Genomic DNA, 119,437 nt, shown 5'->3' on the forward strand with positions numbered 1-119,437 from the left:
CACCAGCCACCAGAACTGAAGGACCGAATTTTTAATTTGATTCTATGTTAATTGCACGTGGCCACGTGTTCCATACTATAGACAGCACTGGTCTAGATGGTTCTGCTGATGCATTTGTTGCGCTCTGGGGGTGCTTTGGCGAGGAAAATGAACCTCTGATGCACACTGAAGGTCCAGGCTGGCTCAGCTAGTGCGGGGTGGGAGCGGGGGCCCTGCAGCCGTGGCCAGCTCCGCGCCTGCTGGCTCAGGGATCACACGTAAGCCCCAGGACCTCTTGGAGCCCTGCTGTCCTCATCACTAAAATAGTTATAATAATTGCAAACTCACAAAGTTACCATGAGGATAAAATGCGATTGACACAAGTGAAAGCACTACTGAACAGAAATAAAATATATTGAACATTTAGTATTTGCTGGATAATCTACGCGGTTGCTGCTGTGTGATCTTTATGATGACCCTGTGACAAAATAATTACTATAATTATAATTATCACTGGTCCCATTTTAGAGATCAGGACACTGAGGCTCTCAGAGGCTAGTGATGGCCCCAGTCTCCGTCGGTTAGGAAGTGGGGGTGCTGCTCCTTGGGCCCGGGGGCTTTGCCACTGTGCCAGATAACCTTAGCAGCAAACCCTTTAGATGTCAGGTGTGATTAATCATTTCCAGTTGCCACAGCACCTTTTGTCTTGAGGGAGACGGGAACCAAATGCACCATTGGGGAATGGGGCAGCTTCTGGGGTGAAGGGGGCTGACGGGGGCACCCATCCGCCAAGTGAAGCAACCAGAGCAGCCAAGCCCCTCAGCCGAAACCCCCACCCCAGAGTCCTTCCCGTCAGCACCAGCTCTCCTTCTGTGGGGAAAAGTAACTTCCTGCTCTCAGCTTCTAGGTTTCTTCTGCTGGGTTTCGGCGCTATGTCTATCACAGCATTTCTGTAAACTGGCTGGCTCCCCAGAGTGTCCAATAGGACCGGGGTCTGTGTTCCCTCTTTGTCTCTAGTGGCCCCCCGTCCCACTGAGCAGCATCTGAAGGGATCTCTGCTAAGTCGTGTCGTTCCCCGAACAAGACTTGTCACTATTCATGCCAAAGAACAGACCAGCCACCTGCACGGCAGGAGAAGGTACTGGACCTGATGTAGAATCTGCACATGTGCAAATGACGGCAGGTGACCACAGCTCCAGAGTGACTCTCGGCAGGTGGGTGGGCACCCACGGATGGCAAAGAGGGCCATAGCCTGTCTGTAGTGCCCCCTCTCTTTAAGGACAATGGCTCTGTCCACAGGCGTATGTCTATTTAACCCCAACAGAGTCTGTGATTTTTGAGGCCACAGGGTTGATTCCAGGGAATCACCCATCATGAGACGGAATTTTGCCTTTAAGTAAAGACAAAGAGGCTGGATCGTGCAGCCGGTGGCTCTATGCCCCATGCATTAGGCTTTCTGAAATTCCCATTTCACAGGGCTGCAGTCACTAGCAAGGAGAATGAAAAGAGGGCGTGAAGATAGAGATGTCGGGCTGTCTGACCTTGGGGCCCTCAAGTGCGGTGGGGCTCCTGGGGTGGTAGAAGGAGTGTTGGGGTATTCGGGCAGAGGGCAGGATGGAAGGTCTGCCGTGGAGGATTCTGGCTTGGCCAGTGGGCAGCAGTCCTAGGCAACCAGGCTTTCAGTTCCTCCTCTTCATTCCCCGGGGCAGAGGGGGAGGTAGGGGATCTGAGGAGCGTGTCTGCCCCTTCCAGTTTCCTTCCATCATCCAGGGTGATTCTCACAGCTCCCGGGGAGGCTGGAATTAGTGTCATTCCAATCTTACAGATGAGGAAACCAAAGCTCAGGACAAAAATGACTCACCTGGGACCACACTGCTGGTTAAGAAGCAGAGCCAGGACTCAAATGCAGGTTTCCTGACCCAACCCACTCATGCGGAGTCAAATAGGTGAATTACTCTGCTGTCTCTTGGGGGGACAGCAATCTCATGGGTGCTGACTGGGCCATAAAGGGAGCTCTAAACGTGGAAAAGTTCGTAAAGATGTGCCGATTTCGTTGCTCTAATGTAAGGTTTGTGTCTCCTCTGAGCAGTTCTGGTTGTGTTTAATTTAATTATTTGTAACAAAGCATTTTCACAGCCCCCTAGTAAGAATATGTGTAATTACGGAGTGTAATGATGTAGGACTCCCTGAAAATCCTCCCAGCAACCCCTTCCTTGGGAAGGCAAAATTTCCTGAATGGAGTAGCCCACTGCTTCTTTATCAAAACATCCCCCATAATTAGGTCACATTAAGGATGCAAGGCCCGTAAAATTGGATTGTTTAAAAATAATGAAACTTTAAGCAGCAAAAAAAGAATTTTAACAATTAAAGATTTTCAGAGGGTGATTAAGAGAAGATTTCCTTCCAGTCTGAGCTGATTAAAATGTCACTGAGGGAGTCAGATGCTGGGAAGGAATGGAAGGGGCACGTTCATCCCTAGAACGTGGGTGAGACCGCTGTGAGCTCCAGACACGGTCAGTTGTGAAGACCGGGTCTCAGAAGCCTAGAGCGTGCCGGGCATCGTCAGTTATGGTGAGATTATGGGTTGAAATATGGATGCCATTTTTTGAAAAAAGCCCGGCTACATGCCTTTGGGGCTCTGCTTTAAACACTGGGAAAAATCAATGAAGTGCACCCATCGTGCCCGGGCTGGATCCATCACGCCAGCCGCCGTCCCTCTTGGTCCTGTCTGACCCCCAGGCATAACCATCATTGTAACCCACCCTGCACTGCAGCGGCATCTCCTTGGTCTCTCTGCCCCCGGACTTCAAGCGCAGGATCAGAGAGAGGAAACCCTCCTCACACCTCTGCTCTGGGAAGTTTCTAGAAAGCTGTCTAGAGAGTCCTAGAAATCAGCCCAACGAATCCTGAATCAGGGAGAATGTAGGCATGTCTGCTTGCTCAGGGAGGGACTTCACTTTCTAGCTGAGGTTCATCCTGATTCAGAGGTCCCCTCCTGGCCATCTGTGGAGGACTGTTCTGGGTCTGAGCACCCTTCTCATTCATTCACACATCCATTCACTCATTCATTATTTATGGAGTGGGTTCCCTGTGCGGAGACCACGCACTGTGGGTACACCTTTGCGTCCTCCATGCCCCTACCTTCTTAGAGGGAAAGGCGGACAATAAACAAGGAAAAAAATGTGTAGTTTCAGGCTGTGGTAAGTGCCGTGAAGCAAGGGAGCAGGGATGATGTGGGCAAGGCTGGGATCCAGGTTAGAGAGGCCTGGGAGGAAGGAGTGACTGGGGACCAAGAAAGGACCCCGAGAGGGTTTGCTGCCAGGGAGCACAGATGTGTCCACAGTGAGAGTTTCCTTCACCAATTGTAGAACCTGCACGTTTCCTGGTCTGGAATCACCCCCAGGGCTGGCGGTGAGCGGTGATGAGCAGCCAGCCCGAGTAGGGGCTGCTTGGAGGTCCCTCTCAAGGATGAGGCCCCCTCACCTCTGACCAGCCCACCGAAATGCACACCTCCCCTCACTCCCCCACTTTCCCTTCCCTGCTCTGTGCCTCGGTCCCCTGTGCACATGCCTAGGCTGGGGCGTGCAATCCTCCCCTGAATCAAGCTCTCGGCTGGAGGCCAGTGCCACTCATCACTGGGGGTGGGACCCGGGGGACAGGCCTGGGCCTTTGGGAAGCACAACAGTTTTCCTTCTTTCCTCCAGCCTTAGTGACATTTCGTAGGTGGCAGGGCCTCTCCAGGCCAGGGTCCCCTGGGCCTCCGTGCTTGCTACGGCACTGGGTACAGCCAGTGGGACAGTCCAGGAAGAAACTCGTGCTCCGATGCTGCTCCCAGGCCTGGCCAGGCCGCTGCGGGTGCCCCTAACGAGATGTGGACCTGTGCGGCCCTTTCCAGGCTGTCTGAGCCTCAGAGAACTAGACTGACTAGCATTCCCATTGCACAGGGGAGAAAACTGAGGCTCACCGCGAGAGCAGAGAGGTCCTGGCTTGATGGTGTTAGGGCTGGTTGCAGAGTTTATTCTCTTACAGTTCTGGAGGACAGAAGTTTGGTATCACTATCAAGATGTTGTCAAGACTATTTTCCGGGCTCTGGGGGAGAATTCTATTCCTTGCCTTGTCCGGCGTCCGGTGGCTGCCACCATTCCCTGGCCTGTGGTCACAGCACTCCCATCTCCAAGGCCAGTGTCTCTGCCCCATCTTCCTATTGCCATTTCTTCGGTGTATAAAATCCCTCTCTGTCTCCCTCTTCTAAGAATACATGCAATTGTACTCAGGGCCCACTGGAATAATCCAGAATCATCTCCCTATCTCAAGATCACATCTGCAAAGCCCTTTTTTCCTGACAAGGAAACTTTACAGTTTCCAGGACCTGGGACCTGATGTATTTGGGGGCTATTATCTAGCTCACCATACTTTCCCATACCACGGAGGCTGCAACATCAGTGAAGAGCGTCCAAAACATCTTCCAACTCTACCTTGGCTTTGAGCTTGGACTGATTTCCCTAGCAGCCATCCAGTCCTATTGGATGGGGCCCACCTCGATGACCTCATTCAAAGTCCAATTTAGACCTATCTTCAAATACCGTCACATTCCTAGGTCCTGACTTCAACACATGAATTTGAGGAGACACAATTCAGCCCAGAACATGACCTTGCATGCCCTTCCCTTTCCAGTGTGCATTTGCCTACTTGTCCTTCAAGGCTCAATTCCACTGGGGTGCCTCCTCTGGGAAGCTTTCCTAGAATTCCTCTCCCCCAGTCGAGGTCTGCACAGCAGGATGGTGTTCACAGTGCTGCCACAGGTCCCACCATGCATCTCACAGCTGGTCACATGCCCACCTGCTCTCCCCCTAAAGCTCAGGGACTGGGGCCACTTCACCTTGGCCTTACCTCAGTGCTCCTGGCTCAGGGTCTGGGATGGAAGACATGCTCCCTAGACATTTGCCAAACAAAATTAAATGCCAGAATCCTCCCCTCTAGACTCCAGGCTCTAGAGTCTTTCTCCTTCTTGCCTACGGTTCCGGGTGGGAGTTCTGTACATCTCCCAGTCTCTGGTGTACCCCTGAGAACCTCCAGCTTAAGCAGAGGTCATGGGGTATCTGAGAGTGAATGGACAGAACATTTAGGGGAACATACCATCTTGTCTATTGCCTGCTTCCCTTTTGGGGGCATTCTGATTTATTGATGATTCTGCTTAACGCAGAATTAATTACCACAGCGCTTCCGTCTAATTGTTCTGAAAGAGGGGACGAAGTGACATTCCCTTATGTGGAATGAAGCACCAACCAAACCAAATCCTAATAATGTGATGATTCAGAAGGTTCTCGAGGGCATGACAGTCCTACAGCATCACCACGATGCGTGCTGGTTATCACTGAAGCCAAGAGGTGTGGCCTTTGGGACTCATGGTCATGCCTGGCAGGTACGGTGTCAGCTAAGTCCCTTTTCCCTGAAGCACTTACACTTCTTACCCACAACATTTGTCCACCTCTTCTCCCCACATTTAGTGGACCTGGCTCTGCTTGTATGTCCTGAATGCCCTCAGGCCAGCCTAACCTCTCTGGGCCTGGAACATCTTCCAAACAGATCATTGAACTTGTCCTGAGACTCTCCTGGGCTTCTTGCGAGGGCCCAATGAGCTAACACATGCAAAAGAGCTTTGAAAAGAGTTGTTTGAGTATGTGATTAAAAATCATCGTGATTGGGGGCGCGTGGGTGGTGCAGTCCGTTAAGCATCTGACTCCTGGTTTCAGCGCAGGTCATGATCTCAGGATGGTGAGCTCGAGCCCCACGTGGGGCTCTGTGCTCAGCATGGAGTCTCCTTAGGGTTTTCTCTCTCCCTCTGTCTCTGCCCCATGTGCACGCGCACGCTCTCTCTCTCTAAATAAATAAAATCTTAAAAAAAAAATCGTAACTGTTGGAAAGCCCTGCATCGTCAGTCCATGCCCACACCCCAAAGACATGTAGGCTGCAGGAGAGAATCCTGCCCTCTGAGCCAGCAGACCAGGCGGCAGAAAGACACTCCTCGGGCTCACAGGCTCCGTGGCCACTTGCTCAGTCCATCACGAGACCAGGGCTGGACCGGGCACGCGGGGCCCCACTGCCGCTGGGGCTGAGCTCTGGGGTGAGGCCGTCTGCAGGCAAGGCGAGCCCAGAGGAGACATTTACACTTTACCAGCGCTCAGTTGTGGGCTTGACGCAGAGAAAGAGCTGCCATTCTTTTTATCAGCTGAGAGAACATGCATTAAATGACAAAATATTAGCCAGGGCCTGGATTCACAGAGCCTACAAGTCCGACAGCGGCCTCATGGAACGCAGACTGCAGGGGAGGCCGGGGAGGGGGCGGGCTGGGCCTCGCCCACCCGCAGTGCCCTTCCCGCTCCTGGTCCTGGGTATTCACGGTTTCCCCCAATCGCTTTCTTCCTCTGTTTATTGGTGTCCACCCATTCTTTAAAAATTTTAATTCTTATTTATAGACTGACCTTAATAAACTCTCTTCAAGTACCACGGGTTTGTCACTGTCACGGATGAAAACATTATTCATGGCGGGCTTGGTGACCGAGGGCGACAGCTGCCCTTTAAGCTCCCTGCCGCTGACTGGACTGCAGGAGCTCGGCTCGGGAGAGGCCCGCGGCGGGTCGATGAGGTCGGGGTCAGCCAAGGTGGCCCGTCGTTCACCGGCGCCCTGCCCATCAGCACACCGACCACGCCCACAGGTGGAGCCTTCTGCTCCCCCCGTGAGCTGTCCCCTGCGCTCGGATGCACCGGAAAACCCACAGCACTGGTCCTGGCCTATTTGCTTAAAATAAAGACAAATAAACAGGGTGCGGAGGCAGCCAGTGAAGAAGGATGTATCTGATGTCAACCCCAGCTGAAGAGCCATCAGGGAGCATGGGGAACCATCTGGGCCAGGCTCAGGGAAGTGGGACGCCGGTCACCTACACCCTCTCCCACGACCTGCCACCGCCAGGCTGTCTGGCCTGAAAAGAAAGGAACCTGGCTGGCTCAGTCGGAAAAGTATGCAACTTTGGATCTCCGGGTCGTGAGTTTGAGCCCCACGTTGGGTGTGGAGATTACTAAAAAAAAATAAATAAAACTTAAAAAAAAAAAAAAGAAACTCCTAGAGAAATATATGAAGCTTGGATCCTGCAGCCCAGGTCAGGGCGGACCTATATACCCATCAGGCACAGCGCCTACGGCCCGTGGAATGTTTTCATTTCATTTCAAATCAGAAGCAGAAGCAAAAACATTATTTTAACAGTAAAGACTATATAATAATGGATCCAGCCTAGATTTTATTTGCCTTGATACCAATGTAGTCATAAAATATAATTAAAATAGATATAATATATTCTTTTTTTTTTTTTTAAAGATTTTATTTATTTATTTGAGAGAGAGAGAGAGCACATGAGGGGGGGAGGGTCAGAGGGAGAAGCAGACTCCCCACTGAGGAGGGAGCCCGATGCGGGACTCGATCCTGGGACTCCAGGATCATGACCTGAGCCGAAGGCAGTCGCTTAACCAACTGAGCCACCCAGGCGTCCAGATATAATATATTCTTATATATTTATATATTTTTATATATTTTAAATTATATATAATTTTGTAATATATATATATTTTGTTATATATATACACACACACACACACATATATATATATAATATATGTGTAATGGAGGAAAGGACCACAAAGACAAAGGCACCTATGCTTTTGCATGACCCATGAAAGTCCAAATGCAGCCACTGGTCCAAGCCCCAGGTTTCTTTTTTATTTATTTATTTTTATTTTATTTTATTTTATTAAAGATTTTATTTATTTCTTTGACAGAGAGAGAGAGACAGTGAGAGAGGGAACACAAGCAGGGGGAGTGGGAGAGGGAGAAGCAGGCCTCCCGCCGAGCAGGGAGCCTGATGCGGGACTCGATCCCAGGACCCTGGGATCATGACCCAAGCTGAAGGCAGATGCTTAATGACTGAGCCACGCAGGCGCCCCCAAGCCCCAGGTTCACCACATCTGGTACTCTTCCCGTATGGGCAATCCATAATCTCATTAAAAGTTTAGCTCACCCCAGCTTGGTGGCCTTCTCTTGTTATCTGACATAAACATCCCAAAGATGCTGGCTTGGCAGGGTAGAAAAACGTCACATCAAATTGTAAATCAAGGCTGCTCCCATTAGCCTAAATATCAGACATTTCCATGGGAAGTCTCGGGCACGTTCTTAATGTGCCTTTCACCAGCGGACTGCGTGCAGAGCTGGCTGAGTCCTCTCTGCTGCCAACCTGCTTGAAATATACATTTTTTCCCCTAGCAACTTAAAATAAGCTTAAGCATGCTAGGGCAGAGTTATCTCACACAGCACTCATTTCCATCTCAGGAGGGGCCTGCCCCATCTGGTGACACGATTTGGGCGTTAAGGACAGAGGCAAAGGGCTGAGGTGGCCACGGCTGCCCCCAGCGCACGGCTGCTTGGACGGGGGGAGTCCTCCCTGGCCACTGGGCCCAGAGCTGGCGAGGTAAATCACGCCACGTCCCCATTAACGTCTCCTGTTGTTGCAGGGTGGTAATTTTGACAGCAAAATAAGCCACGAAACTGCATATGCTATTGGGTGACATGTAATTTTAACTTCATTCAGGAGCAAGACTTTTGAGACATTGTTACCTGCAGGAGCAAGCAATAAAACAAGGATGTACAGGAATGTGTCAAATAGAGGACCTTCCTAAATTACGCCGGGAGGCACAGATTAATACATTTAATATATTCTGGTCATGAGTGAAGTGCTCCTAGCAGAACAGCTGCTCCTTCAGCGATATCATTCATGGGAATGAACTACAGTCGCACTGGCAACCTGGAAAAATGCCCCCACTTTTCAAACTGTACAAATGGTGCTTGGACACAGTAACTCAAAACTGGACACTTCATTTCAAGTTTAAAGCTAGTGGCCCAGCCACAAACTATTACTCCATCTTCTTTATTTGTGGTCCATGGTTTTGTACTCTTTAAGAATCAAATAAATACTGGTGTAATGGTTAGCAACTGCCAGTTCAACGAAAAATACTGCTAAATTCACCAATAAGTCTTTTTTCCACACACACAAATTTATGCCCCAAGAACAGAGCCCGTTCCTGCCACAGGGTCTGGATAGTTTTTTAATGAAGAGGGAGACTCACTTTAGTGATAAGAGTTTAAACCTGAACTCCTTTTTCCTTCCCTCTCACTCATAGATCTGGCGCTGGGAACAGAGGGAGGTAAACGATCAATATATGTAAGTGGAGGCACATTAACTCGAGCCACTCACCGCTGGGCAGGAGCGGCCAGGACCCCTCCCCACTCCACTTCCAGCCCCACTTGGCTTCTGGAATTCCAGTCGATGCCAGGAATCTTCCAGGTGGATGGTAGCGGAGGGCATCCTGGGCTTCCATGATGCACTGAGTCCTGGCCAGCATCAACATTGGATATTATTGCTGTTGAGAAAAATACCTCTTGTTTTTCAGAAGGCATTTTTTTTAACTTTTAAAAACAGCATTATTGAGATATAATTCACATATCATACAATTCACCCATTTAAAGTGTACAATTCAATGGGTTGGGATATATCTACAGATACGTGTAGCCATCACCACAGTCCATTTTAGAACATGCTATCACCCCCCAAAACACATTGACTGTGACTCCCCATTTCCCCTCAACCCTCAGCCCTAGGGAACCACAAATCAACTTTTTGTCTCTGAAGATTTGTACATTCCGGATATTTCACGTAAATGGAATCAAATAATATGCGGTCCTTTGTGACTGGCTTCTTTCATGAGCTTGTTTCCAAGGTTCATCCATGCTGGAGCCTGTGTCAGTATTTTATTCCTTTTTTATGGCTGAATAATATTCCATTGCATGGCTAGAACACACTGTATTTACTCATTCCTTAGTTGATGGACCAGAGTGCCTCCCAAGCTTCCCTCCCTCAAACCCTCATAGCAGTCCTACTATGTGCCAAATATGCAGAGTGCAGCAAAGCCTGTATTTATCCATGGCTTTGAGTTCTTACGACACGCACCAGGGACCATTAGCTCCTGGTCCTTTGACCGAACCATCTCAAGCCAAGCAAACTGCCTAATCATCTTACCTGGGGCAACAGCTCCGAAGGGGCTTTCTGTTCAAGGATCTTTCTTCCACATGGGATTGATGCACCCTGGGTGGGGGCAGCCCAGGGACCTGGGAGATGTCAGCCTCAGGGAGGTAGGCAAGGATCACAAAAAACAAACTTTTGTTATGAAAATTTTCTAGCATAAAGAAAGGTAGAAGGGGGCGCCTGCCTGGCTCAGTTGGTGGAGCATGCGACTCTTGGTCTCAGGGTTGTGAGTTCGAGCCCCATGTTGGGCATAGAGTTTACTTTAAAAAAATAAATATTAAAAAAAAAAAAGAAAGGTGGAGGGACTAGGGTAATGGACATCCATATATACCTCTCACCCAGATTCAATAGTTGTTAACAGTTTGCTATATTTGCCTCTTTTTTTCTCAAAGTAATTAAAAATGATTATAGAGGTGGGGCACGTGGCTGGCTCAGTTGGTGGAGCATGCGGTTGATCTTGATCTTGGTGTTGTGAGTTCAAGCTCCAAATTGGGCATAGAGCCTACTTAAAAAAAATTATAGATCACAATGACATCACAATATGTAAATATTTTAGGATGCAATTCCAAGAAGAAGGATATTTTCTTATATAACCACAATACCTACCACACCTAGTAAAATAAACAATGATTCTTGTTATCATCAAAGAATCAGCCCATATTTAAGTTAGGGTATCTATTTAAAAGAGGCTGACTCTGATGGGAGACAGGTGTCCTTTTGATCCTTCTCCCTTTATCTTTCTACTTTTCTAAATCACAAACATGAAGGTTGGTGCTCCAGCAGCCATCTTGTGACTCTGAAGTCAACTGGAGGACAGAAGCCAGGGATAAGTACCACAGAGTGGAAAGAGGAAAGGGTGGGTTGCCAGATGAGCAAAACCAACAAAAAACAAAAGCAAAGAAACAAGCAAAAAAACTCACAAAATACCAGTTTAATTTGAATTTCAGATAAACAATGAATAATTGGTTTAGCATAAGTATGTCTCATGCAATATTGGAGACATACTTATATTTAAAAATTATTCATTGTTTATCTGAAATTCAAATTAAACTGGGCACCCTGCATTTTGTATGGCTACTGTGTAATGGACCTGCATTCTTGGTTACTATAGACCTGTCATAACAGCACTGGACTGTCCACCTTCTTGTCCTCCCATCTTATCTGATTAATTCATTTAATGAACATCTATTTAAGCACCTAAGATGTGCTAGGTCTCAGGCAAAACCCTGTGGATACAGGCAAATGAGCATGCAGGACTCACAGTCTAGTGTATAATACAGATCTTAAGGCAAATATCCAGGTGCCATGAGATGAGCAATACAAAGGGGGCATGGGATTCTCTCCTCCCCATACTCATCCATACTGATGACTCCCAGGTCCCTGAACACTGGTGTCTTTCCCACCTCTGGCTTCTGCCCTTCATCCTGGGATGCTCTCATCCCATACATCTGCTCCTTTCACTTCTTCCATTCATTCATTCATTCATTCCGCAAACTTTGATTAAGCTGCGCCGCGTCCTGGGGAACAGAGGGCCCCGCCCTCCGGGGGCTTACAGCCCGACTGCCCATTGACAGGCCCGCACAGGTACGATCTGTGATTCCGGTGATACAGGCTCAGGGAGGGGAGGGGAAGGCAAGCCAACAGCAGATTGGGGTTTTGAGGGACAAAGAAAAGCTCACTAAGCAAGTAAGGTGCGATTGCAGCTGTGAATGGAAGTCGACCACGCGGATGAGGCCGCCCCACCCTGCGACTGGTTCCAGCCACAGCCCCTCCTCTCCTCTCCATGGGGAGCAGGCCAGATCCAGGGAGCTTCCCAGGTACCCCCAGGGTGGACAGAGCACTGCCAGGGAGCCAGACGGCATTTTCCTGCTTGGGTTACATCACAGTCACTTCCTAAACCTGCTTGGGCAGAAGCCCACATCTGGGAGTGTGAGTCACAGGGTTCAGTGTCCTCGGCCCATTATATAATTCTCTGCAAAATGAGGCTGGAAGGCCCTGAGTTGGCACATTCTCCAGTCCCTTCTGCCATTTTGGAGTCTTCCAGGTCAATGCTGGAAGGTATCTTCGCCATGATCTGGTTCAACCACCTACTTAACTGATGAATAAACTGAGCCACAAAGAGGGGAAGGAATTTGCCCACGGTCACATCCTGCAGCCTGGTCCAGCTCAGCTCGGCCGAAGCCCAACTGCCCTGTCTTGTGTCCACACACACAGGTCTTTCCTGTGCAATCGATGACAAAAATTACACCCAGTGAGCGTTATATATATATATTTTAAAGATTCCATCCATTTATGAGAGAGAGAGTGCGCGCGCACCTGAGTGGAGGTGGGGGAGGGGAAGAGGGAAAGGGAAAGCAGACTCCCTGCTGAGCAGGGAGCCCAAGGACTGGGAGGGGGGGAGTCGATCCCAGGACCCCGGGATCATGACCTGAGCTGTAGGCAGATGCCTAACCGACTGAGCCACCCAGGCACCCTCCCTCCCTCCCCCCAACGCAGCGAGCATTATAAATAATACCTTGCAACCAGCTGTTTGGGGCACCCCCTCAGTGGTCGAGTCCCCGTATGCACAGCCCGCCTCCCAGGCAGCTCGGCGTGGCGGCCGTCCCGAAGCACCAGCACCTTCCAGGAGGCAGACTGTGGCTCCAGGAGCTGGCTGACTTTAGGAGGAGCCCCCTGGCAGACAGCCGCGGCATCTCGGGGCATGGGGAAGATCCCTCTCCCAGCCTTATCCTCCTTTCCTCCCCCTGGGGACTCTGTCCTCCAACCCAGCTTGTGGCTATGGCCAGAGGCAAACACAGGGAGGAAGTCAGGGCCAGTTCTCCCGCTGAATGAAGGGGGGAGGCTGCCTAGAGAGGGCAGATTTGGGATTGCAACCCCCTCAGGGCAGAGTCTTCAATGGCAGGCTGTGGGAGCCCTGGGGGTGGGTTTGGGGCTGGCTCCCTGGGTTGGAGGGGAACGGTGAGGACAAGGTTGGAAAAGATTTCCTGGGAGGGCAGCCCTGGATCGGGGTTTAAAGGCCCTCTAAAGACCTGCTCCGACAATCCCTGATTGACTGATGAGGCCAGGAAGGACAAGCAACATGCAGATAGCACACAGCAGAGAAGCGAGGCCTCCCAACTCCAAACCCAGAGCTCCTCCCTCACCCCTTTCTCCTTTTGGGGCCCACCTTCAGCCCGAGCCCCGGATGCAGATGAGGCCCACATGGCAGGCTGAGGATGTTCTGGAGTCCCATGATGTGGCCGTCCGGGGCGAGCACGTCTTCTCAGGAGCGTGGGGCATTACCCTTCATGGACTCAGAGGTTAGGTGCCGATTCCACCTTGCCGTGGTGATGAAGAACACAGAAGACGGATGGAGGCTGCTCCCACTCACAGTATGAGAATTCTGCTAACCAGTGGACCAGGAAATGGCCGGCCATTCGCGCCGCCATCCAGACTCAGAGAGGCCGCCTCAAAGCTCACTTGTCTTTAACGCTGTCCCCCTGTTGAGGGTCCCCTGGGTGGTTGCACCAGCCAGGCAGCAGGAGGGATGGGACGAGTGACCGATGTGTGGACCTTCGAGGGAACCCTTCGCCTGCTCTCAGGCTGCCCTGGGCCCCCGCACCTCCACCCCTGCTTCTGTGCTCACGGGGCCCTCCTCCCAGGGCTGTGGCCGGGACCACATGAGGCTCCTGGAAAAGACCAGAATTGCCATTGTGGCTAACGGCCATCTCTGAACTCTCTGCCTGCTCTCGGCCCGGTGGGGGCCCCGCTCCACGGCTCCCTCCCAGGGTGGCGGGGGTGGTGGGGCAAGAAGGCTGCCTGTTAGTTGCAGAGCTGTTTTCAGATCGTGTGAGGTGTCTGAGGCCAAGTGGCTGCCATTCAATGCCTCTGAAGTCCAAGCCTGGCAGCCCTGGTCCGTGGACTCGAGTCCAATCCTTCTGGGCCCCTTGCCTTCTGACCACAGTCACAGAGATTTGCACTGAGCACTGCCATGGGAGGCCACCCAAACTGGGAAAGCTCTCCCTGCCAAGGTAGCACAGACCTGGGGAGCCTGCCCCACCTGGACCCTGGAGGTGAAAGCTCAGGGTACTGATTCCTCTGTGTGTGTGTGTTTCCCCGATCACTCCGGGCAAAAGCATGTAGGGGAAGGAGCTCTGCAGCTCCTAATGTAAGAATGTATGCCTTCTGTCCTAGGGATCCCGAGATAGCCCCTGGGGTACACAAGGTCCATGGCATTTTAGGAAAACTGGTGCTCGAAAAAGGCAATTTTGAATGGATCTGCTTAAAACTAGGAAATCCTTTCCTAGTGATCACGGTTAACAAAAGAGGCTTGATGTGGAATTTGTCTTAAAACTTGAATGTGTTTTAATAGTTAAAATTTGTATTATGATTTGTTAAAATAAATGTATCTTGTGTTTCAAATTAAGGATATAATTGCATCTATAATCTTAGATGGAGTGAAGAATGAAACCAAATGTTGATTTGGGGATGCAAGTTTTTCAGCACAAAATTGTGTGATGGCTTACCCTGTAAGCCATTCTTTGTGGGTGATTTTTCACAGCATGGTCTTACAAAGGGTCGTTTTTGCGAAATTATCCAAAGGCTTCATGCATCTTCATGAGCACGTGTCTTAATCCTCGGCACTCAGATAGTTCTTTTTGGGGTGTCTGCTGTGCCCTTGCTTATTTTTCTCTTCAAATTAAGAATGGCTAGATCCTCCTCCGCCAAGGGCATTCAAATGCGTCCCCAGCACCATTCTCACGACTCCATGAAATGGTGCCACGTTGGCACGGTTTGTAGTTTTCCTTTGCAATCAGTTTATACCTTGCAATCGATAGATGTGGGTTTGACAGGTGAGCGAAGATGGACACTCGAGCTCAGCGGGAGGGCAGGTGCAGCGTGGGTGGGCACGACTTTTACAGACGGTCGGTTCCTTGGTGAATAGCACGATGATCACTTTCGCTGCCCTAAGGAAGCTACGTGACCCAGGGACTCAGGTGCGGCATCCCAGGATAATGAGGACCTATGTGGGGTGGTTCTTCTTTTATGTATCCAGATCCTTTTCCAGACAAGAAGCAGGGGGGCAACACGCTTCATCCTGTGCTGTCTCTGACGGTCCTTTGTGGACCACGTCTGAATCTCATCCTGATAGGGGATACGATCACACCTCTGAAAAGGATCAGGCCAGGTCTAAACAGCTGAGCTCTATCAAAGGGAGCTCCACACCTAACTGTGACCTCCTCAAATGGGGTTCTTGCAGGCTTCTCATCCCTGGACAGGGCGTAGGATTCTGTGATGTTGAGAGAGTACTATGTGCAGTAACCACTTCGCAAGTATTATCTTAGTTAATGCTAACTACACTTTGAGTCTCACCCCATTTTACAGTTGAGGAAATAAAGATAGAGAGAGATGATTTTTCTCCAGGTCACACAAGTGGTAAATTGCAAATTGAGGTTTGAACCCAGGCAGTCTGACTCTAGAACTCACACTCTTAGGTAACATTGTACGCGAAACTATCTCGGCTTTTTTCTTCTGGGCTTGAATACTGCCGGGGGGCAGAACTGAGATGTTAGGGGATTGTCCAGCCCCTCGCCCACATTTGATAAATGCAGCTTCCAACATCCAGAGCAAAGTACAAATAGAAACCCGGGGTCTCCTAAACTGGTAGGTGTGCTTTATGTTTAATCATGAATTCATTTTGAAAAGTCTATGTGTAAGTCAAGAAACAGTCTGTCTTTTAGGAAAGGTGACCCCAGAAAAGCTGTTGTCACCCAGTCTCAATAGGCATGGGATATATTTTCTCCAAGATGCCTCATTTCTTGAAACTATTAAAATAATTGGGTTGAACATGCTCCATGCAGACTTTCCCCTACCAGGGAGCTCTTTCATAGCCACTGAAAAGTCACTTTTTGGGGGGCTCATTATCCCTCAAGATCTCGTGCTTCTCATTTGCATATGAAAGAGGAAGTTCATAAAAGCCCTTTCTTATTTTCTAACACGAGTTCAAATCAGGGGCCATTATCACCCTATAGAAAGACCCAAATGGCATATGGATCATTCTGGAGAAGGGTGAGCTCCTTTTAAGAGAATTGTTTTAGTTTTTGCAGGAAATTAATCAGAGGGATGGGCTTTGTGGAGCGGGAGCAAATCTAATCTGTCCTTTGTTCGAATTTGCCTTGCTCCAATTCCTAGCAATTGTAGACAACATGCTCTTTTGTTCGGGAGACACTTGTTACATGCATAATTAGAGACTGCAGTAGCTGTGTTTAAAGAAAAACTGTTTTCCAATGTAATGTGTGATCTTGATAATAGTATTTTCATCAAAGGTAGCAATTACATTCATTAAGCTGGGACTGGCGTGGCGGCAAGGAAATTAAGTGGAAAGCGAATAGAAAGCTCCCCTCCCCCCTTTGTTATCTCCTTCTCTTTATAAGTTGAAATGCACCATGGTGAGCTGGGACTGAGAAATACATAGTGAATATAAAAAAATAAAGTCCTCCTTAACCTTTCTGAATAATGACCCTGCAGATATCCTAGGGATGGCAACTGTAGATGCACTTTTCAAATTAAAAGGCTTTATTCTACCTTAATTTCCTATGCAAGTTTTAAACGAGCTCAACATATGATTCAGGTCTTCAAAGGCTGCAGGGCTCTTTAGGATTAATTCACTGTTCTTTGCACCCATAAATTAATAGTTTTGTGTTCTCGAAAAACCCACAACAGGACATACATCAACCAGTTTAGGAAAGAAATAAGGCCATTTGCCTATTTTTAATTAACTATTCGTTTAGGCTTCCTTATACTTTACTTTTAAGGATTGCTGTAAATGAAGTCCACACATTGAGCTGGGAAACCCAGCACAGGAAGGGAGCCCCCCCAGCCAGGTTCCAGAATCTCACTGTGTTGCTGTGAGAAATTTCCTCCGGAAAAGACAAAAAAAAAAAAAAAATGTGTGTGTGAGTGTGTGTATGTGTGTGTGTCTCCACAGATGCTCTGTGTCCTTCCCCACCCCACCCCCCATCCCCGATTAAAAGTCCTGCTTGAAAAATGTCCTTGCAATGCCTCAAAGGGCTTTGATGATTTCAATTTTATTCAACAGAGCACAATGATAGCCAGACATTTCTGGGCAAAAGTAGATGGAAACATGCCACCTCCTATCAGCACCCTAGCTCTGGCCAATGTTTGACCTGAAAAGCTTTCTGAGAAAATGAAACCAGTCCACAAAAATCAATTGGGGACCCCTATTTCTTGTGATTGGACACGCACAGCGCTGCGGCAAGAATCATTATCTCTAAATTGATTGACCCAAATGTCATGCAGATCATCTTGGAGCGGAAGCCAAAGTGCTTGAACAGACTCCGCGTTTTCGGCTGGCTGCACAACCAGATGCGGCAGGCCTTTGACGCCCCACCTCTAGCCACGCGGGTCCGGTACTTCACCTTGGGCTAAGGGACTTGCTGTAATTTGAGAAAAAGTGGGACTTCAGAGGTTTTCGACTTTACTTTTGGACCTGCTCGTTAGCAATTGGTTTGACTTTATGAGACGGGAGGAGCCCGGGAAACAGGGAGAGCTGACGTTGTGTAGAAGGGCTTACTACATACCAGGTACTCTGCTAGGCGCTTACAGACATCGTGCGCCTTCTTCCTTATGGTAAGCTTTCGAGCATAATTTCCATCTTACAGTTCGGAAAATAAACCATTAGAGAAGTCAACTCAGCAGCCTAAGTTGTACAATTCAGTTGGGGAGCAGACATCCATACCCCGCCAGTCTGAGATTAAGGTTCAAGCTCTTGGTCATCCACTGAGTGACCATGGGAGCAAGGGCCTTCCCCTCTCTGGGCTCAGGTCCCCTCAATGTGAATAAGAAGGTAGCTGACAAGCCCCTAGTGTCCCAAGCAGCAGCTTACGACTACACGGTTGTTCAGAAGATTTTTCAGATTATCTTGTCCAAGCAGCTAGTTTGCTTTGGGGGTCTCCCCATACGTAGTCTCTATGGCAGAGAGAGGATGGAGTCCGGGCCCCAGGGATCGCAGGCAGCTGAAGATGCCAGGAGGTGGTCCAACGACAGGGTGCTGGGTGTGGATCTCTGGGCAGCTATGCGGATGAGCAAGAAGGAAATAGCGCATCCCTTTTGTTTTGATTGTGACAAGCTCATTGGGTTGCAGTGTTTGGGGATCTTTCCTAATAATCATCCCCAGTTACCCTGGACCCAAGCCCTCACTCCTGCTAGGGTGGTGACTGTCTTGACAACAGCAGGTCTCAGCTCATATGAGAGCTTCTTAGTCACTTGCGGTTCATTGAACAGCTTCGGTTCAGTTCTTAAGGCTTAGTCCTGCTCATTTAGAAACCACAGTCTCGTGTCTATTTTGTGCCCTGAACTTCAGCGCTGGCCAAGCGTGTGTGTGTGTGTGTGTGTGTGTGTGTGTGTGTGTGTGTGTGTGTGTAGCAGAGAGCGTGCAGGGTCTCTTTTGACGTTTTCCTTTCCTCATCTGGGGCTGGGGTTGGTTGTGGCATCGGGGAGCGAGGAGGGAGACAAAGACAACTCTGCCTCCTTGCGTGGCCGGGCGGGGTGCGGTCCCACAGCCCTTGCTGTGCTAGCTTTTTCTCTGTGCACAGGCTACGAATGAGTGTTGGCTACGATGAGTCCTGCTGTCAATGGGACTTGCTTTCTGGGCCCTGGGGGAGGAGGGGTCTCTCGCAGGAATGGCTACATTTTACTGCTGGCTGTATGCTTTCCTCTTCTGTGCATACCTCTTTGTCCCCAAGATAAAAAATTCTAGGAAGAAGGTAGAACACAGTCTCATCTACCTCTGGAACCAGCTCTCAGGCCAGCAGACACACGCAGAACCCATCTGCCTTCACTCTTTGGAACCAGGAACTCAAGATAGGGCGGCCTGGCTCTCCCAGGTTGGGGGGGGTGTCCTTTATGGCACCATTGTTTCTTGGTTTTCTTCTCTTCTGCCCTTAGGTGAAAAATCGACACTCCACGGGCTAAGTAAGGCATCTAACTGTGAACAAAATGCCAGACTGCCTTCCTTGTATGGACCCTCAGCCTTGGCTTTGGGGAGGTAAAGCACCCTCTCCACCCCCCTCAGCCTGTGTCTCTCCTACATTGATGATGGCTTATGGAACTGGCACCTCCCCGAGCACTGTGAGGAGGCAGCCGGTCCTTCTGGTGCTTTTCTGAACTTAGAATATGAGGTACTTAAGTATGTGACCTTATTGCCCAAACTGGGAGGCCCTTTTGAAAGTGAAAGATGGTCCCGTCGATAATTATTCTGAGACAACAGACATAAACTGGGACTGTCCGGGGAAACCAAGACACACGGTCCCCCAATTCTGAGCACGTCTGGACTCCAGCTCCAGGTCTGCAAAAGGGAAACTCAGGCCCCACACCCCGTGCACCAGCAGTCGGGGTGACATCAGCTCTGAGCCCGAGCCCAGCAACTTCACGGGGGGGTGTCTCCGGAGTCCCGTCTGGGTTCTGGGGTTTCCCACAGCTCCAAAGTGCTTCCATCCTCTACCATCCTCTAGGTCTGCTCTCCTGGCCCCGGGCAAGTTCTTGGTTGGCTTCTCTGCTTTGTCTGGGACATGCATGAGATCAAGGCCAGAGGGCTGTGCCTGGGATCCAGTCTCCCCGTGTCCCCCACACCTTCTCCTCTGCACACGTTTCCAGGGGGCTAGTTTAGGCTGCCATACTGCTTTAAAGCCAGAAGCTCTTGGAGAACAATAATGTTTGCTTAGTCAGGTACTCTGGGCATCACTTGTTCTTTTTTTTTTAAGATTTATTTATTTGAGAGAGCGAGAACACGTGCATGAGCCGGGGGAGGGGCAGACGGAGCAGGAGAGAGAGAGAATGTCGACTCCCCACTGAGCGCAGAGTCTGACGCGGGTCAAGAGGCTCACAACCCCCCGATCAAGATCTGATCTGAAACCAAGATTTGGACATTCAACCGACTGGGCCACCCAGGCGCCCCTCACTTGTTCTTTTGAGGGAGCAGCTACTGCATCTTCTAGAGCAGCCCAGACCAAATCGACTGGAATCTGCTCTGTATCTGCTCCGCCCAATGTGGGAGCCACTAGCCAAACATGGCCAATGAGCCCTGGGAACACGGCTGGTGCTCCTGAGGAATCGAATTTAAATTTTATTCATTTTTAACTAATTTGAATTTAAATAGCCATATATGGCTAGTAGCTATCATATTGGACAGCCCAGTTCTAGAAAAATCATTAGAGGAGAGGTGTAATCCAACTTAAATTTGAAAGACTGTCTCAGGCTGAGAGGTGGAAAACGGGTTGGATACTGGGAAGAGAGGAAGCAGAGGGCTAGTTAGGAGGCACCGTTTCCAGATTGAGGTCACCTTGGATCGGACTAAAGCGCTAGGAGAGAGGGGAAGATGTGCAGATGAAGAATTATTTTGGAGGTCGAACCAGTGAAGGAGGCCTGCTGGTGACTGGGCTTCCATAGGCCCCTCTGAGGACCACACTTGCAGCTAAACAGATCCACTCTAGAGGAGTCGTTTCTGAAGCATGCATTATGGGTCACAGAGCCCCTTGACACAGGATAGGTCTTTCGGTGGTGGACACGGCTGGCTACCACACGTACCGGTTTGAATAGTGTCTCCCCAAATCCATGTCCTCCGAGAACCTATGAATGTGAGTGACCTTACTAAGAAATAAGATCTTTGCAGATGTCATCAAGATGACGTCATACTGGATTAGGGTGGGCCCCAAATCCAACAGGACTGGCGTCCTTAGAAGAGGAAGGAAATTTGGACGCAGACATTCCCTTGGAAGGAAGATGGCCATGTGACGATGAGGCTGAGGTTGGAGCTGCGCTGCCATGAGCCAAGGAATCTAAGAGTGGCTGGCAGTCACCAGAAGCTAGAAGAGGCAAGGAAGGATCCTCTCCTAGAGCCTGTAGAGGGAGTATGGACCTGCTAACACCTTCATTTCGGACTTGTGGCATCCAGAACCATGAGAGAATGCATTTCTGTTATTTCTAGCCACCTAGTTTATGGTATTTTGTTACAGCAGCCCTGGGACATAGATGCCCTGAGCCAGCATCCACTCCCTGTTTTCTTCCTAGTAGACCTGGGTTTCCTTCCAGCAACTACCCCTAGCCATGGACCTAAGGAAGTAGACCTTTCCTGGGTGGGTGCTGTTGACCTAGAGGTAATCCTTCCTTGTTGCCAAGGATGATTTTGGAGTGGGCATGTGACCCAACGTTGGCCAGGAGGATATGAAGAGTAGTCTGTGGAGGCCATCTGCTTCCATTGGTTCTAGGACATTCTTCTTCCCTTGGACATGATTGCGTTGATGGGTAACACCTCTAGCTGCTGCAGCAAGCCGGGTACCAGCCTGAGGATGATGTCCATGGAAGGATGGCAGAGCATAGAGATGGGAAGAGCCTGGGCCTGTTGACCTTGCTAAGCTGCTGAATCAACTCACCCTGAGTTCTGGGCTTTCAAGCTATGTGACATAACGAGACCAGGCTCATACCTCCTCCATTCAAGTGGCTCATCAAAGTACAAACCCCAAGAGAGGAGTGTTGGCCAATACCATTGCCCCACCTGGCTGCTTTTCCAAATGATGTTTTAGCACCTCCAGCAATTACCAGCGGGACCCCCCCCCCTTGAATGGAAACAATGAGTAAAAGAAAGGAGAAACATTCACTAAGCTGGTACTGTTTTAAGAAAAAGAGTTAACGGGGGCACCAGGGTTGGCCCAATTGGTTAAGCGTCTGACTCTGGATTTCGGCTCAGGTCATGATCTCGGAGTCATGAGCACAGGGTCGTGAGATCAAGCCCCACATCTGGTCCTGTGCTTTGTGTGAAGCCTGCTTAAGATTCTCTCTCTTCCCCCTACTCTGCTTCCCTTCCCCGACCCAGTCTGTCTCGCTTTCTAAAAAAAAAGAAAAAGCAAAAGCACTGACCAGTTAGTGCTTCCTATCTGACCCTCATCCCACAGATATGTTGTCAGCACCTGGTCTCAGCTTCTTTGGAGGCTGGTGTAGGGGAGATGTCTTATAAGCAACATTTATTTCTTGAAGTTCTGGAGGCTGGGAAGTCCCAGATCATGGCACCGTCAGATTTTTAAAAAAAATTTTATTTAAATTCAATTTAGTTAACATGAACTGTATTATTAGTTTGAGGGGTAGAATTTAGTGATTCATCAGTTGCATGTAACACCCAGTGCTCATGACGTCGAGTGCTTCCTTAATGCCCATCACCCAGTTACCCCATCCCTCCACCCCCTTCCCGTCCAGCAACCCTCAGTTTGTTTCCTGGAGTTCAGCGTCTCTTATGGTTTGCTTCCCTCTGTTTTCATCTTATTTTTCTTTCCCTTCCCTTATGTTCATGTTTTGTTTCTTAAATTCCACATATGAGTAAAATCATATGGTATTTTTCTCTGACTGGCTTATTTCACTTAGCGTAATACTCTCTAGTTCCATCCACGTCATTGCAAATGGCAAGATTTCATGCTTTCTGATGGCTGAGTACAGATGAGGACCGCCTTACTGCTGTGCCCTCACATGGCCTGAGTGGGCAGGGCTCCCTCTGGGGGTCCCACTTATAAGGGCCTTAATCCCATTTATCCCCCCTCCCCTCAAAGGCCATACCTCCAACACTACCACCTTGTGGGTTAGGATTTCAACATATGAATTTAGGAGGACACATATCAGATGGGAAGGGTCCTCTTACTCTTCTCCCAAATTAGGCGATTCCACCAAAGCTTTTCAGCGTTCTAGCTTCTCCCTTCTGTCCCTGGCTATCCCCAAAGTTTCTCTCATCCAGGAAAAAAAAAATGCATCTCCTAATTTCAGAAGACCTCACAAACCACTTGACTTTTAATTCTGCCAACTTATTTTGATGCTCTCCCCTTTTTTTCCTCACTGATAATAGGCACTCAGTCATCCTTTGGTCTACCTGTGCCCAACACCCTCATGAACTCAACTCAGCTGCAAACATGCAGATCATTGCGTGCAGTCTCCCTTGGGCCCTGCCCGGGGCCATGGTGCTTCCCCAGGGCCTGGACTGCAGGAGGCCTTCCCCCTGCATGTGGTGCTGCTCAGCTGTGCCCACACTCAGCATCCCTGGGCATTGCCTCAGGCTGCCTCCGTGCTTGCTCTTAAGAGTTGGGTTACCTGTGACCCCACAACTGAAAGCCACTTCTCAGACACTGCTTTGGAGGTAAGGAGGATTCGCTTGGGAAAAAGACAAATTCACTAGCTTGTCAAATCCTTCCTCCCAGATAACAAGAATGCAATACATTCTTGGCAAAGCCAATGGTCATCTCCCAAAACACTGAGCTTCCCCTTTCTGGCCCTTCTGTGTTCCAATGGGCAGTTTCAGAACTTTCCATGAATTGCCATGGTTTTCCAACAGTTCTACATGGTGGCTGATGTTATGCAATATCAATAATTTGCATGACTATTAACTTTGATTATTTATGTAGGTCTAGATGGAACATGCATGGCACATGACACTGATTCATTACATCAGCTGATGGCAACTGGATGCTAAAATTGTGAATGGTCTTTTTTATAAAAAGTAATAAATAATTAAAATTTCAAAAATTAAAATTAAAGTCTTATAGTTAGAATTTTATTTTGCCTCTTTATATTAATGACTTTAAATACTTATTTAAAAATAACTTTTGAAGACAAAGATAATTTAAAAAATTTGCATTAACTTTAATTTGCATTTCTTATGAAAATACATTCCACTTTTGCACACCGTAAATAAAACTATTTTTAAAAAAGTCCTGTGGCTCATGAGTACCTATAAGATCATAGTAGGAACAGAATATAAAAACATAAAAGAAAACACAAAAGCTAGGAAGAAACAAGAAATAGAAGATCTCCATAGAGGTGGTCCACATAATAGTCAAGGGAGCACAAACAGGACATTACACATTCGTTTCTGTTTTCTTAAAGATTTTATTTTTAAGTAATGTCTCCACCCAACATGGGGCTCAACTCAAAACCCTGAGATCAAGAGTCACGTGCTCTACCAACTGAGCCAGCCAGGCGCCCCTTACACATTCTTTTTTTTTTTTTAAAAGATTTTATTTATTTTTTTGACAGGGAGAGACACAGCGAGAGAGGGAACACAAGCTGGGGGCATGGGAGAGGGAGAAGCAGACTCCCCGCTGAGCAGGCAGCCCGATGCGGGGCTCGATCCCAGGACCCTGGAATCATGACCTGAGCCGAAGGCAGATGCTTAAGGACTGAGCCACCCCGGCGCCCCTACACATCATTTATTCATTTTTTTAAAAGAATTTCAAAGAGATTTTTTTTTAAAGATCTTATTATTTATTTGACAGAGAGAGAGAGAGCACAAGTAGGCAGAGTGGCAGGCAGATGGAAAGGGAGAAGCAGGCTCTCCGCTGAGCAGGGAGCCAGACGTGGGGCTCGAACCCAAGACCCCAGGATCATGACCTGAGTCGAAGGCAGCTGCTTAACCAACTGAGCCACCCAGGCGCCCCTACACATTCTTTATTTAATGACGATTTATTTACTGATCAGAACAATGAAAATGTGTATGCAAAACATTTTCAGTGGATCCACATGAGAAGAAGGAAATCCCTGCAATTTTACCCTCTTCATTAGTTAAAAATGTAATTACTGATCAAAAACAGTAAGACCACAGGTGGGCTTCCAGTTCCAGGCCCACGAACACTCAGGATTGGCCTGCTCAACTGGCATTTGCAGAGATGCTGAGGGGGTCCTGAAATTTTACCTTTATTAGCAAGAGAGTTAATTAAGAAACTGCTGATAGATTCAGTGTTTTAAATCTAATAATTTTTCTTAAAGAGAAATGGATTTTTTTCCTCTTGGAGATGTAAACTAACCAAGTAGGGCTTGCTGAAATTGCTATGGGGTCTTAGAGGGGAAACCCACAGACTGTGGTAGTTGCAAAAATGGTAGAGGAATAGGGGCCAAAAACTGTTAGAAGTTAAGGGCCTTGGACAATTCCAGAAGAATATAAATGAGTCTTGAGAGAAATAACATGAAAGCCTCCAAACGAACTACCCAACCAACAAGCTCACCCTGAGAGCACATTCTTCTGTTGGACGTTAACAAGAAAGTATGAGGATTTTCTTTCAAGAGATCCTCCTTTTAAAAGATGCCCGTGGAATATTCTGGCTTTTGCATAATAATGTGCAATTCTTTTGCCTAGGAGGCCGGTGGTGAATGCTGCAGTCTTTGATTTAGATTCAGGTTTTTCATCTATACTATTAGTCAGAGGTGGTGAAGCAAACTTTTTTGAATTTTTTTTTTTTTAAAGATTTTATTTATTTATTTTGACAGAGAGAGAGAGAGACAGCGAGAGAGGGAACACAAGCAGGGGGGAATGGAAGAGGGAGAAGCAGGCTTCCCGCCGAGCAGAGAGCCCGATGCGGGGCTCGATCCCAGGACCCTGGGATCATGACCTGAGCCGAAGGCAGACGCTTAACGACTGAGCCACGCAGGCGCCCCTGAAATTTTTATTCTTCTGGAAAATTGCCCTGAATTGCTGAGGCCCAGTACAAATTTCAGACCAAAAAATCAGCTGGAATGAGGCAAACATCTCTATAAACTTGGGGTCACCTGAGGCGAGAAGTGTGTGAACCCAAAGACAGCATGAATGTCCACGCCCAGTGATGACCTGTCTTGCAAGAACATGACCAGATGAACAGAGCCTGAATTTCTTTTTACATAATGTTAAAACAAAACAAAACACACCTTTCTGTATCTGGCAACTGTTTTAACACTGGTACATTTCAATCTGAGTAATTCCCAAGATTTGCCCACTGGGTAAGTGCAGGGTTGTCTTAGTCTCAAAATGCTCTTTAGTATAAAATACACTTAAAATGAGCTTAGCGGCAATCAATAAGAATATCCTTAGCCTTTGCCTACTTGGAAAAATCAATTGGGTTGATCACATGGAGGATTAATGAGCAAAGGAACTGTACATACCTAATACAGTGATAGGGTTCTGTTACATGAACGTGTGCAAAATAAAGCAAGACTCAAAGGGGCTGTCCACTCAACCAGATGCACTCCCTCCAGGTTCCCCGACCCTCCAAAGGGGTTAAAACCTTACAACTCTGGAATTTCTTTATTGTTAGTTTATATCTCTAAAAGGAAAAAAAAAGATCCATTTCTAAGAAAAATTATTAGATTTAATGCCCTGAATCTAAGGTAATTTATCGGTAGTTTCATTAACTCTCTTGCTAATAAAGGTAAAATTTCATTAAAGCAAGCCCCACTGAGCCTCCTACTTTGGGGTGGGAGAATTGTGATGAACACATTGACCTAAATTGCTTTTGGTTCCACAGAACTAGGAAAACAGCTGGTGCATAGCTTCTCAATAGCACATTAGGAGAGAGAATGGGCAATCTGTAATGAGCTAGTCACCTCTGAACTCAGTAGGATGAAGGGGAAGGTGCCCTGCCTGCTCCATCTTCTGCTTCTCTGCCCTTCTAAGCAGGTGGGTGTCCAGGGAGTTCTGGAGTTTTGTTAGCTGGTCCTGCTACACTGGGGTGCTGGGAAGTTGAAAAGGAACATGGACTCCGGGGCTGGAGTCATTGGAACACTCAACTTTTAGTGTGCAATGAAAAATCCCCTGAGGGATTCTGAAACAGGCAGATTCCAGGCCCGATGATCTGACTGGTAGATCAGGATCTCAATTGACTTGGTGGTGGGGGGTGGGAGGCAAAAGGCCCATGAAAGGTCTATTCCACTCTCCCCAAGGACTTTGTCAGTCTTTACACCATTAGGAACTATGGAAGACCCCCACATCTCCACCTCCCACCCAAATCCTTAGGCCTTTTTGACATAAATTTCCAAGAGCCTGCTGGACATTATGCCGGGACAGATCTGAAAATAAACATCAGACCTAAGGACCAGCAAATTCTGGGGAGGGCATTCCACAGTCTGCATCATGTTTAGGACTCTCAAAGCTATTCTAAAGTTCAATGAAGACATTGGAACAGAGAATGGTAAGAGGCACAATGGTAGAATCTTGATAAATGGTAGAATTTCCATTTATGAGAAAAGAAACCAGTAGAATCAGCCAAAAGTTGGTGTTCTGTCAAAAAAGCAAAGGAAGCAGAGAGCCTGAGAAAGAGGGGTGTCCAAAACTATAGTTTGGAATGGATATAATAGGTCACCAAATAAGGCTAAAAAGATAGCTTTTTAAAAAAGATTTTATTTATTTTGAGACAGAGAAAGTGCACGCAATGGGAGGGGCAGAGGGAGGGGGAGAGAGAATCTCAAGCGGACTCCATGTTGAGCACGGAGCCCGATCTCATGACCCTGAGATCATGACCTTAGCTGAAAGCAAGAGTTGGACACTTAACCGAATGAGCCACCCAGGTGCCCCAAAAAGCTAACTTTTGAGAGCATTGTGTAAGCCCACTGACAAAAGTGAACGGCAGGTAAGAAGAGATGAAAGGAGCAAGCCCTGAGAGGCGGGGTGGCCACGGGCAGTGACCTGGCAGCACTGTGGGGCAGTGGCCCACAGGGACTTCGAGTTTTTAAGGATAGGAGACATAAACACTGTTGTAGATTGAAGGAGGGAGCCCATCGGGCCAGACAGGCTACAAATGAAATTGAGTGAATAATGACCCAAGTTCCTATGGGACTGTTGTGTCTTCCTTTATTTTTTTTTAATTTTTAAAATATTTTATTTATATATTTTATTTTATTTTTTGGTAGACAATTTTTATTCCTTTATTATTTTTTTTGGTGTCTTCCAAACAGACTAATTGACCGACCTTCTCAGAATCTGTTTTAAGAGGCAATAATTTAGGGGCGCCTGTGTGGCTCAGTAGGTTAAGCATCTGCCTTTGGCTCAGGTCATGATCCCAGGGTCCTGGGATCCAGCCCCACATCGGGCTCCCTGCTCAGCGGGGAGCCTGCTTCTCCCTCTGCCTGCCGCTTCCCCTGCTTGTGCTCTCTCTGACAAATAATAAATAAAATCTTAAAAAAAAAAAAAGGCAATAATTTAATCAGAGGCTGGCAAATGTTTTCCCAAGGGCCAGAGAGTAAATACTGGATATTTAAATTAATATTAATTTAGTATTAATAAACTGAGGGTATTATGTACATATTGATATGCCATTTCACATTTAAAAATTTTTTTTTGTTTGCAGGTCATAACTGTTCTGTTTGGAGATCTCAGGTCGAATCCCATAAAATCAAATGGGGACAAAAAAACAAGATGCTAGTCCCCAGGCTGGTGTAGATGGCCCAGTTTGCACCCGAATGCGAGAAGCCCTCCTGGTAAAGTCCTGCCAGCAGAGCGAGACATACAAGGCTCATGCGGGACGGCGGCTCACACTGGACGCGTGCGAACTACCCACAGAGGAACCCTCCAAGGGACTAGGTTTCGGATCCCTTTGGGTCCTCTGTCAGTCCAGTGTACTGCGTGGCTGGATGGTGCAGCCTACTTGGCTGTGGCTAGTTGAGAAAAGCAGAAAAATCAGTAAAAGGTCAAACGATGCACAAAAGAGAAAATTTTCAGCAACCCCACAGGTAGCGTTCATTTTATTTTCAGTGACACAAGTACGCTTATATTTATTTAATGACAATTATACGAGCCCTGTTATACCCCCATTATAAAAATTCCAACAGTAGAGATGACCCCAATGACCTCCAGGGCCACACTGCTTGACCCCCAGCGCTGGCCCCACAGGCCCTCAATGCAGGGATCAATGTGGCCACTGCACTTCCTGAGTTTATGACAAAAATTTCTATACGTGCTTGGCCTTACAGAAATAGATTTGTACCGCTGTGCACAAATATTCGATGTTATTTTTTTTAACAATAAATTTGGTGAGGATTTCAACTCAGTACACGGATCTTATTCTTTTAAACTGCCACACGGGATGTATAGTATGTATACTATCATTGTATAAATGTATAAATATCATGTATTTATTCTCTTAACTTAAGCATCTCTAATTTTCACTACTACCAATCCTGCTGCCCTAAAGTCCGTGACTTTCCTTCTTATCTGTCCTCCCATAAGTGCTGGACCAAGACAGCTGGGCTTCCCATACCTTTGTCCACAATCCGTAATCTCTATTTTTATGTTTGAATTAACCAAAGTTATTTAAAGTTACGGTTAGCTTTTTTTGTATCCTGCCTTTTTGCCATGTAATTCACTTCTCACTGTGTACGGTGGATGTTGCTTACACAATTTTTGTTGTTTTTTTTTTTGGAATTTGTAGGAATTTCCTTTGTGGCAAATTCCACCGGGTCATTCATTTGCATTTGAAAAGAACAATCTCCCCATAGACCTCAAACTTGTTAATTACGCTATCCCAACCCTCTGGGTCCCTGCTTACCTTCTGCTAGGTTTGTTGATTTCTGAGTCAGCGCCTGTGATGATGGCTTTGTCAATGTTTTTCATCGTATTTCTATTTGTTTTCCTCCAATTACGTTGTTAGAGACAAAGTTCATGACTACTGGGCCTTCTTGGTGAGATCTTCCTGTTTGCTTATGGTCTGTGCCTTTAATTCAGTGCTGGCCCTTCTTGAGGAAGTCCTACCGTCCTCCCTGGTCCTTTTGACTCTCCCACGCTGCTGTTTTTTGGTGTTTCTAACTGTTTGCAGCCAGGATTTACATTTTCCTTTTGTCCCATCTTGACATCTTTTATTTTTCATGGATGAGTTTAGCCCATTTATACCATAAGCACTGCTATGCTGGGCTGCGGCCCTACCTGATTTTGTTTCCTACTTACCACTAACTTTTGTAAAGTTAGCTTTTTTCCTTTATATGGTAGCTCTCCCTATAGATCACTGCAGACGGAACATCCTGTACCACCCACTCAGCTTTTTATCCTGCTCTGTCATTCTTCCTGCCTCAGGGAAACTTCCAGATCGCTCTGGAGGGGAGGACATTTTCTGGAATTGCTTTAGTGTCCTTTTCAGTACTTTGCTCTCCTTCCAGCCGCATCTTTCCATCGCCCTGCACACCCCACTCCCCAGTTTTTCTCCCAGAACACGCGGGCTCCCACCTCCCCTACTGATTTATCTCACAGGCCCTCTTCCCAGCTAGCTTCTCTGTTTGAAAAGATCCTAGTGGCATCTTACTGGAAGCCTCCTGAAGATTAATGAACCTGTCAGACCAGAGGAACAAATCTGGGATGGCCCTCATCGGCCAGACTGCCCAAGTTTGCATCATCTCTGTTATGTGCCAGTAAGCGTCTTATTTAAGCTCTCCATACCTCAGTCTCCTGACCTGTAAATTGGGTTAACAGGAGCACCTACTGCATAGGGTTGTTATGAGTTAATACGTGCCAAGAGTGTAGAGTAACGGCTGATGAGAGCTCAAGAGATGCTAGAGCTCACTGTCATCATTCTAAAGGATCTAAAGAAATACTTTTGCGTAGGGTTGGCCTTGGTACTTTCCTATTCAATCTCCGTGTGAGGACACACTAATGAGAACAGAAAAGCGACACCTGAGATGAACACACATTTCGATAAGTATCTAGTCTTTCTCAGCTCTGTGCGGCGCTTTAGACCCTTGGATGCTGTGAATGCTCGGCACATGCCACTGAATGACAAAAGAAGAAAGGGACTGATATCTGGATTTCTAAACTAATGTAGGAAATACCAGGGAACAGATAGGCTGAAGCCTCCGATGGCATTAGGTTATAGCATATCACTGAGTAAAAGGCACAACAATATAAAATTTCCCAAAGTAGGACTATAAAGCACAGGCATAAATATCAGCTAGATAAAATCTATACTGTGAAGATGTGCTCAAAAGAGGTGACCTCTCTACTGAAGAGTTGCTTCAGCAAAAAAAAAAAAAAGGGGTCCTCTGGTAAAATTTTCTTTAGCTTCAGAAATTAAACTTGGTCTACATCGTGAGACCTCTTCTCTGAAAACGAACGAAATTGGCTTACATGAGAGGCAAGCTATCAGCTTGGAAAACAAAAGTGTTCTGCATTTTGCAGGAAGATTACATTATTTTGTTACTTTATCTGTATGTGTAACAAACAGTTTTGCTTTGTCCGAGTAGCAAAAATCTCCAGTTAACCAAGTGCTGTATTTTTTTATTCTCCACAGAATACTGATTTTGTAATATTGAATAGCCTGATTGATATATACCATTAAAACAAAACTTTCACTTTATGAAAGATCAGCAAAAGTACATCAGCAAGGATATAACTAGTGCACTTACTAACATACGTCATAATCATAAAACCAAATCAGACAATAATCGTCACATCGAACATGCCAACTTTAACCTACGGGAGCTGGTGTCTTTGGGAGGTGATTAATATATGTAAGTAATGACAATGATCAATGGCAATACTTTTGAAATATTAACTCTTTGTCAGTTACACCTAAAATAAATCAACAAGAATACTGAAGTATAATGAGACTGAAATCCAAAATTTGTTGAACAGAGATGACGTCAAATAGGAGGCAGAGCACTGAACTGGGAGCCAGTGCATCTGGATCCTCATCTTGTTTTGTCCCTGGTGGATGACCGTGGGCAAATACTCTGGGCTTCGAATCCTTCCCTTTTAAAACCAGAGAGTTGGCTGGATGGTTCTCTGAGGTCTTTCTGGGTTTAACTTTCCATGACTCTAAAATCTTTGACACTGATTCATTTTCATGTTGTAAAATAAGTAAATCTCTAACAATACGGACTTGGCCAGCTTGGAGTCCACTCTGCCCGCACAAGTACAGCCAGCGCGGTTCCTTGGTGTTTGGGTTCACCAAGAACCACGAAGGCCCAACCCTCAAGTTAACAAAGAAAAATGACAGCCTTCAGGAGGTGAACAAGCTCATCCTCCACTAGACACTCAGGATAGATAGTTTTACATGCCCCAAAGTCATGGTTATTAAGAAAAGATAGAAGGGTTGGGGTGCCTGGGTGGCTCAGCTGGTTAAGCGTCCAACTCTTTTTTTTTTTTTTTTTAAGATTTATTTATTTGAGAGAGAGTGAGTGAGCATAGGGAGAGGCAGAGGGAGAGAATCTCAAGCAGACTCCCCGCTGAGAGCTGAGGCTGACAAGGGCCTGATCTCGTGACCCTGAGACCACGACCCAAGCCAAAATCAAAAGTCAGACGCCCAACCGACTGAGACACCCAGGTGCCCCAAGGGTCCAGCTCTTGATCTCAGCTCAGTTCTTGATCTGAGTTCAAGCACCGCGTTGGGTACTTAAAAAAAAAAAAAAAAAAGGTATAAGGGAAGAACTACAGGGAAACCCCACAACATCCTCTTTGGTAAAAAGTAAAATAACACGATGATTCATTAATAGAAGAAGGTAGATACGTTAACTATAATACATAATTAATTTTCAACTGGCTTTTGTGAACATGCACAATATATATACACACCATTAGAATTTTATCAATATGAAATATAAATTCAAGGTCTGGATATACCCAGGAGTTTCTCCAAGGCTGCTAATTTGAACATGACATTTATTGTAGTTTCACGTGTTTATAATTCTACAGGAACCAGCTGGGATTTTATCTTACTAATGTTAGCTTCTATAGCATTATCCATAAAGCCCACCTCTTTTTTATATAATCATAGAAATTAAAGATGTCCAGCCCCGTTTTAGGGTATTTCATCTATTCCCCTACTCTCCTTATCAGACCATAGTCTTCTTGTTCGGAAAGATTGAATGAATGAGTTTCTATTATTTCCCTATTTGAAAGTCAAGTAGACCTTATCTCTTTTGATCCAAGGTCTAAATTTGTCTTTATTTCTTCCTGATATTTTAAAGTAACCCTATCTCTATTGTATTTACCAATTCTGAATATTTAACTGTGATCTGCATTATAGAAATTAAGCCAATTCAAGAAACATGAATGTGCAAAGCAAATTACTTTAAAAGTGCCCAGTTTTCTTAACAAACATGATCCTTTCATTTATGTACTAAAGTGCTTCCCATTCAACAGTAGTGATTATGAGCCTTGAAACATTTTTCAACATCTCTAACCTATGCCACCTTTTCAGAAAATATAAAACTCTAACCACTCTATTGTCCACCTCCCTGAGGGGACTCAGGATATGTACCCTGGGTGGGAGGGGGACGGGGTCCTCTTCTCCGGACTGAGAATCCCCAATATTGAAGAAATGGCGGGGCGCCTGGGTGGCTCAGTTGTTAGGCAGCTGCCTTTGGCTCAGGTCGTGATCCCAGGGTCCTGGGATGGAGCCCCACATTGGGCTCCCTGCTCAGCGGGAAGCCTGCTTCTCCCTCTCCCACTTCCACAGCTGTGTTCCCTCTCTCGCTGTGTCTCTCTGTCAAATAAATAAATAAAATCTTAAAAAAAAAAAATGGCATCACCACCTATACGTTTTGTTGAACTTTGCCTTTCCATAATCTACTGTACTGTGAAACAATAGATTTATTTTTTCTTCCCAGATATAAAATTATTTTTATATTATTTTTTACATCACTGAATGTTTTTTCAAACTCTATAGGCCCCTTCTCTCATTCCTTGTAAGATTTTGATATACTTTTTTTTTTTTAAAGATTTTATTTATTTATTTGACAGAGAGAGAGAGACAGCGAGAGAGGGAACACAAGCAGAGGGAGTGGCAGAGGGAGAAGCAGGCCTCCCACCGAGCAGGGAGCCTGATGCGGGGCTCGATCCCAGGACCCTGGGATCATGACCCGAGCCGAAGGCAGATGCTTAACGACTAAGCCACCCAGGCGCCCCAGATAGACTCCTTTACAGGAGCAAGATTTCTCTCTCTTGAACATCACTGAACCAAAACATAATTTCTGCATTACTATTCAAGATCAGGCCCAATAACTAAGTTTGAGGAAACACTATTCAATTCAAATATAGAAAGAAATGACATTGTTGAGAAATAGTGTACAATACAATGAATATTATAATATTGAATATGTTCTGATTATGAAACCAAATTACTTAAAGTTTATGCTTGGAAAACTAAGAGAGACTTGTTTTAGATTTTTTTTGTAAGTGGGCTCCATGCCCAACATGGGGCTCGAACTCACAACCCTGAGATCAAGAGTCATGCACTGCTTTACTAAGCCAGCCAGGTGCCCCAAGAGACTTGTTTTTAAAATGATCTGCTGAAATCATCATGAAATGCATCTTTTATGCAGGTCAATTATAGCAACAATTATATTGCTTTACTTTGTTAAAATAATGTCTTCAATCATATGATCTATAGAACTATACACTATTTTCCACCCACTTCCAGATATTTAGAACTAGAACTTTCAGATTTTTCTTTAACTTAAACTTTTTTTAGATTTTTCTAAATACATTTTCAGTTTCTACCTAGTTTAGAAACTCAGAATTGATCTACAGAACTGCCAACTGTGACAAAACCTTCTCCAAATGATTTTAAAAAATAAAAATTTAACAGGAATATAAAATAGCCATGTCTGTTAAGTAATACTTCACATGTATTTTTCCAAATGCTGACAGAGTGGAAACTTCTGTCTGCCCCAAAGTTGGAATGATTAATACGTACACAACTCTAAAAATAGTTCTGGAGAAAATATGGATGCATTTCTTCCCAAATTCGAAAAATGATTTCCCGTGCGTCTTTGATGCACACCGGAACAGCAGATAAAACAGGAAAGGTCTACCCCAAGAACCACGACTAAGGGCTTAAACAGAATGCTTCGATGTTGTGGAGGTTTACTTCCCCAACAAGGCATGATAGTTCAGAATTTTCTACCAGCAACCAGGGCGAGAGGCCCCATTCCCTCGGATGTCAGTATTCTGCACCAATGTGCTTTGCAATGGTGTTCAGCTGGATATTTGAAGCTCCTTCATATATTGTACCTTAAACAAAAGGGAGCAAAAGGAACAATTAGGGCGCACCCACAGCTACGTGTCTACACAAGAATTGTCTTACATGTCACCTCTGTGGTTGCTATAAGACTGTCCCCAGTGACATCACTCCATGTCCCTGAATATGGTACAATATGACAAAGTCATTCTATCTATGAGATGATAATATTCCATTTTGGAAACTGGATTCTGATTCCAGAATCAGTATGAAACAGCTGAAGTTTGTCATTCCTCAACTATCAATGCATAAGTCTGGACTGTCCCTCAGGAACAGGCAGCTTTGACAACCCCTCGTTTTCGTCTTCCCACCTGGTAGTGGAGCATCAGAACACTCAGGCTTGATTAGGCATGAGGCTTCTGGAATTAGAACTTCGCTTCAAAGAACAGCATTCAACGTATCAAATGTATTAACGTGTTTAGTAAAAGAAAAATTACAACAGCTGATTTTGTTGCACTTTTACTAAAAGGCCTGTTGAGGGATTTAAAAAGGCAATTTGAGGTTTTAAAAGATATACATCCATCTTTTTCTTGAAGAAAGAGGTGGGGGGAAAAACCCAGCCACAGAGGAGAGCCAATAAACCCAAGACTGAAGAGATTAAACCTGCCTTTGCCTGAGTATCGTAGGATAAAATCAAACACAGCAGCCCCAACAGCCACAGAGGCAAAGAAAAGAAAACAAAACGTAAAAAATCTGTTTACCAATTTTTGCATCTCGGAAGTATTTTTCCACAGGGTAATCTTTGGTGTAGCCGACTCCTCCCATCCACTCAATACACTTACTAGTTGTGAGGCCTGCAATCTGCCAAAACCAAGCAGCAAATGACGTGTTGAGACCACGTAACTGGTGCACCATAAACACTCCTGCAGAATAGTCTAGCAACATGGATTCACTGCTATTGGCAAGTGGAAGGACTGAAGTTACCTAGCATTGTCTCTTCAGTCTCCTTCCCTAAACCATTAATGTAAACTGTCCTATTAATTCACAAAATTCCCATTTTCTTAAGAAAATTAGGGTACTGATCAGACACAGTCACATGCTGCCAACAGGCATCATTTATTTAGCAAATATTTATCAAGGGCCTTCTTTATATCACGCACTCTGCCAGCCACTGGGTAAACCACGGTGGGGGGTGGCCGGTCACTGCCCTTTTTGGTTCACACATCAAACTAACAATTACAGAAACAGGTAAACTCTACAGGGCAATAGAAGAGCTGGCTAGGAAAACTGATGTGATTTAGGGGTTGGCGGGGGGAACGTGCGAGGAAATGACAGCTTTGCTGAGCCCCAAAGGACGAGGTAGGGGACATTTCAAGTTGAGGAACATGTGGGAGGGCTTCAAGGGGAAAATGGGTTTATCACCCTCAGGGACCTGAGGGGGCAGTGGGCCGGGGTCAGGGCAAACTGTGAAGAGAATGGAGAGGCAGGTGGGCCTCCTGATGGCAGGCAGGCTGAAGACTGTAATGGCCCCCAAAGATGTCCACATGCTACTCCCCGGGAACTGTAATGTTTGTTACCTTACATGACCATGGGGACCCACAGATGTGGTAAGTTGAGGGCTTTGAGATGGGAGATGGTCCTGGCTAGCCTGGGTGTGCCCAATGGCATCATGAGGGTCCCCTTAAGGGAAAGAGGGAGGCAAGAGAGCCAAAACCAGATTTGAACACGCTCCCCCGAGAGCCTCGGAGGTGGAGGACGGGGCTGTGAATGGGGGAACGTGAGAAGCCTCGAGAAGCGGGAAGAGTGAGGAAATGGATTCTCTCCAGAGCCTCTGAAAGGCAGCTCTGCTGACACTTTGATTTTATCCCAGTGATAACTCAGACTTCTGACCTCCAGAGCCATGAATAATAAAATTGTATTGTTTTAGGCCACTAAATTTTTGTTAAAAGCAGCAGGAAATGAATACAAATATTGTCCCATTTGCTGTGAGAAGCCATGAAGGTTAAGCTGGAATGACATGGTCTCCTGGACGTTCTGAAAAGGGAAGATCGGACTGGAGGAAGAAGCAACAGGGTCCAACGAACAGTCAGAAGGTGAGTGGGGTCGTCTGGTCAAGAAATGGCACGGCTTGGACAACAGGGGGCAGTGGAAAGGGAGAGAAATATGTTAAGTGCAAGAAATACTCAGGGGGCAGAACCCTCAGCAACTGATGATGGGGTTCAAGGTGGGGATGAGGGGGAAGAGGGTGGCAAGATGGCTCAGGCCCCTGACTGGTACAATGGGGTGGGCAGGTCCAGTGGAAATTGGATCTATTAGTCTGGAACCCAGAAGGGAGGTTGAGGCAGGTGATGAAATTTGGGGGCTGAGAGGTTAAGGGATTATTCCAAGCTATGGAACGACTAAGACAAACTACAGAGGTTGGGAAGGAGCAGCCAGTGATTTGGCAAAGTCCTCCAGCCAAAGTCTACCGGGTGAAACAGAGAATGCTTTGGGTATCAACAGAAAACATTCAATCAAAACATGAACAATCTCTTCTTGCTGTTTTTACTTCACATGATTTGCCCCACTCAGAAACCAGGGATGGGATGCCATCATTCAGATGAGGCTCACCCAGGGATTCGCTGATGGGTGTTCTACCTGAATTGGGTGACTCAGTTTCCACTGAAGAGCCTGTGAAAACACTGAGACCTCATAGAATTAAAGCGCTTTTCTATGGAAGGTTTGCAATTTTGCTTTTCTGTTATAGGAACTGGAAAGTCTATGCTATTTTAGTTGAAAAACAAATGCCCCACCAATACCCCCAAGTGAAAAGGTTAATACATACATAATGGGGGTGCAGAGGGGAAGAAGGCTGAATTACGTATTTCGGTTGTTTGTTGTTTTACCTCTGAGGCATAGTATTTGGCCATAGATGCTTCTTTTATGAATGGCTTTCCAGCTTCTAAAAGCCTAGCAGCGTTGTAGGTTAGCAATCTTGCAGCTTCCAGCTGGGTGGCAACGTGGGCCACTTGGTGTTGGAGCCCCTGGAACATTCAGATCCAAGTTAGAGAATTATGATTTCTGAAAACACAGCTTATCCTCAAAGTCTTGCCTGGATATGGAACACTGACAGGCTGAAAACATACCCCCCCACACCCCCGGGAACAGAATTTGCATTCATTTTGTAGAAATACTTAAAAATCTGCAATCTACAATGAAATTGTTTTTAGAAAACTTGCAAAGTTCATGTAATTCTGTGTAATTGTCAAGATTTAAAAAATAGTCACAAAATTAGGTTTAACAATTTGCTCTAATCATTAGTTTAAACCCATTCTATGACTAAATTAAGCTTAACAGTTTTCTTTTAATTACCCATACGAGGTATCTTTAGAGAAGTGTCATGATTATATCTATTAGTTCACCTGACCCCGTATCCTTCCCTCGCCAGCTCCAGACACAGAAACAAAGGAGACCTAAAGCCTCCCACAAACTGTCTTCATATTCTGTCCCTTTCCTTGCAATCTCTGTGGTAGCTGGCTCTGAGAAAGCACTCTAGTATAATGAAATGAAAATAGGATCAGAAGCCAAGATGAAACACCTACGGTCTGACACCTCACTGTATGGCCTTGGGAACTCAGTCTCTAGGTGCTTCCGTTTCCCATGGCTAAGATGCCCAGAGAGCACGGGCTGTGGAAGGCCCTGGCCAGGCCCGAAATGCTCAGTCCTTCCAGGCCTTGAACTGACTGCACATGCCCACTGTGCACCCAGGTCAGAACGCACTGTGCCTGGAATCTCTATGCACATGCGATCTGTGTGTGCTTGCCTAAGGCCAAGTCCTTATTACGGCACCTGAAGACAATGCAGCCCAACAGAGCCGGAAAGGTAATAAGAAATTGGACTTAGAGCCTCGAGCTGCTTACAGGGAGGTTTTACAAACATGTAAAGTAATTACTCTGGATTTTTAGGTAAAGTGCTTGCGCGAGCTCGGTAGGCTGCCACTCCGGGCCTTCCCTAACCTGGCGAGGCCGCCACATGGCCTGGAAGATGCCACTTGCCCCCAACGGTCCCCTTATCTGGGGAGCTCCAAGAAGCCACATCATTAGACCAGGCCAGTATCTTTCAATGCACTTGGCTGAGAACATCTCATTTGCACTCATTGCAGCAAACTGTACTTCTACAAGAAAGGAGTGTCCAAGTGTAGTCGTTGGAGGATTACTGCGTGGCTCCCTTGCACAGAGGATTCCTAACATGTGTTACCATTTACTGAGCACTTGTCACACTCAGGCAACATGCTAAATACTCTCCACACCTATCTGATGCGGTCACCCTAGTATTCTCTTTAGTTTAGAGATGCAGCAGTGGGGCTTAGAGGGTGAGGTAACTTGTCCACGGCCTACAGCTGGTAAGACAGAGAGCCGGGATTTGAGCCCTGGATGCTTGACTGCAGACCCCATGCCCTAGAACTTGGAAAGCAGTGCAGAGACAACTCTAAAGTGCTCATCAAGATATCTGGAGTCATGCCACAGGTGGGCCTCAAGGACTGCTGTTCTGCCCTTGGAGAAGGTCCAGGCATTCACAGGTATGCGCCCTGAGACCTATTCCTTCCTCTTCTCCACCTTTCCCATTAAAATCCCCCCCCCCCCCAGGGGACTCCCTCACGGCTTTATGACACAGCTCTTCATTAGCACGAAATCTTGAGAGGACGGTTCAGTACAAAGAGGCTAATAATTATGTACCTGAAAATCAAATATTCTTTTGCCAAACTGCATCCTTTCTTTCATATAGGGAATAGTGTAGTCAAAGCACCCTTGAGCGAGTCCCAGCATCTGTTCAAAAAAAAAAAAAGAGAGAATTTCTTATTTTGTTGTTAAGTTTACGTTTTTAATTATTCAGGGTATAAATTCCTTTTACAGGCAAATTGAATCGTTGGGGGATAGGGGAAGACTGGAGGCACAAAGGTGGTACCTTCACCCACTGCATTTGTAGAACTTAACTTCCAGTGACTGGGAGAAGATTCGAGTGATTTCATATAAATAGGAGTCTGTTTAATTCTAGCAGAGGTAAATCCTCGGCTCAGCTGTTTTCATACAACCAGGTTACTTCTAAGGAAGCTTCTCGTTCAAGCTCTGATTCTCCAGGCATAAAGTGAGCCATGGAAATTTTGCTCTCAACTGGCCTCGAAGACTATAGAGCAGCTCTCTCTAGTCCTTCAACGTGGAAGGTCACTCCCTAACCTTCTATCTTCCTGTCTGTGTTGCATATTATCAGGATTAATAAGAGCTTCAGGGGAAAGGGCACTAGAACATAAAAGAACAGTGCTTCCCAACCCTGGCTGCACATTAGGTTCATTTGTGGGAACTTGATAAAAAAAAAAAGTGATGTGAGGTCTAAGGACTGAATCCAAATGTTGGGAGTGGAGGGCGTGAGTGGCCAAGGGAGCAGCGTTTTCAAACCTGACTGGTTTCCTGCAGGGCTACACTGAGAGCACCTGTTAAAGACACAGATTTATGTGCTGGGACCAGTCAGGCCATGGTGGCAATCTCAGCTGAACTGTCTCGTTACTAACCAACCTACTGACCGATTCAAGCTCAGAAACGGTTTCTCCATTCCAACACTAGGTGGCCATGAAGTCACTATCCCTCATTATGTCAAAGTATGTGGGTTTTAGAAAAAGAAAAAAAAAATCAATAGGGAAAGCTTTGGGGGAAATGCCCACAAACATCAATATTTCATTAGTGTTCATTCACATTTTCCTTTAGCCTTTTATTTTAAATTTTCTGGAGTACAGACTATCGAGCTAAAAATTATTAAAGGACACCCCCCCTCTCCGCCCCCCCACAGCCCAAACTTCAGTGGGGCAGCAACCCATTGCACTTTTGGCTGAGATAAGATGATGTCACCAAACTCTTACAGCATGCTGATAATATCCTACGTTGACGTGAAAATTAAAATGACCAGTCGTCAATCACAATAGGCTTTTCCATCTCTGTAAGATGTTTTCACTATCAATCCTGAAAAACTAAATAGTCTTCGGCTGCAGTTTTGAGGATAGATGCCTTCAGTTCGCTGTTATATGTAACTCTTTCTCTAAAAGGCATCCACAGTGTTAACCAAGAAATAATAACTACCTGACCTTAACTTTTAATTAGGTTATAAGATAACTTGGAGTAATTAGATGAAAGCCCAGGCTGTGTATTTTACCGGCAGAGTATCTGTATTATTTATACATCTGAGAACAAGGAGATCCAGTCCTACAGTTTTTAATGCCATATCTGATGAAATCAATCACAGAAAAACAGTAAAAAGAACAGATAAGTCATTTCTCTCATGATCTAGCTTTGTGAGAAACACGGGTTAAGTTTTGATCTAAGAATGTTTTGTTAGCAAATTAACAGCAGCCAAAAAAAAAAAAAATCTAGAGGAATACTACAACAGTTAACTATTCCAATAGCTAATATGTGTAACATCTTCAAAATCGAAACGCTTCAAGTTTTTGAATTTGGGATGTTCAGTAATTAAAAATAAACAAATATAGTCTACAAAATGACATTTTTTACAAAAGAGTTTATTTTTAAGTAATCTCTACACCCAGCGTGGGGCTTGAACTCATAACTCCAAGAACAAGAGTCACATGCTCTGCCGATTGAGCCAGCCAGGCGCCCCCAAAATGACATTTATAATAAAACCAAAGACGCTACTCATTTTGTTAATCAAGAAATCAACCAATTTCACTTCATAGAAAAATGTAATGTGCATTATAAAGGGCAAATTTGGCTAAAAACATGGCATAGGTCTCATCGTATATATCCATTTAATTGTGGCTATTTTATTTCGAGCAGCACACACACAAAATTGCCTGATTTTCCCAGGCAAAACACTAATTCTTTACAGATTACAGACCCTTACTACACAGAATATTCGGTATTTTTAATTAAAAAAATTTTTCTTCTAGAATGAACTTCCAAAACTGAAAAGGCGATTTTTTTTTTAAAAAGGCATATTTAATTTACAATATATTTGAGAAGTTATCGATCCAGGTATTGGATAATACTTAACGTTCTCAAAGCAGAAAAAGCATCACCACTAAGCCATTGTTTGGTTCTCAGGGCGTTACATAATTGACCAAAGTGGGATCTGAAAGAAATCAGTCAGAAGCCATTCTTCCACCTCACGGAAGGGAAGGGCGCCATCTTGTGGTCACAAACTTCCAATACTCATCAGTTGTACTGCATTTTTTCTTTTCTTTTTTTTTTTTTTTTTTTGCATTTTTTTCTTCCTGCGTTTTAATTGACCCACACTGTGGAAATTCAAGCAAAATGGCTAAAACGTGACTAACCTGTGCAGCAATTCCTATTCTGCCTTCATTAAGACTCCCTATGGCATACTTATAGCCGTGTCCAATTTGTCCCAGGATATTGGCTTCTGGAACCTGAAAGGAAAAATGTGCAATTATTTCTACATTTAATTTTACGTAATTCGTTTTGATTATATAGATTTATATACACAACATTCCCAATCTGTGTGATAGGACTCCAGCCCAGGACTTCAGTGAACTCCAAGGCTACCCCTCGTCTGTCTCCCTCTCCGTGGCTGCCCACACAGCTCTGGGAGAGGACAGGACTCACGTCAGTGCTGCTTGTTATCGCTTCCACTAGCGCCCAGCACGGGCATGTGTTGAACGAATGAATGGATCTAGAAAAAGGGAATCTCCTACAATCCATCAATAACAAATGAATAACCATTTTCCCCAATTCTTGCCTGTACGCTATAGTATGAGATTGAACATATTGGGAATTACATAAAACATGTAAGTACTTGGCTAAATCAAGGGTGTCAAACCTTTCTTCTGCTGAGACTATTATCCCTGTGAAAATCACCTGAGGTGTGTGCACACACATGCATGAGCACACGAGGGAGGGGCGGAAGGAGAGAAGAAACAGATTAAAATGTTTATTTGTAATTTTAAAAAATCTAGACTAGGAACAATAAAACAATACATTTAGCTTTATAACCTCAGAAGATGGAGTGGGCAGAACAGAGAAAGAAAGGGCAAGCAGGAAGGAAGCCAGTCTGGGGGAATTAGTGAGGCTCGAACATCTATCTGCAAAGTCACCCCACGGATGCCCACATGCTCACTCACGAACCAAAAGATCAAGCGATAATATGAGTGTAAAAAACCTGTCAAAACCTTTCCACCTCTGTCAAGTTCTAAAAAGCATTCTGGCAATCTTCTCTTCCTCGCTTTTTTAAAAAATTCAATTTAATTAACACAGTGCATTATTAGTTTCAGGGGTAGAATTCAGTGATTCATCAGTTGCATATAACACCCAGAGCTCATTACATCACGTGCCCTCCTTAATGCCCATCCCCCAGTTGCCCCATCCCTGCCCCCACCTCCCCTCCAGCAACCCTCAGTTTGTTCCCTAGAGTTAAGAGTCTCTTATGGTTTGTCTCCCTCTCTGATTTCATCTTATTTCTCTTCCTCACTTTTAACAGATGCCACTCTAAACTGTGAGGCGCTGCCTGGTCTTTTCTCAGGCTCACTGGGCAACATCCCCACCTTGTGGCCTTTGGTACACACCGCACATCCGTCTCTGAAGTCAGTACCAAGTTTATAAAGTATAAATGGTTCCTAAGCATGTAAATTAAAAAGTGTAAATGGGATTAATCCTCAGCATTGGCTCTGAGGTCAGCTGCTGGGCAGAAAGGTTTCCACTCTTCACTTAAACTCTCGTGAAAAGTAGATTTAGCCAAGATGTCACTTAAGAACATCGTCCAAGTCTTACAAAATACTTTCCTATGCATGCTCAATATGGTGACACTTTTCTTGTGCATCTGTTGTTCCGTGCAAAGCTTATTTCACGCCAGTCTTTTGCTAGAAATTCTAAGATACCTACCTTGACGTTTTCAAAGGTTAATGGGCAGGTGGAAGAAGCTCTAATCCCCATTTTGTTTTCCGCTTTCCCTATGTGAAGGCCTTCAGTGTCGCGATCTACTAGGAAGCACGTAATTCCTTTATACCCCTAAAAAGAAGATTTAAAATGCTATGCCGCACTTGAACTGATAGGATCCCCTGTTTCCAAGAGTTGAAAGTTAACAGAAAACTAAAACTGAACTTTGGCAGCATTATTAATGGGTTCAGAGCTGCAACAGGTGCATTAGTAAACTTGGAAAACATTAGATTCACAATGAAGAAGTCTATAATTAACCATTATGGTTATGAAAATTATTAAGATACGCTAAAGTATTACGTGATCATGAGCATTCCATGTTTTAAATTTAATTTTGTTAAATGCTTTAAAGTTTCGAATGTAATTCAATTAAATGTTATGTCAGAGAAAAGACAAACAATCAAATGTATTTACCTTTTTGCCATATACCTATTTTCCAACTAAATATTCTTAAAAATGAATGTACTAAGTAGGTACTTAAATTCATTCTTAAATAGAAAATGTGAAATCCTACAAAATGAAAGATTAGCTTCCGATATAACGTTTTAGGTGGCAATTACTAAATGGACCTCCATGTAATACTAATCACATCAACCGTATATATTCGGGGAGGTTAGTAAGTAAGAGGTTGAAAAGATGTCAGTTATCTAACATTTTAGTACTGAGGAGAATGAGGACTTGAAGACAAAGCTTTTGAAAATGCAGGCAGGAAGGAGATATGAAGAGAAAAGGTGGGAAGGGGAAAATAAATTCTGCTTTCAAACTTACAAGGTCAGGGTTTACGTTCGCCATCACCAGGAAGATCCCTGCATATTCTGCGTTGCTGATCCACATCTTTGACCCATTGATGACATAATAGCTTCCCTTTTTATCAGCTCTGGTCTTCAAAGCAAATAAATCACTACCTGCTCCAGCCTCTGAAAGGCAGACACTTCCTACCTACATGTGCAAGCAAGAAATTTTCCAAGTTAATAACTGTATTTGTACTCTGTGTAACAAATATTTCCAGTAAAATAAACACATGTTGCTTAAAGCTTTAAACACTTTTAAAAGCCGATACTTATAAAATCGTAATGGTATTTTTACAGCATTTCTAAAATATACCCTACCACCTGTCTAAGATAGATTTAAAGACTTAAGCGCACAGATTCAATGTTAAATTTAATTAATTCGTTCTAATAATTGCAGTTTTCTAGACATCTCACTGTAAATGAAACCACCAACAAAAGTATTAAGAAAATATAACTGGGGCCCCCCCCCCAAAAAAGATTTTTTTGTCTGATGATTATTCTCTTGAACTTCCAAGCAGAAGTGAGAGGCAGAGCGTATTTTTCAAGTAGCATTACTTGACTGAGCACTGCTTGATCACTGAATGGTGCCACGCTGTGGTCTTGGATAGTCGTCAACGTCGCAGCTGGAGATGTCCTAAGTTTAGAAGAGATCGGATTCATTTCAACAACTCCTATTGACTTACTTTTTCTGTCGCAAGCTTGGTCAAATAGGTAGCCTTTTGTTCTTCTGTTCCGTGTTTTCTAATGAGATTGTTAACTACTGTGTTCTGGATGTCACACACCAGAGCCACAGACGCATCAACTTTGGCTAATTCCTCTATCACTAGGATAGACGTAAAGAAGGACGCTCCTGTTCCTCCATACTTTGTTTCAATTTCAATACCCATCAACTGAAAGGAAAAACAAGGAAACAGATTAAGAAAGCTAATTTCTTTCTTTTCTTTCTTTAAGATTTTATTTATTTGAGAGAGAGAGAGAGAGAGCACAAGCAGGGGGGAGCAGCACAGGGAGAGGGAAAAGCAGTCTCCATGCCGAGCAGGGAGCCCCATGTGGGGCTCGATCCCAGGACCCTGGGACCATGACCTGAGCCAAAGGCAGACGCTTAACCATCTGAGCCACCCAGGTGCTCCAAGAAAGCTAATTTCCATATGGGAAAATTCCTTGCAAGAACAAGTTCAAAAATTTTTTTTTTTTTTAAAGATTTTATTTATTTATTTGAGAGAGAGATTGAGAGAGAGCACGAGAGGGAAGAGGGTCAGAGGGAGAAGCAGACCCCCCGCTGAACAGGGAGCCCGATGCGGGACTCGATCCCGGGACTCCAGGACCATGACCTGAGCCGAAGGCAGTCGCTTAACCAACTGAGCCACCCAGGCGCCCGAACAAGTTCAAAATTAAATGTTAACTATATAGATTCCTAATTTTAAAACTGTACGTATATTTTATTTTAAATTGGTATGGCTATTGTACTATCTTGTAAGTAACAAAAACAATAGAAACTATACACACTTGAAAAGGAAGCGGTTAAAGCTAGAACTGCCATTTGTTTATGGAATCTAAAACACAAAAACCAGCAAAACGCTTCAAAGGATGATGGAATGGAAGAATGAGAAAGTGTCTCCTACCGCAAGGAGTCGGAGGAAGGCAGTGGGGCACAATCCCTTCTAGGCAGGCTCCTTGCCTTGACTCATTCAGCCAAGATGATAACTGAAGGACCACTCCTTCTGGGGCATTCTAGGTGGTTAGCAGACATCTGGTGGTGTTTCCCAGAACCCCAACAGACAAGGCGGAGGGGGCCTGGTAAACACGACCAGATGCTGGCCAAGCTTTCCAATGACGGTCTCACTGTTTAGCAGGTACTCCTAAGTCTAGAGCATGCTTCCACAGTTCTCCATTTTTAAGTGTCCTCATTTCAGAAAGAGAATGTGTGTACGGGTAATTCAAGCCCCAAAGCTGTTAACAGATAAAGGGCTAATGCTGCTTTCTATTCTGCCCAGACACTTCTGGAATCACAGTGTGCTGCAGTCTGGGTCCCGGTGGTTATGGGTCAGCTGAGGGGAAGTTAGTGGGAAGACTGAGAAGGTGAGATCCAGAAATGATGTTCGATGAGGAAACACAGGGCGTGGTAACTATCTGGTTATGGTCTCTTGGACAGCAGTCAGAAACACTGCTTCTCCCAAAAAGCCACTGATTTTTCCTCCTTGGAAATACCATTTTTGCCAGCTATTGCTACGGCAGGGGACCATAAATAGGGATAAGAGGTGGCTGAGAAGAGCTGGTGTGGGAGGTGCAACCAAGCAGACGCTCCAGCTGAGGTTCCACCTAAGCAAGGGCAGCTTGTGGGCTTCAGACCATCCCGCCCACAAGAACCACCCCGTCAGGAGAGTGACGCTCAGGGGTAGGACACTAATACTTCTCAGAACAGCCCAGAGGCTCTGCCGACAATGAAGATGAAGCCTGCCCGAAAAATGGGACTCCCAGATGCCACCTGACCCACAGACAAGATTCCATGTTCCCAAGCCTTTCATTGCTTTAAAAAAGGTGGAAAAATCACTACTAGGTATGGTACCCACAAGCGGGTCTCTTTAAAACGGGAAAAGGAAAAACTATTTAGGTTCGGTGGAAAAGGCGGTTTTTTTCCAGCAGGGTAACAGACAAGATTTTAGCCAATGGCTCTGAAGAGGAGCTACCAGTTCTGGGATATTTCCTAGTATTCAAAATAAAAGATAAACAAACGTCCCTTCACAGCCACGGAGAGGGAGAGGTGATGAGTAAGTGTGGTGATTTTGAAAATGTTCTCCGTGGAGCCCCCATGCTGATAACATTTGAGAATGTTCTCCTTGGAGCCCCCATGCTGATAACATTTGAGAATGTTCTCCTTGGAGCCCCCATGCTGGAGCAGTTCTACTTTTATCCATGTTGTGTACTGGGCTTCTGTTAAAGGGCTCTGTGACTTAGGGAGCTGGAAACCGGTTTCCCTGGTTAGTGCGGGATTCAGAGGTCGCCTCTGCTTCTAAGTTTGCGGTGTGCAGAGGGACTCGGGTAGAATACATGGTCTACTGTGAAGTTTTACTAACTAAATCTTAATCTTGGTATTGTTGAGCTGGATCACTCTTTGTTGGGGGGCGGTCCTGGACGCTGTAGGATGTTTAGCAGCATGCCTGACCTCTGTCCCACCAGATGCCAGTGTCACCCCCAGCTGTGACCACCAAAAATGTCTCCAGAGACTGCCAAATGTCTCTTGGGGGACAAAACAGCCTCTGGTTGAGGACCACAGATCTAAAGAAATCATTCTTTCTTGCTTCCGAGCCTTTCTCTTAAAAAGCACAGTATTCCTAACTTAAAATGCTAAATCAATTTAAAAGAATTTAACTAGGATTTCAACCTAAAAGAGAACACAGAGGGGCACCTGGGTGGCTCCGTCTGTGAAGCGTCCGCCTTCTGCTCAGGTCATGATCTTGGGGTCCTGGGATCGAGCCCCGCCACGGGCTTCCTGCTCAGTGGGGAGCCTGCTTTTCCCTCTGCCCCTACCCCCCGCTCATGATCTCTTTCTCTCAAAAATAAAAAAATAAAAATCTTTAAAAGAGAACACAGATAATTTTGACTAGGAAATGAAGAGTTCATTAAGCCATCATTACAGTTCCTGAATTTAAACACATGCATACATTTTAAAGCGGGACAGTACTTATATAAAAGTTTGGAATGGGAAGAATTATAAAGTACACACCCCTTGTTGAAATAATCCTTGTATTATCGAGGTGTCCATTTTTGAATTTTCATCCATTGTTGAAACCAGAGGAGCAACCTGTTCCTGGGCAAATTTGTTAACTGTAGGGGGAAAAAAAATACTGATAACGTCTTTATTCTCTTAATAGGACAGGTTTTACTTTAAAAAAAAAAAAAAAAGTTTTAAATTATAAAAAAAATTCCATTCACAAACTGAGGTGAACATATCCCCCAAACACGTCATGGGATCTCACACTGGATCCAACTGGTGACCAGATGGATCCGGAAGTGACACTGGGCCGTCTACTCACCTATGTTCTTTATCATCATCTCCTCATCCGTAAACATCTGGAGGGGGGCACAGGACAGCCCGGCGTTTGTTATACCAAGGAGAGCTGCTGACTGGGAAGATTTCAGGACACGGGGAGGAGTTTTCCAAGAAGACAGGCAAGTTGGGAAGTTTCTTCTTAGCTGTCAGAACAGTCCCATTGAATAGGGAACACACACACAAAAGGTAAAGAGACATATCTGAACATCAGGTTTTTTGGAAATAACTTTTATAATCCCTTCTTACCTCTTGCGTCACCAAAAAAGAGGAGAAGCTGGACCATTTTAAAATTCACTGTCTTGTGAACAAAAACACAAACCGGTTTAACATTATGTCCTTTATCCAAGCAATAAGCTCTTCTAACCAACAAATTTCCCAGAGGATTAGCTTTTACCTTTAAGAAAATAGAACTTTCTGGGTGGAATTCCTTCTTTCTTTCTTTCTTTTTTTAAGATTTATTTATTTTGCGGGGCAGGGGCAGAGTGAGAGAAAGAATTTTAAGTCCCACCTGGGGCTCAATCCCACAACCCTAAGACCATGACCTGAGCCGAAATTAAGAGTCAGAGGCTCAACCGACTGCACCACCCAGGAGCCCTGGAACTCATTCTCAAAATGTTGCATTTCATGGACTTCTTTGAAGGGGAAACCTGAATATAAATAACACTAGTGGGTGACCACTGCAAAGAGCATTCTAGATGGGGCGGGAATAGGTGAGGCTCAGGGACAACTGAGCGGGGAGGAGAGCCCCCTGTCGACCTGCCCTGGGGGCTGCAGGCACCAGGGCTCTCTTGGTTTTCCAGGCCAGTTCTGGTGTTTCAGCTTCTCTGGTGCTTCAGCTTCAGAGACGGTGCAGCAACAGGGTTAAGAAAACAGGCTCTGAATGGAAAAAAGAGTCTCTTCAACAAATGGTGTTGGGAAAATTGGACAGCCACAATGCAGAAGAATGAAACTGGACCATTTCCTTACACCACACACAAAAATAGACTCCAAATGGTTGAAAGACCTAAATGTGAGACAGGAGTCCATCAAAATCCTAGAGGAGAACACAGGCAGCAACCTCTTTGACCTCAGCTGCAGCAACTGCTTCCTAGAAACATCACCAAAGGCAAGGGAAGCAAGGGCAAAAATGAACTATTGGGACCATCAAGATAAAAAGCTTTTGCACAGCAAAGGGAACAGTCAACAAAACCAAAAGACAACTGACAGAATGGGAGAAGATATTTGTAAATGACATATCAGATAAAGGGCTAGTATCCAAAATCTATAAAGAACTTATCAAACTCAACACCCAAAGAACAAAGAATCCAATCAAGAAATGGGCAGAAGACATGAGCAGACATTTTTCCAAAGAAGACATCCAAATGGCCAAAAGACACATGAAAAAGTGCTCAACATCGCTCGGCATCAGGGAAATCCAAATCAAAACCTCAATGAGATATCACCTCACACCAGTCAGAATGGCTAAAATTAACAAGTCAGGAAACGACAGATGTTGGCGGGGATGCGGAGAAAGGGGAACCCTCCTACACTGTTGGTGGGAATGCAAGCTGGTGCAACCACTCTGGAAAACAGTATGGAGGTTCCTCAAAAAGTTGAAAATAGAGCTACCATATGATCCAGCAATTGCACTACTGGGTATTTACCCCAAAGATACAAATGTAGGGATCCAAAGGGATACGTGCACCCCGATGTTTATAGCAGCAATGTCCACAATAGCCAAACTGTGGGAAGAGCCAAGATGTCCATCGACAGATGAATGGATAAAGAAGAAGTGGTATATATACACAATGGAATATTATGCAGCCATCAAAAGGAATGAGATCTTGCCATTTGCAACGACGTGGATGGAACTGGAGGGTGTTAGGCTGAGCGAAATAAGTCAATCAGAGAAAGACATGTATCATATGACCTCACTGATATGAGGAATTCTTAATCTCAGGAAACAAACTGAGGGTTGCTGGAGTGGGGGGTGGGGTGGGAGGGATGGGTGGCTGGGTGATAGACATTGGGGAGGGTATGTGCTATGGTGAGCGCTGTGAATTGTGCAAGACTGTTGAATCACAGATCTGTGCCTCTGAAACAAATAATGCAATATATGTTAAGAAAAAAAAAAAAAGAAGAAGATTGCAGGAGGGGAAGAATGAAGGGGGGGAAATCGGAGGGGGAGACGAACCATGAGAGACGATGGACTCTGAAAAACAAACTGAGGGTTCTAGAGGGGAGGGGGGTGGGAGGATGGGTTAGCCTGGTGATGGGTATTAAAGAGGGCATGTTCTGCATGGAGCACTGGGTGTTATGCACAAACAATGAATCATGGAACACTACACCAAAAACTAATGATGTAATGTATGGTGATTAACATAACAATAAAAAAAGAAAAGAAAACAGGCTCTGGGGGCTGAAAGAACTAGTTTCAAACCCGGCATCTGGTATTTACCAGCCACGTGATCTTGGGCAAATGATTTCGACCTCAGTTAAAACTTCTCGGTCTGTTTCCTTCTCTGAAACATGTAGATAATCATCTTGAGTTTTGTGAAGATTAACGAGATAATCCACTTCATGAAGGGTTTGGCATGGCATCTGCCATACAGTAAGAGCTCGACAGACAGTAATGACTATTTCTACTCGGACCCTGAAGAACACAGCGGTGGCGGTCCTAATAGAGGTAGTCCCCGCAGCAGTAACAGAGTTAAACTGCAAGGCTGGCTTTTCTTGCCATTAGCGTGTCTTCCTGCTGCAGTGTGCCCGATGCTTCAAACGTGCCAATTCCTGTTCAAACAATGGATCTGCTCCAATTTTATTGAAAAAAGAAACCATCCAATTTGAAATGCTTGCTATATCTTTCCAATTTTATTTTGTAGAATTTTATTACAGGGAAAACAAATAAGTTATTAGTCTTTTTAGGTTCACTAAAAACATGCAAGGGAAACAAGCCAGCTACAAAAGATCACATATTAATAGGATTCTATCTGTATGAAATTTCCAGAAAAGGCAAATCCACAGAGATAGAAACTATAGTGGTTGCTTGAGGCTGGGGGTGATGGAAATATTCTATAACTCTGTAAATTACCTCAAAATCACTGCATTATACACTTTAAAAGATTGAATTTTATGGTATGTAAATTATACAATAAAGCTGTTAAGAAAAGAATTAACGTTGGGGCACCTGGGTGGCTCAGTCGGTTAAGCGTCTGCCTTTGGTTCGGGTCATGGTCTCAGGGTCCTGGGATTGAGCCCCGCATCGGGCTCCCTGCTCAGCGGGAAGCCTGCTTCTCCCTCTCCCACTCCCCCTGCTTGTGTTCCCTCTCTCACTGTGTCTCTCTCTGTCAAATAAATAAAATCTTTAAAAAAAAAAAAGAAAAGAATTAATGTTTTCCTTTTATTCAACAAGACTTAGAAACAAGTGTTCTGAGCGTCTGACAATTGCCTGAGAGTGCAGGGTACCAAGGGGAACACTATAAGGCTCATGGAACAGGCAAAAAGCAAAGCCAATTTTGCAGGATTAAAAAGCATATATGGTGTTAAAAAAAAAAAAGCAAATGTAGTAATATATTGCAATATATTTTTTCTCAGTAGTTTCGCTTATACATGGAAAAGTTTACTGATAAAAAGAAAAAAAAAACAACAAGTCACTGAGTCTGAAACCACTGTTGATCTTTCCTACACTTGGGTCAGTCTTTGTAGTTAATGTACCCAGGAGTCGATGTACTCTTCTCTAGATTCAGGAGGGAAAACAAACATTGGCCGGTTAGAAAAAGAAAATGTGTCTTTCTCAATCTTTAGTTAATTTTGTTTTGTTTGCAGAAGTAGGAGACAGTTTAGGACAAAGTTACATGGAACATTTTTTTCCTTGTTAAAAGACCTAGTTGGGACAGGAACACTTTGGACTAGAAAGAAGGGGGGGGGGCACACACATGAGGTAGTGATGTCTTCTCCCCAATGAAACAAATGGAAGAATCAAGGGTAAGGAGGACGGAGGTAAGAAATGGAGGTACGTAGGGGCTTCAGGAGGGGAGCAGAAGGACAGACTGTGATCAGTAGCAGCAGGCCCCAAGGACAGATGGGCTGGGAGAAGGGATGGGATTATGGGAGAAGGAAGAGAGATACCCGTGGGGTGTGTTCTGCTCCGTGGTTGGTGGGCGAGTCCTGCATGGGACCCTCAACAGACTTTGGAATTCATGAGAGAATGAGCCAACTAATCTCCATGAAATGATCAGGAAACTAGCCCGTTATATTTTACAACTCCAACACATGGCCCTCGATTCTTCTTTCTAGGGGAGATTATTTACTTCACTAGACCCCCCTACAGAGTTCTTTGTGTCTCTGAGTCAATGTATCACCTCTGTACCGGAGTTTAACAGAAAGCCCACCACTGAGAAACTTAAGAAGCCAGCAGGTATTACAATAATACCCATTTGTTCCTGCTTGACACAACTGTGACCCACTTAGTCTAAAAATTGCTACTGACAAAGTGTATGACTGTTCAACACATAACAATTTTTTTATTCCTTTTAAAGATTTTATTCATTCATTTAGAGAGAGAGAGAGAGAGGGAGAGGCAGAGAGAATCCCAAGTAGACTCCGCACTGAGCGCAGAGCCCAATGTGGGGCTCAATCTCACAACCCTGAGATCATGACCTGAGCCGAAACCTAGAGTCGGAACCTTTAATCCACTGAGCCACCCAGGCGTCCGACACATAACAATTATTTTAGATTCACAAGACCACAGAGGCAAATGTGCTTTACAAAGTGGATAGCGCCATACAAAGGGAGGGTGAGCTTATTGAAGATGCCATCATAAAACACAGTGGCTACACCCTGAACGGATGGAATCCCTTTTTAACCAAAGCACTGAATGTTATTACCTATCCTTTTGGGCAGAAAAAAAATGTTCCCTTTAATAGGACAGTCTTTAATAAAGGAAACATTTCCCTGCCTCGCCGTTAAACACACAGTCCAAGGTTTCTGATGATGATTTTCAACTGTCCCCTGCCCTTCAGTGTTGACCTCAGCCTCTGCAGCGTTGGTATCCACTCCATCAAAATGATTTTCCACAGTTATAACCCATTGCACCACATCATCACATTTTTTTGTATAGAGCAGCAATCGAGACTTGAGTGGAATAATAGTTATTTATGCCTTGCCAAATACTTCTTGGAGCTTGAGGATGACCTGTTTCCTACTCAACGGACCAGAGTGCTGCTGCCCTTAGAAGTACTGACGATCAAACCTGGGGTCTGCAGACTCCCGTGGGCCAAACAATCAAGCCCATGAACTTGGATGGGGGAACTTATATCTTTATTTCACTAACCTCTCACTCAAGTCAAGCATTTCCTTCAATTATGAAATGGAGGCAACAAGTTACAAGTTATCGGTGACGGTCACTGAAAGAAATTACAGTTATTTTTATATCAAATAACAGCCAGTGCAAACATCTTGAGGCTCCTCATGATTTCAAAACTGCTGGCCTGTTGCCAGATATTAAGAAACACGTATTACCACTATCACAATTAAAAACATTTTTATGACTTTTATTATAACTGGGTTCCTTTGTAATCTTGCGTAGTTTATGTGTTTTAAAACATTTTGAGAAAGGGGCTATTAAATTTCACTATATTGCTGTATACCTTTCATTTATGGCACAAAAAAAGGTGAAGAACCCCTGACTGCCGGATGTTCTGGTAGATTTTCTGCTAAACTCATTAAGGTTAGCTGTTAGGAGTCATAACCCTTCTCCATTATGTCTCAGCATAATGAAATATCGTTCCAAACATTCTTTGAGTGCTTTAAGTCTACAGGCTTTTACAATGCCCGAAAGGTAAAAAGGAGGACACAGGAGAGAAGTTTGCTAACCTGCAAAATCCCTCTTAGACTTTTCCAAAGGAAATGTTTTGATAGAACACGAAGGGCTCCACCTTAAATGCCTATATTCAGGGGTTCCCACCAAATGTGTCCCCCTGGGTCTCTTTTCTGCATGTGTGCACGAAGGTGTGTTTTTTTCCCTTTGATTCCATCCCGGCACCCCAGCGTTCAAGATATCTGGTCTTCTTTTCTTACTTGTAACTTCTTAACATTTTTTGTTTAAAGATTTTATTTATTTATTTGAGAGAGAGAGAGAGAGCACAAGCAGGGAGCAACAGAGGGAGAGGGAGATGCGGGACAGACGCTTAACCGACTGAGCCACTCAGGCACCCCCTTACTGGTAACCTTCTGAAGGTGAGAAATGGCTCTCATGATCTAGGATGATTCGCTGGTACAAACCTAGTGCACATTTACAACAGTTTCAGAACTGCTGACCCATACCGCTGCGAGAAACACATTTATCCGTTAAGAGTGCGGTGCTTGTATACAGTTCTTTTCAGCCTTGGCCTTAGGGTACCCAATCAAAACATTGTTTCCGCACCTTCCTCCTTCCCCACCCCCTTTGTGTGGTGATGTGATTCTCCTGTAATAATTCTGAGACTAATTCTAACGTGTGGGGTTTTCCCCCCACACCAACAAGCAATTCTCCCACACCCACCGGGTGTGCTACCATTCAACTCAATTCTGACTCTACCTACCTAAAGATGGCGTCGGGTCCCACAAGTCAAGGGGCTCAGTCCCACAAGACGGCCCCTGGCCCACTTCACATAACAGTGGCAAGCCCAGGCTGTCCCCCATGCTTCAGACCCACGGGCTATAGACTGCAGGTTCTTAGTACCTGCTCCTTGGGGGTAGTCTCGTTTAGTCTACTAGAGCAGCTCACAGAACTGAGAGGAACATTCTACTTACTAGATTACTGGTTTATTATCAAAGAATAGAACTCAGGAACAGCTACAGGAAGAGATGCACAGGGCAAGGTTGGGGGAAAGGGGGTGGAGCTTCCATGCTCTCTACTCAGGCACCCCTCTCCCAGCACCTCCCTGTGCTCACCAACCGAGAAGCTCTGGGAGCCTTGTCCTAGTGGGTTTTTATGGAGGCCTCATTATGTAGGCCGGATTGATTATATCATTGGCCGGCGGCAACTAATTCACCTTCAGTCCCTCTTCCCTCCCAGGAGGCTGGGGGGTCAAACTGAAAGGTCCAACCCTCTGATCATGAGGTTGGCTCCCAGCACCCAGTCCCCACCCTTAGTTGCAGTCCAGAAGTCACCTCATTAACATAAACTCAAGTGCACTGGAAGGGGGTCTGGTATGAACAACAAGGCACCCACTTCACCTTCAAGGCTCTCAGAGGATTTCAGGAACTGCAAACAAGAGACCAAATATTCTGGGGCGCCTAGGTGGCTCAGTCCATTAAGCATCTGCCTTCAGCTCAGGTCATGATCCTGGGGTCCTGGGATTGAGCCCCGCATCAGCTTCCTGCTCAGCAGGGAGCCTGCTTCTCCCTCTCCCTGCCACTCCCCCTGCTTGTGCTCTCTTGCTCTCTCTCAAATAAATAAATGAAATCTTAAAAAAAAAAAGAGAGAGAGACCAAATATTTTAACAAAAGATGCTCCTTGCTCTTACTGCCTAGGGAACTCCCAAGGTTTTGGGAACTGTGAGCCAGGAACCCTAAAGGAAGACCCAATATATATTTATTACAAATCTCAGTATCACAACTTGTAATACAGTTAGATTCATTGGCCACAGTGGCATTCTATCTTCCCCTGATATCTGGTTCGATTTTACTTTTATACATAAAATTGACTCTTTGTGGCATGGCATACAGTTTAAAGGGTTTTGACAAAGGCGTAGAGCTGTGTGCCCACCACCACCACTCGCCACCCAGCCCCTCCAGGGCTCCCAGATTCTGGCGCTGCCCCTCTGCCATCAACTTCTCCCCAGATCTGTCTCACTGCAGTTCCGATCACAACTCCAGCCATGACCGCATCCAGGGCACGGTCAGGAGACACACACACACATGTGGCCTCACCCGACTACAAATTCTTAGTCACCGACCTCCACTTAGACCCTTTCCCATTTCCTGAAATGGTTACAGGAACTCAAGCCCCCCAAAGCTCACCCCTTACTGTCAGCCAATGACTCACCTTCTAGCAGAAAAATAAAAGCCAACAAATGGGAACACCTCAACTTGTTGCCACCACACCCACTCGGTGTCCTGCGTCTGCACCCCTCGTCCCTCTCCCCTCCTGGTACAATGTAAATGATGTCTCTCCTCTTAAGAAAGGCCTGTCCCGGGGCGCCTGAGGGGCTCAGTCGGTTAAGCATCTGCCTTTGGCTCAGGTCATGATCCCGGGGTCCTGGGATTGAGCCCTGCATCGGGCTCCCTGCTCAGCGGGGAGCCGGCTTCTCCCTCTCCCCTCTGCTCCTGCTCTCTCTCTCTCTCTCAAATAAGTAAAATCTTAAAAAAAAAAAAAAAAAAAAGGCCCTCCCTCTACCTCTCTCTGGGTCCCACCCCTCCCTCCTTCAGAATCCTCAGCCATCCCTTTTGTCTGCTCACATTCTTCCATTTTTCCCTGCTCAAATTCCTAGCATGTGAATCATCCTTGAATCATCCACCTTGGGAACCACCCTCTTGACCCTCCCTCCTCTCCCGGGCACAGCCAGACACTGTGGAAGCCGTGCCTTCCTTGCCCTCTTTGCCTCCTGAGTGCCCCCACCACTCACCAGCACCCCTCCCCATAGGGTCTCCACCAACATCTCCTGCTTTTCCGGCTCTGACTTGCTTGCACTCCGCAGATTCAGCTCAGTTGGGCACACCCTCCTCCTTCTAAATGCTCTCTTCTCGATTTCTTCCTGTTCTCTCCTGCCAGTCTTTCTGTCTCCTGGTCTAGCTTCGCTCCCACCACCTGACCTTCAAGTGTTGAGGATGTTTGACAAAGACTCTCTCCCTAAACCAAATGTGAGTCAGTTCCTCTCACTAGGCCCTGACCTTGGGCACTGTCCTTGGGCAGTGCCCTTGGTCCGCGTCCGCTTAGTCCTGCTTTAACAAGAATCCTGCTGAGCCAGGTTAATGAAAACCCCCACCCTTGGTATCTGATCACTTTGGTCTGCCTCCAGCAAGAATCCTGGTGAGTGTGAATCTAGCAAGTGTTGGTGAGGGAGAATTTTCTCTACTCTTCAGGGTCCTTCTAGCTGGACTGAGAATCAAGTTGAAAAGAGACAGATTAATAGGAGAAAACCCAGGCACAGGGAATCCACACGGACATGGAAACTGCAAAGATAGGCAACATGATGCTACAATGAGTGACCTCTGACCTATATTATTTCACACCTGTGCACTCTATCTGTGGCACAAATTGGAAGTGGGAATTCTATTTTAGAGAGCAAAAACTGAATTCAAAATTTGGATAAGTCTTCCCAAATTGTCCTTGGCAGCACTGAGACCACCGCCACCCCCACTGGTAAGTGTGTAAGGGTGCCCACTTTCCGAGGGCCTAGCCAGCACAGCATCCTGGCCAACTTTTGGACTTCTGCATCCACCTGACAGGACAGAACTGTATTGCAAAGTATTCTCAGACTTGTATTTCTCCTATGAGTTTGAGTGTCTTTTCATACGTTTAAGAACCATTTGTAGTTCTTTTTCTGTTTATTGTTTATTCACGTCCTTTGCCCATTTTCCTATTCAGTTATTTTTTCTTCCCTGATTTCCAGGAGCACTACGTAAGTTAAGGAAATCCTCCCTTTGGTGGCAGGGGTTGCAATTTTTTAAAACCGGTTTGCCATTTGTCTTTTGACTTTGCTTATACTTGTTTTGTGCTGTCATGCAGAAGTCTATGGTTTTTATGTTGTCAAAATTATTACTCTTTTTTTGGGTGATGACATCATCCAGCTTTTAATGAGAATGACATTCCTTACTCTAAGATAATAAAGGGATCTGCCCATGCTTATTTTTAGTGTTTTATATATTTAGTTTTCTAATTTAATGTGCATTTTAATAGTGGCTAATGACATCAGTTGCATGAACAGATTTCATTTTTTTCTAAGTCCTTTTTTTTTTTTTTTTAAGTAAGCTCTGTGCCCAGTGTGGGGCTTGAACTCATGATCCTGAGATCAAGAGTGGCATACTCTAGTGACTGAGCCAGCCAGGCGCCCCCTAAGTCCTTTTTGACTTACAAGCTCATAAAAATCATATAATGATTCTACAGCTAGATAGAGTGCTCACCCTTGGTAGAGGGATCTTGATGGTATTTTTCATGTCCTTTTGCACTGTTAAAAAACAAAATTTAACCAAGTAAATTTGAAGATCTAACTGGCTTTATTCAATGATTTGTGAACTGGGCAGCATCCCATCTAGTAAGCCGAGGGGAGCTCCACTGAGCTAAATAAAAGAAAGGTTTTCAAAGGCAGAGAAGGCATTTAAAAAAAGAAAGTAATTTGTTATCAAGGAATGCACTGTTTAGGCAAGGCTGCCCTCCCTCCTAAGGGGAGCTGAAGGGGTCTCTCTGCAGAGCAGCTTTATTCGTAAGAGCCGAACACTGGAAACAACCCGATTGTCTCTCGCAGGGAGAATGGTGACATACCCACGGTGTATCGCTCATGGTGGGGGGATCTGCTTGGAACCCCAGGGTTGACAGAAAGGTTGTTTTAAATCTGAAAACATTTGAGATTCAACAGATGCCCAAAAAAGCCTTCTCAGAGCTTCCTTTATCTGTCTAAAAGCAGTAAGTTTGGGGAAAGGAGGCTGCCGGAAATCCCTTCGTAGGGGAGTTTTGTGCAAAGAGTACCAATACCTGAATAGACAAATATTATCACCAACTTTCTTATCTCCTGCCTGTTCTCCTAAAAACCCATGCCGTTCCTAAAAGCACCCTCCCTGTTTTTCCCTTAGAATCCGTTTCTGCCCCTTCCCTTGTCCCTACTAAGGTATGGAAACCTTTAACCCTCACCTTTGAGAGAGCCAGCTACTTCTTCTGTTGGCTCCCTCACGCAGGTGAGATAAGCCTTTTCTTCGAGTGAATGTTTTTTGTCAGTTTAATTTCCGGATTCCAGCTCCTGGATCCGAGAGGGAAGAGGAGAAGATTTTCCTCCTCTAGAAGGGAATATTGCTCAGCAATAAAAGGAACAAACTGTTGATTCGGGCAACAACTTGTTCGCATCTCAGGAGAATTATGCTCAATGTAAAAAGCCAGTCCCAAAGGTTACAGAGCTATGATTTCATTTACCCGACATTCTTGAGATGATAAAATTATACACATGGAGAACCGAAGCACTAGGTCACCAGGCCTTAGGGACGTCATGCAGTTAAACAAGGGGAACACAAAGGATCTCTGTGAGGCCGGAAATGTCCTGTAGCTTGACTGTGGAGGTAGATACATAAACATACATGCAATGAAACCGCACAGGACTAAATATATACATTTACAGGTGAAACTGGAGATTTCCGATGGTCTCGATGTCAGTATCTTGGTTGTGATATTGTCCTGGAATTTTTTTAAGATGACACCACTAGTGCAGACTGGATGAAGAGTACGCAGGATTCTCTTTGTGTTACTTCTGACAACTGCATGAGAATCTACAATTACCTACCGAAAATAAAGTTTTAAAAAATTCTATCGCCCTCCACCCCCCCAAATTAAACAGACTGCTTTAAAATTAGAGAAACCAAATGTTAGAGCTTTATACCACTACAGAAATTCATATGGCTTATGAGAATTATGTCAACAATTTAGAAGAAGAATAAAAAGTTAAACAGGGTATCTCTTATAATTTGCAACTGTTTCTAAAACATGTAAATTTAAGACTTATTCCAGCAGGAAGTAGTAGTGAAGAGGGGAAGGCCCTCCCTGCCAAGATTTTACATAATAAATACAAGGTGGGACCCCTGGGTGGCTCAGCCCATTAAGTGTCTGCCTTTGGCTCAGGTCATGATCCCAGGGTTCTGGGATCCAGTCTCACACTGGAGCCTGCTTCTCCCTCTGCCTGCCGCTCCCTCCCCCCCCCACTTGTGTGCGCTCGCTCTCTCTCTGACCAATAAATAAATAAAATCTTTAAAAAAATAAATAAATACAAGGCAAGGTTAAATGCCAATGTGCTTAATTATGCTCATTGCTTGTTATTGCTTTAGCCTAATTAACCTAATCAAAATGAAAACAGTGACTTTTGTAATGTTTTTATGCTCCTTGGGATATAAGGATCAATATAGTATAAAAATAGTCCTGCAGGTTTATGGGACAATATTTAACACAGAACTTGTAACTGACACAGCTAGGGCCCTATTATGTAATCAATTTTTCTTCTACTGACTTAGGCTCTGTGGTAGGAGAAGGCAGAGCCCTGCAAAGACAGCTAGTTTCCCTTACAGCAAAGCGAGAGGATGAGGGGGCAGCAGAGGTAAGAGGATTTGCTTCTTAATGCTGCTGTATCGATCATGACTTCTAGGTTCTTCTTTCCCACTGTCTAATGGAGGATTCCCATCTTCTAGACAGATCTTTTACTGAATTCTGACTAAATCCAGGATACCTATTTTAAGATCTGATTTAAGTACTGCATATACCACTTCAAATTTTAAGTTGATCCTTTCTCTGCTTTCCTATCCTTGAGCCAAAACTTCTCCACCAGAAGCTCTCCGACCTCTGCTTGCTTTCACCATAACCAGTAGATTCTGTGCTAGGGGTTCTCTGGAACTACTAAAAAGAACAATGAATCATGGAACACTACATCAAAAACTAATGATGTAATGTATGGTGATTAACATAACATAATAAAATAAAATTAAAAAAAAAAAGGGCAGCCCTTCCCTTCCACCAATCTGGGGCTCCTCCTTCCAGTATCTACTGGTTCCGAACAATGCCACCACTTTCTAGGAGAAGAATATACAGAGACGGTCTTAGGAGAGGGCAAATTAAACCAAGACGGGGCCCAGTGCCAGGGAATCAGCATAAAGGAGACCCGTTCGCCTTTCTGTGGCCCTGGCCAGGTCAGCAAGCTCTCTTTCCAAAACTACCCCATTTCCAAAGAAATCTTACAAGATGGGGTTATTAATGAACTTAAAACAATTCTTCTTTAAAGTAGGCTCCATGGGGGGCCAGAACCTGCAACCCTGAGATCAAGACCTGAGCTGAAATCAAGAGTCAGATGCTCAACCAACTGAGCCACCCAGGCGCCCTTTAAAATAAATTTTAATTGAGCAATTAACTTGGGTCCAGCATCTTACCAGGTATGGGAACTGCTTCCTTTTCAGGTAAACCAGTTTAGTAGCAGAAAGAGCAGTTAACACAGAGGTCAAGAGACCTGAAGTTCCAGTCCAGGTGTCGCATACTTAAATGCCTGCAGCGGCTGGTGGATACTGAAAGGAATTAAGGGAGCATAGGAACCTAAAGCAGTTCATACCCTGCCTCAGTTTGCATTCCAGCATCTCCAAAAGCTGGCCCTGGGTTCCTCTGCAATTTTCAAAACATCCTGCCTCTGCTCCCTATGGGTTCTTTCCTTTACTCTATCTGCTGGTACTTTTGCTCTTAAGACTGGACTTAAATATCCTTTTCCTTCTTTTGCTCTAATTCTGAATAAAGCCCACTTGTCACAAATCCTCCTCTAAGGGATACCCCACATTAATTCTCTTTGCTTTCTTTGCCTGTCTGCCAACAGTCCCCCCAAATGGTCTGTGATATACTCCAAAGGCTCAGACCTATATCTCTGGCTCTGATTTTTCTACCAGTTTCCAGATCCCTTTCCTGCTCAGCTTCCAAAATGCTTCCAGTCATACGTTTAACTGACACTTTTAGAAGTCTGGAGTTTAAAGCAGAATGAATCCTTTTCCTTTCTGTTCCCCCTAAACTGTTTTCCTCCAGATGCCCCAATCTTTGCGCGTCACCCAGCCACTCCATTTGGAAAATGTGGCATCCATCTAATTCCTCCATTTCAAGATAATGACCAAATCTTCTCAAGTTCTCCTTTATGAATGCATCTGCCATTCTAGCCGTCAGTGGTACCACCTTAGCTGAGGGCTTGTTCCACCACAGGTGAACTTTTGAAGTGGTCTAAGTGGAACCTAACCTTTTGGGTTCCCTCTGCAAGGCACTAACTGTTTTATCTGGTAGGACCCTTGGGCAAACAGCAGCTTGGAATCTCAATGGCTTCTGCTGAAATCTTGAAAATCAATTTCTTTGGTCAACAAACTGGGTGTGGCAAATAGTAGGATGAGAGATAATTTTCTACCAGGTTATAAGGAGAAAGGCCCCAATTTCCCACTCTTGAGGAGTACATGCGGAGCACAGGTCTATACCAGTGGTTCTGAATAGGGGCACACTTTCGCCCCCAGGGAACATCTGGCAATGCCTGGAGGCATTTTTAGCTGTGGCAGGGGTCAAGGGTGCTCAACATCCCCTAAATGCACAGGACAGCCTCCCACAACAGAGAATGAATGATCCGGCCTCGGATGTCGACAGTGCCAAAACTCAGAAACCCTGGTCTAGCACTTAGGAAAAGGGGGAGTCAAGGCAATGTAAGCTCAAGACAAGGCTGGTATAAAAGGATCCTGAAAGAAAGGAGAAAGCATCTTACAGCTGCCAGAGAAGATCGTTAAGGTTACTTAGTCTTCTTGGCACCAGAAAGAAAGAAGGATGGGAAACAAGGTCCTATTTGCATTTGCAATAAAACCACTGCCATTTCTGTACTGATGAATAATAACATTATGAATGCTTGTATTTTAGTAAACAAAAGGGCTGTTATCTGGGACTGTGGACAACCCTGTTAGAACAACACCGCTGCAGAACAAGTATGGACCTAACCACTTAACATGATAGAGACTTGTCTTTTAAACTCATTCCATCAACCTGCAAACTATCACATCAGCAATCCTACAATAATTATTTCTTAAACAAGCGCAGTATATTCCTACATCTACACCTTGGCGCATACATCTCCTTGGCCTATAATCTCCACCCCTCTGCTGCTTTACCTATACCTAAGCCATCCCTTCTTTTGACGCTCAGTTCCAACCCCTCCTTCTATAAGCACATCTGTCCATGCTATTTATTTAACACTGGCAATAAATAAAATCTACTGTCCTAATGGCATTTCTTAACACATAAACCTGGTCTCTCCAATTAAAAATGTAACTTCCCTGAGGTCTAAGACCCTGTTGTAAACTTACAGACCCCTAACGCTGATCAGAGTACTTTGCACAGAGCAAAGACACCCCAGCCCCCCACCCCTTCCTGGAGTTACTGGTAATAGATTCTGCCCGTATTAACAGTGAGCGTTTACTGAGTAATTACTATGCGCCAAGAGCTGTTCCAAGCACTTAACATCTAACATCTCCCTTAATACTACTGTTCTCCCCACTTTGCAGGAAAGCAAAGAGAAGTACAGAATGGGGCGGTAACTTGTCTCAAGGTTGCCCTGCTACGAGGTGGTGGAGAGGGTTCAAACTCAAGTACTCTGACTCTAGGGCCTGGGTTTATGGCACACGAACAATTTCTGCTTATGCATGTACTAAGCTCTCACTGCCTAGATACACATAATGTCCGAAAAAAAGTGCTGCCGGTTTTCTTGAATAGCAAAAAGCTGAACAAGCTATAGATCTAGTTTAGCAGTTCCAGCCACTGGCAGACCTTTATAGGATTAACCGAACAAGGAAATATCACATCAAGAATATTTTTTTAAAATGCTCTCTTGCGAAATATCGAGTTGCCTAAAATGTTTTGGAACCACAGGGTGACCAAGTCAATTCCTTACAAATTGGATTGCCCAACCATAATGGGCAGGTTCGGTCCAATGTATTTCAGGGACAACAAAGTCTTTCTGAGAAGGCAAGCATGACTGAGTGCCCATGCTCTGATCTTACTGCTGGCTGAGAAGAGCACATTGAACACTCACTACCTCCCAGTGCCTCATCTGTTAGATGAAGCCACTAATACTTGCTTAATAGGAAGAGGATATCGGGTGGAGGATGTAAAATGCTCTCTCTGCCTATCGTAAATTCTCACTAAATTCTGCCTTTCCATTTATCTTTCTTTCTTCTTTTTTTTTTTTTTAAAGATTTTATTTATTTGAGAGAGAGAGTGAGAGAGAGCACGAGCAGGGGAGAGGGAGAAGCAGACTCCCCGCTGAGCAGGGAGCCTGATGCGGGACTTGATCCCAGGATCCCAAGATCATGACCTGAGCCGAAGGCAGATGCTTAACCTACTGAGCTCCCCAGGTGCCCCTCCATTTATCTTTGAGAGGGACCAAAATTAGCCCTACTTTGCAGGGCTTTGCAATAGCCCTACTTTGCAATTCTCTACCCTCCATGCCACCTGCTGTGACAGCAATAAACCTAGATCATAGCTGATTCTGTACCTCCAAGGCTCAAAACCTTCAATGGTTCTCAACAATCCAAAGGATAAACTCCAGCATTCCTTAAAATACCCCCAAGTCCCCTTTTGCTGCAGTGTTTTCACCAATTCTCTTCTCCTAAAATCTAAACCCAGCTTCCAAAGGGCCTCTCTCTCCCCTATTTGTTTGCAGCAATATACTAATATGACTTTAGTAATTTTCTTAATAACCCAAGCCTGTAAAACAAATAACATTAACTACCTCTAATTAAACAAAAAGAGTCCTGCCTCTGGGCATAGCACTCACTGAAGTAGCCCTATGAAGAGCTTTTAATTTCTTAAAGTAAATGCAAAGAATGTAAAAGTTTACAGCTAAGCAGAAGTCAAGTTGACAATGAAGAGGAGGTATTCAAATGTGTGACGGTTTTCTGGAAAGCATGCCCTAGGACGGAAGAGCTGAATTAGTGGAAATGTTTAAGCAATGAGAAAACCCTGACAAAGTATCAAAGAATCGTTTGGGCCAGTCGGGAGAGCAGAATTAGGTACAACAGGTGGATATTCCTGGGAGGCAAGTTTCAGCTCAAGTTCAAGGAAGCCGGGAGGGAATGGGCACCCCTGAGCCGTGCTGAGCTCACCCATGGGAGACGCTTGGGCACCAGTCTCATGACTTATCTCATGATAAGGGGCAAAGGGAATTCTCTAACTGGTCGGTAAGTCTGACCAACTCTGAGGTCCCTTCCTAACGCTGGAGCAGGGCCGCAGAAGAGAAGACACGGAAACGCTCTGCTCAGAAAGAGACTGTGCCTGCATTTTAACTATCTTTCTAGTTAAAAGTGGTGGTGGGGTGAAATGTAATAATTGGGGAAACGTGGCATCGGAGAGGTGACATCTCTGCAAAATGCCCCTAAAGATCCTAAACTCCGAGGCTCCCAGGACCCAACGGCTTGCAAAGGACAACTGGCAACCATGGCTCTCCGACTCCACTCACGTTGCTTGCTCCGGCAAAGAAGCTTCTAGAGCAGCTCCCAGCCCCCTTCTCACCAGCTGCCACTCTCACCCCTCCTAACAGAAGAGGAGGCCGGCTCCGCCAGAGGCCTGCAGGGAGATCGGGGTCGCGACGCGGCGGAGAGAGGGAGGCTCCGACCCGGGACGTGCAGCGGGCTCACGGGTCCCGTTAGGAGAAGCCACCGCCGCCGGGGCCAAGGTCGTCCCGGACCCCCAGGACACCCGCCGCTATCGTACTCACCAGCGCGCTGCCAGCCAGCAGCCGAGCCGCCGCTGCCTCCATGAGTGGGGAAGTCTAAGCTGCTGTGCCGACCCGACGAAGTCGCTACTCAGCACCTCCTGGCCGCGCGCCAGCGCTTGGGGGCGGAGCCAGGACCTCGCCCCCGCCCCGCCCCCAGAGCACCTCCCTGGCCCCGCCCCCTCGTGCCTACGGAACCCCAAGACAGACATACAGGCCCCTCTTCGCCTTTGCCCTGCGTACTGCTCACGCGAGACTTGAACAAGGCAGTGGGGCGGGAAGAGAATCGGAGACACAACAAACATGGCGGCGGCAGCGGCTGCGACGGTGACGAAGACAGCGGCGGCGGCGGGGACAGCGGCGTTAAACAAGGCAGTGGGAGTTACTCGGTGCGGTGGTCAGGTGGTAAGTAGCAGGCTTCCGGCTCGGACGGTGGCCACAGCTGAGCAGGACGGTTAAGAAGGAGCGGCAGGAGGCGAGAGCCGGGTTAGCGGCGGGCCGGCTGACCCCACCCGGGACTCAGTCTCAGCGGAGGGTTGGGCGTGGTCGGTCAGTCGGCAGGGTCACGACCCGGGACGTTCCTGGCCCGAGTGCAGAATGTGCGGTCTCTCGGTTCCGGGAGCCCCGAGGGAGCGGCGCCTGTGGCCAGGGGCTGGAGACTCCTGGGTAGGGAGATGCCTCTCGCTCTGACAGGTGGTCGTGTGGGGGTCTCCGCGAGGTTTGCGTCTTCACCGGGTACCAGATCCTGGGGGTCAGCGGAGGCGCGAGTCTCCTGGGTGCTCCGAATCCTGATGAGGATGCTGCCCAGACGCCAGTCCTGGGCTGCTCCTTGGGAGGACTTTTAAAACCTCTGTCTGTTATCTAATGGTCCAGCCTGGGTTAGTTTCTACTGTTTGTGCACTCTAATTCTGCGGAGATGTGAGGTTTGGGGAGGGCTTTGCAGCAAAGACCTATTCAGGTTCGTACAGGTTTAAGTCTCTCGGTAAACTGTAGTGCGGGTAGCCAAGCCGCGCACCTATTAAATGCTCCTCTAATTGTGAATTAAATTGAAGTTACACCGGTTCCAGCTACCACTAACCAACCACGTGGCCCATTTAGTGTCCCCTTAATGTGCTGTTCAGAACCCTAAGGAGGAGTGACAAGCGGTAGAAGTAAAGACACTTTAAATTGCGAGATCTAAGGAAATTCAGTTTAGAAGAAACAAAAGTTATTTAAAACAAAATTTTAAACGTCTGGACAAATGGTATTAAAATTCCCTTTAATTTTAATTGATGACGTGCCTTCAGCACCGCTACAGTTTAATATATTGTTGGGAAATCGTTACAGGGAATTGAGAGATGTTTGGGTTTATTTTTGCTCCTAGGGGTTCAAACTGTTTCCCAGAAAACCCTGTGTTTGAGGTTGTGATAGCATCATAAAGATGAGAATCAAATGTTCCCTTGTTGGGGGTGCCTGGAGGTTTTCTTTCTAACCCTTTCCCACAAATGTTTCCCTACAAGGCTAGTGCATTATTTTTATGCAACTATAATTGTTCAATACTAAGCCTGACCCTTTAAGTGTACAGTACTGTGCACAAATGAAATTAATAACTTAAATTTAAGAAAGACATTAAGAGTTTGCCAAATATGAAATCTTAAGAAATCCAAGGGGGAGGAAGGGGGAGTCAAATTAGTGCATGTTATTCTTTGGTGATTCTTTGGAGCTTTGTTGACCTGAGCCTGTTGCTTTGTTCTTTGATTATCTGTTAGATTAGTTTTCTTTTCTGGTAATGGTAAAATTGGTAGAAGTTATTTTCTTAGCTTATTAAACCTATAGATGCTAATTAACTTTTTCTCATAAAGGTTTTGATTTGTGGTGTGCTTTCTTTGCAGACCTCTGTATGGCTTTTCAATTTTAGTTGAAATTCCCTCCATGGCCTTTTGGAGTCCCTTGGTGTGTCTCCAGAGTAAATTTCGATTACTCTACATTTCATCAATGTTGGAGTGGCAAGAAAAAAGAGGAACTGATTTGGGGTGAAAAGGTTAGAGTGTGTAGCTCCTGTTTTGGATATCTTCTAACTTTATTTTACTTTTACGTTATTTTTCTCATCTCTCAAAGCTTCATAATGTCCCTTTTTGCGTTCAAGGAATCTTTTTTTTCTGTAATCAGAGGAAATGTGCTCTAATTGTTTTTGAAGGTTCATGTTAACTCTCTATACTTAAATCAGTCCTCATTTGTCGGGCTTCACCATTGATGTGTATTCTATGGCAGAGTAAATCTTTCAGTGACCATAATTATTGGGCTATAAAAATAAGCACATCTATTGAACTGTAATCACTTTATTTGTAGAGGCCTACCTAACCGCCAAATTAAGCTATTGTATAAGTAAGTTAGTTGGTAAGTATTCTACCTTATGGTTAGTCACCCCCAAATGGTAGGTGAGTAAAATAGATCTTTCTATTCCTTAATCATGTTGTTCTCAAAATTCTCCCATAGCTTTTAAAAAAGATAGACTTTGGGAAGAAGGTAGGTTTTATGTTCTAGTTCTTGTGTCACTGCTCTTTCATAGTTGTGGCTGTCTTCTAATTCACATCATGGTGCCTGTTTTGTTAGTTCCTGGTTAAGAGGGTGTGTGTGTGTGTGAGAGTGTGTGTGAATCAACAACTTCCCATTTATAATGTGAGACTGAAGAACTAATATCAGAAGACTTCATACAAATAAAACCTTTATCAGAAACCAAGGAAAGTCAGAGAATAGTTTTAAGTTAGTGGCTTAAAGGTAAAGAGGTTTTCATGTTCTTCTGGGATAGCAAAACTTATTTCTTAAATATTTCTTTACTTCACTAGTGTAGGTAGCGTCTGGTTGTTTTGTAAGAACCTTATTTTTGAGCCTTGAATGGATAATTTGGGAGAAACTATTGTCATAAAAATAGTTCAGGTACATTCTACCCAGTTTATACAGACATGTACCTACACCTCATAGAATCCCATACTAGACCCAGCTTAACTTTGATCAGGGTAATCACAGGGAGGACTAAAAAATTTTGCCATATCATAAGGAATGATAATCATACAGTACGGGAATAATTCTCTGGTTGATATAATTAGATATCATTTAGTAGAAAGAGTAGATCAGGCTAGGAATACACCACCCAAATCTGCAATAAAATTGGAGAACTCAAATATGTTTCTTTTTCTGATGACATGATCTTACATACTGAAATTTGTGTAAGTTATTTTTTGGCTAACAAGCTCCAAGATGTTAAATTCGTGGCTCATGGAAAAGATATCTTCAGTAAAAACATAGTTTGCTGATGTCCTAAAGTAGATTTTTATGGTATGTTTGCAAAGGTTTTTAAATTTATCAGGGTCTTAGGGGCATCTTTGGATTTCAGTTGATTTGTGGAGTTCTTAGATTAAACTTACAGTCAGAGGGCGCCTGGGTGGCTCAGGTCATGATCTCAGGGTTCTGGGATCGAGCCCCGCATCGGGCCCTCTGCTCGGCGGGAAGCCTGCTTCTCCCTCTCCCACTCCCCCTGCTTGTGTTCCCTCTCTTGCTGTGTCTCTCTGTCAAATAAATAAAAATCTTTAAAAAAAAACCAAACTGGGCGCCTGGGTGGCTCAGTTGGTTAAGCGACTGCCTTCGGCTGAGGTCATGATCCTGGAGTCCCTGGATCGAGTCCCACATCGGGCTCCCTGCTCGGCAGGGAGTCTGCTTTGCCCTCTGACCCTATCCCCTCTCATGTGTTCTCTCTCATTCTCTCTCTCTCAAATAAATAAATAAAATCTTAAAACAAACAAACAAACAAACAAAAAACTAAACTTTCAGTCGGAGACTGATGATTACTTTATTAAAGACAGGAAGATGTCTTGGATATAAAACCTTTACTTTCTTTTGATATTAGGAAGTCTGTAGTTTCACAGTTACTGTTCTTTTTCTATTTACTGTTGCTTAGAAATAGTGACTTGAGATGGAGAAAGCTGGATTTTGAACCAAAGGCTCCATTCACATTCAGGCAAGGGCCTGTCCTGGGGTGTGTGTATTTGTGTGTGTGTGTGAGAGAGAGAGAGAGAGAGGGAGGGAGGGAGGGTGGGTGTGAGAGAGAGAGATGTGACGAAGGTCAGGTAAGCACAAAAAATGCTTAGGGATGGAATGACAATTTTTAAGTGATTGCAGAATGTCTGAGGTTGAAAACCATATCAATATATTTAAAACTCTTAATTTAAGAACAGATTTTTTTTTCATATTTATAATGTTATCTTCCCTTTTTTCATTGGCATTCTTTTTTTCTTTTTTTTTTTTTAAGTCCATCATGCATTATGATTGAAAATCAGCACACAATTTATGGCAGAGAACGCAGTGAAATTTATAATGTGACAATGTGATAATAGCCAAGACTGTCAAAATATGCCAGCCATTACATCCACAAAAGTAATTAGGCTCATTTGTGTTCTTAAAACTTGAGATGCATGTGTAAAAATACCATTTTCTTCTGCTTGCTTACTGGCAATCTCATGCATTTTTTCTGCACTGTCACATGTTCTCCCGTAGCAGTGTTAGGCTTTCTAATCAGGAATTGGTAGGATTTATCTTGCTTATTGAAGCCTATCAAAGTATATTCAGATATTTTCCAGTGGAAACATGTCAGTTTTCATATGAACTGATTAGCAAGAAGTGATGCTAAGTTGCAAAGTAAATACCAGGATTTCTTTATTAATTACAACTTTTATAATTAGGACACAGACAATCTTTAGGGCCTTACCAGTCAATCCTCATACTTTTACTTTTTTCCTTTTATTGTGGGGGCCTCTTCCTTTAATACTGTGTTGAATAGCAGTAGTAATAGCAATCATCCTGGTCTTATTTATCCTTGATTCTAAAGGGAATGCAACTAAATTTTCTCCATTAATTGGTGTAGGTTTTTGGAACATATCCTTTATCAGCTCGAGGAAGTTAAACATTCCAAATTTGAATAAATGATTACTGTTATTTTCTTGCCCCTAGTGTTGCCTTTGGCACTCAGATGACAATCTGATTTTCTTATGTGGGTGGACTGTCTTTTTTTCTCTAGGAAGTTTTATATTCTCTTTGTCTTCTTTGAGGTTTTAAAATTTCAAAATGTGTCTAAGTGTTTTATTATCATATACTGTTTTGCACTCTATGGTCCTTTTCCATCTGAGAGGGGTCTTTAATTTTGGAAATTTCTTGATTGCTATTTTTTAAAAAACCATTTCTCTTTGTTTACATTTCTTTTTCTGAAACTCATTTTAGAACTGCTGTATTTCTTACCTTTTAATGCATATTTTTACATTGTTTCCCACCCGTGTGTGTTTTGTTGTCCTTCTTTCCTTTTCCTTTTATTGAGATACAATGTTACTACAGATTATTGTTGATTTTATTCTTAATAATCTGATTGGCTCACTTCCCCCCCCCCAACCAGGGGGCACTTTTTTTTTTTTAATTTTATTTATTTATTTGACAGAGAGACAGCGAGAGAGGGAACACAAGCAGGGGGAGTGGGAGAGGGAGAAGCAGGCTTCCCGCTGAGCAGGAAGCCCAATGTGGGCTTGATCCCAGGACCCTGGATCGTGACCTGAGCTGAAGGCAGATGCGTAACCGACTGAGCTACCCAGGTGCCCCCAGAGAGCAAATTTTAAAGGACAAATGAACAGAATCAGCAGTAGTCACAGAACAAATAGTAATACACTGATTTGGAAGCAGAGAGAACCAGTTCAGATAAGCCTGGTAAGATGAGAAAAAGCAACTGAAACAAATTTGTTCAGAAACCAACAGTAATCCTTAAAATTAAGAAAGTTGAGCCAGACCAAAGCAAGTGATTTAAAGAGGTAGTGTAAAAGAGTAAAATAAGATATGAGTTTGAGAAATTACAGTTTGGGCTATATGGATTATTGAGATGAAGGTAGACCATGTTCGTTTCATTATAACTAAAACGAGAGCTTACGAGGCTCAGTTGATGAGCTGATTGATAGAAAAAGGGAAAAAAACTGAATCTGGGACAGAGGAATGTTTTGACCCGAGGTATAACCATTTTTTGCTGCACAAATAGCTGAGAACATGCCATATGCTACGGGTGTTGGGAGATACTTTACATATAGATACTTGTAAAACTTAAAACAGCACTGCCAGTTGGTATTATTATTGCATTTTACAAAATAAGAAACTACAGCTGAGAGAAGTTTCTGTTCAGAGTCTTCAAGCTAGTAAGTTTGGCCTAATACTGTAATACTCTGTTCATCCAAAGGATAGACTTTCAGTGGCCTCAGTTTTCTAGAAAACGGTGAAAAGTGGTAGTGATAATAATACCTTTTAAAAACCCCTAGACATCTTCTAAGAAGGGTGGAAAAGAACTATTCACAAATGTTGCATTGTTCAAGAACAATGAAAATTTGGTCACCTGTACATTCTTATTTGGATAAATATGTTCAGAATAAAGAACAAGTTAACTGTGAGGAGAGAGGAAGACAAGAAATACAGAAATTAAATAAATCAGTCCGGGGCCAGTAAACAAGGGAAACCAAAAACAGCCCTTCATTAGTTCCTAGAATATCACTGCATTGTTGTACAGTACAGCACTCTATAGGAGGAACATGGTCAAGGGTTAGTCTATACCTAGTAGAGTGCTAGTTAAGTTAGTTAAAAACAGAAGTTTTGGTCTTAAAACATCAGTCAAGCTACTGTCAGTTGGGAAACGTGCTGTCGGTGAAGCCCTCTCATTTCTCAACTCCACAGTTCTTTCTTTGGAAAACAGGCTGAAAAGTACTCAGAGTAGTCCAGACATTCTCAAAGAAGAAAAATGTAACTGGTGGACTTAAATGACTGAGATATTAAGATTTTTATTATTAGGACTGGGTGGTATTGGTGTGAGGCTAGACAAAAATAGACCAGTGGAACAGAATAGAGAATCCAGAAATAGGGTCACATATATAGAATCACCTGATTTAGAAAGGTGGTAATAGAGTCTAGTGGAGAAAGGCTGGTCTATGAAATGCATGTTGCTAAACAGTTGGCTCTCTCTTTGGAAAAAAGTGTATTTCAACTCTTACCTCACAGTATACATACACAAAGCTCAGTTCCAGATAAAAATATGAAAGGTAAAAAAAAATAGTAAAGCTTTTAGAAGAAACTGCAGAACATCTTCAAGGAAGATGTTGGCAAGGACACAACTCTAAATGTAAAGGAAAGAAATGGGTAAATTGGACTATGTTAAGAACTTCTGTTTATTGGGTTATCTTTAAGTAAGTGAAAAGGCAACCAAAGAGTGAGAGAAGACACTGAAAATATACATATCTAATAAAGAGCTCATATCCAGAATATTATAAAGAACTCTTAGATATTAACTAGAAAAAGACAGAAAACCTAATAAAAAATGAGCAAAAGACGAACAGATATTTCACTGGGTATGAAAATAGAGGGTATCTCTGTGGCTAATTAACATAAAAAGTATACAACTTCATTAGTTATCAAGGAATAGGAATGAAAACCAACGTGATACCGCCATGCACCCACTGGAATGGCTGAAATGAAAAAGGCAAAAAATACCTGCGTGTTGGCAAGGATATGGAAGAACAGAGTTCTTGTTCATTGCTGATGGGAGTGTAAATTGTCATAAGCACTTTGAAAAACCATTTTGCATTGTCTAAAGGTGAATATATGCAAGCCCTGTGACAGCAATTTCAGAAGTCAGGGTAGTGGAGCCCTTGCTGGGGCTCTGGGGGACCAGTACTGGAAGGGTCCATCCTGGGATGCTGGTGGCCTTCTGTTTCCTGATGTCGGTCAGACTTCATGGATATGTTCACTTTGTGATGACTTGTTGAGCTCTCTACCCTTAGGATTTATGTGCTCTTCTGTGTGTATGCTGTGCTTTGAGAAAAAGTTCAGCATATATGTTGAGAAGTGACTAATCTTTAGCTTTAGATTCCATTCTACTGGCTTTTAAAGATGAGGACTTTTTAAGATAGAAATTAGTTATTAAATAGTTGGAGTTTAGGGAAAAAACCGAGCAGAAGACATATTTAAAAAGACCTTGTACATTTGCATAAAATTTTTTACTGGGAGAAAAGACCTTTGTCTCCTAGGTTGTTCTTACTAGAAAACTTTTTGGTTATTTGATTTCTGAATTTGGGCCATAAACCTATGTGAAGACCAGTTTAGTTTGCGATTACAAAATCTCATAGGAGATTTTCCTCTACATTAGCATCAGAAATTTTTTTTTTTTTTTTTGCAATAATCATAGGGGTGCATATGTAGTTTAGAATTAGTTTTTTTTTAATTTTCTTTTTTAAAATTATTGTTTTTTATTATGTTCAGTTAGCCAGCATATAGTATATCATAAGTTTTTGATGTAGTGTTCAGTGATTCATTTTTTTGTTTTCGTTCTTAATTTTTCCCCTCATTCTCAGAGTGAATAGGATGATGTGTGGTGGTAGAGGTGGTGATTTGGATTTCCAAGGCAGAGGTCCGGAAACTATAGCCTATAGGCTTATCCTGGCTCAAGGCCTGCTTCTGTAAAGCCTTATTTTGGAACATAGCCATACTCAATTTGTTCACACATTATTTGTGGCTGCTTTTAGCTAAAATGACAGAGTTGAATAGTTGGGACAGAGACCTCATGACCTGCAAAACCTAAAATACTACTGTCTGGCCTTTTTACAGAAAAGGGTTGCCACCCCCCTGTTCTAGAGCACCTATTTCTAGAGCATTCATGCGAACCCTATGATTTGAGAGCCTTTGCTGTCTGAAATGAGTCACTAGCCATATGTAGCTATTTCCATTTAAATTAATTAAAGAAAATAAAAAACTCAGGTCATTTGTATTAGCCACATTTGAAGTGCTCGTTGCTGTGTGTGGCAAGGAGAGCTCCGTTGGACAACACAGATATGTAACATGTCCATCTAGAAAATTCTCTTTGGCCTCGATTGAGCCACTTTTTTTTTTTTTTAAACTGTCTCCTTCATTGATAATCCCTGCTGCTGTGCCTGTTTCTTTCATGTGGACTTATTTTCTCTTTTTTTCAGTCTTTGTAATTTTTTTCCATCCTCTTAAGACTGAGTTTGGTCCCAGTTTACTTAAATATTAATATAGTAAATTTTCACAATTTTCTCTGTGTGTTCTCTAGTTCACCAAGAAGATGATAAGATATTTAATGGCAATACTGTATTCTCTGTGCTTTGTGTAGTGCCTTGTACATAGTAACTTTTGTCACTGTTGTTTTGATATACACTGGATCTCCCTAAATAGTGTGAAATTATTTCAGTTTTTTCCCCCTAGGCATAACAAACTGTAAACTTCAAAAGAAAAAAGAAAAAAAGGATAAAGCAAAGATGGGTGAAAAGAAACCAGAGCCTTTGGACTTCGTGAAAGATTTCCAGGAATATCTGACTCAGCAGACTCATCATGTGAACATGATTTCTGGATCAGTTAGTGGGGACAAAGAAGCAGAGACTCTTCAGGGAGGTAGACTCATCTTAATACTATTAAATAATTCATTTTTCATAAATATATTAATACTTGTGTGTAGTTATCCATACGGTGAAGACCACTATTCACTAATGTGAATCATTCCATTTTTACTTAGAAAGCCGCAGGGCAATTTGTTTTCCTTTTTAAACGTGTCAGATTTTTGTTGAGGGAGAATGAAACTTCGCAAGGGCCTAACATAGTCTAGAGAGGCATTATGGTCTTGTTGGAAGGTTAGGAATTCTAAATATCCTTCCCATCTTCTAAGTTCTATTAGCTAACAGTAGACCCAAGGAACCCAATGGGGTAGAGAGCATCAGCTTCACTACACAAAGGATTTGGCCAGTGAGAAATCTGGATTAGGCCAGAAACACAATACGGGTTTCTTTTTCTTCTCTCTTGAAATGAAGGGCTGACCATGTTTACTTCTCTAGACAGAGAACCAGAATAGGGAAAGCAGCGACCCTCTTGAGCCTGCCACAGATAGACTTTTGTCTGGTTTGCTTACCACACAGACTGGAATCTGTTCCTGAACGTAGCTCAGGGGTCAACAGACTACAGCCCATGGGCCCCATCTGGACTGCGAATTGTTTTTGTATGACCTGCAGACTAAGAGTGATTTCTACATTTTAAAATGGTTGGGAAAAAAAATCAAAAGAATACTCTAATATGTACAAATTAATTGAAATTCAGACTTCAGCATCCATAAAGTTTTATTGAAACATAGCCACACTTGCTTGTTTGCATATTTCCTAGAGCTGTTTTTGTGCTATAACAGTGGAGCCGAGTAGATCTGGTAGAGAACAGATGGCCCACAAAGCCTAAGGTATTTAGTATCTTATCATCATGGGAAAAGTTTGCTGACCCCTGATGTAGATAGTCTGTGGCCTTGTTGTCCAGGAACTAGCAGCAGAGACCAGGCATCACCTGGGAGCTCGTTAGAAGTGTAAATTGTCAGTCCCCACCGCAGATCTACTGAATCAGGATCTGTGTTTTAATAAGCTCCCCACATGATTAATATACACATTGAATTTTGAGAGTCACTGGCTTGGGAGAGAAATCGAAGATGGGGACACCGAGCCTTGTCCCTCCAATGTAGTGGCACCGTTGGATATTGGATTTGCACCAACCAGTAAAATCACTTGTCTTCTCCTGGTGAAGCGGGGGAGGAGACAGTGGAGGAGGGGCTTGACTTGTTCATACTAGTACTGCTATTTCCTGGGGATAGAGTAGAAGTGTTTTTCCCAAGAAGTTGTAGGAATAAAAATGTCCCTCCTGAAACTCTAGTCTACAGATTCCTGGACTGGGATTCAAGAGACCAGGGTTGTAGTCCCCACTGCTTGCTGGTTTTCCTGATATGAGCACTTGCTCCTTCAATTTCTTTATAGATACAAAGAAGTAGTTGGGTTAAATTAAAAGCAAAGGGCTAGACAGATATCGTTTAGCTTTCAAATTCTTACAGTTCTAACATTCAGAGGTATCAGATATAGTATCTTCCTTTATGTGCCTAGTTAGAATTTTAAGATCTTAAATGCATCCCAGAATCTAGACTATGTATAAACCAAATAAAACAGGGCAAAACTCAACATTAATTGCTTTAGACGACAGTAAACTGAGTTAGGATTTGGGGAAATTATCATGACTGCCAATTATAATACTTGTAGAAGTGGCTAGGATCTTAAATGTGTATTGCTTTGCCATTACTGTTTACTCCCCTCCGTTCTCCAGACCTGTCACATAAGGATAATACCCTATTCTCTTCTTCAAAAGTATGTTGAGGACTGATAAAATTTATGTGTAAGTAATTTGAGGTCCCCCTATAAAAGGTTCTCAACAGAATACTGCTTTCATATGAAATTAACCTCTGTTCAGAAAGTCTGTATTTTCTGAGTTAGGTTTTGTGCTAAGTAAGCTGTCAATTTATGAAAGATTGTCTACCACTGAAGACTAAAATGCTAAATTGAGTTGATTCTGAGATGCATAATTTTTTTGCTACACTTTGTTTATAGCTGGAACAGATGGTGATCAGAATGGACTTGATCACCCATCTGTTGAAGTTTCCCTGGATGAAAACTCAGGAATGTTAGTAGACGGGTTTGAAAGGACCTTTGATGGGAAGCTCAAGTGTCGGTACTGCAACTATGCCAGCAAAGGAACAGCCCGGCTTATCGAACATATTAGAATCCACACAGGTAATGGCGAAATGGCTGGAGAAGGCATTTCTTTGGGGGCAGGAGAGGAGCCAAGGAAGGCAAGTTGATCTGATGTATAGTAGTTCTGATAGTTTAAAATTGAAGGTTGATATAAGGTATGAATAAATGGAGAAGTTACTCAATTTTTTTGAAAACATTGGCATAACAAGATACAAATGGGAAGTAAGGCCCCTTCTAGAGCTCCCCCTTCCTTAGCCATCTTTCTTCTTGATCCACATCCTCTCTCACCATCTGTCTGCTTCTAAGGCTGGGCAGGTTAATGCTGAAGGTAGTGTGAAGTGATAAAATGTTCTTATCTTTATCCTAAGTATGTTTCAGTTGCCGACCAGGGACAAGGCTTTTACACAGTTGCAGACTGCACTGCTAATCCTTAGGGCTCACCTCAGCCCTCCCACCTTCTGAGAAGCCCTCTTGACTATGCCCTGCCCTGGCCCAAGACCTGGTCAGGCGTCCCACTCGTGTGCCCGTGGGGTCTCATGCTGTGTCTGAGGACGAGGCTCCTGTCAGGGCCAGGTTTGTGCCTGCAGAGCCTAACAGAGCGTCGGACACATAGTAGGGACTCAGTACTTACTTGTTACATTAATGACTCCAAATATTTATTTTACATATTTGCGCCGTTTTCAGCTAATGGCACTGACTACATTTGTCCCTTTTGGCAACTGAAGAGGAGAGGAGGAAGGTAGAGGTGAAGCACTGGCCATTTTGAAGGAACACTTTGCATCATTCATATTTGGATTGGGAAGCTCATTTCCCTTTTGAGCTTTCTATTTAATAGAAGGACTTTTTAGAAAAGTTTTTTTGTATTTTTTCCTGAGGAAGGGGTATTTGTGTGTGAATATGTATGAAGAAGTGTTCATGTATGGATGTGCTCATAAACATATAACTGACGCATACTTTTGATAAAATCATTATTATGTAGGGAATATTATTGTCAGTTTTGCTACTCTTTCCCCAGATGCCAGTTGAAGCCATAACAATTTCTACACTATACTAATAGAACAAATCTATAGATCTCAAATTGTTGCTGATGAGTTAAGGCTTTAAGTTGACAGGTTTCTTCGCAAAGAAACCCGATCAGTTTCTAAGTCTAATGAATGGACAACACATGAAACTTTCCATAAATGAGCTACTCTTGAAGTTTCTCCCCCATTTTTCTTTTTAAACAGGTGAGAAACCTCATAGATGTCACTTATGTCCATTTGCATCTGCTTATGAGCGTCATCTGGAAGCCCACATGCGTTCCCATACCGGAGAAAAACCATACAAATGTGAATTATGTTCCTTCCGCTGCAGTGATCGAAGTAACCTGTCCCATCATCGAAGGCGCAAGCATAAAATGGTACCAATTAAAGGTACTAGGTCTTCCTTAAGCAGCAAGAAAATGTGGGGAGTTTTACAGAAGAAAACAAGCAATCTGGGCTATAGCAGAAGAGCATTAATCAATTTAAGTCCACCTTCCATGGTGGTTCAGAAGCCAGACTACCTTAACGATTTTACCCATGAAATCCCAAATATCCAGACTGACTCCTATGAAAGTATGGCAAAAACCACATCAACTGGTGGCCTACCAAGGGACCCCCAAGAACTCATGGTTGACAACCCTTTAAATCAGCTCTCAACCCTGGCAGGACAGTTGTCTAGTTTGCCACCAGAAAACCAAAACCCTGCATCTCCTGATGTAGTTCCCTGCCCTGACGAGAAGCCTTTCATGATGCAGCAGCCCTCTGCCCAAGCAGTGGTTGCTGCCGTGTCCGCAAGTATTCCTCAGAGCTCCTCTCCCACGAGCCCGGAACCTCGGCCGTCACATAGTCAGAGGAACTACAGTCCGGTGGCAGGTCCGAGCAGTGAACCAAGTGCCCACACGAGTACTCCCAGCATAGGAAACAGCCAGCCGAGCACTCCAGCTCCGACCCTCCCGGTCCAGGACCCGCAGCTTCTGCACCACTGCCAGCACTGTGATATGTACTTTGCCGACAATATCCTTTACACTATTCATATGGGATGTCATGGGTATGAAAATCCTTTTCAGTGTAACATATGTGGTTGCAAATGTAAAAACAAGTATGATTTTGCCTGTCATTTTGCAAGGGGACAGCATAACCAACACTGATTGAAAATAATCACATTATGCTTTACTTGGTTTTACCTTTTTGTGTTTTATAGTTTTGTTTATTGTTTTTTTTTTTTTTCCTGGGGGGTGTCATTCCTAATAAGGTGTCTGCTAATTTAAAGTCTATATATTTATAGAATATAAGTTTGACAGTGGAAATAAAAAAATTTTTTTTTTTCTATAGAGATCTGGTCAGGCTCATTTATGTATTAGAGCAGTGAGACACGTTGGTGTCTGTTTTTTCCTTTCACTTAGACAGTTGAGAATTGGAGTGCAATCATAATCCTAACAGGTACTCATTTAAATTTCCCATACTTATGGTCCATAAACACTTCAAAGCTTACTGATACTCTTGTATTTCAACATATACATTCAGCTAGATATTACTTCTGCCATATTTCAACATGGTAGAATTACTGTCTCTTACAAAGTCTATTACAGTTTATTTCAGTGTTTAGTAGAGGAATTGCCTTTAACCTCGTTCTTTGTCAGTGTGCTGTTTCATTCACATTGCTGAATGTTCACAGTACTTTCATTTCACCTGATAATCACAGAGCTATTTAGTGTAGCAGATCCTTCTTTTTTTTTTTTTTTTCTTTAAGGGGAAATGTAAAACAGGTCATTCTTTTTAAATTCAAGTTATAAAAATAAGAGGCAAAAGTTCTGAAAAGAAATGAAACCTAAATTGAAAAATGGGTTTAATACTTAAAACACCTGTTTGTTCAGTTTCTAGTTTAAATATGTGTCAGTTTTCCATTGGATTCTTTTTATTCTGGTTTATTGTAAAAACCACATGAAATGCTAGAAATATCAGGATTATCTCTAAAGATGCCTTTTTTTTCTTTTAATTTGAACCTTTCATTTAAATTCTTCACTCTGACGTTATTAGTGTCAGGTGAGGTTGATAAGTATACTGAGAATCTGTTATTCCTCCTATTCCTTTGATGACCAAAGAGTACAGTGGTAGTCATCCATCTTATTCCTTGGAAATGCAGTCCTTCAAAAGAAAAAAAAAAATCTCTGAAGTTTCCATTTCCTGCCAATATCCATTTACTGCCTGTAATTTCCAAGAAGAGGTGGGTATAGAAACACATGGGAAAATAGGATGGTGAAGTAATACGTAAAAAAATGAGAACGTGTGTCCAAAACAAATTCTGGTTTTCCCTTCAGAATTGGCCATTAAAATATTTTCTGTGAATTCAGCTTGTAATGCTTATTTGCAGTTCTGCCAGTTTTTCATGGATAGTGACAAAACTAGAGACTGAATCGTCGCCTTAGTAGGAAAGGGTACAAAAGTGGGAAAGTAGATACAAAATGCATTTAAATGTGATATTTAATTTGTTTACAAAAATATGACTTGCTAAATCTAGAATAATTTTGAATGGGAGGCTATTGTTTTTATATTGTGTAATAAGTAGCTCATTCTAAGAGAGCTTGGTCAAACAATAAAATATATTGTTACTAACTGTTGGTTTCTGTGTACTTTGGAAAAGTTTCATTTTTAATTTGGTTCAAATCTTGAAAGTGTTGCTAATTGGCTTCTTAAAGAGAATACCCTAACTATGAAGCATTTATGAAGCAAAAAGGACTTACACTCTTCTATAGCAAATAAGGGAAATGTTGACGATAGGCGTTCACCAAAACCCCCACGTGCCAAGTTAATGGATCTTCTGCCCTTCTTTCCAAATGCTAGAGAGCCATTAAAATGAGTTCTCGTGGTTTAATATCCAGTCAAAACTAACCTCAACAGCATTGTTCAAAGAGCAGCAAAGAGTCTGTCGAAACTATAAATAACTCTCTCCCTTGTCAAATCTGAGGCTTCTGAATCTACAGTTGTGTTTCTCTTGTTGCTTAAATCACTCATTGCTCAGATCAGCTTGAATGCAACCATTTCCAAATGTGGAACTTGGCTCTAGTATTTATTTATTGCCAGAAAGAAACAGGTTGCTGTCATTTGGAAGGTTTTGTAATTATTTTCTTCCTTCTCACTTTTATTCTTCACATAAAAGCAATATCCCAAGATAGAAAATGAAAGCTTTCATTAAAGAGAAAGAACCCTCTTGTTAAAACCAGTTTATTAACTCTATATTCTGGGCCAAATAGTGACACTTTTTTTCTGGCAACTAAAGATAGATGTTTTGAAGGTACATTTTAATTTAAACAAAGTATCTTTTTTTCATAATTATAACTAGAATGTATAATTCTAATTTTCCTATGACTTAAAAGAGCACAGTTGGTATTCCAAAGGTGTCAATGCTTGAGAGCTACAATTAATTCTAAATGCACTAAAGTTTTTGAATCAAATCTACCTTATAAACTTTTTTAGTATTGTATTTTTAAAAAGATTTAGGATTTTATTTAAATTTTCTCAGTTAAATTTTATACATGGAAAGATGATACTATCTTCCATTAAGTGTTGAATATGTTTCTCCCATTTTATTTTTAATCAAATATTTTATAGAAATGAGCTGCTAGGAAAAGTTGAACATGAACTATTTATAGTACTTTGCTGTTAAGAGGCAATGCTCTGAAACTAAATGTATTTTTGTTCAGTGAACATAAGTTTAGATTTTTAAAGTTGGTAGATAATTTATCTCCACTAATATTTTTTTAAGAAACTGTGAAGAGATTAACAGGGAATAATTTCATTTCAGATTTTACTAATATGTAGCTACAACTTCTTGAAATTCAAGTAAAGGCTAGACTTTTACTTTGAATATTTTCCAGTGCTATTTCATTTTAGAAATAAGTGTTTGCCATTCATCTGCAGAATTGTTTGACAAAGGGAATATTACTTAAGAAATGTTGAGATAAACCTCTTTTAAGTTCTACAAAAATATTTATCAAGTGGATGTATTATTCAAAAAAAAAAAAAATTCCCTGCTAAGGACTTTTTCATTAAATAGTCTTAGAGGGTATATGATTTCTAGAACTTGTTTTTGTTAATATGTACTTTGATGTAAAGAACATATTTTGTATGCAAAACATAAAACTTGAGTATGGTTGCAAAACACTATATTGTTTAGGGATTCCAGAGAGCAGTTCAATGCTGAAATAACTATATCTAGTCTGTAGTTCCTATTGTGAATGAAGCTTTGCTTTTGTAATACATGAATAAAAAAAATAACACTTTCTATTGATCTCGATTTTTCTTCTTTAAAAACTAGGATCCAAGTTTTTAGTAATTTTCCAGTATGTAAACTGTTAATAAATTTAAAAAAAAAAAGGTTTTATGGCTACATTGGTTTGACTCTGTAGAATGCCTTACCCATGAGAAGATCAGTCGCATGAGTTAAAGACAAAAACGGCTCCATGCATCCACATCTTGTCTCCTTCCTCGTCTTTCTGCTTTCCTGATGAACCATTCAATAAGACCCCTGTCCCCACCATCCCCGCCCTCAGGGTTTGGCACATAAATGAGGATGCCTGCCTGCCTGCCTCTGATGCCTAATTATCCATGTCATGTCTGACAAGTGACTGACTGAGGTTATTTCTGTTATGACAAATGGATCTTTAGAATGGACTGTTGCTTTTTTTTATTTATTTTTTTAAGATTTTATTTATTTTTTTGACAGAGAGCAAGAGAGGGAACACAAGCAGGGGGGAGTGGGAGAGGGAGAAGCAGGCTTCCCACAGAGCAGGGAGCCCGATGCGGGGCTCGATCCCAGGACCCTGGGATCATGACCTGAGCCGAAGGCAGACGCTTAACGACTGAGCCACCCAGGCGCCCCCTGTTGCTTTTTTTTAAATAAGTCTTTGGCAATTCCCATCACTGGGCAAGAAAACGTCCAGTAACACAAAATTGTTTTAGTTCGCAAAATCTTAACCAATATCAGACATTTGATCGGAAGTTCAGAAGTTTTAATGCGGCTTTGAAAAATATTTCTGGACAATGTTGTCTTTCTCATAATGAAAAAAAGAAATAACATCTGATACGTGGATGGTTTGTTGAGAGCACAGGTATTTTTTGTTTCCATGTCTTAGGTCCTCCAAAAACTCGGCTTTGAGCTTGTTGAGTTCTTCTGCTAGAAGCTTCAAGTTGAAAGGAAGCACTTGTTCATCTAAAACGAAAAGATACTCTCAAAATTATTTGTGTAAACTAAATCAAGTTGGGCTGTCTGATAACATCAGGAAATGAATTTGAATACTTCAGACAAACCAATCAGATTATTCTGTTAATAATCAGTCGAGTAGGTGTACTATAGAAACAAAGGTCCCATTCATGTGATAGCAAACAAATCTTTTCAATACCTGGCTATGAAATGCGTGAGCAGAAAAGATAAGCCTGAAAAGGATTTTTGTTGTTGACAAGATAGTTGATTTAGAATCTTCTTGAACTAACAGGTAGTAAGGCAAAAAAGCAGAACTAGGAAATGACAATTTGGTTTGAAACTGTGATAAATCTCTAGAGCAGTTGTCTAATCTATAACTTCCTACAGTGATGAAAATGTTCTGTCCTACTCAACTCAGCAGCCACCAGCCATGTGGGTAATGTGACTGAAACAAAATTGCTTTGTTATTAAACAGCTTTACAGAAAACTGGCACACCATACACTCTATTCAACTACGATTCAGTATACTTGCAGGCACCTATCCCCACAGTCCATTTGAGAACATCTCATCGTCTCAGAAACCTGCGTCCATTAGCTCCCACCCTCCTACCCCAGCCTCCACCCCACTCCAAATCCCTAAGCAACCACTAATGTACTAATGGGGCTCTAGATTTCCCCCTTCTGGGCATTTCACATGAGGGGACTCAAGCAATGCGGCTTTTTGCGATGGCTTGTTTCACTTTGCATACTGTTTTCAAGGTTCATCCTGGCTACTAGGAATAATGCTGACACAAATATTTGTGTACACATATTTATATGAACATGTGTTCTCAATTCTCTTGAGCAGATACGTAGGAGTGGGATGGCTGGGTCCCCTGGTAACTCCGTTTAATCGTTTGAGGAACTGCTCGGCTGTTTGCCAAAGCAGCTGCACCATACCCATCAGCAGTGGACGAGGGTCTGCATTTCTCCACATCCTCACCACCGCTTGCACTGGCCTAGTGGGTGTGCAGTGGGATCTCGTGGTTTTGGTTTGCATTTCCCCGAGGACTACTGATAAGTGTGTTTTCTTATGGTTTGGCCATTGAGATGGAGAAATGTCTATTCAGACCCTTTGCCCATTTTTAAAATTGGATTGTCTTTATTGCTGAGTGGTACCAGTCCTTTACCTCTTTTGGATACAAGTCTCTTATGATCTCCAAGTGTTTTTTCCTGATATGTAGGCTGCCTTTTCATTTTCTTGATGGTAGGAGAAATGAATTTCTAATTTCATTTAAGTATGGATCTAGAAGCTAGTAGCACCTCCCTCACCTAAATAAATAAATAAATGTGTATTGTAATGGGTAGGAAATGAGTCAAGAGTGATTTGGGCATAATCCTATTCCCCCTTCGCCCCTTCTCTTCATTTTATATAGAAGGCAAGAAAGGCAAATGGTTGAGAGAGAACTCCTGCAACTATCTTTGTCTCTATTCTAATTATGCTGCTGTTTGTTCCAGGCCTTTGGTTTTCAAACTTTGGACTGTAACCTACCGGTGAGATGTAAGTTGCAAGTAGCGTTTTTCTAAAATGAAATCAAATAGAACATAGGAGAGCCCACTACACATGTGAGGGTTTTGTGAAACTTGTTGCTACACACGCATGTGTTCGTGTACTGGGCTACACCCTAGGGTACAAGATAAAATCTGCTTATGGATCGTATGAAAAACACCATATGGTTAGTGTACTGTTTGCTTTCCCAACAGTTCTAAGCTTTTGTAAAGGTATTAATGATCAATGCTGGTGATGTGGGGAGCCTAAAAGAAAGCACACACTGGAGTCAGACTTGACTCTGAACCCAGGCTGTCCAAGCATCTCGTAGCTGTTCAGCCTTGCACCAGTTACTTGATCCTCCCAGAACCTTCATGTCCCTGTCTGTAAAACTACACTCACCTCATGGGGCTGTAAAGACTGGCAACACTGAGCACATAAAAGCTCAAGAAATGTTAAGCTAACGATAGTTTTTAAATCAAAATTTAAATAAAGCAAAGAGTTCAATATTTAAAATCTGAAGGAGTTATTTTCTAGAACTAGCACATACTCCATTCAAGTTCAGACAGACAACACACTGAGCTTGCCGATTTGACACGTGGCCCCTGACCACCTCTCCCCGTTCCTTACTTCACCCGACTTAATTGCCACTTTTCTGCTCTAGAACCTACCAGACAACTTCACCTCTGGGCTTCTGCATTTGTGGCCACTGCCTGGAACGATCTACTATCAGATGACTGCATGTTTGCTCTTTCTGTTCATTCATATCTCGGCTTTAATGTCATCGCTGAGAAGCCTTCCAGACTACCCTTTAAAAAGAAGCTCTCCCATCACTCTACATTGCCTTTCCTTATTTTATTTTTCTTCAGGGCACCAGCAGATACTCATGTGCTTGTCTGTCTGTCTGTCTGCTCAGTATAACATTCTGCTCCCTTCTAATGCCCCGGTATCTAAAGCCTAGTACAGAGTCACCACTCAATAAAAATGTATTGGATGGATGAATACCCTGTTCTAGGGGTAGAATTTTTAGTTTTTATATAACCAAGTTGCATACTGAAACTGAAAACAGGATGTAAACGTTAGGACTGAAAGCTAATAAACTACCCAAAGTGTCAAGGAGACAGGAATAGCAGCAAAGTCGAATCAACTAAACCCCATTCAACTACCCAATGTACCTTTTGCTTCCTTCATCGTCTGAGAGACAATCCTTCGGAGCGTCTGGTCAGCTTGATGCAGAACGTTAGTTGAACAGATAATTCTGTCTGTTTCCTATGTAACACAGACATCGTTATTGGAAGTTTTAGAAAAGGACGGCTGAAGTGTGACATGTATTTGATAAGACGAAAAGGAAAGTGAAGATGGCTTTTCTGTTCCGGTGGTCCTTCCCTAGAAGATGGGTCCCATCTAGATAGCGGCTGCTGGTAAATGTCTAATAACAGGCTCTCCAGAAACAAGAGCAACACAACCTGTTTCCAGTGTTTGTCAATGTCTCTGGCGCACGTATTCCTGTCCTTGCCCGTTTCAAGTTACCAACGCCAATATAATGGCGACAGGCTCCAACATTTCTGAGAGTTTGACAACCAGCTCCGACCAGCTGACGCACCACCGCAGCCAGGAGTCAGAAGCTGAGAGCTGCCGGGATGCCACGGCAGTGACAGCATTTCCACATTTTACTCAGAGTTTACACTCAGCTCAAAAAGACATTCATTCCTTCAGAAAGCGGTACCTTCCCATGTATACTAAATCTATACTGGAAGATTTACCTTTTGTTCCACATTGTCCTCAATATATTTTACTGGATTTTCCAAAGCAGTAAGCAATAAATCAGTCAACTTCAGGCTATGAGAGAAGGGGAGATAAAATAAATCCTTATATCAAACATCTTTTTTTAAAAGAACTGGTGTTTATGAATACTAAATTGAATTCTAGAAGAATAAATGTGCTATAACCCCAAGATCCTAAGCCAAAGGGGAAACACGAAATGGTTTGGAAGCTACTTTCTACTTGCAAAATCTAAAAGTAGAAGCCCAAAACAAATTACAAGGCAAAAGAATCCCCTTATTTAAAAAATATTAATTTCCTAAAACATTTCAATAAGCTTTCGAAAGACATCCTCTCTTGTCCCTCATTAAGTGCTAAACTTTAGGCTACTACAGCTCTATTTTATTCTCTAAAGAAGGATACTTGGTCTGTACTTTCTGGCTTCTGCTTGTTTACTGGATGTAGGTTAGCGAAGTTATTCACTGGTCAAGGGGCCACGGAGTGCTGAGGCAGAATTCATTCATTTAACAAGATTTTATTGAGTATCTTCTTATATGAAAAATATACAACCATGTATGTGAGACTCTGTGCTAAGCGGCGGGGCGGGGGGGGGGGGTACAGCGAAATCCCTATCCTCTCTAAGCCTGGTAATGATTCCATTGTCTGTCTCAATAATTAAGCAAAAAATTATAATTTTAGATAGTGACAAGTGTTTGAGTAAAGACCATAAACAAAGTGATGGTGTTAAGAGAGTGACTGCTTAGTCCAATGAACACTCCTCACGTTAGTTAGGATGGTCAGGAAAGTCAATCAAGCATAAATAAGTGGGGAGAGTAGAGGGGACAGCAAGTACAAAGGCCCTGAGGCAAGAACAAGCTCCCCCTGTTCATGGAACAAAGGCCAGTTTGGTTGACAAGCAGCAACGGGGGAAAGTAGTAGGATATGAGGTTGCAAGTTAACTGGGTTAGAACACGTAATTTATGGTGAGGAGTTTAAATTCTACTCAGAGTGCAGAGCGTGGCACTGAAACAATTTAGGCCAGTGTGAGTTAAATTTCAACCTCAAGATGATCTTTCTCATGCTGGAAAGAGCCAGGTTCTGGAGTGAGTGAGACTGCACTGGGTCCAAACCTTGGGTCTGCCACTTACTACCTGGATGTGTTACCTTACTTACCTGGGCCAGTTACCGCATCTATAAAATGGGGATAATCTATTTATCCTCAAGAGTTGTTTGTGAGGATTGAATGAGATTAAACATATGACGTGTTCAGAACATGCCCGATACATAGTATCTGCTGTTGCTCTGAGTAGTAACACTATTAGCCGTAGTGGTGGTTACATAGTAGTATCTTTTTATTTATTTATTTATTTATTTATTTATTTATTTATTTATTTATTTTTTAAAGATTTTATTTATTTATTTGAGACAGAGAGAATGAGAGAGAGAGCACATGAGAAGGGGGAGGGTCAGAGGGAGAAGCAGGCTCCCTGCCGAGCAGGGAGCCGGATGCGGGACTCGATCCAGGGACTCCAGGATCATGACCTGAGCCGAAGGCAGTCGCTTAACCAACTGAGCCACCCAGGCGCCCTACATAGTAGTATCTTAGGGAAGCCTGGAGAAGGTACATTTGTCAGATCATCTTTCAACTTCCAATACAGGGCCACCAGGTTTCAAACAACCCCTTCACTGATGCTGTAACTATTCTGGACCTGTGAGAACAGGCGGCCAGGTTCTGAAGACCCAAGACAAAACAGATTATGCTGTGTTGGCAACAGCATGGGAGAAACTCACACTCTTCCTTGCTTTTAGGAAGAACTGGCCCTCACTGGTCTCAAAGCATTGATAACATTAGGCCATTCTCACGGGATAGGTATCTCGATGCCTCAACCAGCCATTCAACTTCCAAAGGAAAAAATTTTAAGTATTCCAGAATGAGTAGCAATCAGCTGGTTACGGGCCTGCCCAAAATTTCAGGATATTAAAAGTTAAAATTAGAAACCTCAGCAGTAGCTCATTTCATAAACCCTATAAACAACAGTCTCTTAAATCCATTTTTTTTTTTTTTAGTATATTCAAGTATATATTATGAAATGCATGGAAAACTGTATCTTGGGAACCAAACATTTTGAGGAATGAATTTTAAAAATTAGCGTTTTAAAAATTGCTGGTCCAGGGCGCCTGGGTGGCTCAGTCGTTAAGCATCTGCCTTCTGCTCAGGTCATGATCCCAGGGTCCTGGGATCGAGCCCCACGTTGAGCCCCTTGCTCAGTGGGGAGTCTGCTTCTCCCTCTCTCTCTGCCTGCCGCTCCCACCACTCATGCTCTTTCTCTCTCTCTCAAGTCTTTAAAAAAAATAAAAAAATAAAAACTCCTGACCCCCTGTGGACAACAGCTAGGCAGGGGCTGAGGAAATGTAGGCAATAGAGCTCTAGAACTCTGCTATGATACAATAACCACTAGCCACAGGAGGCTATTTAAGTTTAAAGCAATTAAAATAAAATTTAAAATTCGGGCCATCAGAGGCGCTGGCTGTTCCAAGAGCTCAACAGTCGCGTGGCCAGCAGCCGCTACACTGGACAGAGGACGTTTCCGTCATCCGTGAAAATTCCATTACAAATGTGCTGCCGCAGAACTCTCGAGACACAGATCACGAACGGAAGCATTAGCACCACAGCCCACAAGCCTCACACACACGCAGCGGTGTAACAATAGGGAGGTTGAAGGCAAAATTCCGACTCGGCCACTTCCACCCTTTTTCTTTCTAGAAGAAAATTACTGGGCAACCTCTTTAGACTGTGTTACTTTAGCAAGAGTTTCAAAGATGCACCCTACTCTGCATTCCCTGTGCGGATCTCTTGCGACAACACAGTCTTAACGAGAGGACACGTTTGCATGCACACGTCTCCGCTGCCACAAGCTCGAGGGCTCTGGGCAAACAAACTTTCTCACTCGGTTGCCTCTTCTCCATAAAGGGAAGGTAACAATCTCTCTCTAAGGCTTGTGTAAGGATTAACCAAGTGGACATGAGTCAAGCAAGGAGCACTGTGCCCGGCTCAGGGAGGTACCCGGTGAAGGTCGGCTTCGTGTGGGATACCTGGCCTCAGAAGAGCACGGGGTACTCTGAATTGTGAGGCTGTTGTGTTCCCAAGCATTTTTCCCAGGGTTGGGCTTCTCTATCTTTCTTGCCATCAGGTGAATGGTCTCGGCAGGCAGTGGCCGGCATCTCTGGCCATTCCTCTGTAAACAGGTCTCGAGAGAACAATCTAAAAAGAGCTGGCAAAAGCCTAATGAATCTGAAAACAACATTAAACCACAGAATTACTGGTGCACTGTTTTTTTCCAAAATGTGACATAAACAAATTAGACAAATTATCCCGGCTGCAGCAGGAAAAACCATTTGCAATGCTGAACATCTAGCTTTGAGGATTAAGTAAATCAATACTAACTTCCCGATCCAATTAAATTCTAAGAACGGTAGTGATTTTGATATGCAAACAAATGTCTGTGTGTAAGAAAAAAAATGTTTGAATTACATTTCCGAGCCAGTTGGTAGACTTCGTATCTCATACTTTGATAATAAAAGTTGTCATCTAAAATCAAAAACAAAGGTCTAGAAACAGCAATCTTCGTTAAGAGGTAGCAAGACTGGGTCTCCAGCGCAGCAGAAGATATCAGATCTTGATCCTTTAAGCAGCTTATAAAATCCTCCCACAGGGCTGCAGTCCTGTTGGGTGGGACAGACATCTGACACCCGTTAATGACAGCCATCAAGAAGTATTCTAGGTACTTCAACAGTTCCTGTCGAAGCAATTTCCATTGGGATGGCTACAAAAGACGGAAGAATTACAATTTTCATTAGGTTCTGGCCAGTAGGGTGGTCCCGATTAATCGCCACCCGCCGTACAGGGACATTTCAGCTCACAGCGCTAAACCATTTGGAATTCTCTGAGCACAACTTCTTCTGTCATGCCTCCGTATCTCCGTGTATATATGGTTTTCTCTGCCCAGAAACTCCTACTCACTGATGTTAGTCCTCTGAAGTCTCCTCAGACTCAACCACGCAGCAGGCAGCTCAGACCCTCCCTTGCCTACGTGACATCCTGCTCTGCATATAGCGGGTCTCCACTCTAGCAGAGGGTGTAGGCATTTGTTTGTACATCTGTATTTCTCTGCTAGATCAATCGTCCGTCCACTGTTACCCTCCAGGAGAAATGAGGAGCCAAAATCAATATCCTGCCGAAATAAAATAGTCTGGCTTAGATATACCTATGCTGGTTTGCCCTTGAAATGAGAAAAGTTGTGGACAGAAAAGATCAGCTGAAAGATGCCTGGGTCAAGATGAAAAGACTTCAGGCTAACAACAGGGTTGAAATGGGATGGGGAACGACCGAGAAGGTAGACTGAAGGGAAGAGAATAACTTGAGAATACAGGTAATCTTGTGCTGCTCAAGCACTGTGGACAGCAGGGACAGAGTTATGAGGTCCAGGCTGGAGAGAACACGTAGGAACACGAGATAAGGATCCCTCTCCCGCCTGTCCATGCCCTGCCACATCACTGAGATTACAACACATGTAACAAATACATCACCTAAACCTACTAAAAAGGAAACAAGATCACTTCCTAGAAGGTGAGTTTCCTACCCATGGTGACTAGGTGAGTCCCGTGGCCTTCGTCTGTAGGGAGGAGTGGAAAAAATATAATAAAAGTGAGGAAAAAGCCCAGCAAATAACGATTCCTATCAACAACTTTCAGCTTTCACTCAAGTGGTGAAAATACTATCATCCAACTAAATCCAGTGCTACCAGGGACTTGATATTGCATTTACCTCACAATTAAACAAGAATAAGAAAGTATATATAATTTTGCTGGAGCAGTCCAAAATGTTTCCATCCACCAAATGTACTGTGTTTGTACATACGTATTTACAGAGTGGAATCACATCATACTTGCATGTTATTTAGGTGCATCCATCTACACTAGGGTATTAAACGACAAATATATTTTAGTTTTTCAGAATCTGTCATGTCAAAGAGGATTTGGTCTAGAGTGAGAATGAGATGGGTCACATGAATCTACTCTCCCCTCAGAGATCTGTTTTCATATGCTTCTCCACGGGGATGCATCTCGCTGCGCTGAGTGTGATTTGAAGGCTTAAAGGGAAGTGTGTACTTGGAACATACAAGCTGGTCACTAAACAGAAGCCCATTACTTCATCTGGTGGTCAACTAAGAAACAACCATCTTTTCCTATGCTGGCAGAGGAAGATTTAGCCTGACATGAATGAAGAGTGAGCTTCAGAGGCCAGGCCCTTCATTTGTACAGCCACTCTCTATTACCATGGGAGGGACTCTAGGAATTTTGTTATTTATAATTCTGTATCCTTTTACTTAAAAAAATTTCCGCAAATTGTATAAACTTAAAGATCCACAAAGATTCGCCCGTGGCTGGATGTTAAACTGGCTGTGTTGAAATTTTTAAGAGATTCCGCCCCTTCCTAAGAATATTCTTCCTAAAGGATTTTTCAAGAGCATTCCTGACCAGGGTGGGTGGGGGTTCCATCTTACACGCTGACATAACCTAACGCTGTTTTAAGCCTCACTCTATAGAAGATACAATACATACATGCCCCAAATAGACATATAAATCTCTACAATGAATTACTTTAAGATGGAGTCAACATATTCTGTATTAAACCAACTCCACTCTTCTTGAATCCCGGTCTCTCCCCCTCTGTCAGGGACGCACCTCCCACACTAGGTGTAGTCCAGCATTTAGTAGGAGCCCCTTCATTTCCTTCCAAGACAGGGGTCTAGGCCCCGCCCCTTCCGTACTGACCAATGGCCGCGCGCTCGCCTCCTCCAGGAACGCGTCCGGCATGACGTCATCATAGGTGACGACGCAGACGGCCCAGCCCCGCTCCTGCCGTAGGCGGTGGCTGAGGGCCCGCGCCAAGGTCGATTTTCCTGCTGCGGGGAGGCCGCAGAGAAGGCAGAGGCCTATCTCCCGCGGTCCCTCGCTGCGCGCTCCTCTGGCGTCCTCGGCGGTCTTCATGCTGTCGCCGGAGACGGAAGGCGGCTGGGAACGCCGTCTCCGGAACCGTCCTCCCAGCGCGCACGCGCAGTCTCCCGCAGCTACTGCGCCGCCTCCCGCAGCTGCTGCGCCGCCTGGGGCCGGGAGGGAACGGCGGGCGCGTCTTCCAATCCCGACACTGTGCGCGGCCCGGCGGTCTCCGAGATCTCCCCGTGGTCACCGGAACCGCTGGTGCCGAGCTCTTTGTGGGGCGAGTCCTCTAGGCTGGAGAGACCACGGCGATGCGTTTCCTAACTCCTGGACGTTTCCCAAAGGGTCAGAGAGTTGGACTTAGGTGGTCAGATTTATCCTCCCTGCTGGAAACTTGCAGGCCACTGGGAATTGCACCTCGTTAAGGCGAGGTCCTTGGAAAATCCCAGAACAGACTTTGAGCGTCTTCCCCCAGCAGTCTTTGAAAGGTCAATTGCTGTTAGAATATATGGCGAAGTTGACAGTCCGACGCCCGAGCTCCGTTGCCCCTCCTAAATGTGACAGGTGGAGGGCAAAGTAAATATTAGGCCCTGAGCTGCAGCAAGTGTGAGGAGGTGGAGGCAGGATAGGAACATCCCTAGACCTCCGTTCCAATGTATTCATGCAGAGGACAGTAGGTATTTTAGTGTTAAAAGAGAAATACTAGGCTGTGGGGAGGTATAAAATTCCTTCTATGGGGTTGTGATGTGGAGAAGTTGAATTCAGATTCTAACTTTCACCTTATTTTAAAGGGGATTACTTCTTAGTCATAAAGTGGTGAGTTCAAAATGTGTGCAAATGAGGTTAGAATCAATAAAAGGGGGCAAAATACAATCAGTAGCGCAACGTTAAATCGGATATAATTTAACTACAGAGCATGTACACATACATTTTCTCTTGAAGGTGAGCCATGAGTTAAGCATACTCTTCCTTTCATGACATTTGGTCATTGGTCCAGTGCAAGAACGAGAAAGGTATGTTATGCCAATGGGGCAGCAAGCCCAAGGTCCCCAGCTGAAAGGGAGTTTAGGGGTGGTTGCTGAGTCCGAGTGCCCAAAGCTCGAATGGCGTCAGCAATGAAGATACAGAACTTTGGGCAGAAATCTAGTTCATTTATTGAGCCTGAACCGGGAGCTGTTTGGAACTTAAAAGCCTTGCTTACTGACAATGTGTGTCTCTACCTCCTTTGCCTCCAACCTCAGTTATTTAAGGAAAAAGCTGAGTATACCAAGAGCTTTGGGGAGGGAAACTTTCATTGCTGTTAGATTCTAGTACCCATATTCAGACTGATCTAATCTTTGGTGTCATTGCAGTAGTTACAGGGGGCAACAGATGGGACCAAAAAGCAACCTCATCCTCAAGAGACATTTGTGGCCCATTTTACCTCACATACAAACACATAATTTGAAGGGGCACAGGTCACTCCTATTTAGGATGTTAAACTTGATTTAAATCGCTCTTAGATTGTCACATGGCACTGTAAGTGCAGCCTCAACTGTCCCTTCTGATCCTCAGAAACAAGGAGGCTGGTCAGTCACCATACTGGAACTGTCACTCTGCTTTGAACTTGGGGAGAGACTGCTTGACAGACCTCACCTTCCTAGTTCTGTCAGTTCTGCCCCTCAGAGCCCTACGCATTGCACGGGACCTTTGCTTTGACTACCACATAGATCGTAGGAGGTGCTCAGCACCCAATCCCAATTTTTGCCTCAGCTAATTGTCCCATGTTGGAGGCTGTTCACTTGTTTCTTCTCACAAGAGCTTTCGATTCACTTTGACTCAGCTGCCTGTTCCAAAAATGTTAAATGTCCTTAAGAGGAACTCTATTCATCTGAGAGCAAGTGAACACAAAGAGCAATGTGTTGACTCCTCTGGGTTTAAGTTTCCTGATCTGTACAATGAGTGAAGTCTTCAAAAGGGCACTTAGAAAATCTGAGATTCCACCTTCTGACATCCCCAGTATCTTCAGAAGCAGGTTTCCTCCTCTGGTTAACACTGTTTTCTGCCAACTCAGCACTCAAGTTCTTCAGTTGCTAACAGAAACTGCTAACAATCTAGCCTGCCAAAGCCCAGATTTCCTTAATCACAGCAATGGTAGTTAAAACCTCACTCCTCACCTCTTTTGCCAATTTCTTTTTTCTTTACTAATTCCTAGAGCTAAGCCCTTTCTAGTCAGATTTTTATTTTTTTTTTATTTTTTATTTTTTTTTAAGATTTTATTTATTTGACAGAGATAGACACAGGGAGAGAGGGAACACAAGCAGGGGGAGTGGGAGAGGGAGAAGCAGGCCTCCCGTGGAGCATGGAGCCCAATGTGGGGCTCGATCCCAGGGCCCCAGGATCATGACCTGAGCCGAAGGCAGACGCTTAACGACTGAGCCACCCAGGCGCCCCTCTAGTCAGATTTTTAAAAATACCTTGACCTGGGGCGCCTGGGTGGCTTAGTGTGTTAAGTGTCACACTTGATTTCGGCTCAGGTCATGATCTCAGGGTTGTGGGATTGAGCCCCATTGGGCTCCCCTGACGATTTTCTCTCTCCCTCTGCCCCTCCCCCCTCTCAAATAAATAAATAAATCTTTAAAAAAAATATCTTGACCTGCTTTACCTTAACCCAAACATGGCATTGCAAGCATGGCATTCACAACCTCTCCAAACTCTCACTTTTCATTACTGAAATAATTAACTAAAACATGTTATTCCATAACCCAGTAGACATTTAGTAAGTGCATGTCCCCTCAGCTGCCACCTCCTCGTGGGCCTGTTGAAAATGAACTGCCTTTCTTTTCTCTCCAGTGAGGTATTTGTTCATACCCATTTCAAAAACTCCTGTAAATTTCAGGCCAGTGTAAAACTTGTGCGCTTACTGGCTCCTTTTCTATACTATCAATATCATTTCCAGTTGAATCATCTTCAAGTCACCAATCTTATCTTCCTATTGATTTTTTAAAAAACCTAACAAAGGTAGCCTAAAATGTGAGCCAGATACTGAAATGTTACCAGACCTTGGAACTAATCTTAACAATGAACTAACCTTACAATACGTAGTGTTTTTCTGATTTCTCAAAGGCCACTCTGCCCCTGGCATTGTGAGGTGAGTAAATGTGGTATTGTGAAAGTGAGTAAATGACTTACTGTACTGAAAGTGGGTACTTAGACCCAGAATAATCATTAATTTCATTAAGCCTAAGAACCACCAAAGTGGCTGAGAAAAGACCACAGGTGTAAGAAGCAGTTCAGCTAAGATAAAGGAAGATCTGGGGCAACCTCTGATTCATAGTAACAATGACGGAACAGATTTCAATGTCCTGGTTTCTTAAGCTTTCAGAACAACTCTCTTGGAAGAAAACAATTCCAATGAGCTTTCTCACTATTTCCTTACTTCCTACGATTGTTATATATTTTAAATACTTATAAAGATGTATAAAACAAAGTCCTCAACCATCTTAATAAATGAGCTTTATTTTAACACTGTGAAAATTACTCTATGTTTGGTACTTGTGTACCAGATACTGTGTTAAATGCTGGGTATCCACACATAAATAAAGACATCTCCTGCTGTTAAAAAAAAAAAAAAGCTCATAGTTTATTTGAGGAAAGTGAGAAAAGTAAAATGTCCACAGCATTTGGAGATAAATATAACTACCAATTAAGAAAATTTACCTTGGCTGTTCTTGTTATATCATATATAAAAGTACAGCTATCAGAGGTAAAACTGGTATAAGGATTTTATAGTTTCCCCTTATCCTGAAATCCAATATTATAACATATCCCTGGAGGAACATTAATAAACATATCCCCAAATTCTGTAATTTTGCATAAAGATGGGTACTTTTTATAGGAAGAATGCAGTATTCAAAATGAGTTATGAGCATATTATGTAGGATTTTTGATAGGTTACTTCTTCAGAACATGCAAGTGTCACAAAAACAACAAAAAATAGCAAAATACATCATCCGGTTTATTTAGTTTGGATGCTACTTTCCTCCATTATAAATTTACCAAAAGAAGAGATGGTTCACCTAGAAGTCACTGCTGAGTTCCCAAGAATGTGGGATAAAACAATCCCATTAAATAGGTCCATTACAAAAGTTCATTTTAAGCCAGGTATTCTGAAGCTGGAGTGGATTTTTCCATAGATACCATTTTACTCATGCTGGTTACCTTTTCAATCTACTTTTTACTGGATTCATTCACATTAGTGTACACTGTAGATCCAAGCAGAACAAGTTAATTTTTTTTTAAATTATGAAGATAAAATATACAAACAAAATCTCTTTGCAGTTTTCAATAATTTAAGGGAATAAAGGGGTCTTAAAATGAAAGTTTAAGAATCTGTTGTACGGCACACACAGCAACAAGACACAGTTATGTGATTCCTACCTACCTCATCCCTAATACCTCTATTTGTATTTTTTTTTAAGATTTTATTTATTTGACAGAGAGAGACACAGCAAGAGAGGGAACACAAGCAGGGAGAGTGGGGGAGGGAGAAGCAGCTTCTCGCCGAGCAGGGAGCCCGATGCGGGGCTCGATCCCAGGACCCTGGGACCATGACCTGAGCCGAAGGCAGACACTTAACGACTGAGCCACCCAGGTGCCCCCCTCTATTTGTATTTTTAAAGAAATCTCTTCCCTTAGTTTTATTTTTAAATTATTGTCTTTACTAAGACTCTAGGGTAGTGATGGTGGGCAGAGGTAGGGAAGCAAGAAAAGCATGTAACAATAGGATGGGGTTCTTTTTTAAAGCCATGCACACTATCCCCTAATAAAACTCTCCAGGGGCACCTGGGTGGCTCAGTCAGTTAAGCATCCAACTCTTGATTTTGGCTCAGGTCATGATCTCAGAGTCGTGGGACTAACGCCGGCTGAGCACAGAGTCTGCTTGTCCCTCTCCCTCTGCTCCCACCCCCACCCCCAAACCCAGGCTCATGCTCTCTAAAATAAGTACATAAAATCTGGGCGCCTGGGTGGCTCAGTCGTTAAGCGTCTGCCTTCGGCTCAGGTCATGATCCCAGTGTCCTGGGATCGAGCCCCACATCAGGCTCCCTGCTCAGCGGGATGCCTGCTTCTCCCTCTCCCACTCCCCCTGCTTGTGTTCCCTCTCTTGCTGTCTCTCTCTCTCTGTTGAAAAATAAGTAAAATCTTAAATAAAATAAGTACATAAAATCTTAAAAAAAAAAACCCCACAAAACCTCTACAACTCTCCCCACTTAGAATTTAAATGCTGTTACTAATGGAAGACTAATTCTTGACATATACTGATGACCACAGCTGTGTTGTGGTCCCTAAGATCACCCTCAGGTTCAAGGTTTGCTAGGAGGACTCAGAAAAGCTGTTATATTCATGGTTATGAGATATAACCATGTCTTGTTGCTCTTTGTGCCTTACAACAGATTCTTAAACATGAAAGGATGCAGATTAAAACTAGAAAAGCAAAGGCACATAGGACAGAATCCAGGGGAGACCAGATGCAGGCTTCCAGTTGACTCCTCCCAGGGGAGTTGTAATGACAGCACTTAATTCTCCCAGCAATAATGTGTGACAACATGTGCAGAATATTGCCAACCAGGGAAGCTCCTCCGAGGTTGGTATCCAACGTTTTTATTGGGATGAGTCATATAGGCACAGAGCACCCAGGTGCTGACGTTAGTTACTCAGTCTTCAACCCTTTCAGAAGTCAAATTAATAGAATGTGATCCTTCATCATAAATCCCATTGTTTAGCATGACCTAGATATGGGAGGGCCCAAGGCCCCTAGTCAAAAAACAATTTTATCAAGCAGGATATTCCAACGGCTTAGAGGATATTTCCAGGAGCTGGGCAAGCGCCAGGTCTTTTTGGGAATGTGCAAGTTTCGAACAAGTTAATCCTTTTACTGGACAAAACAACTTCAGAATAAGAAGATGTCACATAGTTGATGTCATGGATGTGGGCACAGATTCAGCTCTAGATCAAGAGCTTCCCCATCATTTCTACATTTCCTCAGAAAGCTTGATGCCAGGCTGTTTTGAAAACTGCACAGAGTACAGCAATGTTGCTAACCAGAACAGAGATTATAAATGAGATGGGGTGGGAAGCACCTATAAATGAGGGCTGGGGAAAAAGGGTAGGGAAGTCACTCTTTCTTTCCCATTCCTTCCCTAATTACAGGCCCAGCTGGAGGCAGGGTGAGAAGAAGGAATCCCTGGCAACTGTAGGGCCTTGCAAGAGCCAGAAGCAGAAGGGAGGAGAGGAAATACAACCCAAGTGGTACTTGCTGGGAGGAAAGTTAAGTTCCTATAACCACCTTGATGGGGAGTATACTCCAGGTTCCTCATCCTCCACCACCCCCAGGTTGATGTCTGATCATCCTGGCGTCTCATCATCAAAAATTCTGTTAGGCTGGTTTAGCCAGAACTCCCCTGACCCCTGATGATTTCTCTTAGTAATTTTCCACCAGACTCCCCACCCTGCTCCTTGGGCATAAATTCCCACTTGTCCACACTATATTCAGAATGGAGCCTGGTTCTATATGGACCTCCTCCTCCTATTGCAATAGTTCTAAATAAAATCTGTTTTTACCATCCAGCTCTGGTTTTTCTTGACATAATTAAAAAGGGCAAGTATAGTACAGAGGAATTAGCTTAATTCTATGGGAAAGGGGATATCAGCTTGCTTTTGAATGATAAACAGGATATTCCCTACCTGCCCACAAAAGGGGCATTCCACGTAGAGGGGAAAATACTACAAGGTGGGGAGGCAGTATGTGGGAAGAGGCAGGCAAGAGTCACAGTACAAAGGGCTTTCTATGTCATGCTAACCAGTAAGGGTGACGAGGACATCAAGCACTAGAAGGGGCAGAGGGCAGTGCAGAGAATGGAATGGAGGTTATGAGAATGAAGGCTTATGACAGTTAAGAAACTCCAGGAATTGTTTGGATGAAAGCTAGTGCTTGAAAACAGAAGACTCAGTTGAAAACATTGATCTCCCTCCTTAAATTGAAGATTGGTGGTTTTGAAGAAAAGCGTATTTTCCTTTGGACTCCCCAAAATGTTAATGAATGAAAATTTATGACCGCAGGAAGCAGGATATATAGAATAGAAATACTGATGTAGACGACCTAGAATGAATCTGGAGGACTGAAAATCTTCGTAAAAGTCCAAGGACCTTTACATTTAAGGACTCCGGAACTTACCTGTGATCTAATTTCCTTTTTTCTTTCAAAAGATGAGAAACTCATCTGCACAAGCCTTTCCAGGAAAGGGTGGGTGGAGGTGGTGGGGAGGCACCAGTTACCCTCCTCTCCTGAGGGGCAACTAGAAAGGTCCATCTGCTCCACTTTCCGGAACCCAAACCTTAAAAGTCCTTCAAGTCGCAGCTCAGAGGCGACACCACCAGAGGCCTGAGGCCCCGCTCCTGCTCGCTCCTGCCAGGGCCAGGGCTGCGGACCACGGCTGGGGGACCGCCCCTGCGGCCCCGGTCTCCCTCCACCTCCCCTCCAGCGCTGAGGCCACAAGGAGCGAGGTCAGCCCGGTCGACATCCCGCCCTCGCGCCAGCGGGTCACTGGCTCGGCCACGTCCGGCCGGCGACGCGGCCCCACTGCCACTCGGGGACGCCGTGCAAACCTCCGCCTGCTACAGCCAAGCTGCCGGCAGGCACCCACCCAGCGCCCGCTCGCTCCGCTGCTGTCGGCGGCAAGGCCGCGGCGCGTCCACTGCAGACACAGCGACGGTCGGCAGCAGGTCCTCCGGGGCGCGTGCAGCGACCGCACCACTCCTACCTGACCACCGACTCTCCTCATTGGGCCGACCCTCCCGAGGGGCCGGCAACCATCATCCACAGAGCCTTCTACGTCCGCGGACCCACGTGCAAAAACCGCCCGGTTCCCGCGCGCCCGCGCTGCGCCTGCGCACAGTTCCAGCGGTAGGTCCAGGTGCCGTCGGGGCGCATGCTCCGTCCTGCAGTTCTGCCCCCTCCACCACCCCCTCCCAGTTTGGAAGCGCGTTGTTGCAGCCGGTTGACGCGCGCATGCGTGTCTCCGGTACCTGGTTTTCATCCCGGCTAGGCGAGGAGCCGTGGGTCTTGGGTTTGAAGCCAGCCGAGCCGGAAGTCGGTCTGCTTCTTCGCCTCCCTTCTGTTCCTGGCAGAAACGCAAGCCCTGGAAGAGAGGTTCCGGGCTCAGCCTGAACTGGCGGCGGCAGAATGGAGACCGGGGCCGAGGACGTGGGACTGACCCGCCGCCCGATGCTGGCCTCTTCCTGGGATGCCGCCTGCGGAGCCCTGGCCCACAGCCTCCGTCTCACCCGGGCTGACCTCGGCGCCCGGGACTTGGACTGGGAGGAACCGCTGGCTCCGCCTGCCCCGGGGTGCGCCGGGCCGGCGGGGACTGGGGCCGCCGCTGCGGGAAGGTCGTGCCCCTGGGGCAGCCGGGAAGGCGGGTGGGGGCCGTGCGGGGAGAGGGTGTAGGCCCGGGATCCGGGAGCGGAGCTGGCGGCAGGTGTGTGCGGGGAGCGGGGGCCGGAGGCGGGGCCGGGGCCGGGGCCGGGGCCGTGAGTGTCGGGCGCGGGGCTGGCGGCCGGGGACCCGCTCCTCCGCCGGGTCGGAACCGGGCTCCGCCTCCCCCTCCCCGCGCAAAACCAGCAAAGGCCTCCTGTCGACCCGAGTCGGCGTTAATAAATGTGACTGTCGAGAGCCCCCATCGGATTCGTTATGGAAAAGATAGGCGTTTGCCTCGTAGTGTCTTCTGTTTCCCACTCTGGTGCACACAGTAGGTCCCAGCGAACTCTTTCTGTTGAAATGAGACGTAGCTACCGGGGATCGCGTCGGCAATCGAGGGAACCGTAGAGGGCAAAGCCCTGGTGTCCGGAGTGTGCATTTCCTTGGGAATCTGTATCCAGCGTCTGTTGGGGGCTCGGGAAGGTGCGGGGACCTCAGTGGTAAATGAAGACGTGAGTTAGGAGGACCGCGGCCTAATGAGAGGGTTGTGGGCGGTGCTCGGACAAGTAGACTGAGGACAATGTTGGACGGTTTTCTTTTCAGCCACGATCTGGTGGTTTTGAAGAGCAGCCTGAACAGCCCCGATGAAAAGCCCTGCTTCCTTTACCTGAGATGTGACCCTCACGGAGGCGAGGAAATCGTTTCTGTTGGCGTTTTGAGTTCAGCAAGAAATATGGAAGTGTACTTAGGAGACGAGTACTGTGGAACCAGCAGGGGCGAGAATGTTTGTAGTGATCGGGATAACAGGTTTGTAACTTGTTCGCGCGGCGGTGTGACTGTCCTCGGCTTTTGTGGTGTTTGTCGGTGGCCTGACACTGAGGCCAGACGCCGGGGAGGAGAAGATAAACACATACCAGCAGGAGTGGCAGTTCCTCAGTTTCTCCCTTTAAGGGCTCTTTGAGAGTCTAAGCTTTCTCATTGTTGTACGTGTGGAGATTTCGGGCCGACTGAGGGAGGTGACTGGGTAGAGGGTCGTACCAGTCGGTCCGACCGTGTGGACTACAGTCAGTCCTTATTCCTGCTTCTTGGCTGTCTCCATGAGCACACAGTGGCCTGTTGCCCAAAGGCCATTGGGCAGTTAGTCTGGAACGTTGAACACATTGTTCTGAAAGGACGTCCATTACAAACGGTGCGCAGGCCCGCGACTGGCCGCACGCCCTCTGTGTGACCCACAGGCAGCGCGTTAGCGTGTGGTTCTTCTCCAGGTTCTGATACCAGGATTCTACCCGAATTCAATCTCAGGATTTAAGGAATGGCTTAGAAACAATTAGAAAAAGTGGGTTTTTTAATTTGAGTATAGTTGACACAACATTACCTTAGTTTCAGGTGTACGCCCTAGTGATTCCGCATCTTCATAGGTTATGCTGTGCTCACCACGAGTGTAACCACCGTCTGCTACTGTACAGTATTATGTCAGTGTCGTTGACATATTGCCTCTACAGTATCATCGTTACCATGCAAGTCCACTACAGTATCACTGACTGTATTTCCTATGCTGTACCTTTTATTCCCACTATTTATTCATTCCATAACCAGAAGCCTGTGTCTGTCTCACTCCCCTTCATCCATTTTGCCCATCCCTCTGACAACCGTCAGTTTGTTGTCTGTATTTATAGCTGATTCTGCTGTTTCTTTGTTTATTCATTTGGAACAATTCATTTTTAAATGTAACTATTAAAACTAATAGAAGTAAAATTGATTTAAATTCCATTTTATTTTTAGTGAGCACAAAATTATTTTCTACAAAAAATATTTAAAATTGGAGTCCTCCAGTCATGCTTGTAAAGTAAAGGTAAGTCATCACTAGATTTTAACTAGTTTGACAACTGCAAATGTTTCTGTATGATTTGTACTTGTTTTCTGTTGGTTCAGTAATATGGTTAGTGCAGCTTTGTTCCTTATTATCTTTATATAAAAATATGGTGTCATGAAAACTATAAGCAGTTTTGGCTTTATTATATCAAGAAAGATATAGGGAGATATATCAAGAAAGAAGGGAATTGGGGGAGTTTTAGAGAAGAGCATCCAAAAGTTAAAGGGATTTGGACTGATGTCTTGAATATGAAAAATATCATTGAGGTGAACTTTAGTGTTCTCACTGGAGCCTAGAGAAAAGTGACTGAGCTGGAAGGCATAGGCCCAGGATATTCCTCCTGTTTTGTTGCCTAGTCAAGTGACCTTGGGCAAATCTCTTTATTTCTTTCGAACTACTTCATGGATAAATTAGAGGACCAAAAAAAAAAAAAAAAATCTTGGTATGTACATGAATGTTCATCACCATTCCTAATAGCCAAAAGGTTGCAAAGAAAACAACCCAATGGTCCATCACTGAATGTGTAAACAAAATATGGTATACCCACACAATGGAAAAGTATTCGGTCATGAAAAGCATATAGAAACACAGATGAACCTTGAAACATACCGTGCGAAAGAACTTGGGATCACGTATGATTCTCTGTGTATGTATATATAAGGTCTAGAATACGCAAATCCACAGAGACTGAAAGTAGATTACTTACTATCTAGGGCTGGGGGGGGGGGTGGGTATTGGTGGGATGGGGAGTGACTGCCAGGGGGAACATGGCTACTTTTTGGGTGATGTTCTAAAAGTGCAATGGCTCTCACCAAAAACCATAACATACCTAGGAATAAACCTAACCAAAGAGGTGAAAGATCTATTTTCTGAAAACTATAGAAAACTTATGAATGAAATTGAAGAGGACACGAAGAAATGGAAAAACATTCCATGCTCATGGACTAGGGGAACAAACATTGTTCAAATGTCTATACTACCCAAAGCAATCTATACATTTAATGCAATCCCTATCAAAATACCATGAGCATTTTTCACAGAGCTAGAACAAACAACCCTAAAATTTGTACAGAACCACAGAAGACCCCATGTAGTAAAAACAGTCCTGAAAAAGAAAAACAAAGCTGGAGGCGTTACGATTCTGGACGTCAAGCTATACTACAAAGCTGTAGTCATCAAGGTAGTATGGTAGTGGCGCCTAAACAGATACGTAGATCAATGGAACAGAATAGAAAACCCAGAAACGGACCCACGACTATGTGGTCAACTAATCGTCAACAAAGTGGGAAAGGATATTCAACGGAAAAAAGACAGTCTCTTCAACAGATGGTGTTGGGAAAATTGGACAGCAACATGCAGAAGAATGAAACCGGACCACTGTCTTACACCATATACAAAAATAAATTTAAAAAGGATGAAAGACCTAAATGTGAGACAGGAAACCATCCAAATCCTAGAGGAGAACACAGGCAGCAACGTCTTTGATCTTGGCCACAGCAACTTCTTGCCAGAGGCAAGGGAAACAAAAGCCAAAATGAAGTATTGGGACTTCATCAAGATAAAAAGTTTCTGCACAGTGAAGGACACAACAAAACTAAAAGGCAGCCTACGGAATGGGAGAAGATATTTGCAAATGACATCTGATAAAGGGTTAGTATCCAAAGTCTTTAAAGAACTTCTCAAACTCAACACCCAAAACACAAATAATCCAGTGAAGAAATGGGCAGAAGACATAAACAGACATTTTCCAAAAAAGACCTACAAATGGATAACAAACATGTGAAAAGATGCTCAACATCACTCATCATCAGGGAAATGCAAATCAAAACCATGATGAGATATCAGCTGACACGTGTCAGAATGGCTAAAATTAACAACACAAGAAACAACGGGTGTTGGTGAGGATGTGGAGAAAGGGGAACCCTCTTGCACTGTTGGTGGGAATGCAAACTGGTGTAGCCACTCTGAAAAATAGTATGGAGGTTCCTCAAAAAGTTAAAAAATAGAACTACCCTTCGACCCAGCAGTTGCACTACCAGGTAATAACCCAAAAGATACAAAAATACAGATTGGAAGGGGTACATGCACCCCAGTGTTTATAGCAGCATTATCAACAATGATGTTTATAGCAGCCAAACTATGGAGAGAGCCCAAATGTCCATCAGCTGATGAATGATTAAGGATGTGGTATATGTATACGATGGGATATTACTCAGTCATCAAAATGAATGAAATCTTGCCATTTGCAACAACATGGAGGGAGCTAGAGTGTATTATGCTAAGCGATAAAAGTTAGAGAAAGACAAATATATGGTTTCAGTCAAATGTGGAATTTAGGAAAGAAAACAGGAACATATGGGGCAGGGGGAGAAAAAAGAAACAAACCATAAGAGACTCTTAAAGACAGAGAACAAACAGGGTTGCTGGAGGGAGGTGGGTGGGGGATGTGCTAAATGTGTGATGGGTATTAAGGAGGGCACTTGTTACGATGAGCACTGAGCGTTATGTGGAAGTGGTGAATCATTGAATTCTACTTCTGAAACCAGCATTGCACTGTATCTTAACTAACTAGAACTTAAAAAACATCTGAAAAGAAAAGAAATAGAATAAAATAAAACTATAATGGCTGCGCAACTCTGAATATACTAAAATCCACTGAATTGTATACTTTAAATCATTTGATTGTTTGGCACTTTATATCTCAATAAAACTGTTTTTAAATTTAAATTTTTTAAAAAGGAAATAAATCCTTGCTATGTTTTTATCTCCACATTACTTTATACAAGGTTACAAGACTTTAGAATAAGAAACAGTAAGTAATTTCATAGCCTGCTGGTACCAAATTTACAGAACTGATTATTCCAAGATACTGGTTTATATGGTATATATTAATAGCTTCCAGATTCATTTAAATGAAGTGTTTCATGCATTCAACAGTATTTGGATGCCTACTGATGCTAGATACTGTAACTAGGCATGTAGGAATGATCAGTAATATAATGAATGACTGCCCTCATGTTGCTGACATTCTAGTGTGATGAAATAGATTATAAGCTGACTCAATGAGTAAAATATGTCCCATATTCAGTGGTGGAGCAATGGGGGTGAAAAAGCAGAGGGGGGTAGCAGAGAGGTTAGAAGGTAGGTGTGTAAATTTAATGCAGAGGTTCCTTAATTGTTGAGGACAGTCACTTCTTTGGTGCCACACTCAGAGTTCTTGGATTATGGGTTCTTGACTTGTGTTGTCATGTTACAAATGGTTTTGTATGTGTCTCTGAAGGTAAGTGTTTTTTGTTACCTGTTCTGTGGAAGTTCTATGGGAATGCTAAGGGTAATCTCATTAGAGAAATCCTAGGCCTACTAAAGGTTGTTCTGGGGCAGTAGTATATGAAAGTTAAAAGTTACTGACCCGTCTTTTTGAGCTCTTACTTACAGTGGTAGGTACTGGGAATTTTAACACCTAATCCTCCTAACAACCGTGTAAAATCATTGTTTTTACCCTCCCTCATTTTATTCCTGACTTAGGTTTTTGCCTTTTCCCCGGGGTCACACAGGCTCTAAGTAGAGTCATCATTGACTGATTCTAAATCCTGGTCCCTTTCTACTTTGCTACTTTGTTGTCCGTATGACACAAGAAATGTCTTTTGGTTCAGAAACATGGATGAAATAAGGCAGCCTAAAGCATTGGGCAGGACACTGCTATAGAGCCAGAGGGCTGGGTTCCCAGCTTGACTTTTACCAATTTGGTAATCCTGTGACAAGTCAGAAAATCACCCCTGACCTCATCTTGTTGTGTGTGAACCAGTAGGTTATGTTAGACCATATCTAACTTTCTCTTAAAATTCTCAATTCTAAAAGACTGACTTATTTTTAGTATTTCAGTAAATACTTTGGAAGTGCTTTTGTAAAGCCTTCTTTTGTATTAAATAGTATTATAGCTAGCCATGCTGTGTTAAGTTCTCAGATTGGTATAGTTTATTTTTATTCATTAATTTAAGTGAATGAAATCTTATCGTAGCCCCTTTTGTATATTCTGTGTATTTATTCAGTTTCAGATGGTATTCTTTTTATAAATCGTTCTTATGAGCCTTGTGGTAAATTAGAAGTGCTGATCATTAAAATTTTCAGGAAAACTTAAAAATGAACATGTATTTAAAGTTTATTATCCTAAATACGTTATTGCTAGTTTATATAGAAAAGTGACCTTAAATAGTGATTATTGTTTAATATTATTATTTTCTGGAACTTCTTTGTTTTATAATAGTTGCTCTCCTTTGGTGAAAAGCAGTGTGTGTTCATCAGTAAAATTGTGGTACAATTGAGGCGGGTTTCAACAAATTCTTCAACAAGCTCTCCTGCTCTAGGATCAAGGATAGACCTGCAGAGGGTCCAAACTCTCATGGAGGCCATGGGGTCAAAGTTGTCACCTGGTGCTCAGCAACTGATGAATATGGTTAAATTTCAGCAGCAGGTAGGTAGACATGGATTCTGTCGAGGTACCATTAAAAATTTCAGAATGACGGCTTTTTATAAGGACACGTATTGACTTAAGTTTTTTCTTTGAACTTTGACTGTTGATTTGACCGTTACCTTTATTTGCTTTATAAAATAACATTTTGTAGACTTTCTCTTCTACAAAATATCTTACTACAGATCTTTACAATTTTCCATGAATTTACTCATTCATTCAGCAAGTATTTATTAAGCACCTTCTCAGTGAATAAGGCAATGTTTGCAGCACTTTAGGAAGTTCAGAGATCAATTAGTTTGTAGCCCGTCTTTAAGGATCTTTATATAGTCTCATTTTATCTAGGTCTTGAAGGAAGAAGGATGGGACCGGGCAAGTAAATTTGGAGGGATGCAATTCGGGAGAGAGAAAATAGCATGGATTAACTCTTCAGTGCTAGAAGGAACAGGATATAGCTAGGAAATGAATAGAAGTTCACTTCTCTGGGGCGAAGAAGTGGTTGGGGGAGTTAGCTTGGGGTTGGATCATAGAGGGTTTTGAATGTTACTTTAAAAGTACATGCATGGTTTTGCCTACATTTTGAGAAACTCTAACCTAGCACTATGCGTAAGAGGAGTGAGAAGGAACAGTGAATTAGTAGGATGTGAGACGCCAGGGGGAGCAGTTCCATGTTCCTTTCCTCATCCAGGTGAGAAAGGAGGGTCTAAAATTGGACGTGTAACCTGATGCTGGATTGTGAGATGTGACCATGATGGTGCCATCAGCTCTAGATAACTTGATATTGGTATTGCCAGAGAAAAACAGAGTTAAAGGGGACGTTGAGGTTTGGAAGATGGTGATACCAACGATAGAAATGGAACCCAAGGGAGGAGACCGCTTGGGAAAAAGGGAGTTTGATTTTGGGAATATCAAGTTGTAGATGTGAATCAGACAGTTCGTGGGATGATGCTGCGAGCTTTTGGAAGCACAGGAGGGTGTGCGGGTGGAGGCGGAGGAGCCGAAGGGAGGCTTGAGAGATGTACCCAGTAGAGGGCAGGGAAAGTGCTGAAGGGAGAGCCGGAGCAAGGAAGAAAGGTCCATGGGGAGTAGCTAGGTTTGGTAAGGATAATAGGGAGCACGAAAACGAATAGAACAGCGGAAGACCAGCGATGTGACCAAGTAGCACGAGGGAAGATCTGATGTCAGGAGACCTGATTTCAGGTTGTGGTGCTGACATTAGTAGTTGCGTAATGTGGCATTGCTTCGTCTTTTTTTTTTTTTTTTAAGATTTTATTTATTTATTTTTAACAGAGAGAGAGACAGCCAGCGAGAGAGAGAACACAAGCAGGGGGAGTGGGAGAGGGAGAAGCAGGCTTCCCGCTAAGCAGGGAGCCGGATGCGGGGCTCGATCCCAGGACCCTGGGATCATGATCTGAGCCGAAGGCAGACGCTTAACGACTGGGCCACCCAGCCACCCCTGCTTCCTCTTTTTAACATAAATTCTGTCGTGTTCAAAAATCTATAAACGATAATACTGCTAAGATAAAGGATTCATGGGAAAGTTTAAAAGAAATAGTCTCAATCAACAACTTGTGTACCTTTTGTGAGCTTTACCAATAGTAATTTAGTACAGGTGTCACTGACGCAATGGGCAAGACAGGGAAACTGGGAGAGTTGATGGTTATCATGGGAACCCTGGAAAGGAGGGTTTCAAAAAAGTACCAGTTCCATACTTTTCTTTCTCTCGTACCATCACCCCACCTCGATCCTCAGGAAGTCCCTGACTGGTCCTCCTGCTCGACTGCAGTCCATTCTCCACAGGGTGACCAGAATAATCTCAAAGGGTAAATCAGACTCATCCTTCCCTGTGTAAAGCCCTCTGACTGCTTCTCATCACACTCAGAATTAACCCAGATTCCTTACCCTGGCGTCTAAGATCTGGGCCTTCTTTGATTCCTTAACCTCATCTCCTGCCAAATCTCCTGGGACACCTGGCTTCCAGACATGCTGATGTGTGTAGTGCTCAGATATTCAAGTGTGTTCAGGACCTTGGCACTCTTAATTTTTCTCTTTCTCCACAAGCCTCTTCCCCAGACTGGGGCAGGGCTGGCTTTTTCTTTTTATTCAGATTTCAACTTAAATGTTACATCCTTAGTGAGACCTTCCCCAACCACCGGTTTAAAATAGCCTTTGCCTCCAAATCTGCATCATATTTTCATCAGAGCCTTCTTGACTATTTTGTTGTTGTTTAGATGTTGGTCTGTTTATCTCATTAAAATATAAGCTTCATGCAGACAGGGAGCTGGTCTGTCTTGTTTGTGGCTCCAAGTAAGTATATGATATATGTGCCTTTTGGGTTGTCAACTAAGTGCTTCTTGGAGATCTTCAGGGTTCAGATTGAATGATCATGATATGGAAACCAGCTCTTGAGGGATTAGGCAGTAAATGGGGGTAGTTGGAATGTGGAGGTACCCAGGGTTAAATGGGTTTGTTTCAAGAATGATAGAGATAAGGAGCTTCCCTGTATCAGAATCCCTTGGAATGTTTATAAAGTGCAGATTCCTGGCTGTCACCAATGACCTGAAACCCAGAAGGTGGGATCCGGGAATTATATCAAACAGGCATCCCCAGATGATTCTTAATGCATAGTGTATTTTAAGAACAAGTGATCGAGGAGAAGGATCCCATGGAGATAGAAAATGTAAAACAAGACGAAATTATTTTTTGTGTGCAAGACTTTGGAAACATCAGAGAGGGTTAATGAGGTAAAATCAGCTCATGGACTGATTTTTATGTTCTAAAAACTAAACTTTGGAAAAAGAGATAACATGGAAAGATTTTTTTTTGTCATGTCTTTAAGTTTTTTGGTTTAATTCCAAAAATAACCTGTTCTCTTTGCTATTAATATCAATCCATTCAGAAGTGCATTAAATAAATCATAAAAGTGCTCTCCCAGCTTTCATTCTCTTCCCCAGCTTGGTGTGTATCCTAGAGTTTCCTGCGTATGTAGAAATACATGCAAGTCCTTCCATCCAGTGCACGTGTTGTGATGTGCCCCCCACCCCCCACGAAATCATTGTATATGGGGCCATTTGGGGAACCCTGCGGAAGAAGGAAGGTGATTCAGTTAAATGTTCTTTTAAACATGCTAATAAAAGACCTCTTCCAAGTGTGGAGGCTCTCTTTATGGGATGATTCTTACGGGGCATACCTGGTTTTCTAGGATTGCATGTTATTAACAATCAGGAATCTATGGAATGTCTCCCTGGAAAGTGTCATGTAAGCTATGTAACTGTTTGTTAAGTCTAAAGTAGGGATGTTTTGGGGCACCTGGCTGGCTCAGATGGTAGAGCGTGTGACTCTCGATCTCGGGCTTATAAGTTCGAGCCCCACGTTAGGTGTAGAGATTACTTAAAAATAAAATGTTAAAAGTAAATAAATATAGTAGGGATGTTTCATGACCAAAACTGTTCCTTCAGTGGAAGCTGTGTAACCGCGCACGCTATTTAGAACCTTCCTACATTAATTTGGGCAGGGCCTGTCGTGAAGGGGAAAGAAGTGACCTGGGAAGCTTTGTTAGAAGCCTTCTACCTTTCCCGGCTTCACCTGTGCTTTGGGGTGGCTTGTGTTCTGAAAAGTTTTGTTAAAGTATTTTCTTATTTCTTTATATTTCAAGTTAAATTTTGCTGGCTTTGATTTGCTTTTGCTTTACAATTTAGCAAAATGGAATAGGAATTCTATATCAAAGTGCCTAGCCTATAGTTTTCATTTAATGTTGCCTGAATGAAAGGATGCACCCCATTTTTCTCGAAGAAAACATACTCAGTTATGCAGGATTTACAGTTTACTTTTTTCACCTTTGAAATACAAATATCTTTTTTTCTTGCTTTTTCAAGGTGATACTTGTTTAAATTTTTTATAATAAAAGTTTGACAGTCCTTTCAGATATCTGACAAGATGTTCAGAAATAGACCCTTAATTTTTCACAAGTCTGGGGGTAAATGTGCACATGTATTAAATGATGTGTATACACAGATACATGGTCCTTTACATATTCACGTATAGGTATGTGGACATAATTTTGCATGAATGCTTTTATGTTCTTTTAAGCTACTCTGTAAGTGTTTTCCATATAACATCTGACCTGGATCCTAAGCAATAAATATGTATAAATTATTTCATACATATTCCCCTGCCTACTTTTAAAAGGGTTTGTTTGGTGGACCTTTCATGGCACCATGTGTGAGACAGCACAAGAAAATTAAAAGAACTGAGTAAATGAAACAAAAGGAAACAGAAGAATAGCCACCAGCACCTAAAGTTGGTGTATTCACTGCACTGCCATATAGACTTAGCTGTGAATTCCGTGATACTTAATACAAAGAGGAAAAGGAAGTTACCTTAAAAGCTCTCATCTGAGAAAAATATGACTAATTTTTGTAATCACTGAATTTCTTCTAATCAAAATTTGGTATATCAGAAAAGAAAACCTCACATAGCAAACACCTTATTTGCGTTTACATTTTCTTAATTAAAATTTCTGCCAAATTAGTTGCCATACACAATTTTGACATTGATTTCACTGCTATTTATACCAAATTTTCGATTTCCTGGGGTCCTTCAGTGGCTTAGTCTGTTAAGTGTCCGACTCTTGATTTCGGCTCAGGTCACGGATCTCAGGGTCGTGAGATCAAGCCCCGAGTCGGGTTCCATACTGGGCATGGAGCCTGCTTGGGATTCTCTTTCTCTCTCTCTCTCTGCCTCTCCCCACCCCCCCCAATCATGCTATCTCTCTCTAAAAATAAAATTTAATTAAAAGAATTTTCATTTTTCTGTCATTAAGGTTTTTTTGGACTGTTTACCACTACCAAAAATAATTTAGCTTTGTCATCATGATTGAGTAAGGCTCCTTTCTATCAAAGGAGAGTTGTTGAATTTTAAAATTTTGTATATACTTAAATGTATTGTATATATAATGTATAATATATGTAATTTATATAATTATATACAGTCCATCTTCTAGGAATAATTTAAGGTTTATCCAAACCTTGCATTCAGTGGAAGAAAATAACATTTCTTTATAAAGAGTATTCCTCCAAAGTACAGTTCAGTAAAAGAAGTCTCATGGAGACCCTCCTGCTGCCCGCCCCCCGCACCGCCACCGACTTCCCTGGCTCTCATTATTCCCCTTGCCTCCTTTATTTTTCCCTAAAGTATTTATCACCATCTCCATCCACATGATATATTGCCTGCCTGCCTACCTTCCTTCCTTCCTACTTTCCTTCCTTCCTTGCTTCTTTCCATTGTTCTCTGCTCCCATATTGGTTCCACATATCAGTGCTTTTCATTTGTTTTGTTCACCCACGTATTTTCTGTGCCAGAAGCACAGAGTAGATTTCTGGTAAATATTTGTTGACCAAATGAATTTTGGTTTGGTTCAGTCCAGGAATCACTTTCTAGAGTGTCTAGACAATGTATGTGCTGAGTTTCTTTAGCTGACCTGTATAACACTTGTCTCAGTCTCTTTCAGTAGGTGTTGAGCAGGAGTACGGGTGTGTTGATATCTCCCGAATAAGAATAGAGTTTTGTGTTTCCAATTTAGAATACAGCCCTATAACTTAGCAGTTTCGTAGGCTAGAAGTAGTTTTGCTTTGCTCTTGTAGAAGAACTGAAGAGCATAGCAAGGAGCATAGCAAGAACATGCCCCTGTATGGGAGACCATGTAACCTCATCACAGAAGTGAGCCAGAACCCTGTCATGAAATGATATAGCATAGCCAGTTCAGTTGAGGCCGTAAAACATAATCTGTTATCCTACAAATCATTAAGGCAGACATAGCCAAAAGTTGGCTCATTTTAGTCATTGCAGATGTCGCAACTGTACTGATGAAACATCAGACTTCTTTTAAAGATTTTATTTATTTCTTTGACAGAGGGAGACACAGCGAGAGAGGGAACACAAGCAGGGGGAGCGGGAGAGGGAGAAGCAGGCTTCCCGCCGAGCAGGGAGCCCGATGCGGGGCTCGGTCCCAGGACCCTGGGATCATGACCTGAGCCGAAGGCAGACGTTTAATGACTGAGCCAGCCGGGTGCCCCGAAACATCAAACTTCTAGTATATAAGCTCTCTGGTGTATCTTCCATGATAAGCTAGTTATAAAAGATCTCCTTAGGTTAGCTTATTATATGGGAAACTTGATGGGTGATATTTAAATCTAAGAATATTATTAATTATTGTGCCTCAGTTGAGAGTACTGTGTTTTATTACCATAAATTAAGGAGGCCTTCGTAGTGGAGACATTAATGCTAATGCAACTTTACTAAGCATGCTAATATTTAATATTTCCGTTAGGAAAAACTACAGGGAAACCATTAAAAGCCTTGACTCTGGAGTTAGGTGGTCTGGGTTCATGTCCCCGTTCTGCCACTTACTGGTTGTGTTACACTAGTTGTGTTACTTTAGCCAGGTTACCTTCAGCCTTGGTTTCACCTTAGCTGTGGTCTCCTCCACTTAAGATTGTAGCCTACATCATATGGATGTTTAGAGGATCATTTGAAAGAGTGCACATTGCTTTGACTTACAGTAATTACCCCAAAAGTTAGCTGTCACTACTACCAATAGTAACATGTATTTATTCACCTTGCTTAGAATGGTGTTCCCATCGGAGAGCAGCTTCGGTCGGCTTTGGGAAATACTGGCTACAAACGTATGATCGACCTGCAGTCGTCAGTCGCTTCAGGAGCCTCAGACAAGTCACCCTCCACGCCTTTCCCTTTTAGAACGGGATTGACATCTGGAACCCTGACTGAAGACTTAAACGCTTACGTTGATAAAAGTCTACAGCCACCGGGTGGAGGAAACACTACAGACCTCCAAGAGTATAACATTGTGCCACAAAACCATTCTTTTCTTGAGAATGACCTCAGAAACGCAGTTTCTTCTTTCCTGCCGAAAAAAGCGAGTGACAACTCAAATGTCCCTAACTCTGAGTTGCTGCCTTTTCTCCAGAATTTATGTAGTCAGGTTAACCATCTCCGTGTGGGACGTAACACCAAGTGGCAGGAAGGCATCACTAAGGCTGGGGAAGGCGTTGTTGGTGTTGCGTAAGTATTTCAGACAAATGTGGTTTAGGTTTCGTAGATGGAAGAATCAGTTGGGGGAAAACAGATTTGTTTCACTAACTACTGCCTGTAGCTGTTTCCAGTAATTGTAGGAGCTATAACTGAACATGGATCATGGACTTAAACGTAAAACGTAAAGCTATAGGGGCTTCTGGCTGGCTCAATCGGCCGAGCATGCGACTCTTTTTTTTTTCTCTAATTTTTAATTTTACTTTTTTAATTTATTTTTTGCAGAGCGTGCAACTCTTGATCTTGTGGTTGTGAGTTTGATACTCACCTTGGGTGTAGAGATTACTTAAAAATAAAATCTTTAAAAACAAACAAGCAGAAAGCTATAAAACTTTTCCAGTAATATGTAGGAGAACATTTGGGGACCTCAGAGTAGGAAAAGGCCCTTAGGTGATACCAGAATCACAGTAATGGAAACATTGATATATTGGATCCCATCAAAATGTAAAACTTCTGCCTTGTGAAAGACCCCGTTAAGAGGATTAAGATACAGATACAAAGTGGGAGAAAATATTTGCAAGTCACAAATTTAACAAATGGCCTGCATTTCTGTAGCTCCCAAAATTCACGTAAGAAAAAAGTTCAATCAGAAGATGGGCAACAGACATGGAGACATGTTACTAGAAAGGGTACACATACCAAATAAGCAAGTGAAAAGATGATCATCATTGACCTCATGGCTATCAGGGAAATGAATATCAAAACCACAAGATACTACTGCACAGTTATTTGAAGATTAAAATAAAAACAAAAAATGGTAACAATACCCAGTGCTGATGAGGATGTGGAGAAACTGCATCTTTTCTACATTGGCGGTGGGGGTGTAGAATGCTATAGCCACTCTAAAAAATACTTTGGCAGTTTCTTGAAAAGTAAACGTTTACCGTGTGATCCAGCAGTCCTACTCCTGAGCATTTATCCCGGAGAAATGAAAACTTACGTCCACACAAGAAACTATGCCCAGTTCTTCATGCAAAGCTTTATTTCTATGTAACAGCCAAAACCTGGACGCAACCAAAATGTCTTAAAATAGATGAACAGTTAAACAAACTGTGATATATCCATATCACAGGGTGGTAATCAATAAAAGGAACGGACCACTGACACCCGCAATAACCTGGATGGCTCCTGAGGACATTATGCTGAGGGACAAAAGAGAATCTCAGGAGGTCACACTGTGTGTGATTGTATTTGCATAACCTCCTCAAAGTTGTAGAGATGGAGACCCTATTGGTGGTTGCCAGGTGTGAGGGCGTTAGGGGAGTGGGTGTGACAGTAGGGGGTGGCAGGAGGGAGATCTTTGTCGTGAAGGAAGAGTTGCGTATCTCAGTTGTGATGTTCACGTGAATGTGTGTACGTGTGATAGAACAGCATCCACGCACCCCGTGCCAACATCAGTTCTCTGCTTTTGTATTCTGCCAGAGTTAGGTGAGATGTAACCACTGGGGAAAGGGTACTGGGGAACTCTAGTATCTTTACAACTTCCTGTGAATCTGGAGTTATTTGGAACAAAAAAAAATAAGCGTTTTAAAAACCCCTCATATATTCTAGAGTGGGGTTCTCAAACGTTTTGGTCTTTACGTTCTGAAAAATAATTGAGGACTCTAAAGCCCCTTTATTTATGTAGAGTATATGAAAGGATTCATTTGTTTAAAAATAACAAACCCGTTGGCGCCTGGGTGGCTCAGTTAAGCGGCTGCCTTCGGCTCGGGTCGTGATCCCAGGGTCCTGGGATCAAGTCGCGCATCGGGCTCCTTGCTCAGCAGGGAGCCCGCTTCTCCGTCTCCCTCTGCTGCTCCCCCTGCTTGTGCTCTCTCTCTGTCAAATAAATAAAGTCTTTAAAAAAAAATAACAACCCATTACACAGTAACGTAACAAATTGTATTAGAAATATATTTTCTAAAAAAAACTTAGAATGGTATTATGTGAAAAGTATAGAATCGACACTAGCTTCTGGTGGCATTCTCATCTATGTGGCCGTCCAGCGTATAGCATCAGTAGCTAGTAAGACCGCAGAAGTACTGAGAATAAACGGGGTTGATGTCTGAAGAAAATATTTATACCCTAAATTGACTACCTTCAGAAAGTCTAAGAAACAGAAAAATACTCAACCACAACTTCTTTTGATCACCTGAGCAGTGACTACACCTCGTGTAGCCTCTGGGAAATGTCAGTGTATGTTCATGAGGATCCGGATGAAGAGTTCGCATGTCATCTTAGTAGTAGCGTACGAACACTTGCCACTTAGGAAGCTGAAAATGTCATGCGACCCCGGGGTTTTATGGACCACGCCCTGAAAGTCACTGTCCTGGTGTTCATTGGTTGTGAGCTTGAGAAACGAGCGCTTTTTATTTATTAGCTTTTATTTATTTGAGAGAGAGAGAGCATGAGCGGGGGGAGGGGCAGAGGGAGAAGCAGACTCCTCCCTGAGCAGGGACCTTGGGCTCATGAGCCCAGCTGAAGTCAGACGCTTAACTGACTTGAGCTACCCGGCCGCCCCTTTTTACTATTTGTATTTCTGTCTGCCCATTCCAGTTACATTCATTTTTAAATGTTTTCATATTAGGTTAGAAAACCTTCCATTATTTAGTGAGGTTGTGCGGGTGACAAGGACAAAACTTGAAATTGTAGGGTTGTTTGGGGAAGCTCTTGGAAGACATACGTGGAGACCTTAAAAAAAATTGGGCCAGATCAGTTTTGATTTGGGGCTCAAAATCAAAAGACCCTTTGTAAGAGACTTGTTCTGTGAGGGTAGACATTCTGTCCTCGTTGTTCTATCCTCATTTCCCTCGTATGCTTGACATGTTGTAAGAATCAGATACAGAATGCTTTGGGCATTCAGGGTTGTGGTTGCCTGTTGGTAGATGTATTTGGCAGCCGGAAATACATTGCACCCAGACGGCACCGTTGTGGAGACAGATTTCCGCAGTGTACGTTGGCTGCTTGTTTCAGTATAGTTCGGTTGTTTCTGTTATGATACCAGGGATAATTGTTATACTGGTTTTTTAACATTTGTTTTTAGAATGGAAGAGCAACCTGTGTGCACCTACTTGGAAAAGATTCTTACTAAAAATATGGAACTGCTGGAAAAGAAACTTGTGGACCACATCGATCAGCGAATATATCAACTCCAGGAACACATGGATACAAAGATGGCTCTGTTAATGGACCTGCTGCAGAATCCCTACTCCCCACCCCCTGGGACGGCCCTTAGACAGTGTGACTCTGGAGACAGACTTTCAAATGGAGAAAGATAAGTGCTCAACATGTAGGATGTACTGCAGATATTTATTACATATTTATTGCAAAGCCTAAACCCCCAGAGTTCAAAGCAATTATTTAATGTCATTTGAGGAGCATCAGCTTACTTACATCAAGTGACCTCATTACTGTCAATCCAGGACTGTGCATTAAAATTAACATGATAGGGTCATCAATCATTTTTGTTTGCAATATTGTTTACTTTTATTTTTTACTTGTATTTACTTTTATTTTTGTTTAAGTGTTTCAACTTTTTAAGGATTTCTATTTTAATTAATGAATCTGTATTTTATGTTTCAGTACTGTTTTAATTTTATACAAAGGGCTTATGTTTTAGGGATATGAAAAAAATACAGTATTTGATGTATTTTTCTTTTTCTAATTGATTGTTCTTGGAAACCTTAGAGTACTTAAGCCTTGCAACCTTTAATTTCCAGTCACCAAATTACATTTTATGTTGTTTATTTCAGATAAAAAATTAGATGTGATATTTCTGCAAAATTAGTATACATTGGGGCCATTAGTTTTATGTTCTGTCACAGTGGAGTTCTACTGTGGGTAGGAAAGAAACCTCAGAACTGGCCTTTTTTGTTAAGATTATTACTTTAGATTTTGCATTTGATGTAAAACAAGAGAAATCATCTTGTTTCATTTCAGTAAACACAGAAAGTATAAGAAACTCTTCTCTTCTGATAGTGGTTCTTCTTTCCAGAGCCCTGCTCTGGTATATTTAACATGTGAAGTGCTGAACCTCTACAGTCGAGGATGAAGGCGTATGAATCAAGGAGATTGCACTTCTCTCTGGCAGACGTAATTTTCAGAAATTATGACTATTTTATATGTGTTGAGATGTGGTACATTTGCATCTAAAAAATCATCTACTCTGGAAACGATCTGTCTTAAATAAATATAAATATTTTCTTTTTTATATTAAGATTTTATTTATTTGAGAGAGAGAGCGTGAGAGAGAGAACACGAGCTGGGGTGGGGGGGTGTAGGGCAAAGGGAGAAGCAGACTCCCCGCCGAGCAGGGAGCCCGACTCAGGGCCTCGGTCCCAGGATCCCAGGATCATGACCTGAGTCAAAAGCAGACGCTTGACCGACTGAGCCAGCCAGGCACCCCAGAAATATTTTCC

General features: G+C 43.6%; 4 protein-coding genes across 16 annotated transcripts; 2 read left to right on the forward strand and 2 right to left on the reverse strand.

The window, feature by feature from the left end:
• Window positions 1–31,123: 31,123 nt before the first annotated feature.
• On the reverse strand, window positions 31,124–66,179 carry ACADSB (acyl-CoA dehydrogenase short/branched chain). 5 transcript variants are annotated; one of them, XM_078077016.1, is made up of 14 exons: window positions 66,021–66,131; window positions 65,145–65,216; window positions 59,408–60,021; window positions 58,684–58,727; window positions 48,581–48,740; window positions 48,271–48,371; window positions 45,230–45,436; window positions 44,524–44,694; window positions 43,702–43,827; window positions 42,141–42,233; window positions 39,541–39,630; window positions 37,711–37,848; window positions 35,587–35,686; window positions 31,124–34,878 (listed from the first exon to the last, which is right to left on the reverse strand). In XM_078077016.1, exons 4-14 carry the CDS (start codon window positions 58,714–58,716, stop codon window positions 34,808–34,810), a joined length of 1,290 nt encoding a protein of 429 aa, XP_077933142.1. In that variant the 5' UTR covers window positions 58,717–58,727; window positions 59,408–60,021; window positions 65,145–65,216; window positions 66,021–66,131; the 3' UTR covers window positions 31,124–34,807. The 5 variants fall into 5 exon arrangements, 4 of the variants coding, with proteins under 4 accessions (XP_077933142.1, XP_035930841.2, XP_077933144.1 ...); XR_013449579.1 differs by lacking the exons at window positions 58,684–58,727; window positions 59,408–60,021; window positions 65,145–65,216 and having other exon boundaries at window positions 37,650–37,848; window positions 66,021–66,179; XM_036074948.2 differs by lacking the exons at window positions 58,684–58,727; window positions 59,408–60,021; window positions 65,145–65,216 and having other exon boundaries at window positions 66,021–66,179.
• Window positions 66,180–66,266: 87 nt separating this feature from the next.
• On the forward strand, window positions 66,267–82,930 carry IKZF5 (IKAROS family zinc finger 5). 7 transcript variants are annotated; one of them, XM_036074953.2, is made up of 5 exons: window positions 66,267–66,422; window positions 67,889–68,037; window positions 75,271–75,470; window positions 77,483–77,665; window positions 78,853–82,930. In XM_036074953.2, the coding sequence occupies exons 3-5, from the start codon at window positions 75,338–75,340 to the stop codon at window positions 79,794–79,796; spliced, it is 1,260 nt and encodes a 419-aa protein (XP_035930846.1). In that variant the 5' UTR covers window positions 66,267–66,422; window positions 67,889–68,037; window positions 75,271–75,337; the 3' UTR covers window positions 79,797–82,930. The 7 variants fall into 7 exon arrangements, with proteins under 7 accessions (XP_035930846.1, XP_035930847.1, XP_035930851.1 ...); XM_036074954.2 differs by having other exon boundaries at window positions 75,285–75,470; XM_036074957.2 differs by having other exon boundaries at window positions 66,407–66,503.
• Window positions 82,931–83,635: 705 nt separating this feature from the next.
• PSTK (phosphoseryl-tRNA kinase) lies at window positions 83,636–93,735 on the reverse strand. Of its 2 annotated transcripts, none has more exons than XM_036074962.2 (6): window positions 92,973–93,735; window positions 90,670–90,961; window positions 90,231–90,429; window positions 87,140–87,215; window positions 86,552–86,645; window positions 83,636–83,857 (listed from the first exon to the last, which is right to left on the reverse strand). In XM_036074962.2, exons 1-6 carry the CDS (start codon window positions 93,186–93,188, stop codon window positions 83,658–83,660), a joined length of 1,077 nt encoding a protein of 358 aa, XP_035930855.1. In that variant the 5' UTR covers window positions 93,189–93,735; the 3' UTR covers window positions 83,636–83,657. The 2 variants fall into 2 exon arrangements, with proteins under 2 accessions (XP_035930855.1, XP_035930854.2); XM_036074961.2 differs by lacking the exon at window positions 92,973–93,735 and adding an exon at window positions 92,883–92,967.
• Window positions 93,736–101,209: 7,474 nt separating this feature from the next.
• Window positions 101,210–119,229, forward strand: LOC118524679 (ATPase PAAT). 2 transcript variants are annotated; one of them, XM_036074945.2, is made up of 6 exons: window positions 101,210–101,564; window positions 102,196–102,399; window positions 103,375–103,444; window positions 107,730–107,936; window positions 114,559–115,013; window positions 118,063–119,229. In XM_036074945.2, exons 1-6 carry the CDS (start codon window positions 101,359–101,361, stop codon window positions 118,295–118,297), a joined length of 1,377 nt encoding a protein of 458 aa, XP_035930838.2. In that variant the 5' UTR covers window positions 101,210–101,358; the 3' UTR covers window positions 118,298–119,229. The 2 variants fall into 2 exon arrangements, with proteins under 2 accessions (XP_035930838.2, XP_035930839.2); XM_036074946.2 differs by having other exon boundaries at window positions 101,210–101,522.
• Window positions 119,230–119,437: the final 208 nt, after the last annotated feature.

Source organism: Halichoerus grypus, chromosome 7 (assembly GCF_964656455.1).
Source record: "Halichoerus grypus chromosome 7, mHalGry1.hap1.1, whole genome shotgun sequence".
NCBI classification, from domain to species: Eukaryota; Metazoa; Chordata; class Mammalia; order Carnivora; family Phocidae; genus Halichoerus; species Halichoerus grypus.

Excerpts from the sequence above, each read along its gene's own strand:
- PSTK (XM_036074962.2), bottom strand. The coding sequence starts at position 93,188 with ATGAAGACCGCCGAGGACGCCAGAGGAGCGCGCAGCGAGGGACCGCGG. Across the intron at positions 87,216-90,230 it reads CCGTGCTCTTCTGAGGCCAG|CCTGAAGTTGACTGATTTAT; the intron begins GTATCCCACACG and ends CTTCTCTCATAG. Across the intron at positions 86,646-87,139 it reads AGGACAATGTGGAACAAAAG|GAAACAGACAGAATTATCTG; the intron begins GTAAATCTTCCA and ends TGTGTTACATAG.
- LOC118524679 (XM_036074945.2), top strand. The coding sequence starts at position 101,359 with ATGGAGACCGGGGCCGAGGACGTGGGACTGACCCGCCGCCCGATGCTG. Across the intron at positions 101,565-102,195 it reads GGGGCCGCCGCTGCGGGAAG|CCACGATCTGGTGGTTTTGA; the intron begins GTCGTGCCCCTG and ends TTTTCTTTTCAG. Across the intron at positions 103,445-107,729 it reads GTCATGCTTGTAAAGTAAAG|TTGCTCTCCTTTGGTGAAAA; the intron begins GTAAGTCATCAC and ends GTTTTATAATAG.
- ACADSB (XM_036074948.2), bottom strand. The coding sequence starts at position 66,062 with ATGGAGGCAGCGGCGGCTCGGCTGCTGGCTGGCAGCGCGCTG. Across the intron at positions 48,372-48,580 it reads GATGATGATAAAGAACATAG|TTAACAAATTTGCCCAGGAA; the intron begins GTGAGTAGACGG and ends TTCCCCCTACAG. Across the intron at positions 45,437-48,270 it reads AAGGATTATTTCAACAAGGG|TTGATGGGTATTGAAATTGA; the intron begins GTGTGTACTTTA and ends TTTTCCTTTCAG.
- IKZF5 (XM_036074953.2), top strand. The coding sequence starts at position 75,338 with ATGGGTGAAAAGAAACCAGAGCCTTTGGACTTCGTGAAAGATTTCCAG. Across the intron at positions 75,471-77,482 it reads AGCAGAGACTCTTCAGGGAG|CTGGAACAGATGGTGATCAG; the intron begins GTAGACTCATCT and ends CTTTGTTTATAG. Across the intron at positions 77,666-78,852 it reads ACATATTAGAATCCACACAG|GTGAGAAACCTCATAGATGT; the intron begins GTAATGGCGAAA and ends CTTTTTAAACAG.